This window comes from Glycine max, chromosome 4 (genome assembly GCF_000004515.6).
Source record: "Glycine max cultivar Williams 82 chromosome 4, Glycine_max_v4.0, whole genome shotgun sequence".
In the NCBI taxonomy this organism is placed as follows: Eukaryota; Viridiplantae; Streptophyta; class Magnoliopsida; order Fabales; family Fabaceae; genus Glycine; species Glycine max.
Window position 1 is genome coordinate 3,027,535 of NC_016091.4, and position 126,359 is coordinate 3,153,893.

General features: G+C 33.2%; 14 protein-coding genes and 2 pseudogenes across 28 annotated transcripts in view; 7 read left to right on the top strand and 9 right to left on the bottom strand.

Annotated features, from left to right (window-relative positions):
* Nucleotides 1–5,353, top strand: part of LOC100811824 (phosphatidate phosphatase PAH2) — a 9,207-nt gene extending 3,854 nt beyond the window's left edge. Inside the window, exons 3-12 of one of the 4 annotated variants that reach the window (XM_006577956.4) lie at nt 1–53; nt 186–259; nt 2,163–2,247; nt 2,578–2,664; nt 2,765–2,837; nt 3,739–3,782; nt 3,867–3,953; nt 4,097–4,195; nt 4,472–4,610; nt 4,925–5,353. The exon at nt 1–53 is cut by the window's left edge and continues 258 nt beyond it. In XM_006577956.4, coding sequence (XP_006578019.1) covers nt 1–53; nt 186–259; nt 2,163–2,247; nt 2,578–2,664; nt 2,765–2,837; nt 3,739–3,782; nt 3,867–3,953; nt 4,097–4,195; nt 4,472–4,528 — 659 coding nt within the window. In that variant the 3' untranslated portion in view covers nt 4,529–4,610; nt 4,925–5,353. Of the gene's footprint in view, nt 54–185; nt 260–2,162; nt 2,248–2,577; nt 2,665–2,764; nt 2,838–3,738; nt 3,783–3,866; nt 3,996–4,089; nt 4,196–4,471; nt 4,611–4,924 lie in introns of those variants that run through there. The other 3 variants (XM_006577955.4, XM_014774450.3, XM_014774451.3) reach the window with 3 other exon arrangements.
* Nucleotides 5,354–9,254: 3,901 nt separating this feature from the next.
* Nucleotides 9,255–9,861, bottom strand: LOC102665563 (polcalcin Phl p 7). The gene has a single exon (XM_006577959.4). It carries the CDS (start codon nt 9,777–9,779, stop codon nt 9,492–9,494), a length of 288 nt encoding a protein of 95 aa, XP_006578022.1. The 5' UTR covers nt 9,780–9,861; the 3' UTR covers nt 9,255–9,491.
* A 3,549-nt stretch (nt 9,862–13,410) lies between these two features.
* On the top strand, nt 13,411–17,035 carry LOC100802935 (protein TIC 22, chloroplastic). Its single transcript, XM_003523874.5, has 8 exons — nt 13,411–13,903; nt 13,987–14,049; nt 14,389–14,463; nt 14,695–14,742; nt 15,052–15,111; nt 15,237–15,308; nt 16,397–16,432; nt 16,517–17,035. Exons 1-8 carry the CDS (start codon nt 13,571–13,573, stop codon nt 16,604–16,606), a joined length of 777 nt encoding a protein of 258 aa, XP_003523922.1. The 5' UTR covers nt 13,411–13,570; the 3' UTR covers nt 16,607–17,035.
* A 140-nt stretch (nt 17,036–17,175) lies between these two features.
* Nucleotides 17,176–22,390, top strand: LOC100812365 (UDP-glucuronate:xylan alpha-glucuronosyltransferase 2). 2 transcript variants are annotated; one of them, XM_003523553.4, is made up of 3 exons: nt 17,176–18,201; nt 18,307–18,941; nt 21,321–22,390. In XM_003523553.4, the coding sequence occupies exons 1-3, from the start codon at nt 18,008–18,010 to the stop codon at nt 22,277–22,279; spliced, it is 1,788 nt and encodes a 595-aa protein (XP_003523601.1). In that variant the 5' UTR covers nt 17,176–18,007; the 3' UTR covers nt 22,280–22,390. The 2 variants fall into 2 exon arrangements, with proteins under 2 accessions (XP_003523601.1, XP_006578023.1); XM_006577960.3 differs by having other exon boundaries at nt 18,057–18,196; nt 21,321–22,389.
* Nucleotides 22,391–24,938: 2,548 nt separating this feature from the next.
* LOC102663206 (N66 matrix protein-like) lies at nt 24,939–25,385 on the bottom strand. The gene has a single exon (XM_006578974.1). The coding sequence runs from the start codon at nt 25,383–25,385 to the stop codon at nt 24,939–24,941; it is 447 nt and encodes a 148-aa protein (XP_006579037.1).
* Nucleotides 25,386–27,866: 2,481 nt separating this feature from the next.
* On the top strand, nt 27,867–33,879 carry LOC100812902 (protein WEAK CHLOROPLAST MOVEMENT UNDER BLUE LIGHT 1). 3 transcript variants are annotated; one of them, XM_003523554.5, is made up of 4 exons: nt 27,883–28,227; nt 28,415–28,572; nt 29,340–30,448; nt 31,693–33,879. In XM_003523554.5, exons 3-4 carry the CDS (start codon nt 29,378–29,380, stop codon nt 33,541–33,543), a joined length of 2,922 nt encoding a protein of 973 aa, XP_003523602.1. In that variant the 5' UTR covers nt 27,883–28,227; nt 28,415–28,572; nt 29,340–29,377; the 3' UTR covers nt 33,544–33,879. The 3 variants fall into 3 exon arrangements, with proteins under 3 accessions (XP_014629938.1, XP_003523602.1, XP_006578024.1); XM_014774452.3 differs by having other exon boundaries at nt 27,867–28,572; XM_006577961.4 differs by lacking the exon at nt 28,415–28,572.
* Nucleotides 33,880–35,164: 1,285 nt separating this feature from the next.
* Nucleotides 35,165–37,720, bottom strand: LOC100813435 (photosystem I chlorophyll a/b-binding protein 5, chloroplastic-like; annotated as a pseudogene).
* A 129-nt stretch (nt 37,721–37,849) lies between these two features.
* Nucleotides 37,850–40,980, bottom strand: LOC100810233 (protein CYPRO4). Its single transcript, XM_003523879.5, has 2 exons — nt 39,187–40,980; nt 37,850–38,345 (listed from the first exon to the last, which is right to left on the bottom strand). Exons 1-2 carry the CDS (start codon nt 40,798–40,800, stop codon nt 38,064–38,066), a joined length of 1,896 nt encoding a protein of 631 aa, XP_003523927.1. The 5' UTR covers nt 40,801–40,980; the 3' UTR covers nt 37,850–38,063.
* Nucleotides 40,981–45,009: 4,029 nt separating this feature from the next.
* On the top strand, nt 45,010–48,398 carry LOC100812907 (thioredoxin-like 4, chloroplastic). Of its 4 annotated transcripts, none has more exons than XR_005891080.1 (5): nt 45,010–45,117; nt 45,489–46,434; nt 47,128–47,181; nt 47,622–47,817; nt 48,040–48,398. XR_005891080.1 is itself a non-coding variant. In XM_041014789.1 (4 exons), the coding sequence occupies exons 2-4, from the start codon at nt 45,970–45,972 to the stop codon at nt 47,690–47,692; spliced, it is 609 nt and encodes a 202-aa protein (XP_040870723.1). In that variant the 5' UTR covers nt 45,010–45,117; nt 45,489–45,969; the 3' UTR covers nt 47,693–48,003. The 4 variants fall into 4 exon arrangements, 2 of the variants coding, with proteins under 2 accessions (XP_040870723.1, XP_003523931.1); XR_005891079.1 differs by having other exon boundaries at nt 45,020–46,434; nt 48,040–48,095; nt 48,254–48,398; XM_041014789.1 differs by lacking the exon at nt 48,040–48,398 and having other exon boundaries at nt 47,603–48,003.
* On the bottom strand, nt 48,377–51,280 carry LOC100814507 (pentatricopeptide repeat-containing protein At2g04860-like; annotated as a pseudogene).
* A 655-nt stretch (nt 51,281–51,935) lies between these two features.
* LOC100778674 (coenzyme Q-binding protein COQ10 homolog, mitochondrial) lies at nt 51,936–56,718 on the bottom strand. 2 transcript variants are annotated; one of them, XM_006577963.4, is made up of 4 exons: nt 55,953–56,718; nt 54,994–55,114; nt 52,707–52,838; nt 51,936–52,292 (listed from the first exon to the last, which is right to left on the bottom strand). In XM_006577963.4, the coding sequence occupies exons 1-4, from the start codon at nt 56,255–56,257 to the stop codon at nt 52,170–52,172; spliced, it is 681 nt and encodes a 226-aa protein (XP_006578026.1). In that variant the 5' UTR covers nt 56,258–56,718; the 3' UTR covers nt 51,936–52,169. The 2 variants fall into 2 exon arrangements, with proteins under 2 accessions (XP_006578026.1, XP_003523942.1); XM_003523894.5 differs by having other exon boundaries at nt 54,994–55,189; nt 55,953–56,717.
* A 2,536-nt stretch (nt 56,719–59,254) lies between these two features.
* On the top strand, nt 59,255–64,150 carry LOC100306718 (uncharacterized). The gene is made up of 3 exons (NM_001248478.2): nt 59,255–59,693; nt 60,943–61,057; nt 63,623–64,150. The coding sequence occupies exons 1-3, from the start codon at nt 59,347–59,349 to the stop codon at nt 63,797–63,799; spliced, it is 639 nt and encodes a 212-aa protein (NP_001235407.1). The 5' UTR covers nt 59,255–59,346; the 3' UTR covers nt 63,800–64,150.
* A 10,053-nt stretch (nt 64,151–74,203) lies between these two features.
* LOC100819313 (bZIP transcription factor TRAB1) lies at nt 74,204–78,971 on the top strand. 4 transcript variants are annotated; one of them, XR_001387775.2, is made up of 5 exons: nt 74,204–74,366; nt 74,833–76,079; nt 76,875–76,932; nt 77,141–77,212; nt 77,334–77,362. XR_001387775.2 is itself a non-coding variant. In XM_006577964.4 (5 exons), the coding sequence occupies exons 2-5, from the start codon at nt 75,003–75,005 to the stop codon at nt 78,757–78,759; spliced, it is 1,254 nt and encodes a 417-aa protein (XP_006578027.1). In that variant the 5' UTR covers nt 74,206–74,366; nt 74,833–75,002; the 3' UTR covers nt 78,760–78,971. The 4 variants fall into 4 exon arrangements, 3 of the variants coding, with proteins under 3 accessions (XP_006578027.1, XP_003523938.1, XP_014629941.1); XM_006577964.4 differs by lacking the exon at nt 76,875–76,932 and adding an exon at nt 78,685–78,971 and having other exon boundaries at nt 74,206–74,366; nt 77,334–77,363; XM_003523890.5 differs by lacking the exon at nt 76,875–76,932 and adding an exon at nt 78,685–78,971 and having other exon boundaries at nt 74,206–74,366; nt 74,978–76,079; nt 77,334–77,363.
* Nucleotides 78,972–79,688: 717 nt separating this feature from the next.
* Nucleotides 79,689–85,213, bottom strand: LOC100816115 (THO complex subunit 5A). Its single transcript, XM_003523886.4, has 8 exons — nt 84,660–85,213; nt 84,294–84,584; nt 82,775–83,111; nt 82,161–82,498; nt 81,799–82,049; nt 80,932–81,496; nt 80,720–80,851; nt 79,689–80,469 (listed from the first exon to the last, which is right to left on the bottom strand). Exons 1-8 carry the CDS (start codon nt 84,888–84,890, stop codon nt 80,206–80,208), a joined length of 2,409 nt encoding a protein of 802 aa, XP_003523934.1. The 5' UTR covers nt 84,891–85,213; the 3' UTR covers nt 79,689–80,205.
* An 8,842-nt stretch (nt 85,214–94,055) lies between these two features.
* On the bottom strand, nt 94,056–96,862 carry LOC100815041 (transcription factor HEC1). 2 transcript variants are annotated; one of them, XM_041014790.1, is made up of 2 exons: nt 95,806–96,862; nt 94,056–94,502 (listed from the first exon to the last, which is right to left on the bottom strand). In XM_041014790.1, the coding sequence occupies exons 1-2, from the start codon at nt 96,409–96,411 to the stop codon at nt 94,443–94,445; spliced, it is 666 nt and encodes a 221-aa protein (XP_040870724.1). In that variant the 5' UTR covers nt 96,412–96,862; the 3' UTR covers nt 94,056–94,442. The 2 variants fall into 2 exon arrangements, with proteins under 2 accessions (XP_040870724.1, XP_003523603.1); XM_003523555.5 differs by lacking the exon at nt 94,056–94,502 and having other exon boundaries at nt 95,255–96,852.
* A 14,548-nt stretch (nt 96,863–111,410) lies between these two features.
* Nucleotides 111,411–113,516, bottom strand: LOC100780813 (heat stress transcription factor B-4). The gene is made up of 2 exons (XM_003523897.5): nt 112,702–113,516; nt 111,411–112,603 (listed from the first exon to the last, which is right to left on the bottom strand). Exons 1-2 carry the CDS (start codon nt 112,948–112,950, stop codon nt 111,761–111,763), a joined length of 1,092 nt encoding a protein of 363 aa, XP_003523945.1. The 5' UTR covers nt 112,951–113,516; the 3' UTR covers nt 111,411–111,760.
* Between the last annotated feature and the right edge of the window lie 12,843 nt (nt 113,517–126,359).

The window sequence follows — 126,359 nt, forward strand, 5'->3', positions numbered from 1 at the left end:
GGATGAATACTGTAACCTTCACTTTCTCTACAGCTGTGCTGGGGAAGCAGCAGGTAAATAATCATGAATTTCTATAATTTTATTTTAAGAACATGAAGTTTACTTCTCGTTTCCTTTTATGTACATTTCTTCAATTGAAATCTCTCTTCTACTTTTATTTTTTATTTTTTATGTTTGATTAACAGGTTGATTGTCGAATATATTTATGGAAATGGAACGCTCGTATAGTGATCTCAGATGTGGATGGTACAATTACAAGGTGAGGATACATCTTTTTGAAAATGAAGCTGTTTTTAAAATAGATAATGCACTCAGACAACACTCTGGTTAATATTCATTCTTTTAAAAGTTGTTTTTCTCTGTCATTTTATTTGTTAATTTGATGTTATCTGCCACATAAAGATAATTGGTATCTACCTAAAATTATGCTCCTCTGCAATCTCATTTAAATCTTAGAGCTGGTTGACTTCTTTTTCTTTCAATCAAATATGTCTTGCCGCTATCAAGTGAAAAGATATCCATGATATGCTGTATTCCTCCATGAGCTTAACAATCCATGCTTTTCAGACCTAGGAGTAACATATCACACCAAATTTCTTTAAATATATGCCAGGATAAAATCTATTCTGCTATATATCAGTAAACTTCTATTATGTGATGTTTATATGGTGGTAATTGGCAATCAATTAGATTCTCTATGGATCTTGTTTCTTTTGAGTCCCGAATGTTGCTTTTCCCTATCCTTTTATCACTTGAAAAAAACTGGGTATGGACTTTCCAACCTTGTTTTCAGTTTATAGTGCTTACGGGATTCCAACATCATAATTCATCTGCTTTGTTCAGTGTGTTCAGTTGCTTGCTCCTAAAACAACATATGAATTTTATTTCATGTTTTTTCCTTTATCATTTAGTTGCCTTTTTGTTTTACTTCCTGTCATACGCTTTTTAGAATTAGTATGCTCTTGCTAAAATGTCTAATGAAAACACAATACAAACATTAATCTATCAACTTATCAAGCTTGGAGTATATATCCAATAATTTAGTATCATTAAGGGGTACTTGTAGTAGATTGCCCTTTGAACAATTATGAAAAGCAGGGCATATTTTCTGGTGTTTCTCTTCATGTTTGCTTCTTGTTGGTTGAATTTGTATACATATATTTGTTTACCTTGTGCTTAGACTCATTCTCTTATAAGCTGAGCTTTTAACTTAAAAATTTGTTTAAGGGAAATTAGACATGTAAAAGTTTCTAATGGTTTTAAAATACATGGGTTCGATTTCTAATGAAGAAAAACTCTATGAGGCAGTTCTTTGATTTGTATTGGAATTTTATGGAAGAAATTTGACCATAATTTATGTTGTTTGGTTGGTAAGTGTAAACCCAATCAGGCTTATGAACTTATTGGAGTTTGACATACCCTGTAGAAGGAAAATGTCATTCACTTTGGGGTTATTAGATAATCGAGCTAGACAACCTAGGTTGTCCAGTTGCCAATCAACAACCTGAGTGGATGTAAAAATTTAAGTAGATAAAGATCCTTGTTTGGTCCGCTCTACTAAAATATTTAAGCAGGTATAATTAGTTTAACAATTACGATTAGACCTTTAAAGTTGAATTGATTGACAATTTATGGTACTATTTCTATGAGAAAATTTGAGGCCGAGCCCTGGTGCAGCGGTAAAGTTGTGCCTTGGTGACTTGTTGGTCATGGGTTCGAATTCGGAAATAGCTTCTTTGCATATGCAAGGGTAAGGCTGCGTACAACATCCCTCCCCCATACCTTCGCATAGCGAAGAGCCTCTGGGCAATGGGTACGAAGTTTTCTATGAGAAAATTTACAATTTGTAGCAATATCTTGGCCAATTTTGAGATGATAAGGTAAAGTTAGCATATTTAGGGGAAATTGTTTTTGTTGGAATGGCAAATACATTATGAGTAGGTACATAAGGAAGTAAGACAAGATGGACAACACAACACAAAATAAAATTGTAGAAATTGTTTGAATTTGAATACCCTTTCCTTCTTGCTTCAAGGACTTTTAACATCCTGATAAGCTTTTGCCGAATAGAGTCCATGTATTTTGCTTCTCTTCTGTTATTTTCAAAAGATCTAACTCTAGTATGAAATTGTAATTTCTTTATCTTGTTTCATGTCTTACAGGTCAGATGTTCTTGGTCAGTTCATGCCTTTGGTTGGTATTGACTGGTCACAGACAGGTGTTGCACATTTATTCTCCGCTATCAAGGTTTGCTTATCTTGTCCTTGTTTTAGATGTTTTGAGACTGCTACAATATGATAATGTGGTTAAATCCTCTGAATACACTGATCATACATCATTGCATATGGGCAGTTTTGGGGTAGGTATGCTCAAACCAAATAATTGGGTTGCTTTATCTGTTAAAGGCACTAAATTGCTTATATTCTAAAAGTTTTTATCATTCTAATATGATTAAATTTTTAGGAGTTTTATGATGGAAACTGTACCTATGTCCTTCCCATAACAACTATCCTTTGATCTCTTTTCACCCTGTATGGTGTCTCATGATCTTTTCCCTTGTCGATTTCACATTTACAGGAAAATGGTTATCAACTGCTTTTTCTCAGTGCTCGTTCAATTTCTCAGGCCTATATTACACGGCAATTCTTACTAAACCTTAAACAGGTGATGTGTAAATTTAGCAATCAGTTTCTAATCCATATGGACAAAAATATAAAAGGAAATAAAGCTATTTACATTTTCATTTTTATTTTGTATATTGCAGGATGGAAAAGTTTTACCAGATGGTCCTGTTGTTATTTCCCCTGATGGACTTTTTCCCTCTCTATATCGAGAAGGTAATAACTCTGCTTGTGTTTCTTTTCTGCTGCTTCTTATTGTTCCCTTTCTTCCAATCTAACACATCACTGTGTCTTCAGTTATCCCCCCCCCCCCCCCAAAGAAAAGTACTGAACTACCGATTTCAAAGAAATCCTACTTGAATAATTAAAAATTTCTCTTGACGAATGGGCAAGTTCTTTGATGAAATTCAAGTATTTTAGCTAAAGCAGTCTGCAAAGCCTGTAACGAAAATCTGGAGTATGGACTTTTGTGCCCTGCTTTTACCTTAAGTGACATATAGGTTTTGTATAATAGAGATTGGAAGGCTATACTATTGTACTAGGAACCTCTAAGAATAGTATAAATGTGCAAAACTTCGCACCCCATTGCCCGGAGGCTCTTCGTTATGCGAAGGTATGGGGGAGGGATGTTGTACGCAGCCTTACCCTTGCATATGCAAAGAGGCTGTTTCCGGATTCGAACCCATGACCAACAAGTCACCAAGGCACAACTTTACCGCTGCACCAGGGCTCGCCCTCAGTATAAATGTGCAAAATTGAATAAAATAAAAACATTCAACTTTTATTCCCTTATATCACATGAAAACACAAGCAGTGTGGGTCATTTTGTTAAAAAGATTACAAAGTGACTAAGTTTTGGATTTCTTTCATGGCATGATTTCTGATTTTGTTATATTCTAGTTCGTATAAGACACCACCATGTGGAGCTGTGGCCAATATATGTACGACTCTTGTATGATTTTTTTTTCTTATGACTCATTGACCTCTTAATTTTGATGTATATATACGAGAGTGTGAGGATTCATCAAATTTTAATTCAAGTCTGTGTATGAAATGCCCTGGTCTTGCATTTATAATATTTTGGACTAAAACATTTTTTTTTCTCATCTATTTCCAGTTATTAGGAGGGTTCCTCATGAATTCAAAATAGCATGCTTAGAGGTTAGTTTCCCGCTGCTACATATTACAATGATCATATTACATTCATAATGTTATTAAAGTCTATTTGAATTTTTATGTCATCAGGACATCAAGGCACTTTTTCCTTCTGATAGCAGTCCATTCTATGCTGGTTTTGGTAATAGGGATACGGATGAAATCAGCTACCTTAAGGTTGGAATTCCCCTAGGAAAAATTTTCATTATTAATCCCAGGGTAAATAAATCCTTCTTTTTTAAAAGTAAAAATTTGCTTCATGCTAGAAGTTCCTAAAATGTTTGAAGTTCGTCAAACCTTTCTTATTTTTAAGTTCGCAGGGAGAGGTGGTTATAAACCGCCGTGTTGACGCAAAATCATATACTTCTCTGCATGCTCTTGTGAATGGAATGTTCCCCCCTACGAGCTCTTCTGAGCAGGTTTAATCTTGAAGAAGCTTTATTTTTTATTCTCTTGTTCATAATGCCTGTCTTGGGGATTGTGTTCCTCAAATTTTTTTCAGTCTTCCTAGAATTTAAATTTCAAAGTAAAGCATGTTGAGTGTGAGAGCTGGCTGGATCTTTTTATATTTTTCTGCGGTGTGATTTATCCTGGTTACGTTATTATGCTTTTTAATGCAAGTTTCATTCTATTAAGGATTTTTTTTTGTAATCTTGGTTACCTTTGCCCGTTTTCTTGCTGAACCTTGTTTGCAGGAGGACTTTAATTCATGGAATTTCTGGAAACTACCCCCTCCTGCCATAGATATTTGAAAGGGTCCCATGGATTTTTAGGCTCAATTATGCAGCCTAGATATGAATGGGCGCAGGCGGTGCTGCTCCAAAAATTATATGGGTAAATTTATCAGCTCTACATAATCTATCCAGACTCTAGGATTTAGTTTTAGTAATTAGATACTTGATCTATTTTGCATAGGTTTTTAACTCAAGTGTTTCCTCTAATTTAATCAGAAACTTTATAGGTAAATATCTTTACAATTTTCTAGTATATGTTCAATATTTCTCCTGGAACTGAAGTATTGAAGATATTATTAATATAACTAATTTTATTATATACTTGCATGTCATGGTGAAGTATGTTTTGCCATCACTCCGTTTGCGCAATTGTTCATGCTACTTCATTATGTTTTTGTTTTTTTGCTAATACAGGTTATGTATCTGAGCCCAATGAGAACCACCTGATTCTGTTGATGACTTGTACTGTGGATTGATTAATCGGAACGCATAACATAATTTGGTGGATGGAATTCGTATGAAAGAGCAAGATGGAACTTCTTTCCTGTTTGATGCTGCGAGATCAGATCCATTTTTGTCCTTGGTTAGTTATAATGTTAACCGGTGACCACTAAAGTCATGGAATCACACACACATTTGATATCATTTCTTGATTATAGATAGATTCGTGCACAGTTAAGTCCTTTTCATTTGACTGCTAACTTGTATATGTATGTAATTGTGTACTTGAGTGATGCCTCTTCAGTTTTATTATTCTACCATATAGAAAAGTTTATGCTTGTTTTCATTCGTCATTTGTTCTTATTGTAGAACAATTGTAAATGGACACTCCAACCTTTGACACCTCTTATTTCTCTTTCTTTCTCTTGTTACATTATATCACTTATCACGTTAACTTCTATCTCTTGGATTTTTTTCTCTCTCAAGGTGTAGACTAGTATTGAATGTTCACATAACATCATTCCTTATTTTCATGCGTTTCAGTCACCTGCCTGTTTAAGTTCTATGACTTCAGTGCAACTTCCATTATCAAAATGTTTTCATATAGTGGCACATTCATATCTTATAAACACTCATTTGACTTTCTTTATTTCTCTCTATCTTTCTCTTATTATGTAATATCTACACTTTTCTTTCTTCTCTATCTCTCTGAAGGTGTCAACAAGCATAGTGTGTCCATGCATTTTTATCCAAAAATTAAAGATGCATCTTTCTCTTCTTATTTATAGCATTTTTTTTATAATGTGATATTCTGATTATTCTCCTCTTATATATACTACGTACCTCTTTTTAACTATTGGGCGCCAATCAATACTCCCCCCCCCCCCCCCCAAAAAAAAAAAAAAAACTTCCACATCGCCCTTCAGGAAAAAAAAAAAAAGGAAAAGTCTTCTCCAACATGCCATTTTATCTTTTCAATCTCAATCATCCAATTAAAAGTTATTATATATAACATTTTCTATCACGTTGGGCACTTATACAACATTTTTTTAAGTCTTGTATCAGTTGTATGTTAAACAACACCCAAATTACCATTTTATTTGTATTTGCGTATTAAAAAACCTTAGTTGTATCTATTATATTTCTGTCCTTTAAATGTAATTAATTGTTAATAGCACAAAAATTAAAATGTTAGTAATTTTTATTTTCAGTAAAATATAAAATCATTTCATTTTATCACTTTCTCATTTCAATAATATTATTTAATTTGTTTCACTTAATAAAAATATTCAAACATCTATAACTATTAATAAAAATTACTCATATTTGGTGTACATGTTTTGTTAGACCATTTTTTCCTTTAATTAATTCTGAAAACTACCTTTGAATCAAACGGTTATTAAAAAAAATAACTCCTCAAATACAGTTATTAAAAAAATAACTCCTCCAACATAATAATTATTTAAATCTTTTAATTACTTTTATTTTAATTTAAAACTAAAAAAATAAAAGAAATTGGTAGTTGATGCACGTAGTGCCTGTTTCTAACTAGTAATAATAAAGTTAAAAAAGGAAAATGACTAATTTACATAGTATGAAGAAGAATTAATCACCCTTTAAGTACAGATTTTCGTACAAATCAACATTTCCCTTAAAAAAACAGAGAAGAAGTGAACTAAACTCAGTGCAGGTGATGAGAACAAGTGAAAAACTAAACTAGCGTGTGATTCTGACATTGAAATACTTGCCTGCAAAATGGGCAAGGTTTCTGAATTTATTATCATCAATGAAACCATCGCGGTTGACGTCTGCAGACTTGAAGGCTCGTCCACTACTTTATTATTAAATTGCTCCACAGTCATCACACGCTTCCCATCACTCCACACATTACGCTCCATGAACGCAATAATATATATCAATGTGTTCTTTCACTCTGATACTGCTATTCAACCCCTCGCTACTGTATTTGTGTTATGTCTAGCTCGTGATCACCTTCCAAGCTTGGCTTCTGTATTTATATTGTCACTTTTGTTTTCCTATGTTGTTGATATGTATCCATGTTTATCATTAATAACTACGAAGGTATATGGAGTATTCTATTTATTAATTTGAATCCTTTGTGGGAGAATAAGAATCATATCCCTTTGCTATTTTGCTGGTTGGTACTGCATGCGTGCTACTTAACAGGGTGGATCGATATGATATAAATTCTATAATATATATAGGGGCGGCACAATGTATAAAATTGTCCCTTTTGCAATGTACGTTGTATATATACAGATCCTTTAGCCTTATTTCAATTATGGTTGCCTATGTGGTGCTTTTAGCCTTTCTCTTTTTTTTATTAATTGGTATATATACAAGCATAAATAGTGATGTGTTTTATTCTCTTTGCAAGTTCGTATGTATTAAAGTATAAACATGTATAAAGTTATCCGTGCTCATCCTTCGTATGTAGATTAAGATCCTAGATTGTAGGCCGTTTATGATCCTCTCCATTAGGCATGCAGAGAGAAAAGAAAAGCACTTTGAAAGTTGAAATATTAAATCGGAATTCCGATTTAATGCTGGTTTAATCTAAAGCTTCGAAGCTTTAGATTAAACCAGCATTAATAATTTGTGGACTTAAAGGGTCTGCCAACTGCCATGTTAAAGGCAAACAAGTTATTTACACAAATACTAGAATAAAACTAGCAAGAATGTATTTCAAGTTAAAGATTGCATTTTGTTCATATTAGATTATAGACACCAGGGAAGAACGATAAGGAATTGTGAACCTGTCCATATATACACCAAACAAGGTAAAACTAGTTGGTCATCAATGAAGCATGAACATTTAACTTGTATAAAACATTCATTAAACGTTCTTATTATTTTTAAACTCTTCCGTTAAATATTGAATCTACTCTCGTAAATTAGAATGGAAAATAGTTTATGGACACCAGCCTGATACTCCAAAAATGGAAAAGTATCGATGTCATTCCTGTGTCCGACATTAATACACCTCCAATACGTCTGGTATGTATTCAAGAAGTATAAATTTTTTTAAAAAAATTGTCGGACACGACTAAGATATGGCTCAAGATGACTAGATACAGTTTGAGCTTCTTTCTGAATTTTTTTTTTAATGTTTTATAATTTTGTTGTTTTAACTTTAGTGTTTTTAAAATCAGAAAAGGTCCGAATGTAAACAAAATGCAACTCATTTTCGCTTCTTAAAACATAAATAAAAACACAACACTCCCTTTTCCTCTTCTCTTCTCTGAACATGACAACTCCTTTTCGACAGCTCAATCTAGATGTTCTTCCTAGGAGGGGGTCTTTCTATTTGTGTGATTTTGGCTTTGATAGGATATTCTATTTGTGTGGTTTTGGCTTTGTTCGAACCATGCTTTTATTGAATAAGTTTACTTTGTCACTCAACAATTGTGTTCGCAATGTTTGCTAAAACATAATCCACATATTTGCAGTGTTTTAACAACACTCAAAATCATATGTATAATAATTGCATTTGAACACCAACACTAGTTGCATTTTATTTTGCATTCATATATAATTTCTTTTATAATTTTTTATTAACATATTCAAACATGTCGTATCCTTAATTTCAAAAAAGTTGTTGTATCTCCATATTCGTGTCATATTGTACCTATGTTGTATCACGTATTCAGGCTCCATACTCCATAATTAACATCTAAATGATGCCTAGAGAGAAAGAGAGAACAAAGATAAATGAAAGTTAAGTGAAGGAGTGATAGGTAATATAGGGATATAAGGAGAAATAGACGGAAATAATACATGTCTATAGAATGTTTGATACATATGAGTATTGATATATCATCACTCAAATTAGTCGAGTTGACGTAGTGATTAAATATCCTGTGCTCACATATAGTGGGAACAATCTATTATCTATTTAGCAGAGAATTCTGAGTTCAATTCCTTATGTGCGAAAATCCTTTGGGCCAGTAACAATTACATTATCACAAGCAAAGTTAACTTCTAACCAGTGGGCTAAAAAAGAATGTAGTTTTCACATCTGACGGTGCAATAGATGTTTTTAAGTATCCTATATATTAAAATTACTGGATGGTCAAAATCTTATCCTATTATTTCATAATTGGAGAGGATCTTTCTCCATGGTTTAATTTTACTCTTTCATCTCAACTGTTCGAATTAAAAAGTATTTATTGAATGATTTCCAATATATATTGGATATTGGTGTTTTTTTTTCTAAATCACTTATTAGATTAAAATGATCTTATAGCAATTGATTCATTCCCATGTAATACTAGTATTTGGGTGTTAAAAAAATCATAATTGTATTTATTATATTTTTGTCCTTTCAATGTAACTATTACCTTGTCATTTCATTAATCACACGGTGGATACATGGTGAACCCAAAACCTTCTCATTTCATTAATATTATTTTGTTTCGCTTAATACAAACAAATATCAAATTATAAGAACAAAGTTAAAGACAATCCTCCAAAAAAAAATGGATGAGAAGAAGTGAATTGAGTGCAGAAGAGAACAAGGTTAGCGTGTGATCCTGACATTGAAATGCTTGTCTGCAAACTGAGCAAGGTCTCTGAATTCGTTTTCATCAATGAAACCATCGTGGTTGGCGTCTGCGGACCTGAAGGCCTGGCCACTATTCCACGAAGCAAAGATCCCTCCAGTGAGGCGCACGGCACGGCGAAGTTCGGCTTTGCTGATTCTGCCATCTCCGTTTGTGTCGAATGCTGTCATCAGCCACCGCCTAAACTGCTCCACAGTCATCACACGCTTTCCATCACTCGACACATTCCGCTCTATGAATGCCATGTGCTCTCTCACTGTGCTACGTATTTCGTACTTGTGCTATGTTTAGCTTAGCTTGTTATCACCTTTCAAACTTGGCTTCTGTATTTATATATATTGCCACATATGTCTTCGTATTTTGTTAATGCTCACATGTTTATCATTAATTACGAAGATACATATGAAGTATATTCAATATATTAATTAGCATCCTTTGTGCAAGAATAAGAATCGTATCCCTTGCTGGTTGGTACTGCTAGCTAGCTTAGCTGCTTAATTAACAGGGTGGATCTATACGATCTAAATTCTAAAACAGGGTCGGGACAAATGTTAGAAATTTTCCTTTCTTCTGCTATATACGTTTTATATAAAAGAGAAATTATATAATAGTTCTTACTAATCTTTACCTAACATATTATTATTTATTAAGTTTTTTTTGTTGTAAATTATTAACTTTGAAAGTGTCATGTAAATATTACTTGAGACTAAGAAGACAGTGATTCCAAACTATCTAATAATTTTTCTAATGTATAGATGAAAAAGTTTGATAGACAACAAACTTATTTAACACCTAATAATATAAATTTAATACTCGTACTTGTGGGTGGTGACACTAATGTATAGATTTGGATTGGTTCTTATTTCAATTAAACAATATGGTGGCTGTTGTGCTTTTAATTAGCCTTTCTTTTTCTTTAAGCTTAAATATTGATGTGTTTATTCTTTTGCAAGCTGGTATTTATAATAGAAAGTATAATCATAAAGTTATACGTGCTCGTCCTTCTTGTAGATCTAGGCTGTATATGACCCTCTCTCCTCCATTTGGCATTACGTGGTTGGAAATGATAAGAGCATTTGAAATATAAAATCGAAAGCTTTAAACCGGAATTTGTTGGCTTTAAGGGTCTGCCATGTTAAAGCCGAAAGAACTATATAAAGCAAGTTACTAAAATAATACTGGCAAAGAGAAGACGTACGTATACAAGTTAAAGATTGCCTTTTGTTCACAATTGATTATAGACACCAAGGAAGAATGATTTGGAGTTTAGAACTTTCCATATACCATGCATGCACACGGCAAAACTAATATATCTTCATTCAATGAATCATATGAACATTTTGTATCAAACATGCACCTTAAACATGCACTAAACGTTTTTATTATTTGTAAAACTTCAGTTAAATGATTTAAGTTTTATTATGACGTAACATATATATCTTGTTATGTTATATGTTCACCACAATCGTATATATCAATAACGCCTTTGGTCCTATTCAAAAAATTAAAAGTAAACTTTTAACTTAAAATTGAATATTATTAATTGATAAATTGTTGTATCCTCAGCTCCCCGTATTCAAAGTTCAGAAATTCATAAGTTTTGTTTCGAGTTAGGGGTGTGTATTATTTAGGTCGAAAAGAGCATAACTCAATAACATCTTAAATTGAAGGGTTCTTTCATCAACTTATTCCCTATTTGTTTTAAAGTTAGAAAATCAATTTTCATACTTTTTAAATAAATAAAAACACATTTCAATATAAATATATGGTTCAAATTAGTTTTAATTTAGGCACATGTCTTAATTATATTTAACAGTTCAAAATCAATTTTCACCCAAGTTTAAATTTTTTTTAAAAAAAATAGGATGCTTAGGCCATCTACAACCGTTTCCATTAGAAAAACCAAGCTTTAAAGCATTAATTTGAAATAGCATTTGTTATCACCGGAGAGCAACTCACATCTTAGCACCTTATAGTATTAGATGCTAATAGAAGCTGCTAATTAAGGGGTGGTTTATTTTATATATGTATAAAATAGCCATATGCTATATTTCAATGACAGCTTTATAATAAGTACTGTGCTTTTTTCATACTCTAACAATAGTAATTCAAGGCATAGCTACAAGAGCACGACATAGCATTGGTCGGGCAGTTTTAACAAAAGAAGGTTCAATAGGCAGACCAAAACTTCTATTTGAGATTGTTAAAAAGTTGAATTTTCAATGTCGTTTTTGTAATATCCTTTGTTTTCAAATTTTGAAACAAAACATGTTGTAGGAATATCATGATTATAAAATGATGAAATGGATGCCTCCATGCACTGGCGGATGCACATGTAACATAATGGGACAATTGTTCTCACAAGAATTTATTTATTTATATATGTGTAATTAAAAAAATTTACCCCGATGAAAAAATAGATTTTGTCCCATAAGATTATTTTTTTTCAAATGAATGCAATATATTGATACTAATAATTTGACTGTTTTATCCTTTTATTTTTTTATAACATTGATAATGTAAAATTGTAGAATATTTTAAAGTATGAAAATGTATAAAGGATAGTTATAATTTGTAGAAAATTAAATATTTTGAATTTTTTTCATCACATTATGTATTTAAGTATTTTGTAAAAGTTTATGATATTTTTCTTTTGTAAAAATATTATAAACTATTGGGTTAATTATGTTTTGGTTGTTAAACTTTTTTTGTAAATTTCACTTGTAATTTCTAAGCAAATTTTTTTAACATTTTTGGTTCCTATGATTTTCTTCGATTAATAATTATTATAGTTCCTATTACCAAATGATAATATTAATTAATGATACAATCATACATGTAACGTGTCAATCATCAACAAGTCTCTCAATGAAATTTATACTTCTAATAATATTAATTGTGTTTTTAACATGAAATTTTTTTAATAAATTATACTTTTAATATTTCATATGTTCTATTAATTAATGATTTCAATCAAACTTATGAAACATAATTTATTATAAAAATTAAATGTGATTGTCATGTGAAATTCTTTGATGATGTAACAAGTCATTAAACAATAAACATAAATATTAGATCATCAGTTAATATTGTTGGATAGTTAGGACTAAAATCATTAAAAAAAAAAGTATAGAGACAAAATAATAAAAAATTAATGCCAAAATTTTTTATTTAGAGCTAAAAACAAATTATCCTAAACTATTTGTTGCGCCACTAATAAAAATTATGGATCTCCCACTACCTCCGTGAGATGGTAATATGCGATGGGTGTTGTTTCTCGATCCTCCATTATTTGAGTTAGACAAAATACGCGCACCACATAACCAATTTGATGTTGAAAAATCGAACAAAAAATGTAGGTAAGTGTTAAATGTTTCAGTCAACATCGTGCTCTAGACACTAGCTCAATCTTAGAGCTCAACATTGTCTAATTCATTGATGTGTTCAGACTCTTTTCTCATTTTGTAACCGAAAAAAGGTATCTTTTCTGATTATGTATAGGAGGCTAACATAAATTTATAGTGAGACATATAAGGAGTTAATTAATTGACATATGAGTGGTTAATCAACATATTAAAGATTAATTGACATATTAGGTGTTAATTGGCTTATTTAGGTATTTAATTATCAAGCTTACAGTCTTGTCTAATTTTGAGGAAAGTCATACTAGGGTATCAACATAGCAACATTGATGATGTATTAATTTAAGACTTATTTTTTTTACTAAATAAAGTTAACTAAGATATTAAATTAAATATAATTAAGATAAAAAAAATTAAATGAATTAATCTAATTTTTTTTTTCATTAAAATAAGTATTACGGTGAGAGAAATTAATTTTAAAAATTAGGCAAACAGGTCCGTAGAGTTTGGACTTGGGTATGCGTTACGATGGCAAAAACAGATTTGGGGCGAAACTTATTGACTCGTGGGCCCAAGCGAAGCGATTAGCGGATTAATCCATAAAGAAGGAAATGGGATATTTATGTATGTAGTTAACGTGGAAGGATTGGGTGAAGACGAAGGCTTAGAGTTAGATGGAGTCGCGCGGACACTCAAACCCGCTTCTGTCATTTTCCAGCTTCATCCATCAACACTGCGTCCGCTTAGGGTCTGACCTCGCGACTCGTTTGGATGACACGAAACGAGCCCTAGCTCAAGCTCATCATAATCTTCTATTCCCCAAACACGCCCTCGCCGCCACTTCTACTCTGGGCTCCCTGCACGTGGCTAAGTCCCTCGTCGGCACCTCTGTTTACACCGTCAGCAATTCCAACAATGAGTTCGTTCTTATCTCTGACGCTGATGGAGCCAAGTCCATTGGATTGCTTTGCTTTCGCCAAGAGGACGCCGAAGCCTTCCTCGCTCAGGTTTCTCCTCTCAATTCCCATTTGGCTTCTTATTTTCATCCTCTTTTAATTGCATTCTTCTAATTTGTTGTCCTCCATTTTAGGTTCGATCACGGAGTAGAGAGCTTCGAAGCAAGGCTAGGGTTGTTCCAATTACTCTTGACCAGGTCTTTTTCTAAAAGGAAAATAAATGCCAGTGTGGATTTCTTCAACGATGCCTTGGCTTTACTTAGTTCTGTTCAATTGATGCATATGTTGCCAAATTATATATATTGATAACATATTTTGCCAATGTGGAGCCTGTATTCCATACTTGTATCTATCAAATGCCTTTAGTTGTCTAATAATCCTTGTTTCACACTCAATAGAGTTGTGGCTTGGTTTCTATCATGTAGGAATTGAGTAATCAATAATGAGGGGAGCACGTGCTACTGACTTCAACTAGATAATGTTTTCAGCTTGTTTATTATGGTGTTTATTTTTACATGACTATTCTTGTGCTACAGGTATACATGTTGAAGGTTGAAGGCATTGCCTTCCGATTCTTACCCGATCCTGTTCAAATAAGGAATGCTTTGGAGGTTAGCATCTTACTATATAGTTCTCGCATACAACATATCACTTTAAGCCACACCATTATTGTTCATCATTTCAGTCCAGTAGCAATGACAGTATACATGGTAGCTGCAATGTGGGAATTAGTTCTGTGGCATCAATTTAAACTAAATTATACATAAACATGTAGCATGTATGTTGGTTGATCCGCTGAGCTGCTAGATTCTGTTTAATTTAGTATCCATTTCACTCGTCAGCTTAAACCAGCCAACAAGGGAGGTTTCGATGGAGTTCCTGTTTTTCAGGTATGTTTTCTTATTTGCTTGTGAACTTTAGATGGTCTGTGGGTGGGAGTTACAAAATGTTATGAGCTCATTTTTTGTTTTATACATTTATCAGGTATAAAAAAGGAACTATTACTATCAGAACAAACTTAACTTCTGTACATTTTTTTTTACTGAACTAACTGTCAACTAATTAACTGCAGCTGATTTGTGGTATATGATGTATACAATGTTAGAGACTGGTTGATTTTATGCCATTTAACTATTTTAGTATTGCCTCATCACTGTGGTAGATTGGTACTATTGACTAATAATCATATGTTCTTACAGTCAGAGCTTTTGGTTGTGAAGAAGAAGAAGAAGCGTTACTGCCCTGTGTATTTCTCTAAGGTTTGTCTGACTTATTGATCTACTTGTTATTTCAATTACATTATTAAGACATCATAAGTCACGTGCATGTTGCTTCATAGAATATATTTATAAAGTATTTTATCATTTTCTGGTTAAATGGACAGGAGGATATTGAGCAGGAACTGTCCAAAGTTTCCAGGGCATCAAGAGGACCTGGTGTTTCTCAACATATAGCAGTATAGAATCTACCATCTCTTGCTTTTTATTTTAACTTTTATACTTTTGACAAATCAATGTATTTGTCAAAGCTGCTTATTAGTTTCACAATTTTTCTAATCACCAAAAGCAGTAGCATATTTTATTGAACCCTCAAAAAGGTAATTTGTGTTGCATATGCTTTATGCAAGACTTTTCTTGGATAAAAATAAATATTTAATTACCTGTATGATCAACTTGAAAACATGCTGAACATTTGGTTGAATCATAGTGGTCTGTGTAGTGTATCTTATTGATATTTGATAACATGAGATGAATTTTTTGAAGTCAGTGATTAAGGTAAGAAATGCTTGTGCTATTTAAATTTTTCTTTGAACCAAACTATATGGCTGTGGAAACAATTATGCTGATGGAATAGTTAGTTTTCGTTCTATTTCTGATTTTCTTTTTGTTGATGTCTTTTTCAATTTTCATGGGAAACAAAGCATCTGTTCAATGGATGATTTCAATGTGGAAATAGCAATCTAAGGGATTTTTTTATTAAAGAAAATATTTTTGTTTTCATTTTTTTATTTTCACTAGTAACTATGAAAATGCTGTGTTGTTTTTATTAGATTCCCTGTTTGCAAAAGTTTATTATATGAAATGATGAAAGGTTAGGAGAAGATCAAAGATTTGTATTCACAGATTTCTGTATATATCTTTGAAAACAGGTGACCAAGTGAAAACAAAGTAACTATTGTAATTCTTAGTGAAAATAAGAAAAGAAAACAAAGAACATTTTTTCAAACCAAATAAAAACTTAAATTCTATCCATTTTCGATTAAGCTCATGTAACTCTTGTAATCTGTCTTGCACGAAAAAGGTTAGGGGAAAAGGGAGAAACTTGTTTTTTTTTAAAAAAAAAAAAAAAAAAAAACTGAATGTGGATTTGAGTAACCACATGGTCCCCATGTGCTAATCTCAACCCTGATATTCTGGTAGATATCTAGTGTATTTATATAACAAAATAATTTGCATGCTAGAGTGGAATTGTTTTTGTTGTTTATCATTTATTTGAAGTTTGTTTATGTTTCTCTATTTTCTTAACTTTTTAATAAATTAACAGGTTGGTAGCTTGGAAGATGTACTGAGAAAAATGGAGGTAGTTAAGTCTGCTTACAGTTTCAGTAGCTTATAAGTTTGGCTGTAATTTGAAGTCTGATAAGTTCTCTCTCCCTTGATACAGATGAGTGAAAGGAATTCAGGATGGGAGGATTTGATTTTTATTCCACCAGGAAAAAGTCGCTCTCAACACATACAAGAACTTAATGAATGATTCCCAGGGTGCGAATTTAAGCTAACCATGATTTCATGTGGTTTTCTTGAGCAAATTGGATGTTACTGTTGTCACAATTTAGTCAGCTAGTGAGATACTAGGACCTCTGCCTTCAAATAGTTGTGTTCTTCCTTCTTCTCAACCGAAATTCCTTCTGATGCGAATACTGCACTAAGATTCTCAGTGGATATAAGGTAAATGTGTATGTGAGAGGACATCAACGCTAACGTGCATTTCAATTAAGAGATCGTTCCACCATTTGTTGAGCATGCTAGATACCCAATGTGTGAGGGGGGTTCTTCCTCATACATGTACAGATAATTTATTTGTTTTGGCAATAGCTGTAATCCTTTTCCTTGAATTCTACTTTTATTAGTTCAGGGAAGAGAACGATCTTCATTTACATTTGATATCCATACTGTTTTTGAAGATGAGAGATCTAGAAATTTCTTTTCTTTCGATGGAGATTAAGGAGGGGGTTATCACGATTCACAACCCTTTTTTGTGTTTGGAAAGATATAATGGGATAGATTCACCACCTGAAGTGAGTGATTTACCATAATCCTAAAAGACAAAGTTGACCTACTGCTGCGCTTCATTTCATTGTATGGGTGAAATGGAGAGCACCACATTGGTCTCGCATATTGTCCCCACTTTTACGTGGTCTGATAATCGTCCATGGATGTGGGGACATAAATGTGATAGTTTATCAGCTCTTATGAAATAGCCGTGCAAAACTTCCACTGAAATCTTTTTTGGTGATTTTTGATGTGCGGACGCGCAACCTGCAAACATATTATATATCAATTTTGAACAAGCTAAAGGAGATTTTCATTAGATATATTATAAACTATCACGAATTGGTGGAGCCTCGCAATTGAGGAACAAATTATTAGCAATCTCTTTTCGCATGCAAGAGGGTGACGTATCAACCGAATAGTTGGCGAACCTTCTATCCTGCTCTTGTACGTTTCCAATTGTGTATTTTCCAGTGCTAATGGACTTGAGGATTTTACTTCTCTACCCCTCCCTTTTGTATCTTAACTGATTTTAGCTACTGGAAACATGCAATGATATAAAGGTAATTTCAAATTTTGTTTGGAAATTTAGTTGACCTTCTGCCTGAAATACAAGTAAAGCAGTTTCATTCGGATCTTACTTGTCTCGCTCGGTAGGAAATATTAAAGCTTGGAAAGGACACTTGGAGCTACGTAAATGGTCTGCCTTGATTTGAGATTTACTCTAATGTCTAACTGCTACTGCAACTACTACCGATCCTTGCTCCTTATTCCCTTCACTATATTTAACTACTACTACATAATAAATTGATGAGTGGGGAGTTAATTTAGACATTTAGTTAGTCCTCTCTACTCGGGCATTGTTGATAATACTGCTCAAGGGATGCAAGGTTCTAGTCTTAAAAAGATGCTGAAGACAATGCCATCTAAAGCTTCGATTACCAGAATCAATTTGGTCTTCCTTGTTGTATTTCTGGTTGTTTATGCCACTGTTCTTCCCCATCCATCTTCTGACTATTTGCAGGATGCAGGATCCATAGTGAGGTGCTCTTTGGGCGAATGTCATCACAGGGTAAGGTGAGCCTACTTTAGTGGCATCATACCTTTATATTTTGTGTGTACGTGCTAAATTCAAACTTCATTTGATGTGCACTTGAAGCATGTATTCTTATTTGTCTGTAGACACGAAAACTTCAAAATGAAAGCGGCATTGGATGAACCTCAAGCAAACCCACAGAGGCAAAAGAATAAGAGTGCAAAGAAGATAGAAGTACCAAGCTTTTTTAGCAAGTTAGGGGAAAGAATGAAGATTGGAATGGTAAACATGAAAGAAAACGATGTAAGTAACTGGAGCACGCATGGGGAAAGGACAAGCGTTTATTTTGAGAGGGTATCGCAGTTTTTGAACTGGACGGACTTGTTTCCCGAATGGATAGACGAGGAGGAAGAGAATGATGTGCCATCATGTCCAGAGATACCTATGCCGGAGTATGCAGAATACGGAAGCATGGACGTGATCGTGGCTAAGCTGCCATGCAGGTATCCCGAAGAAGGGTGGAAGAGGGACGTTTTCCGGTTGCAAGTTCATCTTATAGTTGCGAATCTAGCCGTGAAGAAGGGGAAGAAGGATTGGAGAGGGAAGACAAGAGTAGTTTTTTGGAGCAAGTGTAGACCAATGCTGGAGCTGTTTCCATGCGACAACTTGGTTAAGGGTGAAGGTGAATGGTGGTATTATGAACCTGAGGTGAAGAGGTTAGAACACAAGGTTTCATTGCCCATTGGGTCCTGCAAGTTGGCCTTGCCTCTCTGGGAACAAGGTATATACGCTATACGCCAGTATTTCAACGTTGCATATTAAAGTAATATGATACATAAACATTTCTCTATTTCTAATACATCATATTATCATAACACCTATTGTTTTTCTCTCTATCCTTATCTTATGACCATTATACCTACATTTTTTTCTCTTTTCTATTTTTCTTGGTAGGTGTCGACTAGGTTTTTTTTACATATTATTTTTTCTTTTCCTCCTTAAGTTACTTTCCCTTCATCCCAGCAAAATAAACACATGCATTAAAAGCAACCAAACGTTCCCAAGCAGAAAAATTTACGAGGCAGATGGAGGTTGAACCTAAGACTTCTGTTTTGCTTAAAATTAGAAAACCTGCACCCACAGAGCTACGGGAACTGGCTTATTTTACTTTTTACCATATTGGTTAAATTTTTTAAACTACTATAACCTTCTGTTTGCCATACCAGATTCTTTCGTTGTGTCGTTTTTTATTTAATACAAATAGGCATAACAAAATCATGAGTTCATTGACTCACAATCCATTTTTTCATTACCAACAATTCATTAGTCCGAGTGGTTCTGGGTTCGATTCTTTTAAACAAATTCTCGAATTCGAATCTTATAAATGAAAAAAATTAAAGATAGTCAGTCAAATTTTTTGACGAAAATTAGTTATTAGTGAAAACTGATGAATATTCTGTACCATAAGATAAAAAAAATCATGAATTCATTGTCTAACCATCTATTTTTTGTTGAAACTATGTTATGTAAATATTAAATAATAGCCTCTATGAACAAAGGATGTGTTTTCATGGTGGACTAGCATACAGCAGAATTCAAAAAAGAATAATAAGATAAGCAATTTTGATCTAATGTTTGATATTAATTTAACTAAATTTGTAATTCTTGTTTTCTCAGAAAGAAATATTTTTCTAAGGCTTAATCCAATTCTCTTCATATTTATTAATTATCATAAAATGTACATATAACATATTGCGTTTGCCAACTTTTTGTGCCCAGGGAATCGTGCCGGCATTTCATTTTTCTAAAATGATTGTCCCACAATATTTAATTTTTCTATATTATTTTTGCACTAATTACTTATGTTTAAATCTATACTTAAGACATTATGTTTAACTAATGGGATAGTAATTTTTAAGATCTTATTAACCATAAAATATGCGTTAACCACAAATGTATACATTTTAAACCCATATAAAAATTCTTGTAAAAAAAACCAATATAAAAATTATGTACAGAATTTAATTGCAAATATATATCAGCTTTGTTATTTTTTTCAAAGAACTTTTCCATTTCTTCTCCATAGGGAGTGTAGTCGAAGAGAAGACAAACGAACGGATAATAATATATACTTTTCAATCTTTTTATGTTAGCGTTAGAAATGTTTTAATTTTTAAAATTGTGAAAAAAAAATTATAGATTCTGTGATTTAATAATAAAAAAAAAGTAAATGATTAAGAAATAAAAGTGGGAAAAAATATCAAAAAATGTTACTAATATATCTCTACCATGACTTGTAATGTATTTTCAATAGAGAAAATTTATTACCTATATCCTAAAGTAATATGGGGAAAAAATGTTTCATAAAAACTTTTTTTTTCTGAATTTTCATAAAAACATTTATTTCCATCAAGTTATGTTTCATAAAAACGAACAAACAAACAATAAATGCATATGATACGTTATTAAAGTTTTAAAATTCCCTAGCAATAGCAGTAATCAATGAGCTAACTGTTATCTTTATGGAAGCTTTTCCTTGCTAGTGGAGGCAGGAGGAGGACACTCAAAATTATTAGTACAAGCACATTGATTTGAATTGTGGTTTAACAACCTATACCAACCAGATAACCACTTCACTTTTGCATGCTATGTGAAATAACCACTATCAAATTTAGATTTAGTTGGCTCCATGCTTAGTGCATGTTTGGTGAAAATACTGTTGCAGGAAAAAAGCAGAAAATTTTCAAAAAAATCAGTGAGTCTCATGCAGGCTTACCTCCACCCCAATATTTAATTCAAACATTTTTCTTCATTTCATTTCACTCAACCAAAATGACTCTTAACCTCCCTTTGATTTTTTTACTTTTGGTCAAGTTCCCATTAATTTTTAAGAAACATCAATCGGAGCATACAAACAAAATTAGTGATGCAAAAGTTGACTCGTGCATTATTTTGAGTAACAACCACTCATGCAATATATGATGTAATTATCATCTTAATATCTTATCTAATTTTTTTTCTTTTTTTATTGCATAAAAACTTATAGAAATATCAATTTTCTATTACTTTTGTTACATATTTTTAATTAATAAATAAAAATCAATCTGTTTGTTTATACTTCTCAAGTGTACTGCAAAAATAACAGAGTTGAAATTTGCAGTTGTCGACGAGGTGTACGAATTATCCAAGATTGAGAAAAGCGTTGAAAGCAGAAGGAGAATAAAACGCGAAGCGTACGCAACAGTGCTGCATTCTTCGGAAGCGTACGTTTGCGGCGCAATAACACTAGCGCAAAGCCTGCTCCAAACAGGTACCAAACGCGACCTTATCCTCCTGATAGACAAGTTCATCTCGGTTCGTAAACGCGAGGCCCTATCCGAAGCGGGTTGGAAGATCCGAATCATCACCCGGATCCGAAACCCGAAGGCCGAGAAAGGAAGCTACAACGAATACAACTACAGCAAGTTCAGGCTATGGCAGCTCACGGACTACGACAAAGTAATCTTCATCGACTCCGACATCATCGTACTCCGAAACCTCGACATCCTCTTCCACTTCCCGCAGATAACGGCCACGGGGAACGACCAATCGATATTCAACTCGGGAATAATGGTGATCGAACCTTCCAAGTGCACGTTCCGTACATTGATGCGGCACCGGGACGACGTCGTTTCGTACAACGGAGGGGACCAGGGGTTTCTGAACGAGGTGTTCGTGTGGTGGCACAGGCTGCCGCGGAGGGTGAACTTTCTGAAGAACTTCTGGGCGAACACGACGGTGGAGGCGAGGGCGAAGAACGCGTTGTTCGCGGCGGAGCCGGCGGAGGTCTACGCGATTCACTACCTGGGATGGAAGCCGTGGCACTGCTACAGGGACTATGACTGCAACTGGGACACCCCGGAGCAGAGGGTGTACGCCAGTGACGTGGCGCATCGGAGGTGGTGGAAGGTTCACGACGCGATGGAGGAGGGGTTGCAGAGGTTGTGTAGGTTGACGAAACGGCGTCGGAGTGAGTTGAACTGGGAGAGGAGGAAGGCCAGCAAGATGAGGTTACCCGATGGACATTGGAAAATCAATATCACTGATCCCAGACGATTTGCCTCTCTCTTTATGGATTAGACAATCATCTTATGTTTTACCTTCTCCACCCTCCTCTGTCAATATTTCTTTTTCTGTTAAATATAATAATAATTAATTAATATTATTATTTCTAAAATACACTTCACTTCGTTAAACTATTAGTTTCCTACGAGCTCTTTTGTTTTTTATACCAAATTTTAATGAAAAGTAAATTAAAAAAAAATATTTTTTAATTAAAATTGATATAATTAATTTTTTTTAGATACATTCCTTTTTTATTTTACTTTTTAGCAAAAGTGATTCTGCCAAAGCTGCACAACCCGAAATATATTAAAATAGAAAGAATCATAAAACAAATAAAACATGGGAGGCCAAAATCAAACCCATGAGAAAACAAGAACAAGCAGGAGCTACCTGAGCCATCTAGAACTAATGCTTCAAGCAGTGATAAGAAGATAACAAGTTTTCTCGTTGAAAGCAAAAGCTTCAAATAACAACATTTCAAAAAGAGATGATGAGGACAGATAAGTCCATCAAGGGATCAACAAACTACTTCAACACTAAACCTTGGAACGATTCCGAACAAGGTGGCTTTCAAAGGTTGTTTTTGTCTTTTCCTTTGCTTTCTTTTTCTGAGTTTTGGTTGAGACAGGAATGAAGGGGGATCCATACCCGCCTCAGAGCTGGGCTCTTCCTCCACCTCCCCCGCCCAAAACTTACACAACAAATTGAAATCTAGTTGAACGTTGACAAACCACAATTCCATAGTGTTTGCTAAATCAATAGCAAGGATTTTACTAACTTTCTTAGATAATATATGTTGTCATGTAAAATTCAAAGTTAGTCGGTAATATGTTTTAGCTAACCTTACTTCAACATGATCCCAAATAATGATCAATCAATTTATCCCAAGAAAGAGAATATGTTCTTTGGCTATGGTTTCCAAGCTGCTTCGAAAAACGTTTGGTGTAGGTGAACGGAAAAGAAAAGGAGAATATAGGATTTTGAGTGAAAGGTAATGATATAAAATACAGCTGTAAAGGAAAACAATACAGGAAAGGTTGTAAATGAGAGGTTTAAGTGGAAGCAATAAATGACAGAAAATGTAAAGAAAGGTGATAAAAAAAATACAGGATAAAGTAGACTTGTGTATTGGATTGATTGTTTTTGTAAAATTTGAAGTACAAAGCATATTTATAATCTAACTCAAATCCCTTACAAGATCACATTTTTCTACTTGATGATTTCCTAGAACGTGGTTTGGAGTTATACAACTAAGTTTGGGGATCAGTCGACTAGTTTTACATTGAATCGGCTAATTCTAGAAGTTGAATCGGCAAGCAATAATTGATTTCGACTAGCATTTCAATTAACCAATTATGAGACAAATTTATCTTCTAGTGATTGTTCCTAAAATCTAGAAACATTATCCTCTGCTCACAAGCCAATTGATAAGTTATTTCAAACTTGGAGAGGATGGCAATTGCTTCCTATTTTTTAGGAAGCATTATCATTGATTAATTTAAACTACTACAAGTCATTTAAATATAAAAAAAAATCATGAAAAATATCATCTTATCTTTGTTAAATTAAATCTGGCTTAATTCAGTTAATTTTCTTATGCTTAAAGTTAGTCGTATTGACTTTATCCATATTCAACTAACCTTCATGTCCATCAAATATTGAAGATTAGTCGGTTGCACATTTAACTGAATTGACCTCCTTTTCATTTAGCTAACATTGATATTAGTCAAATTTTTTCATTTTGCTAACATTATAGATAGTCATATCAACATTGTTCATGTTCTACTAACCTTCTTATTTGACTAATATTGATAAGTCATCAATTTCATATTCAATCAAACTAGCCTTCACTTCATTCAATTGACATAAAAGTTAGTCAAATTTTATCTTATCCGGTAGTCATTCTGTTGAATCCTCGATAACTGAATTTTGCAATAAAATTTGGATGTTAAGTATATAAAACAATTCTTTTTTCTTATATTTAATAGCGGAGGGAATATTATTTCACAACTTTAGATACATTTTTGGGTTATTAGTTAGTTAAAATAACACGATTTTCTTCTCACAAAAGAAAATAAAAAATAAAAAGGGATTTACGCAAATATTCAGGATTTAATCAAGGATAATATTTCAGTTTAAGACGACAAAAGTTCTTAAAACCAATCATTTATATTTATCTAACTCCAAAAAACATTTAAGTTCTTTTTTTATAAGTAAGGATTTGAATTTGTGATCCTTATGACCTGAGACTCAACAATTATTATCGCAGCTTAAATTACCTTTGTAGAAAATGTGCTAAATGAGAGTGTTCTAAGTTTGTGCTCTTAAAAAAAGTATATAGACCGATAAAGCTTAAATGAATTTTATTTTGTAAATTGAAATTGCAAAAGTAATTCTCTCTTTTTTTTATTTCAAATTGAGCAAAACTCATTTTATAATCAAATCTAGGTGAAAAACTAAACAAGAAAACTAACAAGTCTTTGAGAGTGGTTGTGAGTTTTTTATTTTTTATTTTTAAATGTAATTTTTAAAATAAAACACATTTGATAAAAATGGAACAAAAATTATTTTTAAATTATTTTTGAAATATTTTTACACTCATTTTTCAAAAAATAAAAAAAATTGAATTTGGTTTAGTTTTTTAAAATATATGCATTTTTCACATTTGAGAATATCACTTTTTCTTGTCACCGGTACTACCAGTATCACCTTCGCCACTGCTACCAACACCGCCAGTAGCACTGTCATTATCACCACCACGAATATCACCTCCGTCATTGTCATCATAACTACCACCACCGCACTTCCATCGTTGGTGGCCAATACCAGCACTGCTACCATCATCATCACCACCATCGTCATTGTCACTAGCACCGTAGTCACTGTCGCCACCATCGTAACCAACATTACTATCATTGTTGTCGTCATTGTTACCACTGCTACCCCAACCACCACTACCAACATTGTTGTCACCACCATCGCCACTGATATTACCACCGTCATTGCTACTACCATCGCTACTGTCAATACCATCTTTGTTGTCACCATTGGTTATCACTACTAGTACCGCTACCACCACCACTACCATTGCAACCACCCCTGGTATCTCTACCAACGCCATTATTGATACCATAACTATTATCATTTTTTTCATCCTCACATAAAAATACTCTTGAAATAGTTTTAATATAATATGAAACTTTTTAAATGAGTTTATTTTTAAACTTATCATATTTAAAACTTGGTTGTTATTTTAAAAGACTGGTTGTTATTTTTAAAAATTTCAAAACTCAGACCTAAAATCCACCCCAAACATGACCTAAATAAGAAGCTTTTTCTTCTTTTTTTTTTGTTTTTTGTCAAAAAATAAGAAGTTTTTTCAATTTTGCTTTTTGAAGTCTGAACAAACATTATGGGGTTCCAAATGGAAAACCATAGAATTTTCTAAAATTAATAAAACTAAACACAACTACTTCATTTTAATATGATTAAAACTTAAAACATACAACTTTGATGGATATGTGATTTAGATAATATATCGTTGGAAAATAATTCATAATATAATTTCTCTTTGTAAAATGAAAATCCCCAAGTTAAAAGAAGATAAATATTTTTTAAATAAATTAAAGTATGAAGTTAAATGAATTAAAAATGACAATCGAAAAATAAATTAATAAAAGCAATGGCTTGCACCACCAAAAAAAAAAAAAAGGCAAAAGCAATCCTCCTAGTTTTATTTTTCCTCATTTGAAAGAAGAAAAAGTTGACTATCTATGCACCAAAATGTATGACGACTCCTAAATTGGCGGAACCGGTGCACTTTGAAAATGTTATGGATTAATGCAAAAATATCACTTGTGAGTCGTCATCCTAATATTGGAATGATCATTAAGCAACAAACTAGTAGTAGTCCTTATTTTAGTTTTGTTTTTCTTTGAAGATATAAAAATTGACTATATATAAAGAGAGAGATCAGTTAATTATAAAACCAAAATAGTTTATAATTAAAATTAAAAAAATCTTCTGAATTTTTGCAATAAAACTAAACACAACTTCTCAATTATAATATAATTAAAATACTATTTTAGTTAACTTTATCGTTAGAAAATAACTCTTAATATATAAATCTGTTCTCTTTGTAAAATAAAAACCCCTAATATAAATTATAAAAGATGAAAACTATTTTAAAAATAAATTAAAGTACGAAGTTAAATGAATTAAGATGAAACATTACAAAGAATTCCAAAAAAGAGATAAAAGACAATAAATTGTAAAATATTCCCCGCAACCAATCTTTTCCTCCCTTTCTTTTTTGTATTTAGTTGAAAAAAGTCAGCACATACTTCTTTAACCCCACCCCCTAACAATGATTCTCCAGCAAAAGCCGAAGTTTACGCATAAATTAAACCCAACTTTAGTGCCAAAGGATCCTTGGACGTGGCACGATTGGGTTGGTAGGTCATAAAACCAAAAGAATAAAATAATCCGTGGCCCCCAAACTTAAGTTACACCATACTATTAAGAAAATCAATTAGCAGTGTAGAGCAAATCACAACATTTTTTCCCCTCAAATATAACTCGATTATTTCCATCAATTGAATTTCTATACAGTAATTTATTTTTGAATATCAATATTTTTTTTCTTAGCTTTATTGAATAAAATAAAAAATCGATCGAAAATCACTTTTTTTCCTTGTTTCACACCTTATTTAGCTTTTTTTCCGTGGAAGATCGCATCTGCCAAACTTCAAAAACACAGTACAGTCAGCATTATTGAGTTGGTAATTTGTTTCAAATTTAAAAAGAATTAATATTAAACGATAAGCATAATATAATTAAAATACAAACTCAACATGTGCATGGGCTGATCAAAATAGCCGTCACGCTATCTGGCAATTAGTCGATAAGGGCCCCATACTACAAAATCCAACGGATGAGAAGGTGTTGGTCTCTTTTTGGGCGTCCCAATCAACCAAGTCCAGTGCATTACATTACATGTAAATCATGCCATTAGACAGTCAATTGGTAAAGAAAACTCATTAATTAATTTTCATTACAGTGCATTAGTGTCGGTATCATGGATGTCATGTGGGTCTCCATTTTCACGCTTCCTCATGCTGGAATCTACGACAACATTTATTTACTATCATCGCAAGTGAATTCATTGCTTCACTTGTCCCCTTTGAAAATTCTCAAACTCACGCTTTTTGCTTCATGCTTTAACACAATCACTTCTTTAGTAAATACTACTACCAACTACACCAACTACAGTATTTCTTTTCTTTTTTAACACGTTATCGTGGACAATACTTTTATGAATTATCTTGAGATAATAATAGGGAAGAAAAAGAAAAAAGGAAAGTTGGTACGCAACAGAGAGGTAAACTAGGAAAAAAAAAAAGAGAGAAAAATAGAATCTGGACCACCTACCAAGAAAAGGCATGCAAGGTGGGTAAGCTAGTAGTGGAAAACTTTTGTCTTGTAATTGACCTCATTTCTAAATAATTTTATTAATAATTGTGTACGGGCACTTTTGATATAACACAATACCAACTACTGTACAAAATATTAGTACCCGCATCAATTACAAGTTGCGTAAATATAAAATGAAGTTTCCGTTATGAAAAAAGGATTGTGGTGGCTTAGCGAAGAGAATAATACACATAAAATAAAATGGCATGGATTCATTTATTGAAGAAAATACTAGACTAGAAGGGAATAGAATAGATATTTGATATGAGACTACTGCAGATGGATCTAATCCGTGGGATGAGCTAGGGTCCACTAACTGTGTATCTTTCTCCGTATTTTTCTGTGTTCTAATTTTAGCTGCAATATTTTTCCACCTCCATTTATTTTTGCAGAACCTAATTTTAATTTCCTCCTCAAATAGTATCTGTATCTATCCATCGCTCACCACTTTGAATTTTCCACTTATTCTTATTATTCCGAATCCTAATCGGGTATGTTCTTTCTTTCTTTCTTCTTTCAACGCACCTTTTGCTGCATAACCATGAATCTTGTTTCTTCGTATAATTTATCCCTCTGTTGTGTTCTATTTATTTATGATCACATGTAACTATTTGTGAGCACTTAGAGCGGGATATAACATGTTTTCCAAACGATTACACACTTCCTTGAACCTTACAGGGAAGGAAGGAAACAGAGCGTGTGAATATCAATTGCCTTTGCCAACTAAGATGAATTCACTTTTCCGTATACTTTTGGTTTTTGTTCTTCTTTCGTGAGATTTTTCCTGCAACCAACCGCATAGTATCCTTAACGATTGAAGTCGTTGCTTTCAAAAGGTTAGCCACAAGAGATGCTGCAATGTGCAGCGTTTTTTTTTTTTGGTGAAAAATAGGGTAAAAAGTTAATCAGGCTTCCTAATTAGAGATATGGAGTATTTATTTTCTGTTGTAATTATTATTTAAATCACTTCTTCTTCTTTTTTGCCGATTTGTTCTGTCTTCTTGTTTTTGTTATTGTAAATTACATTTTGATAGGAGCATGTATGAAGAGGGAAGACCTGTGATCTTTCATGTGTTAATGTTATATATGATTAATTTTTTTGTTGATCAATCGTCAAGAACTATAGGCTATAGGTGTGGTTGGAACTAGAAATAAAAGGAGATCTTTGGGATGCTCTGTTTCATACCATTTAGACTTGAGATATTCCATTTAGGTTAATTTATTTGTGGTTTGTGAAATGAGAATTATCCGTATAGAAGTCTCTCGATTTGTTTTCTGAACAACTGAAAACTTGGGAAACAGCTTTTCTTTTCTTTTCTTTTTTTTATTCAGCCAATTGGCTAACACCTTGAAATAAATAATTTCATTTTAACTTCCCAATAGACATGAGGATTGGAAAAAGGAAAGTAATTAAATGGTATATATAGAATTCAATTCTCAATTTGTGGCTTGTTCTTGTGAGTACCAATCCCGCTCAAAATTGAAACTTATACATGGTGATTTTTAATTTCCAATTCAATTGTATTTTTTGAAAAGCTTATATAGGCTGTAATTCTCTTGTTTTGCTTTTATTTTCCACTGATTGATTTTCCTTATTATTTAGAGGTTAGACACTTTTAGCGCTCCTGACTGCTCCTTACAATGGAAGATGTTGAAGACAAGATACCCCCTGTCACCTCTTCAAAAATTACTGAAGAGACAACACTGGCAGAGCATGTTGGAGACAAGCTTCCATCTGAATCCTCTCCAAAAATTGCAGAAGAGACACCCCTGGCAGAACTTGTTGGAGACAGGCTTCCATCTGAAGCTTCTCCAAAAATTGCTGAAGAGACACCACTGGCAGAACATGTTGGAGACAAGCTACCATCTCAATTCTCTTCAGATATTGTTGAAGACACACCACTGGCAGAACATGCTGGAGACAAGCTACCATCTGAATTCTCTTCAGAAATTGTTGAAGAGACACCACTGGCAGAACATGTTGGAGACAACCAACCATCTGCATCCTCTTCAAAAATTGATGAAGAGACACCACCGGCAGAACATGTGACAGACAACTCTGAATCCTCTTCTAAAACTGCTGAAGAGTCACCACTGGCCGAACATGTTGTCGACAAGCTACCCTCTGAATCCACTACAAAAATTGCTGATGAGATGCCACTGGCAGACCCCCCTGAAGAAAATACTGAAGTGATAAACCCACCTGGCAATCAATCTTCCACTGAAGCTCCAACAATCCCACTTAGTAATGGAAAAATGGAGCCTGGTACTCATTTGCCAGTGGATGAGTTCTCTGAATTAGCAGTGTTGCCAAATGCTTCTGATGATCAAACTTTAATACAAGATGTTGCAGTTGATGTAACAGAAAAAAGCCAGCAGGTAACTTCAGCTGAAGATTCTGAACCAGGTGCTGTAGAAAATGTCTCTGACAGGCATGAATTGCAGGATGATATTTCTAATATCACTGCTGACAGTGATGCTGATAATGAGATTAGACTCTCAGCTTCTTCTTCTGAAACAAAAGATTCACAAAGTGATCACAATGAACTTACAATGGCTATGGGAACAGTTGGCTCACTCCCCCGTGCCAAGCTATTTGATGCAAAAAGAGGCCTTATTGATACCACAGCTCCTTTTGAATCTGTCAAGGAAGCTGTTTCCAAGTTTGGAGGAATTGTGGATTGGAAGGCTCATAGGATCCACACCGTGGAGGTATATATGTCTTGCATTTTACAGCATCTTTTTGTATGACCATTATTTTCATTTTATCTTCTTCACACTTACTTAAAATTTCAAATTCTATTACTCTTATTGCTTTTCAAGGAAATAATTTTTCGGACTATTCCGTTTGCTTCTCAAAGTTAAACCAATATCCCATTAAAGATAGGCAAAATGAGGGGAAAAGATGAAAGCAATAGTTTCAGTATCATTTGGATTAACAGTTGCAGAGTTGGTAGTTAAGCTACACCCACTAATGATGGAAGGTTAACCAGGTTGCTTTGGGGTCGGCTTTTAAGTTAATGTAAAATTACAGGGATAATTGTAGCTATTGAGCCATGCACACATGTAGTAGAAACATGGAACTTTTATTTGCCACACATTCCCTCAACACTATTTATGTAGCATATTGACAATGTGGCCTTTACATATGCTGTATTAAGTAAAAATGACTATCTTGGCAGTTTGTTGCTGAATGCTGACCCTTACAATGCAGTTGTCTTTTTTTCTTTTACAACTCTTTTCCTATCAACTTTTTTTAGCAGAGAGCAGAGCATATGCTTTATCTTAAATTTATGACACTAGAATATGACGTGTGTTATTTTGGGATATTTGTGTCTGTGTATGTTTCACCTAATACTTAGGCAGAGTTATGTATGCTCTGATCAGTTTTGAGTGTTAAACAGGCTAAAGTTCTTGAAGGTGATACTCTCTGATCAGTTTTGAGTGTTAAACAGGCTAGTGAAATAAACTTAAATAGAAAGTATTTATTGAAAAGGAAAGCATTCATTATATTGAAAACACAATAATAACTTCGTACTTGTTTTTTAAGTAATTATAAACATTTTTAGAGTGTATTAAATGCTACCTAATAGGTGCCATGGGGCACTTGTTAGCAACCCAGTTTAATAGTACAAGGAAAATATGAATTGTGTTATTCTGTAAGCCAAATGCTTCTGCTAGTGCTCGTGCATTTCATACATATGTTTATGATTTCCTTGCTTGTTCATTTTGAACTGAGACGAAGTAGAAAATGAGTCATAGGTACTTTTCTGCCTATATATGTGTTTGGCTTTCTAATATCCATAGTTGTTTTCTTTGTGAGGCAAGATGAGACATTGATGGTAATTCTTCCTGCCTTGCTTCCTGCCATGTAGACGATCAATTATTTATACTAATGACCATGCATGTTTGTCTGCTGGAACTGAAGTTAACTTTAGTTTTTCCTGGATGTACAGAGACGCACTCTTGTAGAACAAGAACTTGAAAAGGCACAGGAGGAGATCCCAGAGTACAAAAAACAAGCAGAGACTGCTGAACAGGAAAAAGGTCAAGTACTAAAGGAGTTGGACAGCACAAAGAGACTAATAGAAGAATTAAAACTTAACCTAGAGAGAGCACATACAGAAGAGCGTCAAGCAAGACAGGACTCAGAACTTGCAAAGCTCAGAGTGGAAGAGATGGAGCAGGGTATTGCAGACGAATCAAGTGTTGCAGCCAAGGCACAACTTGAGGTAGCCAAAGCCAGATATACAGCAGCTGTTTCAGATTTAATAGCTGTGAAAGAGGAGCTGGAAGCATTGCACAAAGAATACACTTCCTTAGTGACTGATAGAGATGTAGCTATTAAGAAAGCTGAAGAGGCTGTTACTGCATCAAAGGAAGTAGAGAAGTCTGTTGAAGATTTAACTGTTGAACTAATTGCTGCAAAAGAGTCATTGGAGACTACACACGCTGCGCATTTGGAAGCAGAGGAACAAAGAATAGGAACAGTCATGGCAAGAGATCAAGATTCTCTCAATTGGGAGAAGGAACTTAAACAGGCAGAAGAAGAGCTCCAAAGACTCAACCAGCAAATTTCATCTGCGAAGGAACTCAAATCTAAACTGGAAACAGCCTCTGCTTTGCTGATTGATTTGAAAGCTGAATTAACTGCTTATATGGAATCAAAGTTAAAGCAAGAAGGAGGCCCAGAAGAACCAGAGATAAAGACACACACTGACATACGAGAAGCAGTGGCATCAGCCGGAAAGGAACTTGAGGAAGTAAATCTTAACATAGAGAAAGCAACTGCTGAGATTAGTATCTTGAAGGTAGCTGCTACATCATTGAAATTGGAACTTGAACAAGAAAAAGCAACTCTTGCCTCCATTAGGCAAAGAGAAGGAATGGCCTCCGTTGCAGTGGCATCTCTGGAAGCTGAATTGGAAAAGACCAGATCAGAAATAGCTTTGGTTCAGATGAAGGAGAAAGAAGCTAAAGAGAAAATGACCGAGCTTCCCAAGAAACTACAACTAACAGCTGAAGAGACTAATCAAGCCAACTTGCTTGCTCAAGCAGCTCGGGAAGAGCTACAGAAAGTAAAGGCGGAAGCAGAGCAAGCCAAGGCTGGAGTAAGTACCTTGGAAAGTAGATTACTTGCAGCTCAAAAGGAGATAGAGGCTGCAAAGGCTTCTGAAAATTTGGCAATAGCAGCAATTAAAGCATTGCAAGAGAGTGAATCAACTAGAAGCAAAAATGAAGTGGACCCATCTAATGGGGTAACACTGTCTTTGGAAGAGTACTATGAGCTTAGCAAGCGAGCACATGAGGCAGAAGAGCGAGCCAATATGAGGGTTGCAGCTGCTAATTCTGAAATTGATAAAGTCAAGGAGTCTGAATTGAAAGCCTTTGAAAAGTTGGACGAAGTGAATAGAGAGATAGCTGCTAGAAGGGAATCCTTGAAATTGGCAATGGAGAAAGCTGAGAAGGCAAAGGAAGGTAAATTAGGTGTAGAACAAGAATTAAGAAAGTGGAGAGCTGAAAGTGAACAACGAAGAAAGGCCGGCGAGTCTGGCCAAGGAGTAATAAACCAGAGTAAAAGCCCTAGGGGTAGTTTTGAGGGGAAAGCAAATAATTTTGACCGCACTAGTGATGCAGCTAATCCCGCACATTACTTGACAAGTCCAAAGGCTAATGAGCATGCAGACAATGATGAAGGTGGATCATCCCCAGAATCAAAACATGGAAAGAAGAAGAAGAAGTCAATTTTCCCAAGGGTTTTGATGTTCTTTGCAAGAAGAAAAACACATTCAACCAAGTCTGGGTAAATCCCAAATTATACTGCAGTTGTCTTGGCTCTCATCCTTTTTGGAGATCTCACAGTGACTTGAAATGCTGGACTATTCAATTGCACCGACCTGTAAATGTTGGCGATTGCTGTGTGTATGCTTTGATTGTATTCTCTCTCACTGAAGGGTTTGGTTTGGTATATGGTCGCCTGCTCAGTGTTTTACGTGGACATAAAAAATAAGTTCATCTTTTGTGGGAAAACAGAAAATTAGATGATTCTGTATTGTGTATAGCTTCTGATATATTGAACCTCGGCTTTTGTAAAGATTTGTCTGAGATTTGACCAAATGAAAGAAAAAGTTTTCCGAGTCTGAGATTTGATGTGCTTTCCGAGTCTGAAAAACCTCATCAAATTGAAACAGGAAGAAGCTTCTAAATGACCCGAAATCAAAAGGTGAATTGGTGTGAATCTTCTGATGCTTTGGTTCAGATTACACGCCAAATCTTGAGTCATTAAGGATTCAGCTCCACTTTTCTGTGCTAGTTACACACTTAAATCTCTATTCTCTAGGCTCCTATACCCAGATTTAATTTTTAGTAAGCTGTCGATAGATTTTTTATTTTGTGAATAGTGATATATTTATTTTTTTCTGTTCGCAACTTCGCATTTTGTTTTTGTTATTCAACTTTAAATGTTAGATTTTTGGAATTAAGGGTCCAATTATTTCCTTTCATGAACTCAACACTGTGTCATAAGAATGTTATCCTGGTGATTAAGGAGAAACTGTTCAATGGAATGATTTCATATGGAAGTTGAGATAATTGCCGTCTCTGAAACCTGAAGGCTTAAGCATTCCAAAAATCCATAGATTAATCCATATATTTAATCGGAGTACAGAAAGAATGGGCGATTCGTGCAACTGGCATTCGCATAATGCGCTAGTGATTAAGGCTGGCAGGAGTATGCCTGTCTATTTCTGGTTAAATTATTTCACTCGTGTGGAACAATGTACGAAGATTTAAGGGTAAACGATCCTTTTGTTCGACTCACATAAATGTATTTTATTTCAATTCTTATATTAATTAATCACGCACCAAACAAATTTAATTCATATTATATCCACAATTAACTAAGTATATTAATCTAGGAAAATAATTCGTTGAATAAGTTTGAGATTTATACATGAACTAGAATGGAAAACTTCAATGGTGGTTAATTATGTTTGATTGTTTTTTTAATATTATTATAATTTGCTTTGAAACATAGAACATTTCAGTGTCAATTCTTCTTTTGGACTATTTACTAATATCTTCTCAAATCATCAAAGCAGGGGTTCAAAACATTTTAGTGATCAGATTTTGGACCACGTCTAGGGTGGACCATGAAGGTAAGTGGTCTTTGGTGGACCACTATCACTGGCCTTCAGATTAATCTATGTGCACAATTTTATTGTGCACCTTCCCACATCAAAACTTTACCTCCCTCCCTTCTTCTCTGCACTCTCCCTCCCGGAGTCTCCCATGGCACCTCTGCCACTCTCTGACATGTACTGCTGTCGTCGGTAATTTCTCCAATGCCGACAACGTAATTGTTCCACAATATAACACAAATAAACACCATAATCAGATTCACCAATGAACACAAAACGCATACCAAGCTTTTCCAATCAACTTTACTATAACCAAATAGTCATAAAAATCAAGAACCTGAAATGAAAATATGGATTCAATGATGAAATGATCACAAATCTAGAAAAAAATAGAGTTAAAAAAATCAGATCTGAAGCACGGATCCTCTTCCTCTTGTTGGTGGTGCGTCGAATCAAATCTCGAACTCCAAACCAGTAGAACAACTTTTGGGTTTTTGGAAATCATCGACTAACAGAGATCGGCCGTGGTAACGCGGAGAGATTTACGGAATCTAGTGCGGTGTGGCTGTCGGAGAAAAAGTGAAAAAGAGAACAAACTGCGGAGGAGCGACTGTTGCGGAAGCGAGACTGCGCCGGAGGAGCGACGGCAACAGAGGGAGCGTGAGATGTTGAGGGCGCAGTGAGGGCAGTTAGTCCGATTGCAGGCGAGATGGGTATGGGTGATGAAGCAGATTGGTTGTGATTTGGGAAAGGTCGCAGATCTGCGGCGGTGCGGTGGTTTTGTGCGTGGGTTTTGGTCGTGCGGTGGTATGGCGCGGTGAAGTCGAGCAGGTGTGGGTGGTGGATCTGATGTGGGAAGGTGCACAATAAAATTGTGCACATAGATTAATCTGAAGGCCAGAGATAGTGGTCCATCAAAGACCACTTACCTTCATGGTCGACTCCACCCTAGACGTGGTCCAGATTTTGAATCATTTCCCCAAAAGCTTAAACAAACAAACAAATCAAATTGAAAATGTATATTAAAATACAATTGATCCTTGACCACAGTATGGTTGAGGTGGGAAAACAACAACTAATTTCATGTTATGGATAAGCCCAAGCCACATAATTCATACTGTACTTTCTAGAACTAAAAAGTAGAACTCGCAAGGGTCTGAATATAAGTATAGTAAAGTCAAAATGCCCTGTGACGATTAATCCGTTGTTGAGGAGAATGCATAGGGTATGTTTACTAATTCATGTTCGATATAATAGTCAAAGAACACGAAGAATCAGATTCAAAACTGAAGGAGAAAGATAAGAGACAAATATATATTTTTTGTTATTGGAAAATGTAAATACCCTGGCTCTAAGCCTTTCAGTGAAGCTTCCAATCCAAAGAAAGACCCCTCTTTAGCTTGAGATCCAGGACTAACAAAATCCATGTACCTTTTTGTTTCCACAAACCTGTGCAAGTAAAAGTGATGAAGTCATACGTAAAGGCCACTGAATTCTCAAGGATAACTAAATTATGGAAGCCCCAGTTCATGACTAAAGTTCTACCCCATCAGAAGTAGTTGAACAAGGAAGAGTGTCTTTGTATTGGCAAAGTCGTACTTTACTGCACCAGCTTCAAACCAAACTGGTATCTTGTTAATTCCTGTGACGCGAAGTAGCTGCACACAGATTACCAAGAAATTCAGGCTGGGACTTCAATAGTAAAAAAAAAAGACTCAACTTATAAATCTTGATTACTGTTTTATCAATGGCGGATGGTGGAAAGCCAAAATTCCACCATATAAACAAGCTATTGCGACCTATGGCACCGCCATAGCAGGCCATTCAAAAATTTCCTATGGCAGTTGGAAAACCATCATCAACACCATTCTGCCATGGTGATGGTAGTAGCACCGCCATTTAACAATGGTCTGATTGAATTCTATCAATTTATTATGAAGACGTTTCTAAAATCAATATTTATTATATGCACATGTGCAAATTGTGTGTTACTCACATCTGTCACCAGAATTCCGAAGACCCCAAGCATTGCAAAGCGACAATGAACCAGCTCTGCCTGCACATACCACCTTAAGCTTGCCGGATCCTCCGCAAGCCCAAGTGGGTCAAATCCAAAATCTCCAGCCAGACTGAAAAGCATGTAGTTATTATCTTCATTAAAACTTGAAAAGAGAAAGTGACAGTAGTATCAGTAGCAGAACAAGATGTCCCATAGAGATGTGCGGGCTCACTTTCCATCAAGATGAGGTGGAGGATCAAGTCCCGGGAGCCACGTAGGTCACTGTTGCGCCGCTACACAAGTTTGCCTATAATATGGAGTGGCAGCAGCAGCAGCATGCCCAAGCCACGATAATCTTCCAGCTGGTGAAGCTCTATCTAAGCTCTTGCTGTTGAAGAAAGAGCGGGGCTGAATGGAGAAGCTTCTACCTATTGCTACGGCCATTGTTTTCTGATTATCTGCTCTTATTCCCGTGCTCACTCAAATTTGCCACTTTCACCACAGCCACATGCATACATATTATTGGTTTAAAGGTTAAAAAAGAAATAACAAAAAAAAATAAATGGGCCCACTTATCCATTGAGATTGGAGTGTTGGATAACAAACGTCTGCTTCTAAGGCTCCATGATAACATAACAATTTCTCCATACTAGAGACATCCTTTCAAGGCCACTCTAGAAATCAGAAATTATTCTCCCCAACTTTGTAAAATAAAGGAAGTCAGTCAGATGTTCCTTCAACATCTTCCATAAGAACAAAGAGAGGTAAACTTTACCGAATTTGTACTGTCTGGGCTCCTTTTAGTTTCTTCAAACCTTTTCAATTCATATACTATTTTAAAAGCCAAAACACACAAATCAAAAGAGGAGGCTGAGCAGGCCTCTCCCACCACAGCTAGAGTTGAAGCGCTTAACTAAATTAGGGCTTAGTACGTGAGAAAAGAAAAAAGAAATTCAGATAAAAATGATACAATTCTTGGACCAACTAATATTATCTTGAGATAACTGAACATGCTGGTACAATTAGACAACCATCACACTGATTTCCCTGTGTTTTAAAATGCTTAATTAATATCTGAAATGATATTAATATCAGCTACACCTTCAAATATTCTACATACAACTAAAAAGTCTTCAAAAGAAACATATGAAATGATATTGATGAAGCTAAAAGAGCAACTGGCTGTGTATCATCGCTTGCTAGATATGCTGAATGAGCTAACTTTCATTGGGGTGGCTATCACCAATGGAGCCTCAGGAGAATCAGTGACTGCAAACTTGTCATGCATAAATCGGCTCTCAACAATGGAATCATCCCTAAGGACTATCTTGTAGCAGAAGCAGCTCTTTAGACCCTGTTGGTTACGGTAGCACTCATGAGAACCATCCTTGACTTGTTGGAAGTTCCATATCACACTGAACTTCCCCACAGTGGCTACTATATGCCGCTCCTGTTTCCCATTCTCTGTCACCTAAGCATCCAAGAAGTTGGAATAATAAAAATATATTTCCACATGATTAAAATATGAAAGACACAATAAAAACCAAGATGTCATTTCTCAGCAGATGTGGGAACAGAACAGACAATCTAGCTTCAGGGAAAAGAATAATTCTTACCTGAGATATCTGTAATTTCTTTCTTATCAGTTGAGAAAGAGAGGAGTTTTTACTATTTTCTATACAAACACTGTTTAGTGACATCACAAGTTATCAAGAGCAGAATTAGTTATAATACAATACTACTGTTCAGCTATTTCTGGTCCAGTTTTATCGATGCTCGATAATGCTCTTCACTGATAGGTACAAGCATAAAGCTTCAGTTCACAAAACAAAATAAGAGCATGGCAGTATACTATGAAAAAGATGCAACCAAAGGAAAAGTCATTAAGTGATAGCTTTCGAACTTAAACCCATCTCCTGAAGCAATACAAGGAGGTAATAACTTTAATTTCAAAAGTATTCATAATTTAATATCTCCTTCTATTGTGATTTGCAAATAACTCAAGCATATTACAAGCTAAATGTATGAGGAAACATGTCCTTGTATTGTAAATTGCGTCGCAGTTAGTCAAGAAGATATTTATTATCAACTATCAATACTGCACACACTAATAAATTATGACTCAAAAGGAACTTCGCAATATAGGATGTAATTGAGAAGAACAACAAAATAATAATGATAATGATTAGTTTCCATGACAAATCACAGGCAATACAGGATATCAATATCATGATTCTTAATTTGCAAGATAAGAGCAGAAACAAAAATAAACAAAACAGGCAATGCAAGCAGTGAATTCAATTTATACTTACCCACGAAAACTGAGCATTGCGGAACTTGTTATTTGCTCCAGCCAAATGTGAATCAAGAGGGTTGAGCTTCAGCAACCTGGGAGCAGCAATCCTATTCCCCATCCGTCCAGCAAACCCAGTCTTCGTCGTTCCATTTTTGTCAGTAAAGAGGGTACAGATAAGAATCAAGTAGGAATCAGTAGTACCCACAATCCACTTTCCATCAAAGGTTACATCAACATGAGTAACCGGCGATCCAAGGCCAGGAAATGCCGTCTTCGCCTGCCTCATTGTGTTCACCGAATACAGCCTTATCTTCCCATCCAAAGACCCCACAACAATGGACCCATCACCAGTAGTGGCAAAGCACTGAAAGTTAGTCCCCCTCGAGAACTGATGCCCTTGTGCCCAATTCAACACAGGGGCATTTGAATCAGCCAAGTTCTGAACCATCCCATTACGATCCCTCATATCCCACCTACAAAGCCTGTTATCATCCAACCCTAGAAAAGTTGACCCAGAAGGATCCAACTGAGCCCCTTTGCTATCATTCGTAATATCCCTCATCGTAATTTCAGTCCCATCCTTCCCAAACATCCACTCACTCACAACCTTCCCTGTCTCAATATCAAGCTGATGAAGACCCGTTGAGTGAAGCTTCCCACCACCCATTGGGCTCATCAGAAGCATGTTGGTCTCAGCCCTCATCAGAAGTGTCTTCTTAGGGGTACAATAGGTAGAACCCCCACCCCCATTTTGATACCCATCACTGAAATTCACAAAAGCACCCTTCCCGTGAATCCCATGTGCGAAATTCTTCACAACCTGAATCCCATTATCACTCACCAAGAAACTGTTGTCCAAAGCCCCCAACGCAAGGCTCTGAATTCCACCGTTGGAGGCTTCTTCGAACTCCTCTTTTAGGTCTTGGTTTGACCTAACCGGTGTGGGGCTCTTGGTGAAGACTTCCTCTGCGTCCTCCCACATGGAATCATCGGCGGCTTCGGGTTTCGCCCACGCCACGAAATCCTTGCCATAGACTTTGAGCTTGTTCGCCTCCGTGGCCTCGACGCCGTGCGTGTTCTCGAAGAGACACTTCTGGAAGGAATCGATGAAGTCGATCTGGTCTTGGTCGGTGAAGAACTTCATCGCCCAGACGCCACGCGCAACGAAGTCCACGCGCCGCTGCTCGGGGAAGCTCTTCAGTCCCATCTCCGGGCCCACCTTTGATCGGATTTTCGAACCGACTTTTAAAACCCAGAAAGGCTTTTCGTTTGTTTCGACGTAGTCGTCGTTGTCGTTGTCAGAGTCGTTGTTTTCATCGTCTGTGTCGGTGTCGGAGTGGGTTTTGACGAATGAATAAGAGGTGAGTTTTTCGGAAGTTACCCATTTGGCTTTGGGGGTGTTGCCGCCGATGTGGACGTAGAGCTTGACGGCGTTATTGACGGCGGGGGTGGAGTTGGAGGAGTATTTGAGTTTCAGGGCTTTGAGTTTGGCCTCCACGTCATCGAGGGATGACGGCGTTGACGGTTTCCGTTCGGCGCTTCCTTCGGTGGCGTCTTCGAAGGTTTCATGCTCCTCTTGCTCTGAATCGGAAGATTCCAACAGATCTTCGCGACTGTGATTGGCACCCATTGAATTGAATTTGATCGGTGAAATGGAAGTTGGAGAAGAAGATGGATTCGTAGCAGAGCGCCAATTTCGAAATTTGAAAACGGAGTGTTTTCTTTTGGGGGTTAGGGCTAGGGTTTTTAAAAGCACAACGGATAGAAACACGTGTCTAATGATGACTCAGAAACTCAGAAGCGGGTTGCAACTTGACTGGAGTTGCGTGGTTTTATTTTTGTATCCAAACCGCGGATTGGGTAATGGATTTTATATTTCAGACTACTCAACTCAATGATATACATTACTTTTTTAATAATAATAATAATATACACAAAATCAAAATTCAATTTTATTTTACTATCCAACAAACTGCATTGTTGCTTTTAGTTTTATTTTATATCACTATTGTCAAGTGGTGAAGTACTTCAGATGATAAATACCCTCAAAGTGATAAAATATATTATATCTTGAACAAATTGACTATGAACATAAAGAATGTTAGTTATACAAAACAATTCAATTTTAAAAAAAAAAATCCCATTTAAGATTAGTACATACTTATTATTCAATTTTTTGTTTTTCACAATTTATTTAAATTTAAACTTTCCAAAATAAAATTATTTTTAAAATACTGTAACATAATTAACCTAATCCAACTCATTCATGACTAAATTGATTTGAGTTGGGTTCGGTAAAAAATTTCTCAAATCCAACTCAATCCAATCCAATTTTTTTTTTATTGGGTTGGATGTTGAGTTTAGCCAAACTCAATCCAACTCAACTTGTGTACACACTTACTTTTAATTTTCTAGCTATCAACTAAATTTTGGTTATCTATCGTTATCTTTTAATTTTATACAAAGTTCAAAAAACAAATGTTGTATTAAAACCACAATTTTAATTGTATAAATTTAACAAATACCTTATGTTATAAATCAATATAGGTATAGTACAATTTATGAAATGAGACACTTCCACTCCATTTATTACACCAATTCTCACCTAAATCGTTCTTATTTCCATCCCCGGTTCCTATTGGGGGTAGAAAATATCTTTATCTATATTGGGGTTGAATTTCCCCACCTCATTTATCACTCACCTTCACAATTCAAAGTTTGCATTTTTGTGCTTGCTTTTGTCATATCTACAATTGCAACTAACTTTACTGCATACATAGCTTCTTCCAACAATGTTGGTTTGTGTAATTGTTTGCAATCATTATCTATGACAATCTTGCATATCTAAAAGGGATAATAGAATTCTAAAACACGGAGCAAGTTTTCAAAGTTCAACAAAAATCAAATAGCAATATGATAAAAGCAGTCCATGTAGCAATATATTAAGTACAATGACTATGTGAATAACAAGCCAGACAATATAAGAAAGCATGCACTCTTCCATTAAGATACTAATTTAGAAAACATTAATTCAACTTAGGCAAATTAAATAAAAGTAAGTATAGTGCAACCTGACTAAGAGAAAGGCAAATCTTCATGAATCTCCTGGGTTTAATCTGTGGAGAAAGCAAAAGTGAGCAAAGACATTGTTGCACAACTAGGTCTTTATCCAATATTGTAAAACTTAGATTGGATCGACCAAATACTAAACCTTTGAATGGTGTAGTCAAGCCAACGAATTGGATATGCTCATAAATTGATGTTGACATCATTAAATTGAATAAAAATTGAATTGAATCAACCCAACTCAATAACCCCATTTATAAGTGGCCTTATTACAAAGTAAAGAAACACACAAAAAATGAAAAGACAAAAAAATGGAAATTGCTTGAGCAATAGGAACAAACGATCTGCATCTAAAGGGAACAAGAGAAAGAAATAATAATGGATGATAGAATGTGATAAATGAAGAAATAAAAATGAACCAATAGGATAGGAGAATCACAAGAACGTGACTATATGTTTTATGTGAAATAGAGAAAGGAAATGTAGGGTTACACTAAATGTGATCCTATTGGGCTTTAAAAATTGGATTTGCTAATTTGCGAACGAGAAAACAAAAGTGAACAAAGACATTACTATACAACTAGGGTTTCATCTAGTGTTGTAAAACTCGAAGCAAATTGATCAAGAACAAGACCTATGATTAGTGAGGTCAAACCATTGGATTGGATATGCTCATAAATCAGTGTTAACATGATTAAATTGGATAAAAAAAAATCAAAGTAAATCAACCTAACTCAGTGACCTGATTTATAGATAACAAAGTAAAGCAACACACAAAAAATGAAAAGAGGAAAATAGGGAAAAAGAAACAAGAAAGAATAAAAATAAATGAAGATCGCAATAACAATGATACCATACAATCTGCATCTAAAAGGAACGCTAGAAAAAATGATAAAGGAGTATAGAATGTGAAAATGAAGAAATGAAAATGAACCAAAAAATCACAAAAATGTGTATTGCGGCAAATATATGTTTTTCGTTAAATAGAGAAAAAATGTAGGGTTACACTAAATGTGGGCCTATTGGGCTTACAAATTTTGATTTTTTAACTTGAAAGATTTGCACAATAACCGTGCACCGTTATAATAAATAGTAGTTATGTAGTTGTAAACTCTTAATGTTGGAATCAAACTTCTAACTAGACACTAGAGATAATATTTATTCAATTAGTGACTCACTAGTTCCACTATTGACCCAATAACCTAGTCCCTTGATTAAGTTAATGATCAATTCAAGTTTTATAACACTAGTTTCATCTAAATTAGCTCACATATTTGGTTATATACATGATGATTTTGTAATTTCATCCTTAGCAAGGTAGGTATAGGCAGATCAATATGCCTATCCTCGTCCACAACCCTAGCTTAGGCTGGAAAAAATTTGATTCCAACTTTGATTAAAGTGAGTTTTTCTTATCATAGTTCAAATGAGTTCAAATAGGTACAAGGTACCCACAACTATAGGTCAATTTGTTCGTCATGCCTAATTTCAAATGTGATTTTAAGAAATTAAAAGTTATAGATTCTTTATCTTAAATACAGTTTCTTATTTTCAACGAGTTTCTCAACACACACTATTAATGCATGTTTATTTATTATGACAAAATTAATGAAATTCACATTCACTATATGAGTTTATTTTACATGTATAGTTTACTAGAAAGATTTACTAGATTCAATCAAAAGACCTTACTCTTAATTATATAGTCAACTTTTTTTCCTCTTCCTTTCTTGCCATGTGATTTCATTGTACAGTTACCTTAAAAAAGCATTATTAATTATAATAATATTAAAATGTATTCAAATATATAAAACAAACAAATAATAGGGAAAAAAATAAAAATTTTATTAATTTAAAAATTGAAAGAAAAGAAACTTAGTTCAGACAATAAAGATGAAAATGTGCAAAATGAATATATATATATATATTGATTTCTTATTGTTATTTTGCATATAAAATTTATTTAAATATGTTTTTAATTTTATAAATATGATTTTAAAGATTAATCTATCTTCAATATTTTGTTTTAAGACTATTGAGTAAATAAAAATTATTTATTTATACTTCCTAAAAAGTACTTAGATGATATAATAAAAATTAGAGTTGTTAAAATAGGTTGGAATCGATGAATCAAGCCATGTTGAATATGAAAAAAAAGTGACCCTTACAAAAGCATATCAATATGGCCCGACATCAAGTCAAGTTAGGCTACAAAAACATAACCCCAAATTCGACCCCATCTATTTTGGTTCCATATTATTTCAATTATTTTTTAAAATTTATATATTTAGATAAAAATAAAAGTAAAATGGATATGATCCATATAGAATCTGGGTCAGGATGACCTAACTCATTTTTCACGTTTGCCCTGCAAGGCTGGAATGAAGGTCCCATTTTACCAGTTATAATAAAAATATATTATGTATTTCATTTGAGTGCATAAAAAAAAGAGTAATTTTAAAAATTATAATATTTGTAAGATTAATATTTCATGTCTAATAATAACTTGCATATATAAATAATAAATTATATTAAAACTTTATTTTATAAAAGATAAGAAATTTACCAAACAATATATATCCTACTTAATTAAGTGTAATAAATAAAATATTAAGAAAACAGCATAAATAAAAATTATAACAAAAGTGGTTTTTTCTTTCTATTTTTAGTTATAATTCTATTTTATATTAAATAATTAAATTAAAATAAAATAACCAAAATTATATTTTAGTCTAATAAAAATATTAGGAAATCAGCATAAATCATAAACCACAGTGCGTGGATATGGGGAATGCGCGTGTCTTCTCCTCATTCGAAGTTTGCTGTGCATAGATATGGCAAAACCGCGCTTTTTGGTTTCGACGATTCCTGTGTCTGTCAGGTAACACACTCTTCCTCTTCTCAAATCAAAACCAATCCTTGCTCAGTCCTTTCTCATTTTCCCATCGCTATTCTTTCTGATTCATTTTCAGTACTTCGTACCATCTATTTGTTTCCTTCGCCTCATTTTTCATTTCGTTTTTTTATTTTTTATAATTCGACTTCAAATTGTAGTACAACTCCCGTGAAGTTAGAATTAGAGTGAATGCTAAGTTGAACTCACTAGCAGGATCAAACATGTTGATATAAAGGTTTAGGTTGTTTTCATTAGTTGGTCTTGTTATAAGTCACAATAATATGTTCTTGCTCTGATTTTGGAATGGAATAAACTTCCTTTTTACTTAAAACATTTTTCCTCGCTCTCAAAAGCAGGGCTGAGTGGGTGTGCAATGTTATAAGGGTTTCTGAATTCTGATTGCTGCTCCTTCAAAATTAAAGATCATGTTCTCTCAAGAGTCAAGACTATGTTTGGCTTCCAGTTTGAAATGCTTACACAATCATGGCTGTATCTAATCTTTGTGTTTTTATATAAACATCAATGTCCATTGAAGCACAACCATTTGTAATCATTTCTCCATCTGCCAAATAGTTCACATTTTAGAGATTTTGTTTGTAGCCACTCTAGCTTGGGAAAGTCATTCTCGTTATTGGTCATTGTCTTACCTTTTTACCCCATGATGCTTGTATGTGGCATTGGTACCTTATCACTTAGCTCAGACAAGTGCCTAAGAAATGCGTGAATCAATTCAAACACAGTATTCTTTTCTATGAGGTACCAGCACCACCAGCTATCAGTTAACTTATCAAAATTTTCTCTTCCAAACTCTTGATTACGAGCCTTGAAAGATTTTGCATGCAAAAGATGCCACCGGTTATCATTCCCGGGCAGAATAGCAAGTCCTTTGTCAGTGTTAGACTAGACATACAGAAACAAGTTGAGTGTAGAATTTCCCGTGCAGTTTTCAGCTTGGTTCCTAGGCACATTCATGGCAAACTATGCTTTGGTGGTACAAAAGTTGAACCTCTAGTAAAAATCAGGCACACATTCTGCCCTAGCAGGATAAGAGTTGCCGAAGAATATCAAGAAGGTTTGTCTGATGAAGATGATGATCTCTGTCCCGTCGAATGTGTAAGAGAATTCACCACTGATGAAGAGTTCAGCAAAATTCTGGACAAGGCTAAAGAAACTGGATCTTTGGTGGTGGTAGATTTCTTTCGCACCTCTTGTGGAAGCTGCAAGTATATAGAGCAGGGTTTTGCAAAACTGTGCAAGAAATCTGGTGATCATGAAGCTCCAGTAATCTTTCTAAAGCATAATGTAAGCATGCTATCTGTATAGCTCCTCTATATTTCAGACAATATTTATGTTTCTATTTCCTGTATAACAGTTTTCTTATGAGATTATTTTCATAGACAGTGTAAAGATTTTTAAATTAGAAATCATTCTATGTATGACTTTTAAAGTAATTATTATAAAAGTCAACAAACTTATCATATATGACAATCTATGATTAAATGAGACAATGTAAACAACTCTTACATTGTTATCAAACTGCAGTCTCTCTTCAGCTTTTATTTGACCAAATAGTACATATAATGACAGTGTAAATAATCCATATACTATTATTCAATTACAAACTGTTATGTATGGTAAAATTATCAACTTTTATAATAATAATCTTAAATTCATATTAATGATGATTTCTTATTAGTTGATAGTGTAAAATTGTTTACAATGGAAGTGGATAAAAATTAAACTCTTTATTTATTATTAGTTTCTATATAAATATAAGGACTTAAATATTAAGTCTATCAGGAACAACATATATATGCTCATCCCTTCTCCTCTGTTTTACAAAGTTCTCTTTAAGCTGTGGTGAAGAAAGTCATGATCAACTAATATTTACTTTATCACTGCCTCTCAAACTAGAGGTTTTATTTGGTTACTTTCTCATTGAGCATGTCAATAAAAGTTTGTCTATAGAGACCCTTATTACGCTATTGCTTGCAGGTAATGGATGAGTATGACGAGCAATCCGAGGTTGCTGACCGACTTAGAATCAGGGTATTTCTCTTCTATTCTCTTGATTACTATTTACTGAGTATCAAATGAAACTTAATCTGTATAAAACTGACCTACCTCCCTTGGAGACAGCTAAGTATCAGCCATCAGGTTAATCTAAATGTTTGTTGTCCAACTTGTCTTCAATGTTCCGTGGTTAGTCTTCATTTGCATGATTTCTCTAGTTTACTCTAATTAACTGGTGCACATGCCATTTTCGTTTTGGTTCTGGTTTATCTTGTCATTGCTTTTTATGATTATCTCTAAAACTATCTTTACTTTCTTCACCTCTCTTTTATGGTTAATTCCATCTTCTTCCTATCCGCGATATAGATATCGGTTGTGCATCATTTTTGCTACTAGCTACTGCATGTAATCACTACACTTTCTAGTATTCATGCTTTATGATATGTTGAATATGAAGCGGAAACAAACTGATGCAGGCCGTGCCTCTTTTCCACTTCTACAAAGATGGGGTCCTGTTGGAAGCATTCCCAACCAGAGACAAAGATAGGATTCTTGCAGCTATTCTCAAGTACTCATCTCTTGAAGCTGAAGATATCTTAGGTTAACATCAAGAGATGGGGTCATGGCACCCTCGGGGACTGTTGTGCACTGCAGGGAAATTAGTAAATTTTTGTACGTGACAAAGTTCATTAAACAGCATGTTGTATACACAAAATAAAATACTTTAGTCCTGTCAGCCTAATTCACTTTGTTAGGATAGGATATTTTCTTGCAAAATATCTAGTGAAGAGTTTAATGTACACTACGATACGCCTTCTCTTTCTCCAGAGGTCATAAATAAAATTTTCATTCTGCTTATTTGTTACGTCTTATATACAACCAAAATGCTTGCAGATACTTGTAAAGGAGCCGGGCACGGGCAATGGGATTCAAAACTAAGTCGAGTGTATGTAAGTTTAATTTTATTGAACACCCAAACTATTTTTATTTCTTATTTCCTTGCAGGATTTTTTTAAAAAAAAATAAAAAATCTTCGCTTAGTTGGGAATTTATATAGCTGACATTTTTCCCCTCTTCGTTTCTTACCATTTGATTTTTATTTGTACAGTTCCACTTCTACGTGCCATCTCCACTTAAAATTCCTTTTACGTTATGCTTTTCAAATCTTTGTATAGCGGACAAACTGCATATTTTTGCAGCCGAAGAATGTGATAGTTATTGTACTGTGAAGTCAATATAGACACAAATGTTGCCAAATGCTTGTATTGAAATCGACCTCACTCGGGCACAAGTTGTTATTCGTGTCTCTGAGGGGTGTCACTTCAATAACACTAACACCTGAACATCCATCTCCTCCACTGTCTCTCATCATACCCCTCACCCTTGCTACATCATCCCACCTCCCAACAATCGCATAAAGATTTGACATTAATACATAAAATCCACCGTTTTTGTAATTCAATAAAAACAAATTTTTGGCCAAGCTTTACTTCCTGTTGAATCCAACAAGCACTTAGCAATGCTACCCAGACAGCAGAATCAGGCCGAATTTCCATGTTGTTAATAATATCAATTGCTTCCTTGAACAACCCTGCCCGACCCAAGAGGCCAACTAGGCAAGCATAATGCTGCAAAGTTGGCATCAAACCATACTCTTCTCTCATGATACGAAAGTATTCCATTCCTGCATAGACAAGTCCTCCATGGGTGCAAGCTGCTAAAACTCCCAAGAAAGTGATTTTATCAGGTTCTAGTCCTTGTTCTTGTAGTTTAGAAAAACAACTGAAAGCTTTGTGTTCAAGTCCATATAAACTGTGACCCAATATGATGGAGTTCCATGTTGCCAAACATGGATCATTGATGCTATAAAACTTCGTACCCCATTGTCCAGAGGCTCTTCGCTATGCGAAGGTATGGGGGAGGGATGTTGTACGCAGCCTTACCCTTGCATATGCAAAGAGGCTGTTTCCGGATTCGAACCCATGACCAACAAGTCACCAAGGCACAACTTTACTGCTGCACCAGGGCTCGCCCTCGGATCATTGATGCTATAAAATACCTTTTCAGCATAATCTAATCTTCCACACTTAGTATACATATCTATTAGAGCAGTTACTGTAAAATCTTCCACTTTCAAATTGTTTCTAAGGATATAACCATGAAGTGTCTCTCCAATCTGCAAGTACCCAAGCTGGCAACACCCCGATAGTAGACTAGTGATAGTAATTGCATCTGGTTTTTGTCCACACATGTTCATTTGGAAGAACAACTCCATGGCATCACTTGAATTTCCAGCCTGAACACAGCCAGATATCACAGAATTCCAAGTGATCAATGGTTTTTCTCTCCTGTCAAAAAACAAAGACAAAGCAGCTTGTATCTCATCAAATCTTGAATACGTGCTTATTAACCCATTTGCAACTAAGCAATCATTATTCAGCCCACTCTTCAATCCATAACCATGGAAAGCACATCCAATAGCAAAATGAGAAGGATCACTAATTCCATGAAGGACTCTAATCAAGGCAACTGCATCTGGTTTTATGTCTAACTGCACAGTTTGGATAAAACCCTGAACCACAGATTCTACCTCGCCTTTTTCAGAATAGCTAGAGATTATCCCAGTTAATGAAATCAGGTCTTTTGTGGGATAATATTCGTAAATCAATTTCGCCATATCAGTGAACCCTTGCTATTGATATAGACAAACTAGTGAGGTAACAACAGAAGCATCACTGGTGAAGCCACATTTGATAATATAGCAATGGACAGTTTCTGCAACTGCATCAGCTGACATAAGTTTCATCATTGTCACTGGACTGGGTAGCAAACCTTCCTTCAGCATCTCTTTAAAGCACAACACTGCCTTGTCCTCAAAACCATTTTGGCCATAGGCACCAATCATGGTATTCCAAGAGATAACATTTTTCTCACCCATCTCTTCAAATAAGAGTTGAGATGCTTGTAAGTCATCACATTAAGCATACATCGAGTTAAGTGAATTACTCAACTGAGGATCCAAACCAAGGCCAGCTTTGATTCCAAACGCGTGAACAGATCTACTTTGAAGGAAAAGTTCACGGTGACCACAAGATGGTAACAAACTAGCAATTGTTATTTGGTTAGGTCTGAAACTCTCTCTTAGCATGTGGACAAAGAGTTGAAGGGCATCATGAGGATGCCCATTTTGTGTATATCCACAAATCAAAACGTTCCATGAAACAACATCTGTAGAAGGCAAATCTTCAAACAGTTGGCGTGCGTGAGTGGTAAACCCAAGTTTCATGTAGAAGTCAATGAGAGCGGTGTTTACATATAGAAATTGGTCAATGCCCCGTTTCAACAACTGGGTTGGAATCTGGTTTACTTGTATCCTCGTAGTTGGTGATCCACGAGAAAAAGAAGAGGAAGAGAGGAACGCTTTGATGAGTAAAGAAAAGGTAAGATGGTTGGGATTGGCATTAGACTGTAGCAGTTGTCGAAAGATGAGGAGTGCACAGCTTGCATCATGGAATAGAGAGTGAAAGAGAGACAGATTAGGTTTCATTTCATGACAAGGGAGCAATTATCATCCTTTTTCACACTCCCAAAGGTGTATGAAGGTGTGCGGTATTAAGACGTAAGAGCCAAGAGATTACTGTATTACAGCCTTAGCAATGATAACCCACGTTCTAAATACAGATACAGTTCTCAGATTTTGGTTTGGAGCCGGAAAAATAAAATAAAATATGAACCATTGATTTAAAACTTAATATATCTAACGGTAGAAAATGTATTTCCCATGGTAGGAGACATGGAGTTCCCACCTTAGACTTCACCTTAGTTTTGATTGAAAAACAACTCTAAAAATATTTGTGACATTCCATTTAAGTTTTTTTTTTTTATCTAAAAAAATATAGTATTTGTCTTTATTACTGGACTGATTGACCGACTCGGTCATACAAAGAATTGATTCATACATACACGCACTCACGCCTAAATGTTTAATTCTTGGTAAAATGTTAATCGTTCGATCCAGATTGTTCCACCAAAACTGACTAATACTTATCAAGAATATTGGACCGTCCATGGTGAAAGAGTTGGATATGTAATATTGAGTCTTAGACCTTAAGCCTACTCACATTACATAAATAAGGATAATTTTCTCTTTATTTTAGATTTACACACACTCTAGGATTTCATGACAATTATAAAGCCTTTGACTTTAGAGTTCCTGAAATCCGGATATAAACAATTACTACTATTATTAAATGTTATTTATTTTAGTCTTCATTTTTGTAATTTTACAGTCTAAAATGTCCTCATAAACTAAAAGTTAAAATTACTATCACTTGATAATATAAGAATTAGAATGAGATTTTTATACCAAAACAACCAATAACTTCAAAAACTGTTTCGATGTATTAATCTTAACATGCGAAAGTCTATTTACACTGGTTTAGTACGTTAAATGAGGTTTTGTCAAGTACCATATCAAGAGGGAGAGAAGGATACCTACGAGATCACAAGAATTTTACTGATGTTCTGCTAGTAGAATACAAAACTACAGAAAGGTTGGTCATATTAACACATGAACAGTAGTTTTTGCGGCAACAAGTATTTTATTATTTTCTTTTAAAATGTATTGAGGTTTTTTGAATGTGACTCATTCTTTTAACATTAATTATTTGGTATTCTCTGAAAATAGATCCAAAAACAAAATGTATTGAGCTTGAGACGAGGTTTTTTTTATAAAAAAAAGCCAGAATACTTAATGCATTTCATTAATAATTTACGGGGGAAAAAGGCCATTAGAATGTGCACTTTTTTTTTCTTCATCTTAACTTCATGTCAACTTCGAGATTGTTCGCAGTATTTTGTAGAATTCATCTACATATAAATTACAAAAATCACTAGGGATTAGAAAGTAGAAATGATCAATCATTTAGCATTGAGCGGCAAACAATAAAAACACGCCCAATTGATGCAGAGACTGTAAATTGACGTCAACTATGTTCTTCAAGACAAGAAACTGGTGCAGAATTTTATGCCCTTTTTCCATACGAGTTTTCAAGGACCCGCACTTCCGGTCCATATACCAAGCGGCAACGCTCAGTAAATGAACCAACCATCCTAGAGGCTACCTCCTTAAAGAACATCGATGCAATCTGATCACCATAAAAGAACATTTCATTAGTCATTACCAAAAAATAATAATAATAATAATAATAATAATAATAAACTAATAAATACATAATGTAACTTATACAACTACAACAAGTCTACAACCTCTGTAGTCTTAACAGTATTGTTATGAAATGAGTTGTTTAGGCAATTATATGAATACAAATGTGGGTGCATAGAAGAGAAAGTCATGCCTTAACATACACACGTTTAAGGCTTTAATCGAATGAAAAGTGAGGACAGCACAGAAAAGTGAAAAGTGAGGACAACGAATGACATGCAAGGTTCGGCGCTACAAAATGAGAAATGAGGACAACATAGGATTGTTTTTCCAATCAAAGCATAAAGACACCAAAAAGCAAGTTGTGGAAAATAAATGCATTATAACAGAACTATACCTGTCTGTAAAGTGGAGACTGAAACTTAAAATCCACCAAAAAATAAAGATCGCAACTTCCTGGAACAGGGCCAGGGTTAAACTCCCATATGTTTATCAAATGTTCAAACAGGGTACTCTGCGACACAGTTGTCTGGAAACACAAAAAAAAAATATAAGCACAAAAAAATAGCAATGAGTGGAAATTAAGAGCAAACTCTGATAGCAAAATTCAAAAAAGAGGGAAAGAAATGAAGATAAAAACAAAGATCCATTTTCATGATCAACCAGTTTGAATTGCATATTGATTTGTGAGTAAAGAATCTAAAACCCACATATAACATTCAATATTCTATTAGAAAGGATCGGCACTCTAGTAATTATAAAGATTTGATATAAGAACAATCATAAGTATTTAGTAATAGCAGAGCTAAACTCAGCTGTTCAAATCTGCATCTCATATGCCAATGCACATTTCAGCACATATATCATGGTGGCTAGGTCATAGAAGTTTTCTCCAAAGGATTTAATACTCAACAAGTACTGCATACCACACATGGAGTGACCACATGATGCTCATGCATCACAATTTGCATAATGATACTGCAAAAATATACTGTAAATCGGGATTCAGACAAGTGAGAAGTTCATTCAATGAACAAGCCAAGCCTGAGAGTTTTACTATCTTGCTCATTAATTGACCGTATGAACATAAAGCATAAACAGTATATATGTTATATGAAAAAACGGGAGAAAAAAATTTTATTCCTTCAGTGAGATATCTAATTTTGTTACTGGGTATTCAATATATAAAGAATATATTTCCTAAAATAACTCCCTGATACTAAGAACCTAATAATCAATTAAATTACCATACATATAAAAGCTAATAATCAGGAAAACAGGATAAAATTAGAGCAAAAAGGGAAACAGATACCTTCACTATTCCCTATTAATTAGGAAAGAAATCTGTCTATGAGATGTCAATATCTCTGAATTGATGTGAACAACACTGTATGAAATTTGTTAGAATACTAAATACTATCAGTTATCTCAGAATATATAACCAACCATAATTATGTTGATTAGTTTCTGGTTAGGCTACAAGTTAGCTACTGATTACTAAAGTATACCGTAGAAGGGAGAGGAAGAAAGGCATGGGAGGAGGAGTGGCGGAATCTGTCCTGCATTCCCTAACAGAAGGGACACATAGCAGCAGGAAATTATGCAGCAATCATGAAAGAGAACATTAATATGAAGGGAATGGATGGTGGTGTCGTGGACTCATCGTTTGGGTAGTTTTGGTGTGGCTGAAACCACAAGACAGAGAAGGCACTCCTTCTGTGAGTGGCTTTTTTTACCCGTCTGCATTTAAGTTTTCTGCTATTTCTGTTGTAATTAGAACTTGGTTCTCTTTTTTTTTCCCTACCATTTCTACAGTAATACCATATCAGTATCTGTAACACTCATTTGAAGCTTGTTTTATTACCTAGGGCTCATCTAGGCTTGAACTTGTTTATATAGAGTAGGTATACACATATAGTAACCAAACTTGAAACTGACTGAGAGTCTGAGATTAAGCTCGAATTTTCACTCATTAAGACATAAGTTGAACCTTTGCAGCATATTCTATAAACAAGCTGAGCCTGAGCCTCCTGCTACTTGACGGCTTGATCAACCCCAGAAAAATGTAAGAAATTGCTAATACATATAGTTACAATTTTACTTCATCTAGTTTTTAAACGTTTCACTTTCCCCTCTAAATTTCAAATTGATGCTACTCTGTCCATCAGAGTGATGCTCATAGGGCAAGTTTATTGTTTATGAGGAACTGTGTATCATAACATCTCCACATCAATGATACAATGAGAAGGGGCTTAATTATATCAATTTGAATGATAACCAAGCAACATTGGTCAGACTGAACTGGAAAGACCAGAATGCAACTTTTTCTTTATACCAGAGTCTGACTATCCATTTGTGCAATTAAGTCCAAGTTAAAAAAAAAAACAGAAAAAATAGACATATGGAGCCAGCACCCAATGCCAATATAAACCATCAGAATTCAAATGTTTTAATTGAAGACGAAAGCTACAAATTTCTAGATAAGATGGGCACTGTCTCTAACTCATTAACAAATATTGGCTTGAATATGCCTATAGATCTCATTATTTATGGAAATTTTAAGTTGTGCACTAACAAGTAACAGCAACAACCAGAAAAAAATCTCACAACCATGATCCTCCTGAATGCAAGCATAAGGTAAGTAGGTAACTACTAAATACCATATACTAGAGGAGGTTGAATACCTTTATACGCTTTGGTCTGTCCAATTCAACATGAGAAACATAACTTTCAACAAGGAATTTAAATCCAATCTCCAACTCAGCATCAAATGATCCATCTGGATAGTGTCTAAGTATCTCCGACCTTTGACACCATGGGACAAAACCATGATAGAAGTCAACAGCAGAAACAACATCAAATAATTGCTCTGGAGAGTACCTAATAATTCATAAGTATATCTGTTAACAAATACAAAGAATGAAAACAACAAAAAAATAATAATTATTCTGAATTCAACAGTAATATATACAAAGCCGGGATAAGCAGAAATTATTAGGTAGTCCTGGACCTCATGTGTCCATGATTATGGTCAATCTCTATCTATGTGACACGTGTTTAAGTTTTATAATTTACAAAAAAGGAATTAATAACACTTGATTACATGCCATATGGAGATTAATAGGGACCATGATGGTCCAAGACTACCTAACAATTTCTCCAGGATAAGATGATGATTTGTACACTCAAATCCATTAAGTTTCTTTTAGAATCCAAACATCAAATATTTATCATATAATCTCGGTACACAAAGTGCAAATTTAAAAGCAAGCTTCGAACCACTACTAGAATATATGCTAACATAATAAAACTAGTTAGACATCACAAAAATCAACTTTCTCCTAAGGATTGACATAAATAAATCCTATAAAAAGGTAGGGCCAACAATGATGGGAAGAATTCAACAGTCACCAGAGCCATCTATTGAAACTCTAAAATTTCATTAAGAAAAGCTTTGATACAGAAGACACCAGCTAGGCTACACTTGAAAAATATCAACAAAATGTCACTTATTCTAAATCAGTGTGCATGGAAATAATATGGTTATAGAAATCTACAGCCAAGAATAATAATAAAAACAAAATGCAAATAGAGCCAAACATATGGCAGCATAAACAAAGAGAGATGAGAAAAATCCCGTTACCCCAAAACGCGCCTCTCCTCGTAATTTCTGGATAGAATACCTTCTTCACCATCTCCGCATCCAAGAAATTGTCTTGTTTGAACAACATTATAATTAGTATTACTATTGCACAATCCTCCGGTGAGAGGGGAAAAGCCAATGCGAGAGAAGGAAGGCTGAATGTGATGGCCGGTAATGGCGGTAGTGATGCATCTGCATCCATCGAGTTTCCAACTGCTCTTGCTAGACCTAATCAATTGACTCACGCCACTTTTGCGCGATGCCAAGGAGCAAAGGGCCTTCGAGGTCGACAAAAATGGCGGCATCGTAACTACAAAAAATAATCAAGATACCTAATCTAATTAAATTGAGAAAATCTGAAATACAAGTGCAGCTAGAACCGCGGATTGGGATCCGGAATGTGAAACCCTAGGATTCCAAAAATAGTTGAAGGGAGGAATATTCTAATGGAAGGATACGCGATATCGGGAGAAGAAAAAGAAAAAATGGGATGAGATTGCGTGTGTAGAAGTACAAGGTTGAAGGGGAAAAATTCGGTGGTCGTTCTTTGAAGGAGATTGATTATCCAAACATGTAATGTAATGGTCAAGTGGTTGTTTAGGCCATTTTAGTTCTTTCTTCACACGACACTGCTTGAACCGCCACGCGACGTCGTTTATAGTTCACCGCACACGTGTACATTGTCGCCGATAGTACGAGAATCCCGTCGTCGGCGCCTCAGCTCCTCCCTGCCTTTTTTATTTTTTTCCCACCTTAATTAGGTTAGGGTATGATTGGTTTAATGGTGGTGCCTTGCTATTTGCACCCCGTCTTTGCTATATTGGTTATCCTTAATTAGGTTAGGGTATGATTGGTTTAATGGTGGTGCCTTGCTATTTGCACCCCCTCTTTGCTATATTGGTTATCATGTTATTGGTACTGAATATCCATCGACTTTGATGATATCTGAATTCCTATCAATAATAAAAATTCAATAATAATAAAGAAGACAACAGTAAAATCATATTATACATAATAAAAAAAATGAAGTAAATAGTAGAATATTCAAGAGGCCTTAAAAGATCAAGATAAAGACGAATGAGCCGACTTGAGATTTTAGCATTATAACAAAAAAGAATAGTTTTCAGATCTCTATTTTTTATTATCGTCAAAGAAAATTAGAATCAGGATTAAATAAAGAAATTTCAAACTTTCTATTACTGATATTTGTTTTCGTTACAAGCAGTATTTGAGTATTTTTGTTTGAGTCGTACGAGATGAAATTCTCATATACAACCTGACTAGCCATCTTTAATGAAGTTGTCCCCTCCCAACCATGTTTATTTCATCCACAAGGTTCAAACTCAAGATTTTACTTAAAGGGATCGAGTCTAATACACCCAAACCAATGACTTTTTTTTTATGAATGTTAAACTCTCTTAGGAGTTACTATTATTTATGTCGACAAAAATGTCTCCTCACATTGAAATTCAAAACAAAAATTTGTTTCAATTGTATAGTTGAGTGTTTATATATAAGGCTAACTATTGAATGGTTCATTGTTCAATGAATATGCATCCATTATCAAGCACAAATATAGTGGCAAGACGTATGCAAATAACCATAAAACAAAATATTGATCCATAAAGTTCAAACTAGGAACTAACAAAGAGAAGGTACGAAGCCTTAGGGCTGGAAATAAAAAAAATGACCATTTAAGGGATATTACCTTAAAGGTGAAAAACAGTCATTGAACATATGTTGGGAATAATTCAACAAGTTTGCCCCAGTGATTCCATAAGTTATCAACTTAGAAATATCCTATCATGGACCTGGTGCATGGTGAAACCAAATAGTAGGTAAAATGAATCTTGGCAAGTAAACAACTCATGATATCGTGAGTTAATGACTCGAGGACTTCAATAAAGTACAATACCTCAATTGGAACTCATTCGTATGAAAGGCTAAAATTAGCCTCTAACAACATTAATAGTATGTTTCCTATCGATTAAGGAACAAAGCAAAAGACTCTTATTATCCCACTAAGAGATGACCTTATGAATAAGGCGATCACATTACCTTAACTTTTTTTAAAATCAAGAAAGACCTATAAAATCCAACATAATTTTATATTTCATGCACATTTATTCCCTAGCCACCTTGCATAAAATGCATATTAACTTAAGTAATGGAGACTTTGCAAGTGGTCTCCCTTTATTACTCTAACTCTCTAAGAATTTAGACATCAAGGCATTCAATAAGGTATATCAAACTTAAAGCCCAACCAAGAAGCTCATGGAGATTCCAATAGGCTATATCAAACTGGTTATCAAGCAATCAAATGAATGTATAAATAAATAAATAAAAGAGATCAATTTACACCAATGTAACATTGTTAACTATTATCATTTTTATAACTTTCGTTTTCTTAAAATTTACCGTTGAATTGAAAGTTCCTTTCACATATATCTTATATGCAAAATTTCATATTAATTCAAAATCATTTATTATCTCGTTTATATAGATTAAAATCGATGAAATATAAATATTTAAAAATATACTAAAATATGAATAATTTAATTACCTTCTTATTGTTGTTCTATTTTGATAAAATTTAACACAAACGATCTTAGTAATATGAAGATATAATTCAACAGTTGGATCAATAAACATCACATTTTATATCAAATTATAAAAATGATATAATAATTATCAAAGTTATACCAATGTAATTTGATTTCTCTTCACACACACACACACATATATATATATATATATATATATATATATATATATATTATACTTACTCACAATTAATTTAATAAATTAAATATAAATATATGTTTAATTATTCAATAAATAATTCTGAACTTAATGATTTTGTTTTTGTATAAAATTTGACTTATTATATTTTATATGATTACAAACACATGTAGAATAATTCTTCCGTTGAAAAAAAAGAACTTGTGCCAAAAAAATTTAGAGAAATATTTTTATTATATATGAATTTTTAAAATTAATAATGAAAATATACTTGAAATACCTATTTATTTTTGCTAATTTTCGAATACTTATTTATTAAATACAGATTCAATTGCCTTTAATATTAAAAAAATGTTATTCTTACAACAGATTATTATACAAATTTTTTTATCTAATTTCTCCATGTCATTTGTTACATCTCATATTTATTTATTTATTTTAATTATATTTGTTTTACATATAACATTTATGAATCAAATATTTAAATTTAAATATAAAGAATGAATAAACAATAGTCGAGTTTGTGATATAAAAATGACTAGAGGAGAGGCTGGCGAGGCATCTTGCTAAACTTTAGTACTGCAGACTGAGCGTGTGACTCAGTGTGGGAAAACGATAGATACCATTACCATGTTGGTTGGATAACTGAGAGATGATGATGATTTCAACTTCAACCATGGCTTTGGCTTCTTTACTACCCAAAACGGCACCGCATGTCCTTTCCCTCACAAACCCTTCCGCTTCCACTCCCTTCATCTTACCTTTCAGTTTCCACTGTTTGCCTCACCCTCCTCTTCTCTCTGCCCTCAAAGCTAGTTCCTCCGGTGGCGACGATTTACGCGGCAAGCCCCTGCTTTCTCAGGGAATTGGAAAGGGAATTTTGGAGGAACATGCCTTTGAAGACGACGACGACGACAAATGGGTTGATTGGGAGGACCAGATTTTGGAGGACACCGTTCCTCTCGTCGGCTTCGTCAGAATGATTCTTCACTCTGGACAGTATGTCTCTCGAACCCTTACTATACATACTCTATTCTATTTCCCCTTCATTTCCACCCGCAATCCGCAATCCGCAATCCGCAATTGATAACGCTGCTGATGAAGTCCATCACTGCATAGTTACATCTAGGGTTTTGTGTATAACAATATAGCTACAAACGACGGAAGTAAGGAGAGAGTACTTACTTATATATGGGTGCTGGAAATGCCCTCTCTTTATCGTGTTATGTGTCAGGCCTCAATTTTGAGATTGATTTGTAAGTGCTCTACCTTTATCAATATTGACTGGGTTTTACACACAATACCTGTGCTATTTGAAAAGGCGCAGGCAAGTGGGATTTTTTTTTATCCAAATCCTTTGTCCATGGAGGTCTGGTTTCTAGCATTTCGGTGGAGACAGGGAAGAGAGGACTACAATCAATGTAACCTACTAGTGATCTGCCTCTGTACACAGAATCCATTGAATACTTGAAAAGAAATTTAAATTGATTATTGTTTTCATGGATGTCAAGGTTCTAAATAGCATCTTATAGTGGTGTAGCGATGTGGAGTGGCCCCTTGCCGCTAGAGAAGCCACTATAGTGGAACAGTTAACTGTAGTGGCCGTAGTGGACCAAATAGCGGCCGTAGTGCACCAAATAGCGGCCGTAGTGGACGAGATAGCAGCGCTATGTGTTGATTCCAAAAACCCCCTTTGAACAGAGACATTACATTAAGGCTTTTTGGGATTTCAATTTCTAAAAATGAAATCTGCAGCTGTAGTTGTAGTGAAAATGATAAAGAAGAATTGGATTTAGAAGACCATGATTGATGATTCCAATCTAGGAAACTTGTGTTGGTTTTTTGTTGGTATTTTTACTTGTATGTTTTTTTAAGAGAGCTATGACTTTTTATTGTTGATTATAAATGCCATGAATTTTGAGTTTTTCTATCATTTTTGAGAATTTATATGTATATAGTTTATGTTATATAAAGTATATAAAAAATTTCAGAATAGTGGCTATCCCACTATTTGCTATCCTGCCATAGCATTTATGCCTTTATGGGACTAGTTGCTATGCGCCACTATCTGGGATTTAAAACACTGATGGAATGATGGATTTACATGCTTTGTTTTCATTTCTCTTGGAAATTCTGATAATATTTATAATACTTTGTTGCAAAATCTTGCCTCAAATATGAAAACACATGTTCTGTTTTGTTTCTCTTGGCAATTCTGATAATACCTTGTTATAAATTCTTGCCACAGATATGACAATGGAGATAGACTAAGTGCAGAGCATGAGAAAACCATTATTGAGAAGCTGCTTCCCTTTCATCCAGAATTTGAGAAAAAGATCGGAAGTGGAGTTGATTATATCACTGTATCTCTCTCTCTCCCTCTTTCACTCACTCTCTCACACACACAATATGTGCACTACTTTTGTTGACCAAAGGCTTTCTCAGTATTTCTTTTATTCGGTTGTAACCAATAATCATAATTTTTTTAGGTTTAGCAATCTATTAGATTAGATATATGACCATGACATCTGTTGTGGCCTACTGCTAAGATTTCACCTTTCATCCATTATAAAATCAAAATGGCTCTGGTGGATGGTTGGTGTTGGAAAGCTGGCTTAATTGCGGTTACCCCTAGTCTGCCTTAATTGCGGTTACCCCTAGTCTGCCTTAATTGCAGCCTTTTTGGATGCCTTCATTTCAGCCTCCAGCACCATCATTGTGTTAGGAGTGAGGGTGTGTGTTTAATCCCACACGCCAAGTGATATGGCTAAGTAGTCTATATAAGGCTTGGATAATCCTCACTTTACCCCAATTGTAGGAGGGGGAGGGGGGGCACTAATAATAGTTGTCTCTTCTTAAATGCAGGATGCAATAGTGCAACTTGGTAGTTAACTAGTTATTGATGAAGTAATTAGTTTTTGTTAATTCATAGAGAGTGCTATCTGATTGCTTTCGTTTTATGAAAATTTATGCCATTGATTTGTTCATCAATGTTGATCCACTCCACATTTCACTTCGCAAAATGCTCCTTGCACTTAAAGGACTCCATCCTTAATATTGGTAATCTTTTACGTAATTAGTTTTTGCACCACCCGATTTGTTAATAACTGAACTTAAGTAATCTCTTCTGTCTCTCAGCCTCTGGTACAGATAAGTTCTTTCAGGATCTTCATACTAACATTGTATTCATTTTTCCCTTTCTAGTGGGTCAATTAATTTGGTGTTCCAAATTCGACTACTTTGCTCAATCTTTTTCTCATTCTATGATAGTTATGAATTCACATGATAAATGAATTAAGTAATGTTTAGCCCTGTAAAGATTTTTGCTGCTAACCATGGAGGCGTATAAAGAAACCAATTAAACCAAACCAGACCTGAATTCAAATCATATTTTAAAAAATCCAAACATTGTAAATTGGTTTTTGAATCAAAAACTGGTTTTACTTTTTAGCAAATGATTCAGTTAACATGGTTAATATGTTAACGAAAACTGGTCCAAGTCAAATTTTAAAACTACTTTAAAACCAGATTGAAATTAGTTTTGGTTCAAAAATCAGTTTTGGTTAAAAACTGAATTGGGACCAAAACCAGTTTAAAACTGGTTTGACCAAAACCAAACCAGTTTTGAAATATAAAGGTAGTTCAGTTTTGAAATCCAATTCATATAATTGGTTGGATTTGAACTGGTTTTACATGATACCAAACCTTGCACATCCCTACCTAGCCAAACGTGGCTTTTGGCTTTGGTGTTACTAGGGGTAAGCGCCGGTCGGTTACAGTCGGATTCACGCCAAAATTTCTAAAATTGAAGGTAACTGACTGAGTACTAATCAAGACCAAAACTGCCCGTTTCCTTTATTGGTTAAGTTAGATAAGGGTTAAGCGGGTTTCGGATGCATCGGGCGGGCATGTGTGGGTTGGTTTTTGAAATGCAAATGTTTCCAGTTTTCGCCAGATGGTGAGCAATCGGAGGAGACTGATTGTTGGAGTGATAGTTATGGTTGCAACCTGCATGCTAACGGTGATGTGGTGGCGGGACTCAAAGTTGCAAAGTAAGTTGTAGGAGGAAGTCGAAGAAAGTGGGGAATGAACAAAGGTGGAGTGATCTCTTGAAGGTGTACTACTGGAGTGTAACAAGCTGTGCGTCACTGCATTTAAACACTGATAGGAAAAACAAAATGTCACAAACCGAGTATATGTGTATGAGTGTGTCCCTATGTTATGCTTCAGGATTTTCAGATTGATGACAGCTGATGGCCTTTCAGTGGTGGAAGAAAAGGCACGTGGATTGCAAGCACAATGTCCAAGGAACTTGGCAATTTGCTGAGACTCTGACTCTTTTCTGTAATTCTCATATACGTAATAATTAACTGTTGAAAATATAAATTTTGAATCAGAAAATGAATCCAACTGTCCACTGAAGATGCATATGAACAGTCTAATTTGCTTCCCTTGGTCGAGTGCGGGCACCAGCAGATTGCTTTTTTCGGACCCTCACCTGCTCGATGCTATCTGCACTCAACTGATTTTGTTTATATTTGCAATCCGTGGTCCAAACTGATGCAGGAATTCGGTTTCATTTTTAGTCAGGTTTTTCGGTTCTCGGTCAGTTAACATCTTTATTCTCACCCCTTGGGTGTTACCATCACGTGTATGAATTTTATTCCTGTTTTAGCCACTGAAAAGGATGTAAAACAAAACGAGCCCATGTCTCCCTTGCTAGGCTAAAGATGCATAATGCATTTATTGGCTGCTGCTCTCTAACTGTCTTCCATCACTTTTCGATATTAGCTTTTGTAAAAACAACAATAAAATTAGATAAACGATGCATGCACTGCTCTCATTGTCTTTGGGGTAAGGTTAACTATAACACTTGTTTTGTGATCTTTTCATGTTGCTGAAACGGTTATTGTATTTTACTATGGCAGATTGGATATCATCCTGATTTTGAACGCTCTAGGTGTTTGTTCATAGTACGAGAAGATGGAGAGCTGGTTGATTTTTCATATTGGAAATGCATAAAGGGCTTGATCAGAAAGAACTATCCATTATATGCAGACAGTTTCATTCTCAGACATTTCAGGAAGAAGAGTCGTAATTTGTGAAGTTAGCACTGTCTTTTGCTGGTTGGACCATTTCGTTTTAGAATTCGCTTCTTCTTTTTTAATCCCTTTTGATTTCTCGTGCTATTTTATTGCTGGTAGCATGTTATTTTAAAGGTCTGAGAAAAACGAATACAAATTTTTTTGGAGTTCTGAAGAGTGGTTAGCATTTAACGACTCACGACAAAAGATTGCCATCAATGCCGGAAATTGTACCCATTTTATTGTTGACAATATTCGCAGTGATATAAAAATATGGGAATGTAGATTATGTATATAGACCTTGATGATACTGTACCTTTCTGTTCAAATAATTTTTCAATTTGAAGAATTGAAGTTTATTTTATACCGTTATCGTTTAGCCGTTTAGGGATAGATGCTATCCTATTTTAATTCCAAAACACTTCATAAGCTTCAATGATGACTTATGGTAATACTTACAAGTTGTTTATATTAGAATTGCATCCTAAATGAATTAACCGTGTGTTTGTAACTATAAATGGAAAGTAAAGGAGAGATAAGATTGAAATTTGAATATAAGGAAACGGAAAAGGAAAGAAAAATTTAATGAATTTAAACTATTCAGCACAAAAGATTACCATTGATGAGAAGTCTTTTCTCTTTCTTGCAACCAAACAAAATAAAATGTATCATTTATCTGTTTTTTTCTTCTTCTTAGTATCCTCTTTCAAAATAATTTTGTTTGAGGTATCGTCGAATGTGGAAATGGATATTTATTTTGACAAAGATTCAAGGCTTAATTTGTCATATATGTAGGAGATTAGTTCTTTATGCTAAACATAATCCTTGTTGGTTTATTTATTTATTTATTTTATTTCCCTCCATCTAAATTAAACTTCGTGGAACATTAATGTTCAGTTATGATATTTCACAATGGGGGAATTTCTCCGTGGTTTCTTCTTGGTAAGCCAATAGATCATGACCTGCCATGTTGGTGCCAAAGGTGGGAGGCGCTTCCAGAAACTCTAATGCTCATGTTAGAGTCCAACATAATAATGACCTAGACATGTGAAATATGTGTTACCATGGAGACATTTATAGGGAAAACGCCGAGGGGTATGGTGGCTCTCCTTCATCATGGTTTGTCACATCTTTTAAGGGGATTTAGTGCAAAATGCGGCTGAAGTCTTTTCATATATGAGATTTATGTTTGTAGGGGTTGTTTGATTGACCGTGAAGATTATGACTGTTTGTTTTGAAGGATAAAAATAATATATAAGAAAAAAATTATATTTTTTAATGTGGGGTTTTTTATATTTTACTTTAATTTTATTTTTATTTTTATGTTCTTTATTTTTATCCTTTAGATAAAAAAATTCCTTGAATGATTGATGCTGATGATTGATTAATGATTAGCCGATGATTATCCTCGAGGATAAGCCAAGGACTTGGTCAACACGTGAGAAGGCCAATTGGTTAACTTAGTCAGAACCCAAGTAGAGTGCTCGTTCCCATTTCACCTCTAGAACTAGAACGTAAACATACAATAAATTGACTTCTCGAGCGATGTATGTCAGTTCTTCCTGGTCGAATCAAAATTACCGATAAAATTTGTTGAAAAGGCTTTCTTTTTCGCAGAAGAACTTACCTACGAATGGTTTAATATTTGACGTTTTTGTTAAGTTGTTCTCATAATCTCAACATTGATGTGCTTCACAGTTTCGATATCCTTGACTTCCTGTTCACTTTTTTATTTTATTTGTTTTGTCGAGATGAACTATGCAACAAACATATAATTTGTAAAATGGAACTTTCAGCTTCTCATTGGTCCTTAACTTTCAACACCCACTCAACGTTTATGCAATTAACATACCGAATATGACCGTACTCTACTGATGATGTCTAATGTTCACAATGAAAAGAAATGGCGAAGCCCAAATTTATTACTAACTCTGGTAACTACTTTACAAAAGTTTATAACTTAACTAATTATATTAAATTTATTGATATTTGTATATTTTTTATAGTTATTTTTTAAATTATTAGAACTTTATTTGCTTAATCTTGTTTAATTGATTAACTAATATATGATTAACATGGTGTAACGCGAATACATGATTATCAGATAATCTTATATTTTAAATAGTTTGATTCTTAAGTCTATATAATATCCATTTAAAGAGATCAATCATAGATATTAGTCTTTAACTCCTAGTTGGGAGATAATATAGATTATAAAACAAAGTTAATATATGATATTTATAACATATTCTGTAAAAAAAATAGTATAAAAAACGAATTAGAGAAGATCTTATAAATAAAAACATATCAATCATCATTATAATCTACAGAAAAAAATCTGATAAAAAGCATTAGATGCAGAGCATTGAGGTTCTTTGCTGGATGTGCATGTGGCGTGCACTTACGGGCTCAGGTAGCGAGGAGCGTTGGTTGGACACGTGTTAGTGCTCCCATATTGTTGGCCCCAATATAATATTACAAGGTTTTGGTGCCTTTTTGAAACGGTAATGGGGAATGGACTATATTTGACAGTGCTTGTCTCCTTCTTCTCTTTGTAACACCTGTTCCGTTCATGTAATCAAGTTCATTATTCTTTCTCTCCATTGCTGGAAAAGTGATGAGGTGTCCTAACAAATTTGGACCTTTCCAGAGTTGGTGACATGGTGACCAGCAAACTTTATGCAGAACACTCTGCTTCGCTTCCTTAAGCAACAAAATAATATCATTCTATGTGAGATCAGATTGTATCCACTTTTGGTACAAGTAATAGATTAAACAAAAGTATTGAACTTTACGAAAATTAAATAAAATTCTTTTTTTTTAATGCTAGGGGGTGCAAATTTGACTATCCAAAGAAACTAAAAATATCTAACATCGTCCATTGAACTTGGATATTTTTTCTTTTTTCTTTTTACACAAACTTAGATGTTATTTGACTACAAAACTATTTGTCTCACTTTATTAGCACAAACAAACAAAAACTTCAACAGCAGCTTCAACCTGAACATGTCTCTGTCTCACACTCACTTGAAATTTACGGCCAAAACTTAGACGGGTATTAGGCTGTGAAGAAAGAAAAGAAGAAAATTAAGATTGCTTGAGTGAAGAGAAATAAAAAAATAAAAGAAAAATATTTAAATTAAAGCTGTTTGGTAGGTAAAAGAAGAAAAGAGAATCTATAATATAAACACAATTTTATCCTTAAACATAAAACTAAGTAAATAAAGTCTGCACAAAAAACAATGTAATTTTAGAATTTTTAAAAAATAAATAGACAACTCACAATTTAGGATAACAAGTAAAGTAAAAAAAAAAAAACAATTATGAAGTAGCATGATAAATTTTATTTTGGTTTTTAATGGTAGCATTAACGTTCCAACTAGAACAAGATATGTTCTGGTGTGCAGTGTGCTGCTTTCATACGGGGCTGATTTAGTAAAAAATGAAAAAAGGTTGACTTTCTTGCATTTCTTCACAGTTGGGAGCAGAAATTCAAAAGCATGAGACTCACTATTTTTTTTTTTAATATTTCTCTTTTATTTCTTCTTTTGTCAAACAGCATAAATGAATTTGTAACTTTTAGGCTCATCTCCTCTTTTTTTCGCACCTTCTGCGCTTCCAAACAGCCCCTTAAGAATTTATACCCATTATCGAAGAAGACCCTGTTTTTGATTAAGTTCCTTTTCGAAAACAAAACAAAGGGAATAGAACACTTCTCCATATATTCCGGGTTTGATTTGAAAATGGAGTGATGAGAATTGATTGGTACAACACACACACACACATATATATATATATATATATATATAAAATATTTTTAAAGCATATTTATGTAAATAGATTTAGTTTGTGTTTTCAGTCATGTATTTAAAATTTGTGTATATCAATTAAATGTTTAAAAAACTAAACAGAATGGATATAACCTGTAAATTTAATACCACTACTGTTTTGTTTTGATTTTTTTTTTTTTTCCATTTCCGTCTAGTTTATTTTTTTTGTCTTGATTAAAAGTGGTAAAATAGAAAGACAATCCAACAGTACCAGGAAAGGTGTCAATGATATATAGAAACTTAAGGATTCACCTATAAGATTATTGTATAGGCTGGAACGACAAATAATTTCAGTGTTTCGTTCAATTGCAGTGGCTCATGCATGCCTCAACCAATCCCTAGACATCAAGAAATTTCCATAGGATCATAGGTAAAGTTTTCCATCAAGCGAGTAAAGTTATCTTCCATGCATGTAGTCTTCTTGTTCTGTCTTGAGTTTAAATGATCATAGGTAATGTTTTGATTTGAGACCACAACTCAATTATAAGAAACCCCACTGCATGCCATGTCACGCGGAATTAGCAATGGTGCTTGTCCTTTTGCAAAGCTTCTTCATCCCATTCCCATCCATGAAGCAAATGCAAATTAAACCCCACTCCATTATGTATAGTATAGATATTCACTTCTTAAATTTACAAATTTTAACATATTTTATTTTAAAGAAGATAAAGACTACTATGAACCACTTTAGTCAGCTTCCTGTGAAAACGACGCTAGCTATCTCGTGCTCGTGCTATATATATGTATGTATACATTTTTTGGCGTATTTATGCCGTTACCAATTAGTACAAATTAAAATTATTATTAACACCAGCTAATTAGGATCTTTTTAGGCCACAAATCTCTTTGACTTGGGCCCGCTAATTTAGCATGGAAAGTCTAATGCTTCATTTATTGTAAATCATTTATGCCCGTAGTTGATGGCGGTGTTCGGCTTTTCAGTAAAATTTATCAGTTTATACCCGTCAATACCAAGTTTTCAAGATAGAGTTAAAAAAACATGATAAGGATAACCGATATTGTGAACTTGAAAAAGAGTACATGAAAACTAAGATTATTCGTTTGTTTTTAATATAGTATATAGTGTTATTATATTATCACACCATGAACTTATTAAAAATCATTTTAAAATATTTTTTGAAAATAATTACTACAAAAATCTACCATTTACAATCACATGACAATACTTAATTGGATAATAGTGTAACATTCTCTTGTTAGTGTAGTCCAATTAAATTCTATTTAATTACATGCATGCACATTTTATTAATTAATTATTCTCCAACCACATGTATGTCTCTGAAAACTAATTCACTTGAAATGAATATAGTATTTTTCAACAAAATGTTTTTTTTTTCATATACACAATCAAGGATTAAACTGTAGTTAGCATATTTAAAACAAACTATTTACTAACTGTGTTAGGCCTTAGATGGTGGTGTGGACTGAGTTTAAAACAAGGCATTGAAGAGAAATAATTTTGATCAATGATCTTATACATTTAGAAAATAGTTGTGAATCGGAAATTTTCAGACGTGAGGAGCAAGAACATCTCAAAACCCACTTCTTTAATTTGAGAGTGAACTAACGATAGAAATGGATATAAAATATTAAAATTTGCGTGGATGAGGTTATTGGCAACTAGTTTAGCTTAATTGTTTGACTACAAGAATCAGGAAATCCTTATCTCCTTTTTGTTAATTCTAGGTAAGAAGTAGGTTTGCAGGCATGTGTTGATAATTATGTATCATAGACTCTTGCGTTAATTATAGAGAAGATATAAGTGGAATTATTTTAGTTTTTTTTTAATTTAATTTGTTTCAACATAGTTTTTTGCTCGTTTATTCATATAAACACGACATTAATATTTTATTTTAATTAAAAATATTAAGTTAATCACTCAATGTCGCTCGAATTTGATGTGACAAGTTATTATATTCTGTCACTAGGTACTATAAATTTTAACGACAATTATAATATTACGTGTTCGTGTATCACACACACAAAAGTTAAAATCGGGACCAAAAATTTCAAAAGTCAAATGCCTCGATACCTATATTAAATAACGTGTTTTGTTTTTTTACAGTAATATTTAAATTGAATTGAATTAGGCACAGCTAGCGGCACAAAATTAGAAATCCACCACAACCTATTGCTGAGTTGAAGAAGGCACAATATCATCTAGTTGTTTAATCAATGAAAGCAAAAATGGAGACATCATTTTCTTATAACAGGAAACATCATTATTAAATTAAGTTAAACCCTAAGAATAAATCAGACAATGTGTGGTTATGCTTTATATTTCTTATATATAAAGATGCTTTATTTTTCTTTTCAAATAATGTTTGAAATGTAAAAAAAACAATTCACCACTATGGATAGGGATGAATAGACACGCGTGAGAAATGACACAGGATTGTTCGGGATGAGCATGTACTAAGAGTGGGTACAGAAATGAAAACATATCTTCCAATTAATTTGCAACATAATGTTTAGTGGACCATATATTATTATGCAGAGAGCCAAAAACCGTTGCACTTAATTTGACACTTAGCCATTCGTAATCATTTTGTATTTTATTCTCGACTTTGGATTGGATCTGAGTCTTACTACAAAGATAATGGACAACTCTTATTCGACACGTATTACCCAAAGAATTCATATATCCTTTTCAGCTTTGAAACATTCCAATAAAAGAAAAATCATTTGAACGGAAGAAAATGATTATTAAATTTCAAAATTTGTAGATCGCCCATATCTATATATAAAAAAAGAAAAAAGTCTTGTATATAAACACCTTCGTGACATGATGGGCGAAATTATTAATTATTTTATAATTTTCAAGTGTTCCACCTATATACTGCACCAAACATAACGTATGACGACAATATATTATTGTTACTATAAATAATGTAATCTTTAAAAATATTAAGAACACAATTCTAACATTAATTTAATAAATAGACGAACTCATGATATATAAACAAATATACAGTTATATATCATTGTTTATTGTTATTAATTATTTAATGATATAACCTATCTTTATTAAAATATATTTGTGGAAATGAGCATAATAATATGAATCACTTTATAATAATAATAATAATAGAAGTATTAAAATAGTACAATATCAAACTTTCAGGGTGGCCCTCAACAGTCAGTCATTTTAATTCTTTTGCTCTCTTTGTTGTATGTGTGTGTATGTGTTTTTTCTTTGAAAAAAAAATATTTATTTTTTGTTTGCAAAAAGCTTTCACGTGCATCAAACGGAGATGCGGACATATGGACCAATATGTATGTGCATTGCCTGATAAATATCTCATGTGGCTTGCAGCCTGCAGGATCTCATCCTGTCCGTCTGAATTAGAAAGAAAAGCTTTAATTTTTTTATTTTCTTGTTTGGTTCAAAAAATATGAAAAAATTGACAAATAATTTTTTTTTGGAAGGAATTATTTAATCCCTCCTAGTCCCACTCCTGGTCCTGGTAGTACTAAAAGATTTTTCCTCTTTATTTGGAACTTTATTTTTTTTTTCTCTTTAAACAAGTAATGGGTTGAATATATATATATATATATATATGCTTTGAACTTTGAAGGATAAAAAGAAAAAAAGGAAAGAATTCAAAAAGAATTTAATTATTAAAGTTTGGTATAAACAACAGATAGTTGCATTTTTTTAATGTAGTAATTAGGGTTTGACTTTTAGCTTCAGATATTAAAAAGATTAAATTATTAAAAGAGGTAAAACATGATTTAGTAATCTCTATTTTTAAAGGAAAATCTTTATTTATTTTTTTAGATTCATAATAATTTGTCACCAAGAAATTTATGGGAGACTTTAAAAACGATTATTTTTAAATGATATGTTCTCAAACATACACTTATTCAACAATACATTTTTTAAGAGAGAAAATATAATTTAGTATAATACAATTTTTGCAAACCTTGTTAGTGTCCCTCCTTTTTTCATTACTAAATTTGGATGGAAAGAAAAACTAATTAGCATATCAATTAGGAATACAACACAAAATAGAAGAAAATAAAAAGAAATGGGTAAGATTATTTCACCCGTTGTTATAGTACAGTGGTGAGTATTCTCTCCTATCAAGCGGTAAATCGGTTTGATCCTCGACAACCACACCAAAAATTAATTGATCACAACATATGTACTAATTGTACAAACAATTAAGCTTAAAACATACTATGATCGCAACAAGTATACTGATCATACAATTAATAAAGACACTGAGAAAGAATTATTAGATCCACTAACTTGTCTCATTTTGAGTCTTTGTAGGTGAAAAACCACTGATCTTATACTCAAACACTGTCATATTTTCTTGTTCGTGTTTTTTTTTTTACACCGACAAACTCAAATAATTAAATAAAATCATTAAATTTTGAATGAACATCTCAAGAACACGAATCACATAAAATTTGGTTATTATTAATCATTTCCTCATTCAATTCCTACGAGCCACTGCATTATCATGTAAAACATCTGAATAAATCCGTATGAACTTAATTTATCAGCAATGTAAAATAGAAAAAAAATGGTAAGATTTCATTTCACTATGGATGAGGTTTGGACTTTGGGTATAAATTCTTTTAGACTTGTTATCTACATTTTTTATGTTTTTTAATCGTGAGATATAAAACTAAGAAGAAAAAACCTTTTTTCCAAAAATTTTGTTTTCATGTATAAGTGTTTTTATAATAAAATTAAGTAAATACAAAACATTATTTATTTTATCATATGATAATTAATTTCCTTATACTTTACCCCCTCTAATTTCTTTCACAACTTTTATGATAGATATTCTTTTTTCTCCGAGATAGCAAACAAAGTCTTATGGTCACGCACTTTGTTTCATTTTTTGAATTTGGGTGGAAGGACAGTGTTTAGTGTAAGAAAGCAGGGATTGCTGACCACACCTTTAAAAGAAACGTGTACGGCTGAGATTCTCCCAGAAAGCGCAATCCTATTGGTCGGTATCACATCACACATAATCCTTTTTTCATTGGTACACGTGTCCAAGTCGGCAGTCTGCAACCTCCATTATTATGTCTTTCTCATAATACTATTATTAAACCCTAATAATAATAGTAATATTTAGACAACCATGACGACTGCTTTAGAAATACCGATTAAAAAAAAAATTCTAGATCCATTTTAATCAATATTTTTAATTTTTGATTATATTTATTAAAATTTATTATTAAACTAGTAGTAGAAATAATGCGAATAGTGTATTTCAAAATTCAAACACTTTAATGTTGTTAGATACTTTGATTAATATTTTAAGTAGATTTATTATCATTGTTTAATTTTTTTCATAGAAAACATAGCATTTAATGATATTAGTGTATTTTTATGATTTTAAGACAAACTATTTATTAATTAGCATCATTAAAATATTCGTTAATAAGATCTCATAAAGTCATACTATTTTAATTTTAATCACTGCGTGTGCATAGTGCTTACATTATATAATAAAATAAAATTGGATCACAATAGTATGTCGTATGTGTGTTTTCCATATTTTATTTTTTAAAGCAAGAAATATATTTTAAAGATTGAAAATAACTTTATATTATTATTTAAAATAACTAAATAAATATATCATAAATTATAAAATTATTTAAATTTTAATAAATAATATTTACATGATAGTCTTAAAAGTTAATCTCTGTTTTCATAGAGACAAAATCCTTTACTTTCGGTAAAATTTGAAAAAGATATCAAGTGAGTTTACTTTTAGAAAAAAATAAATAATCAAGAAGCATTTCTTGAAACAAAACTAAAATAAAATTAAAATATGATGGAAAATTTATAATTATAATAAGAACTGTATCAATCGAATGTATTGTCTAAAATTTTAAAATGGAATCAATAAAGATTATTATGATATCTGATTAACGTAATATTTGAAATTTGATTAGAAAACTATGAACTAATGAAATCCTTAACAATCAATAAATAGTAGTGTTTTTAAATATATTAATTAAACGCAATTAGTTGACATTGCATTAAAAAGATTTTCTTTTTGTTGAGAGGAGGTTTTTTTTTTTGAGAGGAAGAATAAAAAGATTTTCTTATAAAAGAGGAAATCTAATATTTACATCAATAGATTAGTTTTTTTAAGGGTTCACTAAATATTTTGGAGGAAACAAATATTTAACAATTGAAGAATGTTTACTTATTTAAGTAACTTGCGAACTTGAATTGATTTGACTTGGATATAAATATATTGATTTACATTTTGATGACCTTGTAGTTTAAATCGTTTAAATTTATCAGTTTTTCGTTCACGTAATGACTTTTCAATTTTAAATTCGAAAACTTACAAGTGTTTTAGAAAGTTTAAAAGAATGTTCAAGTTTTCTTTTACTCGGTTAACTTGACCTAATCCAGTTAGTCATTGATCAAATCAATTCTGTTCGGGTTTAACAAAAAATTATTCAAACTTTACTAAACATAATCCAATTTTTTTTTTTTGATTGAATGGAATATGTTATTTAACTCGACTTACATGCTACAATAACAAGTAGTATCTTATAAAAGAAATAAAATACTACTGTAGTAGCTGTGTTGAAAAGCGAAAACGAAAAGACATTAGGACACTTGGCGCATCCACCACGCCCTTAGAAACCGAGGAAGGAGGAACTCTCAACTCTCAACTCTCAACTCTCATCGTACCAAATCAGGAATACCTAAGTAACATCAAATTAAATACCAAACAAACCGTCCTAAGGTAACTAAATCCTCTCCCTCCCTTCAGATTTCTCCCCCTTTTCTTTTCTCCTTCAATTCTTATTCTACCCTATCTTTTTTTCTTCTTCTTATATATATCCCCTTAAAAACGCACACGCAGAAATTGTCTTAGCTAGGAGGAGCGTTAGCTCACGAATATAATCTTACCATGAATACTTGGCTAGTAGTATACTAGGGGTTCAAATTCAAACTATTTCAATTAGGAGGATCTCAACTCAACTCATGTTTTTATTAGGACTGTTTCATATTAATACTGTTAAAGTTTGAATTAATTTTTACCTGTCCAACCGCTATATAGATAAAATAGGTTACCAAAACAAAATGTAAGTTTAGGACACAATCCAACTGTACCTCACTCACATCAGATTGATCACTTTTTTTTTTTAAAAAAAAACTTTGATTATTCTTGCAACCTCAGCATAACTTGGTTTTTTTTTTTTTGTTAGGTTTTAATTTGGATGTAAATAGTTTGTGCTTTGTAGCATAATCTATGGTTTTCTGAATTTCTTGGTAGAAGATTAAAAATCAGATATTGGTGTTAGTTTTGGAATTTAGGAGGAGTGGAGGGATTGAGATTTGGATTTGGATCAGGTTGAGACTGCTCAGATTTCCGGGCATGAATTTCAAGAGCTTTGGAAACGAGGCCGGCGGCGGCGGAGGGAGACAGGCGGGGAACTTCTCGCTGACGCGGCAGCCGTCGGTGTACTCGCTGACGTTCGACGAGTTCATGAACAGCATGGGAGGTTCGGGGAAGGACTTTGGGTCCATGAACATGGACGAGTTGCTGAAGAACATCTGGACCGCGGAGGAGGTTCAGACAATGGCGTCGGCGGGAGTGGCCGCCGATGACGGCGGCGCCGGCGTCAGCCATTTGCAGCGGCAGGGGTCGCTGACGTTGCCGCGGACCCTAAGCCAGAAGACCGTTGATGAGGTTTGGAAGGACATTTCGAAAGACCACGGTGGGCCCAACTTGGCCCAGACGCAGAGGGAGCCCACGCTGGGAGAGGTGACGTTGGAGGAGTTTTTGGTCAGAGCTGGTGTTGTTAGAGAAGATGCCAAACCAAACGAAAGCGTTTTCGTAGATCTGTCTCGCGTTGGGAATAATAGTGGTTTGGGGTTGGGGTTTCAGCAGAGGAACAAGGTTGCTGCTGCTACCGGTTTGATGGGTAACCGGTTGAACAATGATCCGCTGGTGGGTCTTCAGCCTTCTGCTAACTTGCCTTTGAATGTTAATGGGGTGAGAACATCCAATCAGCAGCCACAGATGCAGAGTCCACAGTCTCAGCATCAGCATCAGCATCAGCATCAGCAACAACAGCAGCAGATATTTCCTAAACAGAGTGCTATGTCTTATGCAGCTGCTCAGATGCCTCAGGGAATGGTGAGGGGTGGGGTTGTGGGGCTTGGTGATCAGGGTTTGAGTGTGCAAGGTGGAGGGATTGGTATGGTTGGGTTGGCACCTGGGTCTGTTCATGTAGCTACTGGCTCTCCTGCTGCTAACCAGCTGTCCTCTGGTGATAGGATTGGGAAGAGCAATGGCGATTCCTCGTCTGTGTCGCCGGTTCCTTATGTCTTTAATGGCAGTCTGCGAGGAAGGAAGAACGGGGGAGCTGTGGAGAAGGTGATTGAGAGGAGGCAGAGAAGGATGATAAAGAATAGAGAGTCAGCTGCCAGGTCGCGGGCTCGCAAACAGGTGATGTTTTGTTCTATTATCCTAAAGTTAGCAATCGTTCTTTTCTAGCATTTGCTTATTCAAATGAACACTTACTTGGATGGAAGAATACAAATTTAACTTCTCTAGTTATATATGAACATCAAGCGACTGTCTGATTGATGCAATTGATTTTATCTTGTTTTATATAGGCATGTTTGACTAAACAATTTAGTTAAAAGCTTGTCATATAGGAGGCTATGTCATAAGGGCTTAATTCAATTAGCTTATTTTGATGAGTTTCAGCTAACATTAGAGCTTTAGGACAGTCATAAGCTACTTTCACATGCTTAATCAAACACCTTTAATTTTCAGGTTTAAATACTTAATGATAAGATGAACCTAAATAAGCTCGATAGAAGCTCTTCCAAATACTTCCTCAGTCAGTTAGTCTCCTTTTACCAAAGTGAATGAAAACTCGTGTTTGTTTGTAACTCATCTTTGGTCTTGCGACCTCCATCTACTGGCGTCAGATAATCAAATGCCTGCTGTTCAGCTGTAGGTTTTACTTCCAGTAGCACAGTAAAAGAAGGGAGAGAGGAGTTACTGTAGCCTTTTCTCATGAAAATATACCACATAATTTTATATTAATAGGGTTTATTGATATACAATCATTTAAAAAAAAAAATGATAACGGTTTGCGTCATGTTATTGCTTTACTAATAGTAATACTGCTCAGCCATTGACGTTCTGCTTTTATCCTCTGTGAACATGCTGTATACCATGAAAGATTATGCAGCAGAATGATAATATGATAGCGATCTAACCTGATGATAGGTGAAAGATTTTGAGAAGTTACAATCATGAGAAGTTGTAAAGATCCAGGTTATACAAGGTAATTGAACAACTGATTGGGGAACATCACTAACAGTTGGACCATCATAAAATACACAGAAGCATATCATAAGTAAATATGTATTACCTTGCCTTGTAAATGGATTTTAGTGGGGACTGGGGAAGGAAGTGCAGGTGGAAATTTTGTAAAATGTATGTAGTTATCTGCTGTAAGTTCAGTCTAACATTTTTATTTTCATTTATTCCAGGCTTATACCATGGAATTAGAAGCAGAAGTTGCTAAGTTAAAAGAGGAGAACCAAGAACTTCAGAAAAAACAGGTAACTTTGGCTATTGCCACATGTGACATACAGATGCAGGCACTCACATGTACATGAATTTATAGCTTAAGTTCACTCACATGAAATTTTTCCCTAATCGATATTTATTTGGGTACTGCAGGCAGAAATTATGGAAATTCAGAAAAATCAAGTAAGTTGGGCTTTTGTTTTGTTTCTTTCTTATACAGCATTCCTTTTTCTCCTTTTTATTTTTCATCAGTCATTGCTAAGTATTTGGCATAGACCTTAATTATATACAAGTGTGTACTTTTCATAGGATCAAGAACCGTAACCTTATGCACCATTTCATGACAAAATTGGTTAATAAATCATGAATCATGGTTTAGTTTTCCACACATAATTGCATACTATTTTGTCAGTCCTCAACTAAGGCCATTTTTTCCCACAAAAATTATACTCCAACCAATGGAGGATTTGAAAAAGGTCATTCTGAAGACAATATTTGGTCATAAGATATGCCAATCAGCACAAGTTGGTGTGCTTGCCATGTTCAATATGTGGTGATGAATGAGGTGGTTGGTTTGGTGCATAACGATGATATGATGATGATATACCTGCTTTGAACTACTGCCTAATTTAGGTTCTTTCATTAATTTTGCCATGCCATCAATTATTAAAATAAGTCTCTAAGTTCATTTGTATCTGACTGTCAATGTATTTTCTGTAAGGATGGCATTTGTAGCACTTTTCTGTAGTCACGAGCCTTTGTCTCTCCAGACATGTTTTTTCTTCTGTCTTGTACTTCCTTGATGGTTGTTGAATTGATTTGATGATCATTTTATCTACAAACCTAGTAAGAAATACGTTTTAATGTAATATTATGTAACTGAACTGAAAATCCTGTTCAACAAGTAATCATCTATCTTACATTAGTATCACATGAAAGGCTACAGAAGAGAAAGAGACAATAACAATCCAATGTTAATGCACTATGTTTTTTGAGCTCATTTTCAACCCGTATAAACGAGTTCACAGATCAGTTTCTATGTATTATGTCAAAAAAAAAAAAAGAAGGATTAACCTGTGTTACCAGTTCGGATATTTTGGGGGTGGGTAAATTTTTGTGTTTTATATTCCTTGTTTGATATCTATATCCAACCATCACATGATTCTAATTTTTCATCATATTAGTATGTCTAGGCCTCAATTTGGAATTCTTTTGATGAGTACGGTAAGAGTGATTATGAACTAGCATGTCATATTGGCAATTTCTTTTTTGATGAATGTTTTCTTATCTGCTTCGTTGTGTTATGTTAGGACTATTTGCATTTAACATGTAATGCATTAGATTGTATCTCTGTTCTTCCTGTAAAAAATTGTGATACTTGAAAGCAGTTGTTAGTTGTTACTGTAATATATGCTAGGACAAACTGATTCAAAGTTTATCATGTAAGGGGTTACAATTGATGCCACCTTAGTACTGAAGTTCCTGGCATTTGGTGATGTTGCAGGTTAAGGAAATGATGAATTTGCAACGAGAAGTGAAGAGAAGACGCCTAAGAAGAACACAAACTGGTCCGTGGTAGAGTGAAGATTGGACTATGATTGCAGCGTTAAAATATATGTACATAATTATAAAAACGTATTCTGTAGATTGAGGCTGTAGTAGTTTTTAGATTAGCACTTGAAAACTTTCACGACTTACTTCTCTTTTGGACTCATGTTAGGGAGGGTATCATAGTACCATGAGAATATGTTTCAGCACACGTCCAATTTCTTGCCATCATTGGTTAGACAATCTTCTTTTGCAGTATAGCACTTTCGCTGAATTTGATTCGGTGAGATTGTGTCCAAAATAAGCACTATATTAACAGTAGTTTAGACCAGTGACTTACGAGTTACGCCACCTCCCACTTTATCATTTCCATCTGTGAATGAAGAGTCAGATACCTTTTCAGTTCTCTGCGAGAGCGTATCTTACCTGTTCTGTAGGTGGATGAAATAATTAAGTAAACCAAACTAGTGGGTGTTTGCTTCAGCATTAGGGATCCAGAACAAAATCACGTAAAAAAATAATTATTAGCTGCTTCTTGGATCACCGTGTTACCTAAAATACGGTCAGTGTCCTCGAGATATACGAACATGTACTGTGTGGCAGTAACGTTACCTAGTAAGTGAAAGAAAAAAAAAAAACTTTGAAATTATTATCTTGAATTTATAAAAAAAATTGAAATAGTTATCTGTCAAAGTCATTTTAATATCTAAACGATTTATCAATTTAAAAGACTAGTCATTTCGCTCCTAACTATAATAACTATTAGTCGGCTTGGTCTTTTACTTTAATATGCACCAATTAATTTAATCCCTAACTTTATTACGTTTTCCTTTCTCCCTATTTATCACCCTGCGCTGTATAGCAGAATCAAGCTCAAATTATGAGCTCCTAAGACAATAAATCAAAAGTAAAATCCTAGTGCAAAAAAGATGTATTGCAGTAACATACAATACAACCTACTTGTTGTAATAATGTCCTTTATTCTTAAAAATTCCGCTGACAGGAAATCATCTCGTCTTTGCTAGGGAATCTCGGATTCAGAATGGAAAGAATTAAATATAACCAATAAAAGAAAATACTACAAGTCTACAACAACTATGTAGTAGACCTTAGTAATGTACAACTCTTAAATTCCACCCATGATGCCTGCTCTTATACTGGAACCCAACTAGCTGCATTTGCCAGAAATTAAAGCATAATAACAAACACTCAAACACCAAAAATGACCCCTTCAAAATCTATCATAGTATCCCAGTCAGTTTTTTGGTTGTAGAGTCAAGAACAATGAAGTTGCACGGTTGGCTCAACGCATATTACAGAGGTACAACATCATTATCCTTGCGGTACCATATTCCGTAGCATCCATTTGTCACCTCCAAAGCTGAACATTCCTGCTTGGGACAATTTGGAGGGGTATCTTCACATAAGATCAATTTGATCCTACCCTCTGGAAGATCCAGACAGGAACCTACCACTATTAGATACAGCTGGAATTAAGTTTCATGTCTTTCCATGAGATCATCTTCCTGCGATCCCTTCCTCTAAAAGATCTACCCAGGAATCTACCAGAAACAGGCTTGCATAAGCCAACATCAACCACGGAAGTACAATTTGTCCTTTCAGATGATGGGGATGCCTCATCCAAATAATAGTCAAACAACATAGCAAGACAACTCACTTGATGAGCCAATACAAAATTTTTTTGATTGACAGTTAACATCTTTAGTAAGTGTAGATTGACCTACAATTTAGAAAGGGAAGCACAAATAGGCACCATGAGTAGGAGAAAATCAAGTAAATAGGTAACATGTGCATGATGCAGAGATGGGTCACAATTTTCTATCACAAACATATAGTGACCAGTGGTTCTAAGAAGCTAAATTATTGAAATGTATTACCATTTCATGATTCCCATTCCTTGAAGAATCATATCCACTAGATACAGTCTAATAATTTTACCGCAGTAACATCTTGAGTGATCAGTTACTCACCTCTGCTTCCATTGCACGAAGTTCATTGTACCACTCCAATCCTGTCTCATCATGGTTTTCCCCAGACGATATACAACTAATGCTCAATAGAAAAAGAGGAGGCCTTAGAGGATATTCCATACTGATCTGGATCTGTCAAAAAGTAAAAGTCTAGATGAAAATGGCAATAGATTGCTGAATTCAACTTAGATAAAGGAGAGGGTTTTATTTACCTTGGCTTCTAAATTCAAATTGCTCTCATCTGTACCGATTTTTCTGCAAATAACTAAGTGAAATTCCTTGAGCCCGTAATTCATCCATGAAACAGACTTTCTGGCATGATAATTGGATTTTTCATGTTCTTGTTCAATCTGTGCCGGCTCATCAAGATCACTTTCAGTATCCAGCAAGAAATCAGAACTATCATCAATCTTTTTGAAACTTTGTGACCTGATTTTATTGAGTGGAGGAACGATACTTTTTGAAATTAAGTTCAGTTGTGCGGAAAGGCCAAGCTTAGACACTTTAGGAAGCAACGTTGGAAGCTCCCCATCTTCTGTTATACTCTCTGGTTCTGCTTTTGTGGCACCAGATCGTTCAATTACATCAGCATCCATTGCTTCCTGAATATGCTCTTCTTTATCTATGACAGCAGGAGATGAGGACTCTCTAGGTACAGGTGGAAGTTTTACAGGTGACCAACTGTCCAAATTGCACAAAGGAGTGTGTAAAGCCCATGGAACACTTTTGCAGGGCAAACGAGGCCACTCTAGCTTAGTGAGAGATTCTAGCTGTTCCCTGTAAGCCAGTGAAAGAACTCAACAAATCTGAACTGAAGTGTGCTCAACCACATTGGTAAGCAAGATAAACAGAGATTCTCGAAAATAGAATGAAATTTTACCAAATTCAGGATATGTACAACCAGAATTCACAATGGGACAAAGAAACAATACTATGATGCAATAACAACACAAGCGAAGCAAGGCCCACTAGCAAATTTTCAGTTGATCAAATTATGTTTTTTTTTTTATTGAATATTTGAATATCAAGAAAGGCCCTTTACATTTTAAAACTGCAATCATACTAAAACAGTGACTCACAGAAGGGCCAATTGAGCTTTTCTTCTTGCACGAATTCTCTGCAGAACTGTCGGTACTCGGTTCTGCTGGCGATATAGTGAAAGACCAGATATAACATTTTCATTCTTGGCTGCTCCACTGTTGTCAGTAAGAAGCAAGGGAGACATCTCAGGCAAGAAATCAATCCCTGCCAGGTGCTGAGCCCATCTATAAGGACGTGAGGTTCTTTGAGTATTGAATGTTATAGCATCTTGAACAAAGAGTTTGGCTGACTGCAACACGATTCAAATAGAAATAAATGGCATATAAATAATAAATTAGATAATAAACGAATGATATGGAGAAAAAAAATGCCAATAACTGTGTAAAGAAGACACCAAAACCTGGTGAGGAAGCTCAAGTCCCGTATCATTAGGGAATAAATTGCATAAGAGGTCATTCTCTGGAGCATCATTAGATCCTTCTATTCCAACACATACAACATTCAACTTCACCAAGTACTCGAACCTTAGAGTAATGAGTTTTGCAGATTTAGGACCCGAAGCCTCATCTTCATACACATGGATAATGATTTTTAGTGGGTGAACTTGATATATTCCCCCCTGGTCAAGGCTCTCCTTGGCTTGAACCCTCCTTGGCCTTTTTCTCCGTCTCTGACCATCTTCTTCTTCATCAGGAGCATCATCTTCCAATTTGGAACTCTCCACGGTAGTGGAAATGTCTGAGTAATTAAACATCGTAGAGAATCCTTAAGTTTACCATTCTGGTATGCAGAAAATAACAGAAATTAATTTGAACTTGGTATAGATATTCAAAATCCATGTCAGTCACATCCCAAAGAAACATGAACCGAAGACCATTAATAAACATGACAGATGGTAGTACTTCAATACTGGTAATAAACTTCCTTTACTTTACTTTTATCCCGACTTACTCGTTAGTATTAAAACAAACAATAAATTTCAAAATCTATCAATCTACCATTGGTTTAAGTTACCAGTGTCCTTGTGAGCTTGTTGACGAGCAAAAGCTTGAGCATCCTTCAGGCTTCCTATAATCTCCAGATCAATGGGTTCTCCAAAGGCCTCCTTTTGAGCCAACAGCTGTGAGTAAATCACATAAAGAGCTGGAGGAAGCAACTCTGCTGAATGATGCTGCTTTAATCTCTTTGTATGATGAAGCCCTAGCTGGTTTTGTACAGGCAAGGAGGCTTTCTTGAGAGACTTTAGATGTGAAGGGAGACTGGTCAGGAACTTCTTTCGGTTTGCAATAGTCTCCAAAAGGATTTTCTTTTGTTGTTCCAATTTCTCATGAAGTTTGCAGAGTTCTTTGCGCTGATACAAAATTGCAAATAATAATTGTAAGCATATCTTGTGCTATTTGTAACAAAATTCAAATAAGGCAAGTTATTAAAGCAATAATAATAGATAAATGGACCTGTGAAAGAATTTTCCAAATCTAACCCTATGTTCAGATGAGTCATGAGTGAAAATAGAGAAGAAAATGGAGAGGAAGGCAATAGGATACAAATACCAAAACTTTCATTGTTTGCTTGAGAGGAAAAAAGGAAGGACGTAATTTTAAATGTGGTGCTATATATGAAAACACTTTGCCCTTAAGTTGTGGTGAAATTAGGAGGAAGCCTGATTTTTATTTGCTTTTTTTGTTTATTTTTTATAACATAACAATATAAATCATTTGATGCCAAGAAAAAAAATAAAATATTATTAAAAACACTTTTTATTTGATTTATTTCTATTTACTCTTCCACTCATCCAAACAAACAGAGAAATTTCTCTGACACTTTCCTTCTTATTTCTTTTCAGCCAACCAATGTACCTTTTTTCACTCTATTTCTTTTATCCATTCCTATTTCTTTCTGCTTTATTTGTTTCATCTCTATTTCATTTTCAGGATGTGTTTGGAAGAACTTGTTTACAGGTTATTTAGCTTATCTTATGACACAAGATGCTTATTTAAAAGATTCACAAAATTGATATGATGACACTCATTTAACAGGTAAGCACAACATATACGCTTCCAAATAAAATGAGAATCAAATCCAAACATGTCTCCAAAAACACAGAGATGCAGCAACAAAAGCCTCCCTTGTGTTTATCCTACAATCCCTTCTCACTATGCATTAACTTCTAGCCAAGGTTTTAAAAATCGGTCTGCAACCACGGTTTCAGACACAACATCAATGCTTTGGGGGTCTTTGTGGCATCATTTATCCGCAATTTCTCACAATATCAAGGATTGCTATGAAACCGCAACCACAATTTAAAACCTTGCTTTTAGCTTATCAATGCAAAACTTATATTGAGGGCAGAGGCACACTAGTGACACTGCAATAAACTTTTGCTAGAAGCCAATGTAATAAGAAAATATATAATAATCATAACGCACACTTATTTCTATTTCATCAACTAAATTTTTCAAGCAACCTAATTGCAAATTGTGAGGCATACTCCCAAGGTTAAATTTTTTGCAAGAGAATAATATTGCATAGTCACCTGGAATAGCTCGAAATTGAGCCTTCTGAGCATGAGATTGTGCGCGGCGTCGTTGGACAAGAAGCAGTCCTGGATATCTTGAGGAGCGTCGCGGAAAAAGTCCTCCTCAGGAACAAGGTCAATGTCAGGATATTTGGACTTGAAGTCTTTGCAGGCCTTGATCGCCTTAACGTAGTGGCTTTTCTCGTACATGAGGTTGTGAAGCTGCAGCGTGGTGAAATCCACCGGCGCCTTGGCACGCTCCGTTTCGGTTTTCACGCGGTCTTCCTCCAGCAAAATACTGCGATTTGCCTAAAAACAAACGTAGAGAGAGAGAGTTAGAAACCCTAGATTAGAGAAGGAGAGTGGAAGAATTGAGTAGAGTACCTGGCGGAGAGTGATGAAATGTAGGAACATCTGAGTAACGAGATCTCGAAGTAGTTGCTTGGGTTTACCCTCTTTTTTAATGGAGAGCATATCGGCGACAATGTTCTGTACGGAGGCCTTGCTGTTGCGCAACATTTGGTAGGGCGATTCCTCCGACTTGTGAGGCTCTGGTGATTGTTCCTCTTCCTCTACACCGCCTATTGATCCCTCTTCAATCTCACCGTCTTCCATTGATTCTCTTCTCTGTCACAACCTTGACCTAAACCCCTTTTTTCTTCCGCTTCCCACCTTTTAAACACAAAGGCAATCAGAACTGGGAGGACACTCAGGCTTCGTCTTCTCAATGTAACTCGCGGTCGCAGAGGTTCACTTTTGTTCTATTTTTCGAAATGTTGAGATGATTAAATTAAAAAAAAAAAAAAAACATTTTTACATCTACTGTTTATTTATATGTATACATAAAAAAAATAAAATGGTGTTGATAGGGACAAAACAACCCTACCAAAAGACCTATAAGTTCTTCCATAACAGATCGAAGGCAAGTAGCAAGAATTTTAGTCACCGTCTTGTGATTTGTGACTTTGTTAGAAACCATGTTGCATAAGCTATTTGATTGAAAATGCTTCATAGAGCTAATGTTATCAATTTCGGGAATTGAAGTAATAAGAGTGTCAATATCGATCATCATCAGAAAAATATCAAGGATCAACTTAAAGAAAACGCTCAATTGTACAATTAAGGTTGAAACTTATTTATTTCGTCTTTTCACCCCATTATTAAAATTTTATAAATTATCAACTGAAATAAAATTAAAATGGCAACTTGCATTTCAATTGTCCTATCAATATACTTGATTGCGTTGTGCTCAAAGTAAGCCATGACCTCTTCCGCTTTGACTGACTTGTGTGTAGACAGAGCTGCTCCATGAAGATTTCTTATAAAGTAATTACAGTAAAGTACAAGTCTTATAAGATTAAATGGAACTTAAAGTATCGCTAAACATATGTTAGATATTCGATATCAGTTATATATGCCTTTTTTTTCCAAGAAAATGATATTTTTATACTTAAATTTAAGGTTTTTTTTTTGTATTTTCTCCCAATTTTTTACGATTATTTTTAATTAATCAATACTTATGACTTATGATATGAGATATGGAATGTAAATTTGTTATTTTTATTGTAGCTATTTTTACAATAATTTTCAGATAAATTATACTTTATATTTGATTCTATTTATATTTATATTATTATTTAAAATAGACAAACTATATTTAATGAAATTATATTACTTCTTACTCATTTTTTTTACTTTTTACTCGTATCTGGTTGGATACTAGTAAAATCATATTTATCTAATTTTATAAAATCATTTTTAGAATTTTTTTATAAAATATTATCTAATTTTTAGATGCATTAATTTTTTTACATATTTTTATTTTATTATTTCTTCTTCAAACATTAATAAGAAATAATTAAATAAATAAAGAAATAAAAAATATAATTTTACAATAATAATATAAATAATTTATAGATTTAATATGATTAATTAAATTAATTAATTTTTAAAAAAGACGTGACTTAAATAAGGAGAAAAATAGTAATAAGTAAAAAAGACGTCATTCACTATGTTCTTTCTGATTCAAAAGGAACCAAAATTTTCCGTCAGCCATGCACCGATAGTTGGAATTGGATCTCTTAATTTTGTCCGTGGAATGAGCTTTTTCCGGTAAATATTTGTAAAAGCATGATTTGATGCATATTAATATTATTATTATTTACTGAGATGAGATCCAGCCATATGCATTTTCCTGCAAAAGGGATTACAAATATGACAAAGCTGCATTCAATTTTCTCAAAAACAATATAAAAGGTCAGAGAGTGGGACTCGCTCATCACATGTGCCACTCCCACACATCTAGTTCCTGTATACAATACAAGCATGTCACATTATTAATAATTTCAAACCATTACGCGTTTTTAATTCTGATTAATTTTCTAGTGACATACTATATACAACTGATTAATTGCCACGCTCTTTTTGCTAATGACGAAACCGAATCTCTTGAGTGTGATTAATGTGAATGCGAGCGAGCCAAAGCCAATGCTAAGTTAGTAGTTTGACAATGGCGGGTGACAAGATGGTCCAAGAAACATAGGGCCCTATTCACTGGCAGAAGCTCAGAACCAGCCAGATGCGTTCTTTGAGTGGTTTTTTCACTTGCCATGCCTTTTAAGCATTCTTTCATGTTTGAGTGATGGTGGGTAAGTTTCTCTGCAAACCTGTTCTAATTTAGAAATCACCTCTTTTGTAATTCTTGAATTTGGGTTTGAAAGTTCATAAAGCAACATGCTCTCCCATATAATAGTCTACTATTTTGAAATTTGAAAACTTCGGATTTTCATCAATGTACTTGAGATTGTTGATAAATGAAAAGGTTTGGCTAGTTGGACGCTCTTGCTTCATTCTCTAAAATTCAACCTCTATTTTCCCCCTAGTTTTGATAGGCTCAAGCTTATTATTTCCTTTGCTACTTGTTTAGAAAATTTTGTACGAATGACTTCCTTGTTCATTCTTATGCATTTTGGTACAAGACTTTTTACATCCTCGACCAGGTTTCCAAAGGATTCTTCAATGGGCCACATGCTAATGATTGAAAGGGGCACAACAGTTGACAAAATAGGTGTTGTCACGTTTTGCTATCCATGGCACCTTCGTTGAAAGTCTCCGATATCATAAAATCTAAGCCCCATGTTCGGTCATCCTCGGGAGTTGGGATTCAAATGTGTAAAAGTATATGTAAGTAGGCCAATTTTTAGAAATAAGATCTTTTTTGTATTTTTTTCCTCCTCCCTACATGACTGTGTGCTGTTCAAAACTTCAAATGTAATCTACCTATATAGTAGAACAACAAAAGTAACCACTATAACATCCCAATTTTTCGTAAATAAATTTAAAAAGCTTTTTAGTAAAAATAAATAAATAAATAAATAAATATAGAGCAAATAATAGGCTGAGTACCCTAGGTATAAATAGTTATGTTAAGTCAGCTGCCTCCTTTTGGCCTCATTTTCGTTTTTTCCCTTCTCCTCTCAAAACCCTTTCTTTTTCCCGCAGTCCACCAAACCAGTCTCAGAAAAATGACGATCTCGAACCCGTTCACCGTTGGATCGTCGTGAAATTTGAGTATCATGTTCGCAACAGAATTCCGAGCATTCTCACCGTTGGGAATTTCGATATCATGTCTGAACTGAGAGAAAAAACCTTCGCATTGTAGCCTTTTTCTTTCCCGTAGAAACCCAGAGCTGTCTTGGTAAAACTACGATCCCAATTTCGTTAACCGTTGGATTATTGTGAAATTTGGATATGTTGTTCGAAATTCAATTCCGCACGCTTCCACCGTTGGGATTTGCGAGACAATATTCGTGGAGGGAGAAAAAGGAATCGCATGAAGACAGTATAAGTGGAGGTTTCAATCTCTTCTCCGTCTCTCTGACGTTTGAGGAATTCTATCGGAGCAGTCGGAGGAATAACTGAAAGAATTTCAGGGAACCGCTAGAGATGTTGCTATCCCTGGCTGAAGACACGTGAGTCCGCTCAGAGGTAAGGGATGAGTTATTCACGGTTGGGGATTAGTGAGAACATGTGTAGGGATCCTTAGAGGATTAAATTGGGGTTTTATTTTGGAATGTTTTTTTAAATTACAATTTTTCCTTTGATTATAAATAAAATATTGATGTCCTAATGAAGATTGCTTGATAAATTGTGCTCTTGATATTTGTATGTTTCGACCTATGATTTTGATATAATTGTGTAATATTAGTTAAGGGGTTTTAGTCTTAATGTTGTGATAGTGTTTTATATAAATTGTTATATTGAGGATATGAAATGATGATTCAAATTGTGAGTATGTGATGAATTGTAGAAGAATATGTTGCTTTGAGATTATAATATTGTTATTGAGATTGAGTATAAGTGTAAAGTTAAACATGTGTTAATTTGTGAGATACGTGTAAACATGTGATGGTGGATTGTCACACTATGAGAAGTGAAATTGTGAATGAGTTCTAGTTGTGGATAAGTGTGTAGTTAACACTTGATGTGAAATTACTTGTGTTGTAAGCTATGAATTGTACAATAACCCGACCAGTGTTATCTTGAGAAAAGCGTTGATGCGCAGTGTTAAAGAGAAAATGTAGGTTTCCTATTTAGGAGCCAGTGTTAAATCATAGTGCGATTGTGTTGAACGTATTTAAAACACGAGTGTAAGGTCGTGGGTATTGTATAATTCATGAGCAGTGTCTGCATGCAAAAATTATTTTAGGGGTTGGACCTGAATCAGGAGGGAGAGGCCCTGACGGATTCTTCGGAGTGTAGGCCTTGGGGGTCACCGGGTTTGAGTGCTCCTTTAAGCCTATGCTGATCTCATATGGTTGGAGCATTCTCGCAAAACATCGTGACCCTGACTGGTCTCCCTATGATCTTACTTAGTGAGAGTGACCTGACAAACCCATTGTGTGGTGTGTCTTGTTATGTACTCCTAAGCGCCCCAGGGTGGTTTTTCACTGACATGGTACCACATTGCATGTAGGATTGAGTCTTAGCATAACTATTGCATATGCTTGCTAATTGATGTGTTATTATATCTTGATCGAAGTGTGGGATTCTTGTGTAATGTGATTGATAATTGAAAAGTGATTTTTGAATGATGAAGTGGTGAAGTTACGTGAGTTATGTTTAAGCAAGTGGTATCTCATTTATATAATATGTATATTTAATTGTCTTGTTTCTCTATTAGCTAGGAATGTGATAACTCACTCCTTGTGTGTTGTTGTGTTTGGATCCTGTGATGATCTTGAACTTGTGTTCGGGGGAGCAGATGAATAGGTGGATGACTATGAAGAACCTCATGCTAGAGGACACGGGAACACCACGCTCTGATAGGATGTGACATTAGGATATAGGTTCTATATTAATTGTATGAGACTTATATGATTTTCTTTGAGTCGATATGACTTTATTATTTATTTGGACAAATTTGAATATGATGTAGAAGAAAGTGAATGTGAGCCTTTTATCCATTTGAAAAGCTTGTATTTAAAAATATTTTAAAAATACTTTTAATTAATATTTGAATTTTTATTCCTTTATTAATATATATGTGAGGGGTAGAGGGTGTCACAACCACGATATCTTTTCGTTTTTAAAATTTGCTCTCACGCTTTGTTTTTCCCCTTTCATTTCATACATTTTCTTCTGTCAACAAACGGATCATAATTTTGCTTCTCTGGTACTAGTTTCCATCTGTGCTACCCAAATTCTGCTATTTTTTCTGGAGCTACTGTGTTAATCGGAAGGGTGCATGAAGCCATGAACCAGATAATTCCGTGCGCGCCATTGGTATGATGAGTCTTGGAAGACAAATAAAAAAAGCATTTGGTGTTAAACTAGATGTGTTTTTGAGTCAATGAGAATTTTGATAAAATTAATTTAAAACTGTTAAATGAAATTATGATGTTGAAATTCCTCTTATACAAAATTTTGTTTTTATATAAAACCAAGTGTCATGGTTGGAAGATGTTGATCATAACGTGTCGTAGTGTGGTAATTGTCGCTGGCAACGGTCATGAGCCAACCATCTCTGTAGCCCTAACTCCTAAGACTTCCAGATTCTACTAAACCATTAAGATATGATCTATTTAAAAGTGTCTTAAAGGCGGTAATAAATGAATTAAATATTTTTCTTTAATAAAAATCACACTAAAATCCTTTTTTAAGGGGCTAAAATCGTATTAGTAATAATAAAATTAAATGTTAATTTTTTTTAAAAAAATTACATATAATTTTATAGCCATGGGTAGCATTCTCCTTAAGATGTTTAGTATTTTTTTTTCTTGGAATCACAGATCATGGATGTTTCGTAATCCATTAGATCATAAACTAGTTTTGTTTATGATATGAGATAATTAAATAGATTATTTTTATATATGTAAATGCATCAGATCTTATATCATTACGTTATAAATGATGATTAATTTTAATTATGCAAAATAGATATGTTTATCATAAAGAAATTTGTTGTTCCTAACTATACTTCACCTTAATTAATTTTTATTTGAATTTATTTGAATAAGTAAAGTTATGTCTTGGTCATAAGATAAATATTATTTTTTAACATGATTTATTTCATATCTAGAATTAAAATTAAAATTTTAAATCTTTTAATGTTAAGAAGACAAGTCACTCTCACTTGTTAATAATTATTAGTTAATATCTGATTCTTTGAATATAGATAGAACCGCAGCATAGTTATTCGGTTTTAAATCCCAATATTCTAAAACAAAAATCCAAAGAATTCATTTTAGATTTTTAATTGTATTACTAGTTTAATTTCTATCAAACAAAAACTATACTAGTGGAGGTAATTTCAACATCTAATTGTTAGTATATGGCATTTTTTAAATATATTTAATCTTGGTTAAACTTACCAAAATGATTTATAAATTTTTGAATAAATTCTATGTAATTTATTTCAATAAATTTCATACTTAAAAAATAAAAATAATTTCTTACTATTTAAGTACTACTCTACTGATTAAAGAAATACTCCTACTTATCTAGCTAAGTTATTTATCCACACACTTCCTTATATTGAATTATCAATGACATTTTATAGTTGTTCAAATGGATGCAATTAATGGAGGACCACTTATTTCATCATTTGATTTGATAGTGATCAGGACAAAAGTCAACAAAGAGAAGATGACAATTAATATAGTAATTGACTAATATAATATTAAAACTAATTTTAATATAAAAAATATTAATTCTATTTCTTAAATTATATATAAAAATAAATCAAGATAAAGCGAACCTCAAATTGGGTACATTATTTTATCCAACATTTGTTTGGTAGAAATAGAGAATAAAGAAATGGAGAGGAGAGAGATATAAGGTGAAAATATAAATTTTTTATTGTTTATTGGAGAGAAGAAATAAAAATAATTTTTCCGATGGTCCCAAATATAAAAAACATTTCTCCGTAAGTTGCCATAAATAGGAGAAAAATATTTATTGGATTTAATGTTTTCACTTAACTAATTCTTTAAATCATAAAAAATAATAAAGAATTTTATGTTAAGAAAAAATAATATAGTAAAAGATTCTGATTTTTTTAGTTAAATTAATTTTTTTAATTAGTATAGGTTTTTGTTTATTTCCACCGACTCTTTCACTCATTCAAACGCAGAATGATTTTTCCACTTTTATTTTTATTTATCTAAAATAATATGTCTTTTTCTATTCTTTTTTTTTATTTCTATCATTATTTTTATTTTTTATTCTTTTTGGAAAGCTAGAGAAATAGAACAAGACTACAAAAGTACTGCTCAGATTTATTATTATTATTATTTTGTTACATATTGTTCTCGTTTCATTTGACTGATGTCAACACATTATCTAATTAAAGCCGTGAACATGTTATGTGCTGTTTCTTTTCACTACACATCGAATTTTCCTTTAGAGCTTAAAGCTGTAGGCGAACATTGAATTCTTCATCTTCGCGTCAATCTAGAGAAAGAAATTGGATAATGTTTTGGATCTAGAACACATTTATATCACATATCCGATGGGACGATGCAAGAATGAACATTGAACCAAAAGATTAGATTGTGTCAATATGTCAAGTTCTTCTCTCCAAGATACGCTACAGAATCCAATCCTACCCACCAATAACTTTATTTTATACACAATTTTTGTTCGTATATTGATCATTTACTTTCGGTTTGGTCATATTCTCTCTACTCGTTAATATAAACTATCAGTAGAGGGGGAAATTATTAAAAAATTACAATGATTTAACTAAAGTGAAGAGACAAACCGTATAAGGACAATTAATATAACGATCATTGGCGAAATAAAGGTATATATGTTTGGAAAGCGAATTTAGTTATGGATCAAATAATTCATGTATACGTTTAATCGGCATGTATGATTATTTTGGAAAAAAAAGTTATAAGCAAATAAATTTATTGACAGAGATGTAAAAAAATGACAGCACGAAAATTGTTCACGGAAGGAAAAGATAGAAGCAATTAAACGCGAGTTCTGTACAAAATATGCAATCCAACAGACTACAGAGAGATATTTTAGTTTATTTCACGTGAGATTTTGGATATTTAATTGAGGAGATATCTTAATCTGAGTGAGGAGCAAACTACAGACAACTTGGCCTCCCCTCAGTGAACCAATTAAAGTATACAAGATGAGGGATGTTGGCGTCGCGACAAGACAAGCACATGCCTATTCTGATATCTTTCTTAATTACTATATTTCTTCAACTTCAGCTGCTGATATATATATATATATATATATATATATATATATATATATATATATATATATATATATATATATATATATATTGACTGGAGGGAAGAAACAATCAACTTCAAGATGCATGAGATACACTTGAAGATAGATTATACTTTGACTTTAAAGTAAAATTATCATGTCGTTACATTAAGGCAGAATATCATTGTACTTCAGAAGAGGCTATAGAGGCTTCGTACCAAGAAATCTAGCTCATCTTTGATTCCTATACAGAGGATGCTAGCCAGTAACATTTTGTCTAACATGATGACAAAGTTGATGAAGATAATATGCTGTGCATGGCTTATATTCTTGGGCTTGGACAAGCTATTGTTGGTTATGACGTGGGTTGAGGGTGTAAAGGGTGAAGTCTCCCACAGTACGGTATAGAGGTGATATTGTAAATCTGTATTGTATTTTATTTTTTATAAAATGATGTAATCTTATTTGTTAAATAATAATACAAATAATCGTTTTACTCACAAAGATGTAAGTACACTTATTAAGCTTGTGTTGGGTTTTTACTCTGATTTTAAAATTATGGTTGCTATTACTAACACAATCTAATGAAGCTATTGGTTGTTGTGTTAGATGTGGATTTAGGCTTAGACTAGGTTTTGTTTTATGATGTAGCCTCACACTTGCCTATGCTGGCATTGCTTGTAATTTGTCTAGGTTACCGTAGGTGTTGTGTGTGCGTTTGGTTTTTTGTTTAAGCTTTTATGACAACATTCCTTAATTTCTTAAAATTCTTAAAGAAGAAAAATGAAAAGAATGATTTCACAAGACTAAAATTGAAGTTCAAGTTAAATATTCAGAGCTATAGTAACCAAAAATAGTAGCAAAAGTTCAAGTTACTATTACGGTTATTATGCAGGAAGAAACTATTCTGGTATTGCTATAATAAAGTGATAAAGGTTCATTGAAACATGAATTAAGCATTTTCTTCCGAGGATCCTAAGTCACAAGCATAAACGACCACCAGCCATAACATAGAAGTTAATTGAATTCAAAAACCAACATAAGTGATTTGTCATGCCAAGTTGTGGTTTTATTTATTTTTTGAATATTGAAAATAAGGGAGTCTGACAAGCACAGACGTCTAAATCCTGTGAATAATGTTTGGAAATGTATTACTAGGGTATGAATAAGATTGTTTGGGCAAATAAGTATTGAATATTATCCAACGTGAGATGAAACGGTTGAGCAAGCAGATGGAGATCACGTGTCGGTTGCTGACGTGGAAGGACGTCATCACCGTGCCCGATCGTAAACGCAACCACCTCAATCCTGTCAGATAATCACGTGGATTTCTCATGCATCCTTTCCTCCTCTATCCCCGTGCAGTGCTCTTTTCTTTTCTTTTCTTTCTTCTACTTGCATTGCTGCTAATGCTATTGCAACTCTATGCCCTCAACAGCGCAGAGACACCTCACATTCACACTTTCGCTGCCAATTCGGCTTTGCCCTATCCTGTTGCTTTTGGAACAAATCAAAAATATCAAAATATATATTTTTAAACTTGATGCAAAATTTTATAACAACTTCTTGATGTGACGAATTATATTATATAACATTTGTTTGTGTATATACTCCCATAAATATTATTGATAATATCACCTAACTTATTTTGCACTAACACGACTACAGCTTACAGCTCGCATCATGCTCTTTTACACTGTGTCCACCATTTGTCGTCTTCAACTTTTTTAAGCCTCGGAAACCCAGACCAGCTACCCTCCCATTATGGCCGTACAGGTGTTTCAGACACCAAAACATAATTTCTTTCCCATTGCTCCTTAATTAAAATATAACACGCGGAATTTCAATTACGCCGTATCATTAACTCAAATTAATTAATATATCAACATGTTTGGGAGTTATTATATACTACATCCTCTTTTCTCTGTCTTCAGCTTTTTTTTGTCTACCATGTCTCGCATTTGCCCCATATAATTCCTATTAGGGGAATTCTGCAAATTACCTTAACTTTAAATAATATCAATATCAATATCAATATGTTTAATCTTCTTTTATTTTCTTTCTTCCCTGATTTTTTTTAAAAACTCACTATACGCTTTTACGCTTCTATTTAATTATATATATATATATATATATATATATATATATATATATATATACATAACACAAACAACTTGGCCAAGTTTCATTAATTGCCCTTAAAATGATGAGTATGAAATTGTACAACAAAAAAACTTCACGCCTTACAAAGAAGAAGAGATTAGAATTGCATATTTCTCGTTTGTGTACAACTACGACAACAAGCTAATTAGAACTTAGAATTTTATGCAAATTATTCAAATCTCCCAGTATTAAACCGATCATAATGAAGTATATTAGCATAGCATTTGGGGAAAAATTGGAATTTCTTGCAAGCAAGTTAACTAACACAACTGGATTTAATTTCAAAGTAGAAGCCTGAATTGAGACGAGCCAACCAGCTATGCCATGCCATGATGTACAGCATACATATAATTGTTACCAATATATATATATATAATCTCAGAGGCTAAAGCTTAAAATATAATGAATTGATTAACTAGCTAGTTGTACACACTAAACAACCTTAATCATATCTATCGTGCATATTCTCCATGTGGCGAGCTTGGTAAGGTTTAGGCAGAGGAAAATAAGGGGTGGAATTGGAAGTGGTAGACATAGCAACAGGGAACCCTATTCCTGTTGCGTTAACAGTACTAGTACCAAGTGGCCTAATATTGTTGTTAGCGGAGGAAGCGCGTTGGAGTGACTGAACCTGCGTTTTGAGAAACTTGACGTAGTGAATGGCCTCGTCCAACATGGAAGCAGTGTCCATCTTAGTCCCTCCCGGGACCAGTCTCTGCAGTATCCTTATCCTCTCGCTGATCCTCTCTCTGCGGTGCCGCGCCGCCACGCTCTGTGGATCCTTCGAAATCTTCACGTTCCTCCGCTTCGGCTGCTTCACCGACTCCGGGTCTATGTGTATCGGCTGCATCGCCGCCATTCTGAATATCATCTCCCTCATCGCCGCCATCGAGCTCCGCTTCTCACCTCCGTAAGGGTTTGCATTTGCATCCTCGTATGTTTCACTCGGGCTATGTTGTTGTTGTTCTTGAAGCATTATTGGGTTATTATTGGAGAAAGAGATTGTGGATGATGGTAAGTGTGTGAACGAGTATGAGGAGGACCAAGGCATGGAACTGTGAGGGTTATTGTTATCAATTAAATCTGCTAGTGGCATAGTGTTGTTACCATAGAAGTGATCTTCTGGGGGATGAAATCCTTCCATGGTGTGAGTGTATGGTTCAGAGAGTTGAGGGAGTTGCTGCAACATCATAGTCATCACGTCCATCTGGTACTCCTCCGGCTTTAACTGCTCCATTTACGGGTTTCACCTTACTCAAGGAAAAAAGGGGGGAGGTGGGAGGGGTAATAAAGTTAAAATGATCAGAGAGTGAGTGAGGGGGGAAGGAAAAAATGATGGACAAGTATTTAAAGGGTAACTGAAAAAACTGAGAAAAATAGCAGATGGGTGCAGAGGGATGGGGAAGGAAAAGAAGAATATATATGTAGGAGTGGAATTGGGAGTTGAGTTTCTATCAGAATTAATGTGCAGTACTACTGTGAGAAGAAGGGCTTATTGGAGTGGTGAGAAAGGAGGGACAATAGTGAAAAAACCAATAAAATACTGATATTGGGAACAGACTACAGCAAAGAATCAACACCTGGGAGGCGGTGACTCTCTACATGTTTATGCCTCTCGTATATATAATGGTTCAGAAATAGCATGTTATAATAGTGCAGTTAGAAACTACTAGTATTACTGAACATAGTCCAAGCTATGTAAATTATTTAGGGTCAAGTAATTAGAATAAGATTTTTTGTGAATTTTTTAATACAACACAGATGACTATTTGCTAACAAAAAAAAAACAGATGATTATTTACTTTTGAATGAATTAGATGGAGGGAAATTAATGTTAGCAACACAATATGAAGGCACTCTTTACAATATGAAGGCTCTCTTTATTATTATGTAAATTTATATTATTATATCATAAAATATTATTCTTAAAAAAATACATAAAAAAGATTTATAATAATTTACACATATATATTATATTATATTAAGCTAATTTAACTAAACCCCTTGCTGGCTTCGTACAAGTTACTCAAACCTCCTACAAATAAACAAAATCTATTATTATTATTAAAGTAAATGTATTTAATATCTTTAGAATATGTAAATATTTTTTAGGAAAATTAATAGTTAAGAAAATTTGTAAAAATATATTGGATGATATATAATTATTTTCTTCTTTTCTTCGTTATCATGTTGCAAATTCTTGTTGTTAGTAATTTACAATTAATAAATTTTTAATTTATAATTTAAGACTTTAATATTAGTTGTATTAAATATTAATAAGGAAAATTTTACTATCTATAATAGTTTTATTTGATTGAGCTCAATGTAAACATGATTACTTTTCATGTAAAAAGAAAATTTTAAGAAAATATCATGATGATTCAAACAAAGGCTTGTTAAGTAGGAGAGTGTAATATAAGTAATAACGACATATGCTGCTAGGCATAATCATAGCCTAGTTATCCAATATTTATTATATAGGGGTTTTAATTTATTCAATTATAACGAATAATTTAAATTTTAATGATATTTTTCATTGATATTTTTATTCATTAATTAAAGAAAAATGAAGTACTTAATATATTTTTAAATATGAAAATATTTACTTTTTATTTACTACTTATTTTATAATTATGATGAAAATTTTTAAAAAATTATAAGATTATTAAAACACTTGTTTAGTAATACCTTGTTGCCTAGCTACTAGCTAGAAGTCAGATGTTTGGATAGTTTGTAAAATGTTTTAGATTTAAAAATTTATGGTAAAAAAACACATTTAGTATATGTATTAGGTGCATATTTTAAAGAGTAAATTATATATAATGTGTGTGTGTGTATTTCCTTATATTTTTTGAAATTACACATAATTTTTTTAATATTTATTTATAGCAATCTCCCTTATAAATGTTCACACTGTAATAATGTTTTTTTAACCGAATAAGGGATTTAATGAATGGAGATATTTTTCAAATAATATATTGGAAGATTAGTCTAGATGTAAAAAATAAGAAATATCAACAGAAAATTAAGGAAATATTAAAGAGTATATATGTAATTTACTCTATTCTAGATAAGGTGAAGGTGAGATTTTCTTGTATAATGTTTCTTAACGCCTAAATTTATGTTTGTAAAAAAAAAAAAAACGCTTAATTCCATCTTTCTACAGATATTAAACAGCGCTAAGTCATTGACCAAATTATGATCTTGTGGATAGATTATTGTACTGAATGATATGTGAAAGAGCATTATGCAGATGCTACGTGCCATTGAATTTGAAGGCCATGTATCGTCGAGAGTATATATTAAGATCTGTTTGTCCGAAATAATTATTGTCATATTTTATTGGCATGTACACATTAAATGTTATTGGACTTAGCTAGTCTTCCATGGACTAATTTAAATAAGCATGTTCATTGCACCTTGCATGTTTATGAAAAAATAATTCTTTATAAATAACCTAATAAATAATAATAGTACTATTAGCACTATAAAATTCTACAAGAAATAAGTGTTCCCAAGCAATACTATCGTTGATTCTAAATATGTGTCCGCGCCTTCAAGAAGATTTAAGTGCAAGAAATTCAAACAAGATAGCAAGAGGCTCCAATCATTAGGGACATATGTTTTAAGGTTTTATGTTATTTTCTTCAGAATCACATCACCAAAAATATTATGGCCGAAAATGTTTTTTGGATATATTTAAAAATATATTTGATTACATTTTGATATTATTAAAAATATTTAAAATTCAAAATAATGTAAACAAAAATAAATAAAATAGAATGTTAATAGTATTTTAGGAAATAATTTCTCTTCTTATTCCGGTGGGAATATCATATTTCAATTCCTCTTCACCAGGATAAAAGTGTAAATAAACATGTTAAAAATGAAAGTTGTAATATTCTTGAGAATTAATAATATCTGATAATAATTTTTCCAAGTCTTATAATAAATATGAGTATGTAATATTTTTATGTTACAATCTCAAAAATCAACTTATAATCCAAGATTAATTTATGTTAGCTTAAGCATGTTTGCCACCTTTAATAATAATTCGTCGTTCTAATGTTATCCAGAATAAAAAAATGCATTAAAGTTAAGTTTTTGTAAGAAGAATATTGCTTAAAATAAGAAAATGTCATAATGTGAGTTACAGGATTAAAATTAATTATTAACATAAAATAGTTAGAGAGTAGAGACGTTCCAGAACTTTCAATAATAACCCTTGAATCACAATAAAATGAGTGGTGTTTGGAATTAAAACTCAACTATAAATATTTCTTATAAGGTTGTTTTTATCATTATCATAATCATTACTTTAACTTCATCATCATATCATTATTATGTTGTGATTGTTATCATCATTTTATTATTATTATTATTATTTTCATCATTATCATCACAGTGACATAATTGATAGGCATGTCTAATTTTAAGGGATATTTTAATTTCACCCACAATTTTATTTTAATTGTATTAAAAAAAATTAGTATTAAAGATTCTTAATTCTCATTTAAAAAGAAATTGTTATTTGAAACACCCTCATATTAAAATGAGAAAATTACATTTACAAGCCAGTGGCCTGCTATTACACGTGGAAAGAAAAAAAATGACTTGCACACATATGCATCTATATATAACTTAGATATTTACTCTTCAATTATAGGAATAAATATGCTTTAAATGCCATCCTCTGATGCATGAATAATTTTCCGTGCAAATTTTTTTAGGTTAGAATACATTGAGTGGAATTATGAAAGTGCTACCTTTGCCCTAAATTTACTTTCTTTTATAGAACCCTGAAGCCCCACGCACGTGTCAGGTGTCAGAAATCTTACCAGACCCTTTTAAATGGCTGGTTGGAGGTGGGGGATCGCTTGCCGTTAGATGCAAAATGAGTTGAACACGTGGCTTCCATCAAAAAGGAAAGGAAAATGCTACAGTCTATATTAACCTTCATGTGCCGCAGCTACAGTCTATAAGATCCTCATCCCTCTTCTCATAAAAAACGGTACGCTTTTCGAGATGGATCAGGCTCTGATGGAACCTGCGTCATGTGCTGGATTTGTTAACCAACTTACCATGCATCTACACCGAAACTACTTTCCTTTTCTTGAGACCGGACTGATTTATTGTTTTAAATTTTATATAAAAATTTACTTTCATTTTTTAAGCAAATCTTTATAAACAGAAATTAAAATAAATCCAATGTAATAACATTTTATTATTAAAAATAGAAATTAGAAAACTTATTTTTTTCAAATCAATTCACCCCTTCACTTTTCAATTTTCACCATTCACCAACTTTGCTTTGACTGCATCACTTTCTAAGTTTTACCTAGAGATTAATTTATGGTTTCACTTGCATATAGACATATTGCTATAAATGCGTTTCTTTTGGGTTGAATAACTCATTTTGGACATTGTGATGTTTCCATAGTCATTATTATTCAATATTCAATAATTGGGGCACATTTCAGTTCTCAAAGTTTCCTTTTCGTATAGATTGCAGGTTCTATAATAAAGCAGTAGTACAAATCAATATTCAATATAATATTATATTGATGAAATATATATTCACTCAAAACAAAGTACACAATGCATATATGTTATGCAGGGTAACTCTGCGTCTCTGCCGTTAACTGGTGATAATTGAAATATTCTGATTTATATGTCTAAATACGTACATTTCTTATTAATTATGGGTCACCCAAACGACATGCTTTTAAATTGGTCATGACACGGTGTCGTAATTGAGTTGTGTGGTTATTTTGATCGTAACTTAAGAAGCGTATCATCTGATTCGGACGGTAGTTTGAAATCATCCCAATTTACCCTGTAAACTGCAAGTTTAATCATCTTATATGTCACTTGAAAAGAAAAACCACCCGCGACTCCGAAAGTAGTTCCAAGTTTTTTTGAAGTGTAACTTAAATTTATATTAATATTACTCTTTCTTATGTTACAATAACAAGATTTTTGTTATATATTTTGTATCCCCGTGTTATATCTTTCTCTGTGTTGGGATAAATTCTTATAGGATTTTAGATATCATTATTGTTACGTTTTAACATTTACAATGATAGTATAAGACTTAATTTAATTTACATGTCATTATTTTTATCTTAACAATATTTTCAATAATATAAATAAGGGTCTTGAAAACCAATAAGAGTCATAAATAATATAATTTTATATATCTCAGTAAAAAATATCTTTTAATACTTTAACCAATTCCTGAAAAATGGCATAAAAGGTAAAAGAGGAAGGGGAAAGAATGATGCATGAATTGAACGTGTGTTAGCGTGTTTAAAATTTGGATATTTATTGGACATTATTTGGGTTCCGACCCGAGCGAGTGGACCCCGCGCTGCACATAATCTGATAATAGTGCGATGTAGACGTTGATAAGGGGACAAGTTAGTCTAATCAATTTAGAAGGGACACGATTCAATATGGTACGAGACAATTTGTTTCCAATGGTCTGCCAACCCCTAATATAACTTATATAATATAATTACTTTGTTTCTAATTTTAAAAAAACGTTTTCTGTTTTAAAAATAGAAAAATATTTTTTAATAAGAGTAGGTTTTCAAAACTAATTTACATTTTTTTCAAATTTTTTACATCATCTCTAAATAATTTTATTTATTTTTATTTCACTTTTCCGTCTTATTTTGTACTTTTTTGGACAGAACACTTTTACATCTTATTTTGTCACTTTTATGATATAAATAAACAGTTTTTAAAAATTATTTTTAAAACTAGAATAATCAAAACACAATAAAACGCACACAGATTAAATTATGCAGAAAATGTGTTTAGAATCATAAACCTAAAATTGTCCTCAACAAAATAAAGTAAATTATGACTATTGGGCAAGCAAACTAGTAGACTATGACCCAAGAGGCTAGGGGTTCTTAGAAGTTTTGAACGAAACTTACTAATTGGCGAAATTAAAACAAATATTTATGATTTAAAGGCAATATATTAAGTGAAAATTTTGTTATTTTTGAGAAATAAAAATAATAATATATTTTATTAGATCATATTTGCTTGTTAAGAACATATAAATCATATCTACCAAAAAAAAATCATAACCCCTAGACCATAAATCATAACAAATTCTAGATCTTAAATCCTAAATTGCTAACTAATTTTTATTTTTAAAAGAATACTAACTTTTATTCTTAATCACCATGTATAGTTCGATGACCTGTATTTAATTAAGAGAACTTTTAATTCAATAAATTTCCATGATTTGACTATATAAATTATGGTTAAATATATTTTTAATTCTTTAATTTTAAAATATTTTTGATTTCGATCTCTTAATTAAAAAATTATTCTTTTTAGTTTCTCAAATTTATAAAATATTTTTTTTAACCCCTCAAATGTATCTTAGAGGATTAAAAATAACATTTTGGAAAATTGAGGGATTAAAAAAGACAAATTCTTAATTAACGGATCAAAATTAATTAAACTTATCCCAAATTTAAAAAATTAAAAACATATTTAATCCTATAATCTTAAATTCTTACATCACTTCGAGATCGGTCACACCATGCATATACCGTAAGGGGCATTAGAATCAACCCTAATTGGCGATCCTGATCAGTAAGGCTATAGATTTCCAAGGGCTCTCTGCATCCCACGGTAAGATGCGATTGTTGATAAGCAACAACTCACTTATGTTGTAATTGCCATCAGCCTATAGGGCAGTTAGCCTCACTTATAAAAAAAATGTACTGTTTTTGGTACCATCGAGTTTTTAAATAAAAATATACATTTCTACACGTTTTTAAGGATAATCATTTTAAACTTTCAAAACATATTAATCATTTTAAAGTACAAATCACAAAGCTTAATAATCATGTTATTCTTGACATAGAAGAAATATGGGATATTTTTTTCAAATAAAAAGACATGTATATAATAAGGGAGCGGAGACAATTCTCTGCAAGAATACGTTCGACAGGATAAAATGAATCCAAAGGGGACAGATTTTGATTTTTTTTTTTTTGTGTGTTTTTTTGTTTTTTGCTACTGCATAGTCACCCGTCATCACCTTATCCTCTTTCCCACGCATCCATTTTATAATTATTATTATTATTACAATGACATTCAAAAAATTTCAAATAAACAAAACATTATTAACTACTCCAAATCCAATATTTTTTTTTCTCGCTCTTTGGTATCTCCCTAGCTCCATCGGAAAATGCATTCAGGTGCAGATTAGATAAATAATCAAAATTAATTTCTCCGTGACATATAGATTCATATCAAATTTGAAATTGAAATGAAATCTAGATCTTTAATATGATCCCAGGTCTGTGTGAAACAGTGTGCCTGCTGCAACAGCAAGAGCATGAGCATGCGCGTTTGTGTGTGGGTGCATGATTTTCATCGCTCGCAAGTTGGATCATTTTCTGGTTGCCCAATTACGCAAATAATGAAGTCCAAGAATCCAACCACTTGTTTGGATGCAACATTCTCATGGTACGTCAAGTCCAGAACGGGAAGTTAGATCGAATGAATTTTTAAAGAAAATTAAAGAGTGCATTTCAATTCCATGGAATTGAGTTTGGTAGCAGAGCGTATTGATGCCAAATGTTGGTTTCTTTGCTGCATGTGTATAGTGGTTTGCGTCATAATGTCATGCTGATCTCACTAGTTGGTTGTTGCCAGGAATACTCCATTCCTTAATTTAGCATCTTTCTTTCTTTAAGCTACAACTAGCTCAATAAATTTTTTTGCCGATTACAACCAGAATTGACAACTTTGTTTGATCCCTGCAACCAATGGTAAGTTTAGTGTTCCCATTCGCTCTACAATTATGTGAATTTAATTATCATTTTTGTAAGAAACGAAAGAGGCAAGTAGTGGTCCACCTGATTGATTGCAGATACTGTTCATCCTGCTTCCCCTTTAATTTCTTTTATCTTTTTTTATGTTACGACTCACGAATTTAAAATTTGGGAAAATCATGAATTCAGGTAAATGTGTGAGTGTTCGACCAAATTGGTTTAATTTCTTTATCTTATTTTATCTCATGAATTTAAAATTAGGGAAGACCATCAGTTCAGGTGTGAATTAATTCTTTGGGTTGGATCACGTCAAGTTTAAATTTTAAAAAGAGAAAATGTGTTTAAATTGATTGAATATGACTTGTTTTTGGCCCATCTACGCACAAGCCTCTGATCGATTCAGGGCATGTCTGGTTAAAACCTTTTGAAGAGTAAAATATTTTTTTTTGACATGTTTACTTACTTTTATAAGTATGTTTGTACATTAAAATTTTGCCTCAAAATCCAATTTTGTAGAGGCAAGACTTAAGTTACTTTTGCAAACTTAAGTTTGCAAAAGCTTTAATCAAAACATATGCTAAATCACACTTGGATTTAAAATATAATAAAACAAACCACCTTAATTTTATGAGGGACGTATCCCAAAAATTGGTCTTGGATGGGCAGGTTCATCAAAATTAACTGAACGTCAAGAATGAAAAAAGGTACGAAGGTGCAATTATGAATGGGGATCACCCACTTAACAAGAATGTCTCTTCTCCCTTCATCACCAAACATTGTCTTGATATTTCCTGTCAATTGAGAAATTAAAACACATGACAAAGTTTTAAAACTTTTACCTTATTTTCTATATTGACTGGCCCATTACAACTTGTATGGACGTGCATGTTTTTGTGTTGGCATATTCAACCTCTCCACCACATAGTTGATACTACGTACATATTCTTACAACATTCACTGTCTGATATCATAGCATACTTTGCCTTTGGTAGTGCAACAGGTATATAATATATTGTGCCTTAGCTAGGACTCTTTTGCTGACAATTAATCTGTGTGGGCTTCATATAATCAACAATGATTTTACATGATCAATAGGGGTGAAGTCTTCATCATACCTAGGCTCTTCATTATACGCAAACTCTTCATTTCCTTCAAATGCTTCATGAGCTTTTCCTTCAATGATAGTGATAACTTAGCAATTTGAGCAATCAAAAGCTATGCGGTTAAATCCTTGACGCTTGAAACACTTGATTGCTTTAGGATTAGTCTTTTGGTGTGGTTTGCTCAAAGAAATGGGTTGTTAGGTTTGTGTTTTGTTAGTGTTAGACATGTTTTTGGTGAAGGAAATAGGTCAGTATAAGGACTTCTTAGGAAATTGTTTCTCAATCTGAACGGATAGACAAATAACTTTGTCTAAGGTCCAATACTGCTAAAGCTGGACTGAGTGAACAATGTATGTGTCAATCTCCCAAAGGTCGTTTCCTATTGTCTACTCCTCATTTTCTTTGATATGATGTCACACTTCTACATGCCTTTTGTAGCAAGGTTTGCAATTGAACAAAATTATCTTGATAATATTAAAGCTTGATCTCATTAGTTGCATCTTCATTTCTAGCCGTCTTCTAAAAGGTACATAATTGTTATTCGATCATGGCTTTTATTCCACATACTTAAATAGATACTTGATGGACATTGATTGATTACACAATTCAACATTGATTTGTGCATTGTATCTCAACAATAAATCCCTATTATATGAAACAATGAATTTGTTGTTAACGATGAATCGATTCTTTTGTATCATTCTTGCATTGCCTCTTCGTCCATAAATAGGATATCCCTAAACATAAAAATCTCTTCAACTGTGGAACCATTTACGAATATAGATGGTGCCCCATGCTTGAAAAACTAAAACTCAATTCAAATCCAATTTATATTTCTTTTACATAAACTTAGGAATGACAACAAGGTTGGACTATAATGAGGAGGAAGATAGACCCACTCACGTTCGACTAAAAAAAAAGGAAAGTAGGCCAGAGATATTGGTGAGAAGAATCCAGGTGAGATAGGCCTATATGTTGGAGGCTCTATCATACATCAATTATAAGTTAAAGACGGACATCCCCATAAAGCCGTTTCCTTCCCAACTATAGTGGACACACTTAGTAGTCACTCGCTATGAGTCCAGCAAGATAAAAGCTTGCCCCGTGTCCATGCGGGTACCTGTTAAGCCTATCATTCATGGATTTTTTTTATACTCTGAGAATATTTGAGGATATCCCTGGATATTTACATTAAAAAAATATAAAAAATACTTTTACCAAATTTTTTATTTATTCTAATATTTTCTTTTAAAAAATAATTTTAATAGTTACAACTTAAATTATAAAAATATTCTACATAATTAAAAAATCCATGGTAATTCTTAAAAAAGAAATATTTTACAAACTCCAAACAAAATTATCTAAAATATATTCTCTAAAATATAAACTCAAAGAAAACTACACTAAAATGTAAGTTAGTACCTACGGATACAGATACCATAATTCACATCTCCGTCTCGTTAACAAGAGGATGGTGAAATCTATCCATTATCCATCATTATAAATACCCATTTTCTATCCATTTTGAATTTTATACATGAACATCCGTACATTAACCGATCATGTAGTCATATATAAGCCTTTTCTAAGCAAATTTTGAAATAAATTACTACCTCCTACTTTAAACTAATTAAGTCCACCAATTCATGCAATTTATTGAATAGGATCCCTTCGGGCTTGGTTGATCTTATCCATCCTTATTCTTCTACAAATGTGAACATGTAGATTCTTTTAGCATCTTTTTCAGGTAAATCCTTCTTCCACGTTCAAAATCTCTAAACAGGGACATGCCTATCTGGAACTCGACGATCGCTGCATTATCAAGATGAATAAATATTTATTGCGGACTGCACAAATATGTTGTTTGTTAATGCAAACTAGATGCTATTTATAGTTGAAATAAAGTGGGTTCGAGTTAGTTTAACTAGTTAGTTACTTTTGAGTTTTGAAACATTTGGCAGTGATGTTTCTTAATAATTCATAATTTCATTTGCTTATATTAGCGATACGTCCATAAAGTAAATTATGAAGGGTGAGCATTATGATACAAAGTAAAAAAAAAATAAAAAAAAATCAGAGCACTCACGGAACCTTTTGTCAATGAGTAGTCATTTTTATTTTTTCTTCATAACCAAAATTCAAGATTTTTAATTATACACTGTCAGAGAGAACTAGTTTAAGCAGGATATGTGCGTATCAGAATTTTGATCCATTGCCAAAGAAACTGTTGAGTGGAACTGAGAGAGATCGAGCTGGTTAAAGCAAGCCCAATATTCAAGAACAACTTCGGCAATAAATCAAAGATATACACTGTGCAACTGGGCTGCAGCCTGCATGCATGATGATGATGATTCTTCATGGCCCATGTAAATAGTATTATCTAACCAAGATTTTGGTACTTTTCCTAGTGATAAAGTCACAAAGCATGAGCTCCAACGGGCACGAGCAGGCAATAAAGCAATGCGAAGCTCAACGAGTGTATATTTCATAAAGTTAATAACACTTTGTGTTTCTTTTATTATAACTTAACGCAATATTTTAGTAACTTAATAATTATTTGTTTTAATTAATTCTTTAAGTCTGATTGAACAATTCAATTATTATGTAGTCTAACTAACATTAAATTGTTAATGAATATTACTGACGCAATATAATTTTTCATTGTGACTAATGTAACATAATGTTATTAGCTTAAGCATACATGATACACCCACTTTGATATGAAAACTTCGTATGAAAAGGATTACATTTATATTTTTATTTTATTTTTTACAAAATATATATTTTAGTCTTTAAAATTACAGATTTCAGTTATTTTAATCTTGACTTTTAAATATATATTTTTTTGCTAGCCGTTAACTCTTAAAATAATAGTTCCTTTTGTCTTTTTTTAAAAATATAAAATAATAGTATAATGTTCATTGAAAAATTTAAAATAATTAAGTGTAAGAAAGTGGATTTTCATGAGCTTTAACTCAATCCTAAAAAACCAATTTGTAAGGTGTAAAGATTGCTCCTCACTTATATGGCTTATCTCGACACTATCTTCATCAGATGTGGGACTTTAACATATCCCATTTCTCTCCATGGCTATCCTCCATGTGGAACTTTCAACACATCCCTCTATTTAGGTGTGACCATAATAAATTTTACAAAATTAAAATCAAATTAAATATAGAAAATTTGGATGAGATTCTAAGTTTATATTTCAATGTCATTGTAAAAAAAAGTATCAAAGTAAATATTTAATTTTAACATATAAGTCATTAGCGTTTACAATTTTAAAGATTTGAAATGAAGGTTTGCTAAAATAAATAGCTTTTTACTTTCTTTTCTATTTTTTTTTTATAACACAACAAAAGATTTCATGGAGATAAAATTAAAGTGGTTTATGTTTTGAAGACGGGTAAAAAGTTGCTCAAATAAGGATTTGGGTTCCTTAAAGTGAGTACTACAATTTAGAGGATAAAGTAAGCAATCTTACTTATTAGTGAGAAAATCAATATTTGATATATGCATATGCACAATTATGGATGTGTTAGAATATTAACTATTATTTTTTCTATCAATGAATTTAACTGCTTACTTAGTTACTTTATTTAAAGTGGGGTAGTCATTTTAGAGGAATCAAATCCCTCAAATAATACACGCACAACTAAAAGAATGATATTAATTAAAGTTAAATTCACAAATAACCGACATTTAAAAATTTGAAAACTTGAATGAAAGTTCACTAGAATAAATGCTCACAAGTAATTTACGTCTACACTTTTGAAGACTTGAGTAAATAATTACGTACTAAAATAATGATATTCTTATATTTTTTTTAGAGGTAACATTTACAAATTTGAAGACTTGAAAGTTTACTCAAATAAATACACACACGTGACTATAGCCTAGCAACATATTTTTTGTTAGCTTTTAATAATCGTGCTTTGCACCGTTATTTTCGTTAAATAAATAAGAAGAATGATGCAAAGATATCCCAAGATTATAAACATTCATTTTACATTTCTCTTTTCTTCGTCCCTTTCTCCTTTTATCACATATCACATATTACCTATTAAATCTATAATTTTTAATTATTTCTCTCTCATCTATTATTTCTTTCTGTGTATGTAGATAAAAAGAAATCTGTTCTAAAATATTACTCATTGAATAGCATCCCAATAAAAGGAATTGATTTGTTCAATTGAGCAAGAGACTTTAAATTGAAGAAAAATGTTTTTAATAAGACAAAGTTTACAATAAGTGTATTTTTTAATAACCACAAATGTTGGTTTTGAGTTTTGGTTTCTTTTGGGGTGTAGATGGTGCTTTAGCGAGTAGTTCGATGCGGGTGTGTAACATTTAGCAACAGCTCCAATCACAAATGCGTTTAAAAGTGTTAAACCAAAAGCTTCTTTTACCAGCACGATCGGTATCCACTTTTGAAACCCATCACTCACTTTATCTTCTCTTCCAACTCCAACTCCATCTCACTACTCTTCTCTTCTCTAGTCGCCCCGGACATTCGGACCCTGCAACCTTATCTGACATTCCACTCTTGCCTGCTACCTTCTACACGTGCATAAACCAGTCACGTGCCACACTCTCCTTAAACAAACCAAAAAATAAATATTAATCATTATCATTATTTATTACAAAGAAAAATATATTGTCTGACAGGTTTAGTTGAATTTGTTTGAACAAATATAAGAATTATTATAAATTTTTTAATTTAAAAAAGATAAAAAAAATATACTATATACTTGTCTAAATTAGATAGGGTTTTGGATATTTTGGTCTTTTATTATTTTTTCACTTTTTAACCCTCACGAGGTTAAATTATACCAGCTTTGTACATCTCCTAAATATAGACATTTGTTATCTTGCTTTCTCTGATGCCTTTCAGAGTTTCTCTGCTTGAGATTTTATTACTGCGCAGGATTATATATGGTATATGAAATTTGAATACTGCAAATATGATATAATATAATAAATTATCAAACACTAGCAAGGAAAGCAATGAAGAAAATGCAAAGAGAAACTTTATGGGACACTTTTCCCGTATAGGAATGTAGGAGTAGGGCAATGCGACAAGTAAAGAAGACTCAACTCAAAAGAGCAAGAATCGTGAACTTCCGGGCAAAGGTGCAAACATATGATAATACATACATTGTTCCAACGTTAGTAAACCGGTCAGGGACTCACTCTCTTTCACACTACTGCTCGTGTTCTTGTCTCTGTAAGAAACAAAATGTGTGAAGCAAAAGCGGGGGAAAATAAAAAGAGAGTGAAGAGAAGAGAATGGAATCCTAAGAGTACTGAGAAAACGTTAATTAGATGACTACTCAAAGTGGGGAGAGACAAAGGTTTCTGGTCCTCGGAAGCATAGAAGAAGCCTTGATAGAAACATTTCAAACAACATTTTCAGTCAAGCTTCCCTTACATTTCGCTTTCATCGAATAATTCATTTCCTTGTTCTTTTCTTGTAAACCTTCCAAAACCATTTTGAACATGTTATATATTCCCGTGATCATCTCTCTCTCTAGTTCTCCTTACGTTCTTATGGAGGGAAAAGAAAGGATAGGGAGTTTCCTTTTCTGTCACTGACAATTTATTACCTATTTATTCTCTATATTTATTTTTGGCCTACATTTTCTTTTCTTATCTCTCTCGTTGTTGTAAAATAAAATATATTATGAGAAATATATCACGTAGAAATAGTTTACTTATTCACAAATAGAATTATAACCCTCGCTATAAGAAACACTATGATAACCTTCTTTTTCCATAAATCATGGTACCATACTCAATCTCGACCCAAACAAAAAATGATTAACTAAATACTATTATTTAATCAAAATGACTAACCACAAATCGTACTTCTAATAATGGGAATATTTTTTGAACGAATCAGTGATTTACTGTCAGCTCCTATATAGTATGTATCTTTTGTAATATCACTCGCCTTTTCATCGGTTTTTGAATTGAGATGCAATGTATTTTGTGTTCTTCGCTTCGTACATGGACACCATTAATGAGGCTAGCTTCCTCAAGAAAGAAAGCATTGTAAATTTGTCTTTAAGCCAGCCTGTTACATTCTCAGTTCTCAGCTTTTAACCTAATATAAACTGTAAGCAACTCTTTAGCATTAACACTCTTTCTCTCTCTCTCTCTCTCGCGCGCGCGCGTTGGCATTAGCATTAATGTAACTGGAGGCATGCAGATACCAAAATAGCGAAAGAGACGATGAACAGGACGAAAAAAAGAATGATCCCACACAATCACGGACAATGAAGTGTACCAATGAAAATGGGAAAAAACTAGACCAGAAAGAGGAGTTGAAGAACATTTAGAGTTTTGCTTTAATTTCTGATCTTTTAGTCTAACCAAAACCCACCTACATCAATAGATGATGGGTCGGGAGCAAAGATAATAATATCGGCACTAAGTTATATGTACACAGAATCACAAAAACAGTCACACAAACGAACCCACGCACGCACACACACACTCACGTTTCCATCAATATCATCTGCCTCCTCCAAGACTCAAAACTTGAGAGTAGTGATTTAAAAAGTTAAAAAAGAAAAAAGAAAACAAATCAAAGCAAGTAAAAGAAAATTAATATAAGTAGCTAGCTAGCTTGGGATATCATACTTTTTCTTAGAATTAATCATCAGTAGTGGAACTAACAAGTGGATGGAGGCATGAGATTCAAGCCCAAGTCATCTTTTTCCAAAACCAAACGAGCCCTGTTGGTCTCTGGATTAGATCCACAATCCGGGTGCACCCTTTTCTTGGACTGCAGCGACACCCCAAAAAGCTTGGTCTTGCAGCTATTAATGTTACTGCTGGCAGGCCCTTCAAAAATGGTTATAGAACTCCTTGATGTGTTGGTGGGAGAGTTCACAACATAGGTCTGAGGTTGAGTAATTTGTGTAGCTCCTTGTTTAGGGTTAGTAGAATAATACCCCAGAAGCTGGTTCATTGGCCTTTGCATCATTGAAACATTATTGGCACTACTTATTGGAGTGGCAGAAGGTGTATTGCATAGTAGCAAAGAAGAAGAGTAAGAATTGCTTGGAGCCACTGGCTTGACATGGTTCTGAACGAAGTAGATGATGTCATTGTAGAGCTTCTTCATGTGCGCGAGTTCCGACATGAGCATGTTGTTGCTTCTTCTGAGTCTCTCGTTGTCCTCCGAAAGCGCCGTGACGGAAGTGTTGTAGTTGGCTGCTGCTGCACCGTTCACCAATGAGGTGGCTCCACGTGGCGGCGAGTCGCACCAGTTGGATTGGTCGTCGGAGTCGTTGGAAGTAGAGATGCTGACTCTGCTGGAGAAGGGAAAGAAAGTTGGAACGTTAACGTTGACTCCCAACGGAGAATGAGCATGGTGGTGATGGTGGTTCATGATTCCTTGTTGAGGCTGAGCCGTTTTTCTTCTATGGATCTCGCACAGCAAGTGTTTCTCTCCCTTCTTGAAGAATTCGTTCGCGAACTCCCATCGGTCTGGCACAATCTTTCTAAAACCCTAGTTCATCCATTTAAAACTGTCAGAATATAAAAAGAAAAGAAAACAATAATTGAAGAACTAGAGATAGTGTATCAGTGTGTAAGTAAATATAATACATAGGTGTTGAGTTGGCGAACGAAGCTGGAGAAGTTGTTGTGTTTGAAGTAGTTAGGAAGAAGGTCTCTGGCGAATTCAGGAGGACGCCAAACGACGAAGGTGGTGTCGTCTTCGCCCCAAGAAACAATGTGATCTGTGGTGGGTTCGTCCACAAGTTGGTATGTCTTGGTGAGGAAAGGAGCTGGCACTGATTTGTGTGAGTCCAAAGAGAGTAAAATGCCTTCACAGTTGTCTAGAAGAACAGCCATTGGAAGAGTCTATGAGAGAAGTTAAGAGAGCGTGTCAATGACTATGAGACTGAGAATGAGAATGGTGCGGGAAGGAAAGGATAGATAAAAATGTTTAGAAGAGAGGAGAGAGAAAGAGGAGTATTATAGTTGTACTTGCATTGTTACTGTGCAATGTAATGTTATGCGTTTTGTACTTTTGTTTATACATATTTTTTTAATTATTTTTTAAAACTATAAATTTTCTTTGAAAAATCATCCTGTTGGAATTAGATAAAATTATTATAAATGATAAAAAAAATTCTTTAAGTATTTAATAATTATATGTTTAACACTTGAATTTAAAATCTCTAATTAAATTAAAGTAATTTTATTTCAATTAATCTATGTGTTTATTGATAATTATTTAATTTGAATGTACGTATTTTAGATTAATTTGGGTGAAAGGATATGTGTCTGTAGGGGGCATTATATTTTTGTTTCCCGCATCGGTTGTGTAGTGAGAGAGAATATGTGTCTGCCTGTCTAGGACTGTGAAATAAGGGCTTTTCAAGGCAAACCCGTGACTCGCTTTCTCTCTCTCTCTCTCTCTCCTTTTACGTGTGTGTGCGTATGTGTTTGTGATACAGAGAGGCTTCTGAGTTCTGACATTGATCCCGCGCACACCCACTTAAAATCACGCACAAGAGGAAGAAGGTGCAGACCAATGCTATCTATCATATTTTATAAATTGACCGTTGAACCCCTTAACTCAATTTTTTCTTACTTTTTTACTTTCATTCCATTCCATTAGTAGTAATCAGTCAAACACTTCCTATGTTACAGCCTTTTTCCTAATCATTTTTTCTTCCTCTGTGAGCATGCAGATTAAAAAGTCTTTATGTTTTAGAGTTATGTAACGGTTGTAAATACTTATAAATATATCGTTTGAATAATTCCAATGTCTAAGAAGATATATATAATATGCATGCTAAATTGGAATGATTATGTCATAAGGGGTATTTAATTTCCAATTCCAAAGGTAAAGGAATCTTGTAACGAAGTACGATCTGATTTTTGACACACAATATGGTTTTTGTTTTTGGGTATTGACATAACATTTTTCGTATCCAAATAAAATATTGGAATCAAGTAAAGATTGTATCAGAAATGTGAAGAAGATGGGTTTCACTTCACGTCAAACGAGTGTCCTCTTTTCACAATTTGTAGCTTTCCCTTTGTTGTTTAATGTCACCCGCCAAACACAGTCCCTAATTTCGAATCCCTATCAAAAAAAATAAAAATATCTTGGTATTGCACATCTCTAGCAGATATAAGGCAAAGGATACATCGAACTACGTGATGGGAATTAAAGACTGTTGTGGGTGACGACATTTCTTCCTTCCGTTGCTTCTATGATTTTCTCTCTTTCTTTTCTTTTCTTCTCCTTATTGTAAAAAACAGATTTCAAACTTCAATATCGTGTGCTCTCTCTGGCCACTAGTACCTTTTACTTGGTAGCTTAGAATAGCTAACTCTAGCTACCCGTGTTTAGCTTTCCCTTTACTTTTACATTACATTGAGCCTCCTCCAACTTTGGCTCTTACGCGGCTCGGCTTCTTTTGCTGATGTGTCTAGTCCAGGTGATTGAATAATTGACCCCAAAAGTTCCCATGAAACAACTAAGCAAAATTTTACAGCTTTTCCACCTCGTAGGACTATTTCTTTATAATTATAATTATAATAATAAACCAAAACACATGATATTTGATATTTCATTGCTTATTCTCTCTCTTTCCTTTTTCCCTATCACATAAATATACCATGTACTGTATATATATAAGTAGCCCGTGCATTAAACTTCCCAAATGAATGCAACTAGATATAATGAGTAAAACATACGAAATAGCTAATTATTAAATCATTCAATCGATTCATAATTTCATATCAACAATCATGCAATGATCGAGTTTCTAAATATTTCTTTGATTGCCTCGTTAATTATTTTGGTTTTTTTTTTTTTTACTTTTGTGGGTGTGTAGGGTTGTGTTTGCATACTAAGCTACAGGTTTCATAATTTGAAAGAAAAGATGAGGTACAAAAGTTGCTTGAAAACCATAGAGTAATAAGTGGCCAGTGAGGATCCAAATAATTAAAATGAGAAGCGCATTCATTTTGTGATAATAAGTGAAAGTAGAATAGTAGGGACACAGAAGCAGATAGAGGGCCAAAGCAAAACAATGGGAAAATGATGACTAATTATTTCGGATAGATACCACAACTGATTATTTTGATAGTGTCTATGATTCTCATTATTGGAAAAACAAAGCTAAACTGTCCCGGTTCCCCACCCATATATATAGTAGTAATTATTTTTCACTTTACAATTTTCTTTGCTTTCCTCATATAACAATGTGAATATAATTAATTAATAATATCTCAAAAGTTGCTCAACACCCTATTGAAGCTTACGAGAGAAGCTCTAACTTTATCGGTTTACCCCCCAAACAGAATTAAGAATTCAAAGTAAGCGACGATTAGGGTTTTAAATTTATTAGTTAGAAATTAAGCTGGGTCTTCAAAGAGTCACTATTGAGAATATAAAACTCACCTCATGAGTATGAAGTGAAATCTCATATTGATTATAAATAAAAATAAGTTAAATATATAAGTGAGAAAAAAATTCTTAAATATAAATTTTAAGGGTTTTGAGTTAAAATATGAGATTAAATTCCCTCACATAATTGTTTATGGCATGATGTAAATCTTTTTGATTTTTAGCATTATATTCTATTAACGTAATTTTTGGCTGATAAAAACTAAATTATTATTAGTATACATATTATGAGTTTATACAAACAGTATATAATAATTATACAAATAAATAATTCTATTATAAGAGAATATAAATATATATTATAAATACATATCAAAGGTTCGTGTAATACATTATACTGTTAGTATATATCTTTAAAGCCTGTACTAATAGTTTATCTTTTTTCTTGAATTAAAGATATATTATAAAATAATAAACTATATGATGAAGAGAGATAAAGAAAATATAGTATTATAAAAATATTTTATGTAAACAATATAAGTCTTTCACTTGCTGGAATACTTATTTAAAATATATTATAAACAACATATATCAGATCCTAGAGTACGTGGTTTAGCTTTGATTACATAAGAAGGGACAAAGTACGGTTTATAGGATTTAGAAAAAAATCGATTTAGTAATCACGTGCTTAATTTTACAACCTATATTCTCAAATAAAGTTCATAAATTGTGACATGTTGGCGACATTGAAATGGGATATATAACATTTCTTATTTAAATTTTATGTAAAAATATCAATGCTAACTAATCGAAGATATTTCGTAGTGAAAATTATAAATTTTATAAATTATCTTGTTTATACAGTAAGCTTACATTTAAAGCACTTCAACAACAATAATACTAGTAAAATACTCAATAAAATACAACTAACTGAGTCAGTATAATTTTTTGTCCTATATATTCATTATTTAGTTGTTGAAGTACAATATAAACCTGTTTGCGTTACATAATACTACTACTGTACTTAATATGTCTCAGTATTGGATAAAGTAATATAAATTTCTTTTAATACCTTTATGCTACACAATGGTAATGGTTAGAAATGAGTATATGGCATATTGTTCAAATTGAATCTAAAAGAGTTAAAACTAACTAACCCATTTAAATGTTGATTTATTTGACTCTATTTATTTATGAGTTAAATGGGTTGATTTCGGGAGTTAAGGGAACAACTCGTACTAATTACCCTTTTAAATATGGAGTATTTATTATTTTATAATTTTATAGTTTTATAACAATTCTCATCTAATAAACAAGTTAACTTTCTCTTCATTCAATCACGATATCAGGCTTTTAGTATCTTATAAGGTTATTTATGAAAAAAATAGCTAAAAATAAAAAAATTAACTTATTGAATCATAAATTTTTGGTAAAATTATTTATTGAAGCAGTTAAAAATCTAAAATTACATAAAAGGATTAAAATAATAAATATTTTACTTTAAATAGAAAAGATTAAAAAGAAAATCTAATAAATATTTTAAAAAATAAATATAAAAACTAGAAACTAAAAATTAAATTTTAAAAAACGTTAGCATATAAAAAATACTAAAAATTACTGCAAAAGATTCTTCTACCAAACAAACAAATAAGTTATTTAACTAATAAAAAAATTTAAAATTAACTAAAATATCTTATAAGTATATTCTAATCCGTTGTCCTTATAGTATTAGGTTATGTATTAACATGCTTTTGAATCATTTTTAATTCACTTTTAACATGAGAGAACAAGTACGAGCTAGAGTCTATTAAATATTTTTGTTTGTGTTATCATGGTGTGGTATGACTAAGAGATTACCTTATCTTTTAAATGCTATGCGATCTTGGATCTACAGTGTGTATAAAAAAATAACAGTTAAAAGATATTTTACCCTTTAAATAATTTTTTGTACTTTATTCTTTAACTATTTTCTAAGGTTACCATGGTGGTTTAAATTTTTTTTTAGTAAATTTGACCGATCCAACTATTATATTTATAAAATAGATAAATTTTACATATTTTCACATAAATTAAAAATGAAATAATATTTCATTGTACTATGTTGTATATCATATAAAATTTAATACACGTAATGAATATAATATTAATATCTTGTACTAAAATTATTTGATCAGTGAAATTTAGTAATTTACATTTTCGTAGAAAAATTAAATACACAAATGTACATTTTGTATAAACATTAATTTTAATTAGCTATCAACTCTAATTTATATGCATATATTAATTAATGGGTTTGAGACTAAATAATTACTATTATTGGGTTTGAGACTAAATAATTCAAACTTTCTCAAACTTTAAATTATAACTGAGAACAATTACTAAACCAAAAATAAGTTCATATGATTTTATATACACTAAAAAATAATATGGTCTGAATGATATTGTAATCAAAATTATAAAAAATGCCTCTTTTGTATCATTCTATTGGTCAAAATTTCTTAATTAATTAATTAGTGGTTTTATATAATTCTTAAACAAAATATATATACCTATTTCTCTACTTCTGAATTTCGTAAGGTGTCCTAAGATGTTAAACAAAATAAATGAGAAATAAAATATTTAATATTTAAAAATGTTAAAAAGTTGTGGCAAATTATTTAGTGAAATTAATTGCACAATTTATGTTTATATGAGGTCATTAGTGAATTTTTTGGTTTTATTAAGGTGGTGTACGTAAATAAAAGTGAGATCAGTAGAAACATGAGAATAGAAAATGCAGCAACTAGCAGCTAACATCGCCGGCAGCTTCAAGTCCCAATAATCAAACGAGAATAGATACTGCGGTTCTAGTTCTTCCCCTATTACTCTATTCACTGTATTGTAGTCTAGCATATATATTCAGAGAGAGAGAGAGAGAGAGAGAGATGTAAGTAAGTAAATAAATGTAAACTAAGAAGAGAAGAGAGGAAAGGACCAAAGAAAGTGATAAGTATCTGGCATGTTTCTAAACAATCATGCCCTTGTTTCTATTTCTTTTTGCTTCTTCTTCTGCACCCTTCTGCTTCTTCCTAACCTTTTCTTAATTCCCAATTCCCAGTTCACACTTCACACCCCCCATCCTTCCCTGACTCTTTCGCTGTCCTCTACTGCACCCATTGCAGCACCAGCGGCTGACATGGAGACAGTAGTCCTTTTTATTTTTATGCATCTGTGAGTATTACTAGTCTCGTGATTCTTCTTTTGTTTTTTTCCCTTCACAACATATATTTATTACCACCACCTTATTCCCTTGTTCATGTTACGTGCTTATTTATGGGAATTCTTGACTTTTTATTTATTTATTTTTTTAATCATCAACCATCTTCTTCCAGCTAACCAGCTGTACATTTATATGGAGAACAAGGCTACATTATAGTGAAAAGTTAAACTTTATATAAATAAATTGAATCTTAAGCTTTTTAGTTAAAACGTGATATCAAATTATTTATGTAATTATTTATAATTTATTGGTATAAATTTTTTATGGGCTTTTGAAGTCTAAATTGCACAACAATATCAAATATATTTAACATAATCACGTACTCTTCTTTACGTCCTTTTCCCTATTTTAATTGTGTTACCAATCAAGATAAATCTTTATTTTCAAAACAGGAGCGGGTGAATATTAAAGAATTTCATCAAAATGGAATTTTTTTTTTATGTCCTCATGCTTTCACAGTCAATATTATCTATTCAGATTCAATTCGAACTACTTGTTCCAGAACTACACCCGGTTGATTGGCTTGACCGGAACAGAATTTAATTTGACACGATTAATTATGTGTGTATAAATGGAAGGAAGAAGATAAAATTAAGTGGGGCCCCTTCCATTTTCTTCCAAGGGTATTTTGGTAAGAGAACTGAAGTGTCATATGACCCAACGTCTTCTCATTTTATTTTATATATGATAAGGAGTTCTTGGACTCTTGTAGATTAAAAATGGAAGAATCCTTGCATTTCTTTTTTGTATTGTGATTGGGATGTTTATGATTAAGATTGTAAATAAAGATAAGGAAGGAGATATATGTATTAATTATTATACATAGCTGTTTATTTTGTTGAAAGAAAATGGAGAGGGAGAGAGATAGCTGGGGCCCACAGAGGAAGGAAATCTTAGAAAACAAAGGTTGATTTTCCCTCACAAGTTGTCAGCAACTGAGACAGATCCTAGCGAGCCCACCACCAATAAGATCACTACCAAAATTCACCCAACAAATAAAACTCACATACATGATACATCCCTCGTTCGCTCTTGCTTCACTCACGTTGAAGAGCCAAGAAGATTCTATTCTAATTTCTAAAACGCAGTGAAAGTGAACCAACCCCACCTCCTATCACATGACCACCGCCGCTACCTCTCAATAAAAACCATTATTCTTATTATTGGACAAAACTCTCTAATGGGAATTTCAAGGAGAGACAACTTCAAAACACACAACCAATACGGGTAAACCCTTTTGTTTCTAAACCAAATCATATTTCAATTCTCTACCCTAGCGTACGTTGATATATTTAATTATTTATAGACAAATGCTAAACAAGTGATGTTAGTTAAAAAAAAATTAAAAATTATTGAACCATGTAAAATTATGTTATTTATAATTTTATAATAAATATTTTTTTAATTAACGTATTAAGGATACTGATTAGCAGTCTACACTATGTAAACCCACCTCCTCATTTTTTAAAATTTACAAGTATTTTTATTTTTGACAAAAAGCTTATACATACATTATTTGTATTTATTTCTTTTATATTTAAATATTTGAATCCTGATTTCAATTTTTATAATTTATCGCCACTCACTCAGTCCTAGACACGCCACCGCTGATTAGCAAAGACCCATATTTAAATATCAAGTGTAGGCTTAAGCTACCCAACATCCTCCGTTAATGACGAATATATGTAAATCCATTTTTTTTTTAAGTTTAATCATTTTAAAGTAAAAGAATAATGATATACAAATATTTATTTATTTTAAATATGTTACTAATATTTTTCATTCTTTTATCACTCTTCCTGTGATGAGTGTTCATAAAACATTTTTCAAATAAAAATCTGTATTCTTCATACGACAAGGACACCGAGGTTCTTTGATCTTCTTTTGTCTGTTTCCGCGCTCTCTTTTGTCTGTTTCACTGACGCCCTCTTCAATTTCCATAAAACACACATTGTATATTAATTAAATTATAATATATAGCGGATACGTACATGCTTGTCAATTCTAGAAAATAAAAATGAAGGATAAGAGGGACAGATATGCTATTAAGATTTTTTTTTTGTAAGAGACTATTAATACAGAGAAAATGTGGGTAGTTTATACGAGGTTTTAATTAAGTTAAAACTTGTATTATTGCTTGAAATAAAAAGGAAAGAGGGACAAATAGCTAGCACATATTTTGGTAATGATGTAGGTGTCTTGAATACTACAATTATACAGAGACATGAAAGGGAGGTTGGGTCAAATAAGCTGAATTCAAACTTTTTTTTCCCTAGAGTATATAGTATTACTTAATTGGAGGGTCACGAGGGGCTATGAGCCTATGACATATGAATCCCACGAGGAAATGACACTGATAATAATATACCGGACAAGATGCCCGTTTGTTTTTATTATGTCATTTAAATTTATATAGAAACACTTGCGAACCTGAGCAGAGCCCCAGGTTCTTTTTCCCCTGTTTGTGTATGGATCATTGGCATCACAGCGATAATAATGAGAGGTTGCGTTTTCTGTGTTGGCCGGGTCTTTCAATTATCAGTTATCAGTTTAAAGAAAAGAATTTTGTTTCCAAATAATAAAAAAGGATATATGCGTGCTATTTAAAAATAAATTTATTGTATAATTATTCAAAACTATTTTATAGTTTAATTAAATAATAATAAAAGAAACAATTAAATTTATCTCATTCTTTCATATGTGTTGTGATTTGTGACGGACATCGTTTATTTGTTTGTGTGGCAAAAAAGCTTAATTTTCTTGCTTGAGTTTATGATTAAGAAAAAAGAATTTACGATTATTTTATTTCTTATGTAGAGTCTACTAAAAAGAGGTGAAGGAAAGAGGATTTTTTGACCCTTCAAAACTTTTCTGTAATATATATATATATATATATATATATAATTATCGTACAGGATTTTTTTGACAAAATAATTATTCTACTGTTAAGTTCTCTCAAATTGGGGGTAAGAAAAAATTAGGTTATTTTATAAATACCTTACATCTAATAGATCTAGCACTGAGCGTTCATTTGGTTGAGACAAAAGACCGCATAATGATTACAAGGGAAAGAAAAAGATTGAGCATTGTTTTCCTTCCATTGTTTGGAAATGTGAGAAAAAAGAAGGAAGAGTTTTTGAGTGACCTATGTATTGTAGGCATCCTTCCAATTTGGACAGAGAGGAGAAGAAGAGAGTTTTTTTTTTTATAATGATGAAAAATATTCTTATCTATTTGATATTTTTATTTAAGGTATTTATGTCATTTTTATACTTTTATATGTTTTCTTTTCTTATCAAATAATCTATAAATCATTTCATCTTCTACTCTTTTTCTTTTCTTTTTTTGTTTTCATTCACTTTATTTTCTAAATCAAACATACATACTTAGAAAATACAATTCCTATGACAAGAAATGTTGATCTTAGCACAACCAGTATTTGCATTTTTCTTTCTTTATTCGAGGAACGTCCCTAGTTGTGATGCCTTCTGCTGGTTCCTTTTGGCCCATCGACCGTCATACACGTGATTGAGACTCTGCACCTTGCTGGCTTCCTTGTTGACCGACAGACATTCCTCCTACTTGACTCGGAAGCAAGTGCGTGTAAACATGGTCCCAGCAAATTCAAAATGTTGCAGAGCCTGAACTTGAACCCATTATCTCAAGGTTACGAGTTTTCTTTTTTTAGGTCGGAGGATCTTTTCAATTAAAAGATTTCTTATATCGATAATACACATTTTAGTTTCAAAGCGTCCATACCAAAGTCATTAAATGGATAAGTTGCTAATCCCTAAAATGAATTATATAATGTATTTTGTATTTTATCCGCCCACTGCATTACAGGTGGATATTTTATCAATTGTATTAACAGTTATGGGTACCAACGGTGTTCCTAATTAAAACTACAAGTTGAGAACTGTTATAGTTACTTGAACCGAATGAAAGAGAAAACCTCATATGGATTGATACAAGGAATAGTTACCCAACTATCACATAATTCATATGGGTGGAGATATTTTTGTAAAATAATAATAATAATAATAATAATAATAATAATAATACTATTATTATTATTATTATTATAGTTTTCTTTTGGTCTAGCTAGTTTATTATAAAAATTGATACTGAATCAGACAACGAGGTAGAAAACAGTATTATATAATTGAACAACACATGCCGATTAGTACAAGACGTACTCAACAAGTCCAGAGAAATTTAATCTTACATCCAGTTAAATATAATATTACCGACATGTTTAGTGTGAAAACAATATATAACATACATATATGCAAAACTGATATGCATAATTGAACAAACCAAAAAGTTATATAAAGGCGGTATATAGAATAAAGAGTATGTACATGAGGGATATGGGTTTGCATGCAAAAGTTAAATTGTCCTGGAAAAGACGTTGTAAAGCAGCTTCCTGGAAGAATATTAATATCTCTATGATCAAAATATTATACATGCATGGCATAATATTGATACTTCTTATCAACAAAAGAAAGTTCATTTTTGCATACTTTAGAGTTACATAAAAAGGAGAGAACAACAAGAGAGGTCTTTCTTCCTCTTCCTTTCAACATTTTTTTTCCCTCCTTTCCCCTCCTTTTTCTTTCCCTTTATTTTTTTTTTTCTTTTCTTAAAGCCATCCATACGACTTCTACGTGAAGAAAAAAAGAAAGATCCTTATATTTATGTGAGATGATGAGATACTTTGGATCGTACCACAGAATAAGAATAGAACGGGTAGTATATTCATATTCTACCACACCTAACTGATCACACACCAAACATCAGCTATCTTTTTTTTAATTAATTAATTAATTAGAAGAAAAGCAAAGAGAAGTATTAGATAATTAATGATCCACTTGATCGGATGTTGGGCCAAAGAATTTCACTATTTGAAACAAACTTTTAATTTGATGGATGAGGAAGCACATATTCGATCGCATGTATGCATGCATGCATGCATGGCCGACCTCGCATGTCTAGTAGTGGGACCCAAATCGTGTTTTCAGTACAATTAGCATTTAAGTATCTTTGCCTGACCTAAACATGATTAACCAAAAAGCCCGAGTCACCACCGAATGTCAAAAAAGACAGATATGGAAGCAACAGTTGGTCATTGGTGGTTTCATTTGGTTTAGAATTATAGAGTGAAGTATAGAAGAAGGAAGATATTAGATAGAGTATCTAGCTAGAGGTAACGGGGAACATAAAGTCTGTTGGATCACATGCATATCACATTCTTTTCTCCTTCTTCTTCTCCTTCTCTTCTTTTCATACTGTGGCTGATTAATGTTTAAAGAGAAAAAAACAAAAAATAAAGGTGATTACTAAGCAACAAAAAAAAGGGGGGTGGGGAATGGTTAATTCCACATCCACATTCCATATTCCACAGTTTGAAGGCTGCTTCTGCTACATCCTCCTCAATCCAAGGGATTCCATGACACGATGAAGCTCCTTCTTCAATTCCTTCTGGTTTATGGGTCCCCCACGTCATCATTTCATGCATATAGTTGAAAGACCCACCTCTCTCACGTCCATAACTTTGCAAAGCATTTGCTTAAAGTGGCATTTTTTTTTTATGTTGCCAGCCAATAATGCATGACTGCATGTTTATCAAAATGGCAACCCCCCACCCTGTGCAAGTGCAACACTTCCTCACTCTCATTATCTTTGACATCGACTTTCAGTAAAGAACCTAAATTAACTGAATCACAAACAAACCCATCTGGTTTTATAATTATTAATGTTGTGACAGGATCAAAATCATTTGATTTGTTTGATAGATTCGGACTGTCCAGTTTCTAGCTTGAATCTTTAGTTTTTTTTTCCCTTAATTATAAAAATATAATATATATGTACTATATACGAATATGTACATAATACTATATATCAATGCAAAAAATGTAGTTGCCTTGCCACCTAATTTTCCACTAAACCAAAACCCTTTTGGCTGAGTCAATCATGTCTGATATAAAGCTCTTTTCGCTAAGTGATCTGATAGTGATACGGGTCTCGTTCGATTAACCAGGGAACGAAATTGACGTTTTGCCTCAACTGCTATTTCTCTTTTAATATTTCATTTTGCCGTTTATAATCAGCTTAAGTATATAGTACGTTAAGCAGCTCACATCAAACGGTAAAACGAAAGGTGGTTTTCTAATTCGTATATTACTGTTAAATTTGAATTTGTTTTTGTGTGTGGGCATACGTACCCTCTAATCAATAGTTAAAGACTAACCATTTTGACGTGTAAAAATTAATGGACCGAACTTAATCTCTTATAATAAAGTCTTTTTATAAATAAGAACAAGAATGAAACCCTAATGAATACATTTAATAGACCTAATTATCTGTCAATTAATCATACTAGGATTTTTTTTCACACTTCATCAGCACTTTTTTTTTATAGAATAATTTTTAGGAGGAAGGGATGGTGTCTCCCTCTAAGACACAGAAAAAGTCTTCAAACTCAAAAAATATTTAAAGAGTTACTTACATTTACTTTATCGACACTTTTTTAATTTTAAGTAAAGCTTCCATTTCAAAGTTTAATATTTAGCGAGAAATTGATTATAATGGTTCGAAATCATGCTGTACAGTTAACAAATGTTACGTGTTAATATTATTAAATGGAGAATGATTTTTATTTTCTCCTTTGAATGGCCATCTGTATTTTTATTATTGGTTGATTTTCAATTCCTATATTTTCATGCAAAATCTTTTTGTGAGATATAGCATTGCAACAAGTTTAATTGATAACTTGGTTAAGTAGAAATAATATATATATATATATATATATATATATATATATATATATATATATATTATCCTTTATTAAAAACTAAAAACCCTAATCTTGCCCTACAATGTACGTACCTCTAGTTTTCCAAGTTGTATTATTATCCACGCCGATCGGCCGGAGAACAATAATGTACGTTGTTAATTAGATCCTTTTCAAACTATTAAACATCAAAGTAATTTTTTCTAAAAATATAAAACAAAATTAAGGTGACAAATATGGTACACGTATCAATGAATTGATAAGGTCTCAAGGCGTATATTGAAAGCGTGTTTGATTTTGCTGTAAGACATGCATAAAATACATGAATTGTAGAAAAACATGATTTTAGGGTAAGTTTTCGGGTTAATGTTAGCTAGTGGCTTCTATAATCTATCATGGACCGCATCACTGTTGCCAAAAGTGGAACCAACATCCTATTATGGTCCGGGGCTTCTTTGGTGTTGGCTTTATTTACAGAATAAGAGTGAAGCTGTTTTCACGTCCCACCCAAAAAAGCAAAGTGTACGCACCAAAACTTTGGTAGATATAAGTGAAAAAACAGAAGCGTACAAGCATGTAAGACAAAGCGTACATCCTAGTTTTCGATGGTGGAGACTAGCTTGAATTGCATGGTGATCATTGATTTTAGTGTTTCAAGTTTAAATATTCAAATAAGAGAATAATTCTCCCCTCCCCCACCAAAAAAAGTTAATTACCAAAGCTGTACGTGCATATATAAGAAAACAGGTTCACAAGACTTTTAAAATGTTTTTGTCTGAATAAATTTCTCAATAAACAAAGGTAAAATGAATCGACTTTTTCTTTATAAATTAAGATTAAGT

What these genes read in the sequence shown, in the direction of transcription:
- LOC102665563 (XM_006577959.4), bottom strand. Translation starts at nt 9,779, where the DNA reads ATGGCATTCATAGAGCGGAATGTGTCGAGTGATGGAAAGCGTGTGATG.
- LOC100802935 (XM_003523874.5), top strand. Translation starts at nt 13,571, where the DNA reads ATGGAGTCGCGCGGACACTCAAACCCGCTTCTGTCATTTTCCAGCTTC. An exon ending in GCCCTGTGTATTTCTCTAAG is followed by an intron (nt 15,112 to 15,236) that starts GTTTGTCTGACT and finishes TTAAATGGACAG; the next exon opens with GAGGATATTGAGCAGGAACT. An exon ending in ATGTACTGAGAAAAATGGAG is followed by an intron (nt 16,433 to 16,516) that starts GTAGTTAAGTCT and finishes CCCTTGATACAG; the next exon opens with ATGAGTGAAAGGAATTCAGG.
- LOC100812365 (XM_003523553.4), top strand. Translation starts at nt 18,008, where the DNA reads ATGCAAGGTTCTAGTCTTAAAAAGATGCTGAAGACAATGCCATCTAAA. An exon ending in GAATGTCATCACAGGGTAAG is followed by an intron (nt 18,202 to 18,306) that starts GTGAGCCTACTT and finishes ATTTGTCTGTAG; the next exon opens with ACACGAAAACTTCAAAATGA. An exon ending in CTTGCCTCTCTGGGAACAAG is followed by an intron (nt 18,942 to 21,320) that starts GTATATACGCTA and finishes TGAAATTTGCAG; the next exon opens with TTGTCGACGAGGTGTACGAA.
- LOC102663206 (XM_006578974.1), bottom strand. Translation starts at nt 25,385, where the DNA reads ATGGCGTTGGTAGAGATACCAGGGGTGGTTGCAATGGTAGTGGTGGTG.
- LOC100812902 (XM_014774452.3), top strand. Translation starts at nt 29,378, where the DNA reads ATGGAAGATGTTGAAGACAAGATACCCCCTGTCACCTCTTCAAAAATT. An exon ending in ATAGGATCCACACCGTGGAG is followed by an intron (nt 30,449 to 31,692) that starts GTATATATGTCT and finishes CTGGATGTACAG; the next exon opens with AGACGCACTCTTGTAGAACA.
- LOC100810233 (XM_003523879.5), bottom strand. Translation starts at nt 40,800, where the DNA reads ATGGGTGCCAATCACAGTCGCGAAGATCTGTTGGAATCTTCCGATTCA. An exon ending in GCAATGCTCAGTTTTCGTGG is followed by an intron (nt 38,346 to 39,186) that starts GTAAGTATAAAT and finishes TTGGATGCTTAG; the next exon opens with GTGACAGAGAATGGGAAACA.
- LOC100812907 (XM_003523883.3), top strand. Translation starts at nt 45,970, where the DNA reads ATGCAAAAGATGCCACCGGTTATCATTCCCGGGCAGAATAGCAAGTCC. An exon ending in TAATCTTTCTAAAGCATAAT is followed by an intron (nt 46,435 to 47,127) that starts GTAAGCATGCTA and finishes TATTGCTTGCAG; the next exon opens with GTAATGGATGAGTATGACGA. An exon ending in CTGACCGACTTAGAATCAGG is followed by an intron (nt 47,182 to 47,621) that starts GTATTTCTCTTC and finishes AAACTGATGCAG; the next exon opens with GCCGTGCCTCTTTTCCACTT.
- LOC100778674 (XM_003523894.5), bottom strand. Translation starts at nt 56,257, where the DNA reads ATGCCGCCATTTTTGTCGACCTCGAAGGCCCTTTGCTCCTTGGCATCG. An exon ending in GAGGAGAGGCGCGTTTTGGG is followed by an intron (nt 55,190 to 55,952) that starts GTAACGGGATTT and finishes ATGAATTATTAG; the next exon opens with GTACTCTCCAGAGCAATTAT. An exon ending in ACAGACCAAAGCGTATAAAG is followed by an intron (nt 52,839 to 54,993) that starts GTATTCAACCTC and finishes TTGTGTTTCCAG; the next exon opens with ACAACTGTGTCGCAGAGTAC.
- LOC100306718 (NM_001248478.2), top strand. Translation starts at nt 59,347, where the DNA reads ATGATGATGATTTCAACTTCAACCATGGCTTTGGCTTCTTTACTACCC. An exon ending in ATGATTCTTCACTCTGGACA is followed by an intron (nt 59,694 to 60,942) that starts GTATGTCTCTCG and finishes TTCTTGCCACAG; the next exon opens with ATATGACAATGGAGATAGAC. An exon ending in GTGGAGTTGATTATATCACT is followed by an intron (nt 61,058 to 63,622) that starts GTATCTCTCTCT and finishes TTACTATGGCAG; the next exon opens with ATTGGATATCATCCTGATTT.
- LOC100819313 (XM_006577964.4), top strand. Translation starts at nt 75,003, where the DNA reads ATGAATTTCAAGAGCTTTGGAAACGAGGCCGGCGGCGGCGGAGGGAGA. An exon ending in GGTCGCGGGCTCGCAAACAG is followed by an intron (nt 76,080 to 77,140) that starts GTGATGTTTTGT and finishes CATTTATTCCAG; the next exon opens with GCTTATACCATGGAATTAGA. An exon ending in TGGAAATTCAGAAAAATCAA is followed by an intron (nt 77,364 to 78,684) that starts GTAAGTTGGGCT and finishes GTGATGTTGCAG; the next exon opens with GTTAAGGAAATGATGAATTT.
- LOC100816115 (XM_003523886.4), bottom strand. Translation starts at nt 84,890, where the DNA reads ATGGAAGACGGTGAGATTGAAGAGGGATCAATAGGCGGTGTAGAGGAA. An exon ending in ATTTCATCACTCTCCGCCAG is followed by an intron (nt 84,585 to 84,659) that starts GTACTCTACTCA and finishes GTTTGTTTTTAG; the next exon opens with GCAAATCGCAGTATTTTGCT. An exon ending in ATTTGAATTTAGAAGCCAAG is followed by an intron (nt 80,852 to 80,931) that starts GTAAATAAAACC and finishes ACTTTTTGACAG; the next exon opens with ATCCAGATCAGTATGGAATA.
- LOC100815041 (XM_003523555.5), bottom strand. Translation starts at nt 96,411, where the DNA reads ATGGAGCAGTTAAAGCCGGAGGAGTACCAGATGGACGTGATGACTATG.
- LOC100780813 (XM_003523897.5), bottom strand. Translation starts at nt 112,950, where the DNA reads ATGGCTGTTCTTCTAGACAACTGTGAAGGCATTTTACTCTCTTTGGAC. An exon ending in TTCGCCAACTCAACACCTAT is followed by an intron (nt 112,604 to 112,701) that starts GTATTATATTTA and finishes TGGATGAACTAG; the next exon opens with GGTTTTAGAAAGATTGTGCC.